The sequence below is a fragment of the Schistocerca nitens genome, chromosome 3, assembly GCF_023898315.1.
Source record: "Schistocerca nitens isolate TAMUIC-IGC-003100 chromosome 3, iqSchNite1.1, whole genome shotgun sequence".
Lineage (NCBI taxonomy): Eukaryota > Metazoa > Arthropoda > Insecta > Orthoptera > Acrididae > Schistocerca > Schistocerca nitens.
In genome coordinates this window covers 724,911,852-725,056,030 of record NC_064616.1, presented here as the reverse complement: position 1 = coordinate 725,056,030, position 144,179 = coordinate 724,911,852, and the positions used below count along the sequence as shown (strand labels likewise).

At 41.5% G+C, this 144,179-nt stretch overlaps 1 protein-coding gene across 1 annotated transcript; it reads left to right on the top strand.

The window, feature by feature from the left end:
• Nucleotides 1–23,930: 23,930 nt before the first annotated feature.
• Nucleotides 23,931–120,488, top strand: LOC126249736 (copper chaperone for superoxide dismutase). Its single transcript, XM_049951414.1, has 6 exons — nt 23,931–24,060; nt 41,676–41,874; nt 53,895–54,093; nt 95,375–95,441; nt 112,440–112,621; nt 120,260–120,488. The coding sequence occupies exons 1-6, from the start codon at nt 24,046–24,048 to the stop codon at nt 120,396–120,398; spliced, it is 801 nt and encodes a 266-aa protein (XP_049807371.1). The 5' UTR covers nt 23,931–24,045; the 3' UTR covers nt 120,399–120,488.
• Nucleotides 120,489–144,179: the final 23,691 nt, after the last annotated feature.

Below are 144,179 nucleotides of genomic sequence, written 5' to 3'. Positions count from 1 at the left end.
TGCTCTCGGCTTCTGTTCTCGTTTCTTCCCTCGGAACTGCGTCTGTTTCACAGTAGGAAGGTATGAGATGCATTTAGGCGTTCTTGTGTTAGTCTGTGGTATTCCATTTGCTCACTCGTTGATCGCATTACTTTGGTTAATTTAATGTCAGGATTTATTCGGAGCTATGTGAAATAATGCCGGATTTTCATGGAAGGTGTTGGATTTGCCTGACACCTCACATATCACCACCCTTCGAACTTAATTTTTGCACTGAAGTTAGGCAATGATTGAATCGTAATATAAGTCAGTCAAAAATTATTCCTTTATTTAAATTTTGTTGCGTACTGCTCAGCCACGTTATTCTGGTTCTATGCTAGTTTGTATTACTAATTTATATTTTTATATTCTTCCACATTATTTTCAAAAATATGTTTATATTGACAAGAGAAGAATATTGTTCTGCTATTATCATTATTAATTTTTAATTATTTTCTTTATTTATTTAAGTGTGAAGTTCGTTTTTTAAGAAGTTTGTTATCGAAAGTGAGGAGTCTATCACATCGATTTACTTAGAAATATTTTTTTTATAAATGTAGTAATTAAGTAAAATCTATTCCTAACACATTTTATAAATATCATGTACAAGTAAAATGTTTTTGTTTCTAGACACTCATTTCAACATTGTTTTTCCTGTGCCTAACACCTCTCTCCACTCCCTCTTTCTTCCTTTTCCCTTCCTGTAACATGGCTGAGATCACATCCGGACAATCCTTAAATGGCAGTAACCACCTAATGTGTACTATCGTTGTTCTAGCTGGCAGCTGAAGCTTAACATTAACGGGGGATGTGGTTTCAACTACTTGGTATGGTCCTTGATACGTCGTGACGAAATTCTTCGTTTTCCCTTTTGGCGTATAGGGACTGGATAGCATTACCCATTGCCCTACCCTATACTGCTGTAAACTTCCTTTCTGCTTCACTGCGTCTTCCTGCCTTTCCAAAGTCTTTTGTACCCATTTCCAAACATCCCAAATTGTCCTCGCGAATTGACGTACAGATTCACTGGTCCTTCCTTTCTGTAGCTTCACTAAATCAAATGGTGACGGCATTTTTCGCCTGTACACTACCTCAAATGGAGATAAACAGGTGTTGGTATGGAGTTTTGCATTGTATGCACATACAATATGCTTCAAATACTCGTCCCACTGATGGTGATGAGAATCCACATAAAAACTCAGCTTCATCCCAATTGTTCTGTGTACCCGTTCTGTCCTTCCGTTCGCCTGTGGATGCAACGCGCTCATCCACAACTTCTTTACATTCAACAATTTACACAGTTCCTTCATTAAATCCGACGTGAAGTTGGTCCCTTTGTCAGTAATTATTGTCTGCGGTACACCAAACTTCAAAATCCAGTTCTGTCCTTCCATTTGCCTGTGGATGCACCGCGCTCATCCTCAACTTCTTTCCGACGTGAAGTTGGTCCCTTTGTCAGTAATTATTGTCTCCGGTACACCAAACTTCAAAATCCAGTTGTTTATTAACGCTTGTGTGACCATTGCTGCCTGTTGATTTGGCATAGCCACCATCTCCACATGCCTCGAAAAATGGTCTATTATTGTCACAATGAATCTTTTCCGTGATGGTGTTCGACTGAACGGTCCTAAGACATCATTTCCCAACATAAAAAATGGACATGTTACTTCCAGCAATCGTTGTAGCTGTATCCATTTCCGACTCAAATCTGCTCTTTGCGCACATGGTATACAATTCTTGACATACTGAACCACATCTACTTTCCTACCCCTCCACCAATACCTCTCCACCACTCTCCTATTCGTCGCTCCATTCCCATCATGACCAGATAACACGTGATCATGTGCTTCTTTTAAAACCTCAGCTCTCAGTTTCACTGGCACTACTATCCTTGGCCCTAACTTCGTTTCCCTGCGCAGAAGACCATCGTACAAGACCTGTAATTCTTGCCATACTGCTAAGTCATAACCTATGACTTCTACTTTTGCTACTTTTCTACTCAGTGCATCCACATTACCATGCTTCTACCCAGGCTTGTGCACCACCTCATAGTCGAATTCACTAAGCCTCACAGCCTACTAGCGCCTCTAGTGGACGGATCCTTCAACCCCAACAACCACTTCAACGCAGCATGATCTGTCACTACCCGAAATCTTCTCCCACATAAATAACATTTAAAATATGTGATTCCATAGATTACGCTAAGCATCTCCCTCTCTGTTGTTGAGTAATCCCTCTCTGCTGCATTCAACTTCCTAGACACATAGGCTACAGGATGTTCTTTCCCATCAATTTCCTAAATAAGAACACACCCAAATGCTTGATTCGATGCATCACATGCTAGAATAAATTCCTTTTCAAAATCTGGAAACACAAGAACCGGACTTGATGTTAACACATCTTTCAGTTTGACAAACGCTTTCTGACACTCTTCTGTTCACTCAAATTTCACACCCTTCTGTAACAATCACGTCAATGGCTGTGCTAAATCTGCAACACCCTTCACAAACATTTGATAGAAATTGCAAATTCCGACGAATGATGCACTTCCTTAAATATTTTCGGCTTCCGAAAATCCCTTACAGCCTATACCAACCTTGGATCTGTTCGCACTCCGTCATTACTGATGATATGACCTAAATGTTTCACTTCTTCCAATGCAAAATGACACTTCTCCAGGCTCAACGTCAAACGAGCTGCTTTTAACCTCATAAGGACTTCCCTTAACTGCCGTCTTTGCTGCTCCATACTACTGGAAAACACTATAATGTCATCCAAATAGACAAGACACTGCCGTGCTTTCAAACCCCTTAACACACTGTCTAGCAACCTCTGAAACGTTGCCAGAGCGTTTTTCAAACCGAATGGCATTCTGATGCACTGTAAACTTTCTTTCTGCTTCACTGCGTCTTCCTGCCTTTCCAAAGTCTTCAGGAGTAGAGAAAGCAGTTTTCGGACGATTCTCTGGAGTCACCTCCAACTGATGGTAACCACTTGTCAAATCCATCGTAGAAAAGTCCTGACACTGTCCTAAGTGATCCAGATTCTCCGATATGTTTGGAATGGGTATGCGACCGTTACTGTCTTATTATTGAGGTATCGGTTGTCTCAACAGAACTTGTATTTCTTAGTTCCAACCATAGAATTTTTGGGCACAACGACAATGCCTGTTCCTCAGAAACTATTACTTTGCTCTATAATACCGTCCGCAAGCTGCTGATCAATGAAATCCTCCACAATCGTCTGCAAATACCTTGGTATTCTGTATGGTTTACGGTGAACAGGTGCTTCGTTCCCTGTTGGTATCCTATGTTGAACTAATGGAGTTGCTGGTAACGGCTCTCAGGGGAAAAACAAATCTTTAAATTCCCACAACAATTCTTCCATATGCTCTTTTTCTCCTCCTTTCAAATGCTTAACTTTGTTATGCAATGCATTTCTATTGGCAGTTAGTGGTTGATCACTATGCCTACCTCTCGAACACCAGTCTTTATCATCTGGTACATACAAATTCGCTACTAAAACTCCTTTTCCCAAATTCACCTCTACAGCGCTAAAATTATCTACACTCACAGGGCTACTCGCCCGCCATTTATCTCTTTTACGTTTACAATACTACGTTTCACAAAACAACCTAATCGATCCAAAACTTCATTATCCTCCAATGGTTCAATGACACATACCGTACCCACAGGTAGATTTGACTCTACACTTACTCAAAGCGACTTCCTGGTGCCACTAGACACACACTCATGCGAATTAAGCCTTAATGCTAATGTACGCGTCTCAATTGGTTTGTTCATTGTGATGAACGCCCCTCGCAACAGCTCTGCATCGACAACAGTTTCCCATAGCTAAAATAACATTCCATCAAGTTCCACAGTTCGTTGTCCAAGATAAATTTTGGCATGATGTAGATACAAGAAATCTACCCTTAGGATCATGTCATAGCCCTTGCTTACCCATGGTACTACCTCCAAACATGCATCAAATTGGACTTTCCCTATGCGAAAGTCAACCGGCATTGACCCCAAAGGTGTGACCCCACTCCACGCAAGCTATTACATGGTGGGTCAAACTTCTTTCGTCCCATTAAACTCTTAGTAGCCACTGACACTTGTGTCCCTGTGTCCAACAAAATCTTAAACGTTTTAATTCCTATGGATCCTACCACTGAACATTCCACCTCTGCATTCATATTTGCAGCACTGAAATTAAATGTGAACTCCCTTAGGTTGGTCTTGGGCCCGCTCTGCCGTTTAACGATTGTCCACCTCTACTAACACCACTTCTCTATCCTCTACGCTGCAGATTTCAACCCCTTCTTCTATTCCTCGGTGACTGGGTACATTGCCTCTGCACATGTCCTGTACGACCACACTCATAACATTTTATGCCAACTGTAAACACTGTTTGTCTACCACATCTATTTCCTCACGTAGGATTGCCGCTGAATGGCTGAATACAAATCTTTCGGAGTCCCTTCATGCACTTTCCGCACCATATGCGCCGGTAACCCCCTCAAAAATACATCAAGTGCCCTTTGCTCGGCCTCCTGCAACAGAACACCATGCGCTTCATCGCTCTGACCCAACTTGTAAGTATACTCGTTAATCTCTCTCATTCTGTCCGCAAATTTCTCAACCGTCTCCACCTGTCTCTTCGTCATAGTACTCAACCCCTCCCTAAAGTACCGACTGCTTTTCTGTTTCTTGTACCTCTGTAAAAGCTCCTCCTTCAACTGCTTAAACTGTCCTACCTTCCTTAAGGTCTGAGAGCACCTTAGATATGTCTTCACTTCACCCGTTAATCTAATCTTGGCTACATGTAACAACTGTTCATCAGACCAACCATTCATCACAGCTTAAGTTTCCAAGTCTTCCACAAAAGAACGCACATCCTCAGATGCCTTACCCAAAAACTGACTAATCAAACTTGCAGCAACTGGATCAGTCACCTGCTGCGGCACCCTAGGCAACAGCGAATGATCAGATGCGGTTTCCCGCTCACTCCTAGATGTTAATTCACTTCTCAACTGCGCGTTGTCTACTGTTAATTGTGCTACCTTTTCCAACAAAGTCGGTACTGCTTCTGGTTCCGACACACATTGCGTCCTTGACTCTGCCACTGTGTTGCTTTCGTTCCCAGTTAGTCCCATTTCAACCTATAAAATCCCTCAGAAATGAAACATTTAACTACAAAACTAAACTGACTTCCTACAGCTCAGTATCTCATCTTACGTTTTAGGAGGAGGTAAATAAAATCATACTCAACCCAGTACAAAAGTAATTAAATGCTATGAAAGAAAAAAATCTTACTGTCCCAAACACACTAACACATACTCTGACAACACAAAGAAAGAAAACGTCCAACACTCAAAAAGAAAAATTGGCCAACACTCACCACATTCTGTGACGGTAATGCAGGCGGTGGGCTCGAACATGGTACTGTACAGAAGACGCCCGCTATTCTGACACCAAATGTAGGCGTCACTGCCAAATGTAGATGTTGGAGTGCGGTGGAGGAATTTAGGACATGGATGGAAACTATCAGGATGCGCCATATTAAAACTCAGCCGTGATCTTCAAGTGTTTTATTATTCCCAGTTACAGTGCCGCATTCCTCTCTGTCTATGTCATAGGATCCCGCGATGCTGAGGACGCCACTTCGCTGTATGCAAAACAGCTTGGCACGGAAGGGCTACCTCAGTGACCTATGCAACGTACTGCGGTGTGCCAGCCATCTACAGCAGCGGAGTTTTCACGACATCAGGATGCGCTGGCAGCTGTCTCAGCAACCTTCATTCCCATTGCCTCAGCACTGCTCGCTGGGAGCTGCCGGGCAACCCACAGTGTCCTTCTTTGCTGTCGTGGTTAAGATCGTGGTGACAACAAGTGCCTGCAGTCTGACAGCCAAATCTGTGGCCATTGCCTCGGGATGGCTCTGGCGTGTGTTGGGAACCAACAAGACTGCCCACAATAGCGAGCCATCGAGTGGCCCACCACTGACTGGCTCTGGATTCCGCGTTGGCCTCAGAGGGTCGAACCAGCAACCCACAGTGGACTGGATCGCTGGAGTCCCATCTGCTGCTGAGTGTAGCCAGTGGTGTGACATGCCCCACCATCCAGGAGAGCTGCCACACTTGAATTCTCCTCGTTACAAACCCAGCACCTATTTATATGCGGCTTTGTGCCTCTGTTTTGCTAACGCGCCACTCCGAGTCATGTACTCATAACACCTATGTTGCGCCAGTGGGCCTGTAACCTGCGCCATGCAAACCGCTGCGTTTACTCTTTTCAACGGTTCGACGGCCCTGTGGCCTTCATTCTACTTCGCAACCACTAGTCAGCGTAACTTACTGTCAACAGGCTTGCGCCCGTCTATAACTTGTGCACTCAGAAATATTGACCGAATCTAACTTTCCTATCTTAAATGGTGGTGCCGCTAAACAGTCATGGTGACGACTTTGTGCTTACATTAGCATGCAGGAGCATTTATAGAGAGATTAGATACACACACATGTACCTCTTACACATTTTTGTTATATATAAACTCTTATACACATCCAGATATATGAAGGTAGTTAAGTAAGATCATCGTTCTGTGGGTACGTTTGGCACAGCTGGTTCATATTACTACTTGTATTGCACAATATGAACTGCAAACTTCAGCACTGGTTTTTTTCTGACAGTGAGGGGTTTTGTATGGCAGCTCCAGCAGATTACTCTACATTCTCTTGATTAGCATTAACATACTTTATACTACACTGTTAAATGGCTTTGTCAAATGTTCACTTTTACATCTAGAATAGGCTCCCCATTATTTTTGCTCAGATGTTATACAGTGTTTTTGTATTCTACTTGATTCTACATAATTTCTTAGGCTGTGTTTCCTACTTGTGTTACAGATCTGAAGATGGTGGCAGATAGCAACCGAAATTAGTTATTGAACTTTTATTGCAATAGGAAAATTGCACTCTAGGTATTAAAAGTTTTTACTATAAATTTTTTTAAATTTAATAAACCTTTATCGTGAATCGTCGCTCATTGTTCAGTACTATAGTTTGGGGATGCCCTTTGATGGCTAGAATATGGAGTAGCGTGTATAGGGTCGCTTCTGTTGTAGTGGACGTCATGTTTACCAGATATGGGTATTTGGAGAAGACGACTATCAGCCAATTAGAGCCTAGAAATGGTTCCACAAAGCCCAAACGAATGTAGTTCCAAGGGTGGTAGGGACTGGGCAAGGGGACGAAAGTTTGTAGTGGTGCTGAATCTGAATAGCTGCACACAATACTTTCCATGTTCGTATTTAAGCCTGGCTAGTCAGTGTGTCGTCTGCTAGGGGTTTCATACATGAAATTCCCCTGTGCGGACAACGAAGTAATTGTAAAACCTGTGGCCACAGGATGGCCAGGATGAGGGCTTGGTATATATCTGCCCCAGTGTCTGTTGTGTGGACATCGTTGATAGCTGCTAGACAGTGGCACATGCAGCACCAGGTCCGGAGCTATTGATTGTTGTTTGTCGAAATTTATGTGGGGAACTCATGGAGCACAAATGCGTGATTTGTCATATTTGGTTGCGACGCATGTCCACAGCGATTTGTGCAGCCATTATGGGAATTTTTCCAAAGGCTGTCGCCTTTCTTTGTCTATGTAGAAACACAAGATTTCCTGCTGCTAAAAGACCAGTCTGGTCGTGTAGGAACGCGAGATAGAATATTTAATTTGCATGTTACACAGTTGGCTTGTACTCAGTTCAGCTCAGGAAAAGTGCCCAATGTTAGAGGCATTGTGCTGTTCGTTCTGGAAGACTGGAGGTGGCATGAATAGCATTAGCAGCGGTTTATGGTCAGTGACTAAAGTGAAGCATAGACAGTGGGTTGTTCAGCACTGTCATTGTTCCTGTGCACCAACATTTGACCAGTGCTACACGTTGGCCTAAACCAATGGAAGTGTTGTCAAAAATGGTGTAATGCAGAGAGCAGCATATCCTTCAAATCCCTGAAAGTGCTCACTGGCAGCCGCTTCCAGTACTGAAAACGTTCTTCTGAAAATGTTTCAGTAGTTGCATGATATGGGCTGCTTGTGGGAGGAACTCTGAATAATGATTCACCTTTCCCAAAAAATCTTGCAGCTCTGGTAAATTTCGGAAGTCGAGTAGGGAGACGATACCTGCTACATTGTAATCAGGAGGAAGGATCCCTTCTTTGTTTAGTAAGTGCCGAGATTTTCCACTTGCAGCTGGAAACACCGGAATTTGTCTCGTCGGCTCTTTAACCCTGGATCACAAAATGTAGTAAATAATATGAGCAATATATCTGTGAGGATTCTAGCACATGTTTCAAGTTTCTGCCACTAGTCAGCGCCACAGTGGTGAGAAATTAAAAACCCAAGATGTGGTTGGTGGAATGTTTAAAAATTGGAGAGAAGTTTGAAGATCAAGAAGGACAGATGGTGAGAAGTTTAAAAAAATGGCGGGAAAGTAAAAAAACCTGAGGTGAGAGTGCTGAGAACTTTACAAATTGGTAAGAGATTTTTAAAAAATCCAAGATTTCTGACGTAGCCTCGTTTTGCTTTTGCAGCCACATGCCCCTTCTCCATCCTCATCACCCAATCAGAGCATGACATTAAAATAATGTGTAAAAGCGACATCAACATCAAATAAGTGTATTATTTCTGCGATATGTAGGTGTACGAACAAATACATAGATCTGGCATGATGTTAAAAGATTCGTAAAAATGGCGCCAAGGTGCATTATTTCACTTGAAAGTCAAAGGTAATTATGTACATATACATATTTCTGGCTTAATATTAAAATTATGTGTGAAACCAGCGTCACATTCACAGATACACACTTATTAAGTAAAATGGATACTGAATTGCACACACACACACACACACACACACACACACACGCACACACACACACACACACCAGTATTGGGTGATGACAATCATGGTCAATTGACTGAATCTCTAACACTGAGAAAGCGACTGTAGTTCATCTTCTTTCATGAAACAGTACTATGATAAGTCAGCAAACTAAAATGTGATTACTAAGCATTATCAACATGTTTTCTATATTGTTGCTGTTGTTTATTACATTTCCAAGGAATACAAGCTCCAGGGTCCAAGATTTTCCCATTAAAACTCAGTCTCATGGGTGTGCTTGTTGAATCTCTGGCAACAGGGGGGAACAGGAAAGTGGGCTTTTCATCTCCACCCACACAATATTTGCATTAAAAAGTTGTCTTCCAGTCTTAATTATGAGTGCAATAATGCAAGTACATGTCTTACAAAATAGCAACACTAGGCTGCAGCGTCCTGCAGTAAGATAATGCCTATCATAAGGCATTGGCATGGAGGTAAATGCACAGATGATGCAGTTACATGCAGTGCTTCCACAAAGTTTGTGAGACGTATATTTCAACCAATAGTATGTTCTTCCGTTGAGTCATTGTAAACTTTAGGCAATAATTGAAGCTCCTCTTCGATAGACATTTTTTCATTATCATGTGAATTATTGCCTGTCACTTTCAATTGGCATATTTTATAGCAAACTGCCTCTAGCAAAAAACCACAGCATGATGGCATTAAATCTGCTGGGCTGGGAAGACTTCCAACAAGACATCTGAATGTCTCTGAGGAATGCCAGTCCTCTCTCCCTCAATGGCTGAAGCCAGTGATGTTGGATCCTCAGGTCCAAAGCATACTCAGCATTCTATCTAATCCCGAAGATGTTGCATTTGGGTTCAGTTGGGGACTCTTGGCAGAGCAGTCCATTTCAGGAATATTATTGACCACAAACCATTGTCTCACAGTTGCTGCTTTATGACAGTCTATTATCACGTTAATAATAATCATGATCTCCAAAATACTCCTATGCTGTGTGCAGTGCATTATATTATAAACTGTTTTTATATCCTTCTGCATTTATCGTTTTTTTAAAGTGAAAAATGAGGACCACACCCTAACCACGAAAAACAGCCTGTAACACAACACCATCACCTAAATACTTCACTGATGACAGGTATTATTCACCACTGCAAATCACTTTTTTCCAGTCATCCACTGTCCAGTGGCGTCACTCTTTTCAACAGCTAGAGCTTTACTTAGCATTGGTTACAGTGATGCGTGGGGTTGCTCGACTGTTACACGGCATTCTTTTTATATCTGTTGTCTGTCAGTACAATTTACAACATGAAGTGCATATCTCCTTCCAAAGATTGGCTCTGATTCATTTCCACTCTTTAATCTGATTTGCAGTGTGCAACAAGATATTTTAAAAAAATCAGTTGCCTCATTAATCAGCAAGCCTCCAACAACAGACTGTTGCCTTTTTCAAATCTTCTGGAGTCCATTTTGTAGCCACATGAAACATAAAAATGGATATGATTAGTTTAAAGAATGATTACCATATGTTTGTATTTTACAACTATGTAATAGAAAGTAGGGCTTACCTTCGATTTCTATTCATTTCCACTCTTTAATTCAATTGGTTCTGAGCAGTATGGGACTTAACATCTAAGGTCATCAGTCCCCTAGAACTTAGAACTACTTAAACCTAATTAACCTAAGGACATCACACACATCCATGCCTGATGCAGGATTCGAACCTGCGACCGTAGCGGTCGCGCTGTTCCAGACTGAAGCGCCTAGAACCGCTCGGCCACTCCAGGCGGCGCCACTCTTTAACTTTATTAGAAGTGTGCTACAAGGCATTATAAATTTTTCACTGACCTTAGTAATTGATAAATACCCAGCAACAGCCTGTTTTACCTTCTTCAAATCTTCTGCAGTCCATTTAGTTAGCTCTCTCTTCCTTATATATTTTCTAACCATCTGAAGCGTAAAGAAAATGGATACTATTAGGGCAATGATGGGGTGAATGCCATTACTCTGAATGCAAGATTATATTCAACAACTATGCAATGTAAAGGACTTTCTGTGTAATCAATAGTATGATAACGGAAGGTTATTAATTGAGATCTGCACTGTGGTTTCATACACTCTTACTCACTCAAGATCCAAACAACAACTGATAAGGTAGCTCACACTATGCCTCTTAAATGCAGAAGACGCTGCACTGACCATAACAAATGATGGCCATATGCCACTATTTATTTATTTTTCCAAACATGCTTTTAGTTTATCTTTCTCTCATGAAACGCTAGATGTCACAATACGTGGTACATCATATTGATGGAGTCACATTGAATGAATTCTTTGAAGTTGTATTTCATGTTGGTTGTATATAACACTATAAATATTAAAGTTTTACTACTGGTTTGATGTGAGGTCACCATGATTATTTTTAATACTGATTTCATGTCGTTTATATATAATACAAATAATTACTGACTTTTAAAACTGGCTTCATCTGGTTCATGAAGATTGTTTTTTAAAATTTAATGCAGAAACTCTCCTCCACTTGAGGCTGGAGGCTGTGGTTGAGTTGCAAGCACAGCTGAGTGCAAGAAGACTACAAAAACAGTGGCTCGGAGATGCGAGGCCTGCATGGGGGTGAGTGCACATTATATCAACAGTAAAGAAGGAAAGCTTTGTTGCGTAGCAGAGATTTCAAGAGTGAGATTGAAACAACTGGAGAAAATATTAAGAGAAACTCATGAACAAATTTTGGTCATGCAATTTATTCAGCACTGTGCAAAATGCAGTGTTTGTATTGAAAGAGGTCAAAACATTGTAGCAGCACTTCATCAATGTAAGAGACTCTTATGCTCAGCACATATCCTCAATACAGTGCTGGAGTACGTGACTTTAGGAGATATCAATGATAAGAAGTCTGATATATTGCATTTAATAAATTATTTTTGAGCAATCACAAAACTGTTTAAAGATCTAACTTCAGTATTGCCTGTAGAGGTCGATGAAAGGAGTGAGGATACATGATTGTAATTCACAGTGGTTCGAAGTTCTAGCAATTTTGTCCAAGATAAGTCAAGACAATTTAATTAGCTCAGTTGACCAAAAAGTGTTGGAAGATGTAATAAGCTTTCTGAAAGCATTTAAAAATGCCTCCCTCAAGATATTTTTAGTATTCTTACTGCTCCTAACAAGAACATTTAACTCCAAAATCAAATATTACGAAACCAGATAATGATGATACGTTAATTTTTGGTCTAAACTTTTAACACACACTGGTAGTAACAGACTATTATTCTAGAACAGGCTATTCCATCTCATGTAGCATTGTCGCTCTGTATGAACAATGAAATCAGCAGGCACACATCAGGGCAGTGTTGATGGTTGCTTGATGTGAAAAATCAACACCACATGGTCTCTGAGCTGCTGCAGTAAGCATGCTGGAGAGCTTCTGCACTTCATTTGGCCTCCACATAAATAACAAGCTGCACCATTCTGAGAAACCAATTTCCACACTCAACTTCACAAGCTAAAATGACCTTTCTGACAAAACTGGTGAGTTTTTCTTTTGTTATGGCTACCTTCAAATACCTGAATGTGCAGATATGAAACTTGTGGATGTGGATGCAGATAAGGATCTTGCAAATTCGGTGCAGATGCGAATATCATTTTTTGTATCTGTGCAGACTTCTGTCTGTAGCACATTTTGTGCAACTTCGGAAACGTTTCTTATTACAACGTCTAAACCAGGTGTGGCCAAGCTATGGCCCACAGACGACATGTGGCCTTGGGGAGTGCTAATTTTTGATCCACAGAGTTGTTCATATGAACGAAAATTTTAACTTTTGTTTCAGGTAGAACTTCCAAAAGAGCATTCTATCAAGTGTCATTTATATCATATCCCAATTACAATAGGTATATTTCAGTTTGGTGACTCAACTATCATTATATTTCCTCCTATATTCGTATTGGAAAAAGTTCATAGTGTTGGTTTTCTTTTGAAAAGCCTGTGTACCAACCTGAAGACATACAGCCCATGTTGGCGATATGCAACCAACAAACAGCAAGGGTATGAATTACGGAACATTATAGTCTGAAATCTCCTGGCAGGATACAAACTGCACAAGTGAGATGAATGTGAGACACAACCAATACAGACCACAGTTCATTTTCTGCAAACTCGCAATGCTATCTGCCATGAACTTGTTTTCTTTGACATAAATATGTGGTGCTCATTCGATCATGATAGACCTACTATCATTTTAGGTAAGCAAAGCCGGCTTTTATCTTTTTCAGTTAATCTGTGATGCTTGTCTTTAATTTTAGTTGGCTTACCTTTATCTCATGTATTCATTTACGGTGACTAAGTACACCAGCCGACATTACCACTGATTTTTTACTAATTACCTACTTTCAAATTAATTATTAAAAAAAGTACTTCATTGTAACAATATGTTTTACTGGTGATTTTTAAGGGTTAAGGGTTAAAAAGGTAGAAAAGAAACCATCCTAATGCAGCTTTATCTATCAGTCTCTCTCTCTTATTTTTGGCAACTAATAATGCTATCGACTTGAGATTTAAAATAGTTCCAAAACAATTCATAGCAAAGGGAGCCAAAGTGGGGCTCGAAATTTTTGAAGTAAACCTGCTAGATCAAGTGAAGCATTATATGAAAGGGATTAATTTGCCAATTTTTAAAAGGTTTTCCATTTCCTTGCATGTCACAGTTTGCAACTGATGGTAGATTCTCTGTTTCAGTTCAAGACAAAAACTTAGAATGGTGTCAACTACTAGAGACACTGGACCTAAGAAGAGGAAAGTTGCAGAAGAGTTTTCAAGAGAAGTGGACTATTAACTACATTTTTGTTGAGTTTAAAACAACAAATATGCTTGATATGCAATGAATTTGTCTCTGTTTCAAAAAAAGTGTTACATCAAATACCATTATGACACTAATTATGTTTCATAAGTACAAAGGACAATTTCAACATGACCAGGTTAATGACTTCAAAAGGAGACTTTCTACTTAACGACAGATATTTACAAGAGCAAGCAGAGAGTCAACATGCTATGTAGAAGCAAGTTGTGCAATAGTTATGATAGTTCAAAAAATCAAAGCCATATGCAGATGGTGAAATCCTTAATGAATGCTTGGAGACCATTGTTGAAATTGTGTGTCCAGAAAAGAAGGAAGATTATTCAAAAAATATTCGTATCTCGTCCAACTATTACTAGACATGTCTATGACACTGGAAAACAAACTGAAGATAATTTAAAAAATCGTGCACCTGAGTTCATATTTTATTCTCTAGCGTTAGATGACTGAGCAGATATGGAAGATATCGCCCAACTGTCGATTTACATCATTTAAATGAAACAGAAGCATTAGAGGCACTGTATTCATTTAAGAATACCACAAAGTCACAAGATTTGCTTGAATCAGTTACATTGACATGGAGACAGTTTTCGATGAAATTTAACAACCTATTAGCGCTAACAATGGATGCTTCTCCAACAATGAGTGGGAAACACGAAGTTATAGTTCGGTTGATTGAAAATGAGGCTCGCAAATTCGGCAACACATCTATGATAAATTTTCATTGCATTATCCATCAAGAGAATTTATGTGCCAGGTCCATCAAAATGGACTATGTCACTGGGGCAACTGTCAAAACAATGGACTCTATTAAGTCGAAAGGATTAAATCACCATCAGTTCCCAGAATTTCTCAAGTCTTTGGATTCAAGCACAATAATGTTACATTTTATGCAGAAGAGAGGTCGCTGACTCATGCCAAAATGTTGAAACGAGTGTTTGATTTGAAGCAAGAAATACAAACATTATTCGAAAGCAAGTCCAAGAGTATCCTGGACTTTGAAGATAATGAGTGACTTTCTGATTTTGTTTTATTGATCGATATAACTAACCACATGAAGACCGCATATACACTCGCCCCTAGTGGTGATTTTGCTAGCTCTAAGATTAATGTTTCTTTTTAACTGTTTTTCTACTTGGGGCCGGTTGTACAATCTCTATTTACCAGTCAGTTAAGCTGTAGTCCTATAATAGCGCGAGAAACGCGTTGTACAATCCTGGAAAAACTCCTAGCTGGGAGAATAAACTCGGGATAACAGACAGTTTCTGGTCAGCTAGCGAGTTTAACAAGGGAATAAGTCTTCAAGATGGCAGGGATAGTGACACATGCAATTACAGACAGCAGTGACAAGATTTTGTCTGAACTTTTCATGGGAATAAGGAAGGAGAAGAAAGTGAGAAAATGGCGATTCCGAATTTAGACTGAAGAGCCAAAGAAATTTGTGCACCTGTCTAATAACGTATAGGGTCGCCGCGAGCACGCAGAGGTGCCGCAACACGACGTGGCACGGACTCGACTTATGTCTGACATAGTGCTGGAGCGAATTGACACCATGAATCCTGCAGGGCTGCCCATAAATCCGTAGAGTTCGAGGGGGTGGAGATCTCTTCTGAACAGCACGTTGCAGGGCTTCCCAGATATGCTCAATAGTGGTACATGTTTCAGGAGTTTGCTGAAGTGTTTGCGGAAGTGTTTAAATTCAGAAGAGTGTTCTTGAAGCCACTCTGTAGCAATTCTAGGCATGTGGGTGTCGCATTCTCCTGCTGGGATTGCCTAAGTCCGTCGAAATGTAAGATGAACATGAATGGATGCAGGTGTAGTAGAAGTAGTAGTAGCTTTATTCATCTGTAGATCCTTTTTACAAGGATATAGGACATGTTAAAGTATTTACAAGTTTAGATCAATTTAAAATAAGCTAATTTGAATACACATATATTTACAGAATTCTAGTTAGAGACAATCACTAGATTTATTCCTGGTATACAATACTTTTCTTACAAATAACTTAATAAGTAATGTAATGCCACACTGTTCACTCATATCTCACTATCAGTCACTGCACACACTATACACATATTGTTTCATAAGGTGATCATACAGGATGCTTACATAGGCGTCACCTGTCAGAGTCGTATCTAGCCACATCAGGGGTCCCATATCACTCCAAGTGCTCACAGTCTACACCATTACATAGCCTCCACCATCTTGATCAGCCCCTGCTGACATGCAGGGCCCACAGATTAATGGGGTTTTCTCCATACCCGTACATATCCATCCACTCCGTATAATTTTTAACGTAACTCATCCGACCAGACAACATGTTTCCAGCCATCAACAGTGTAATGTTGGTGTTGACAGGCCCAGGTGAGGCGAAAACCTTTGTGTTGTGCTGTCATCAAGGCTGGGCCTTGGCATCCGAAAGCCCATATCGATGATGCTTCATTGAGTGGTTCGCATCCTGACACTTGTTAATGGCCAAGCACTGAATCTGCAGCAATTTGCGGAAGGGTTGGACTTCTGTCATGCTGACAGTTGTCGTTGGTCCTGCTCTGGCAGTATCTTTTTCCAGCCGCAGCGATGTCAGAGATTTGATGTTTTACCAGATTCCTAATATTCATGGTACAGTCGTGAAATGGTCGTACGGGAGAATCCCCACTTCACCGCTACCTCGGAGATGCTGTGTCCCATCGCTCATGCTCTGACGGTAACGCCACGTTCAAACTCATTTAAATCTTGATAACCAGCCATTGTAGCAGGGGTAACCGGTCTAACAACTGCACCAGACACCAGTCTTATACAGGCGTTGCCGACCGCAGTGCCGTATTCTACCTGTTTACATATCTCTTAACTGAATACGCATGCCTATACAAGTTTCTTTGGCAGTTCAGTGTGTATCCAGATTTCGGTTATCAAAGGAAGGTGTACATCGACGTATCAGCCATGTACTTGAGAAACTGGAGCCTATGACATACAGATGATACTATTTTTCTGTTTTCTTAAATAATACTGTTTATTTGTAGTAATATGCATTTGATTTCTGAACTTCGTAAATTCCGTAGCGTTATTTATGTAAATTAGGCGCATTAAAATGACGATTCGTACCAAAATAGTCTCATTTATTTGACATGTGTTACAATTTCTGCAGTAGTGGAAAGGACTGTTTCGTTTTATTTAGCAGTGTCATTATAAACTTAACCAAATCGAAAAACCACAGCAGTTGTGGGTACTATTTGTATTAACAGCTGTTTCAGTTTTGTACAAAAACGTTATGGTGTTTCATGTCGCAATACATTTCGATAAAGCGGTAGTGTTCCAATTTCGTTGAGCCACATTATGTCAATAGCAGAAAATATTGTTCCACTCTGTTGTCTATTAGGAATGACTCTTTTAAAACACCACAGCAGTGTCAGAACAACTTCCGCCTTTTAGTCAACATATTATGGTTACAGCCATATTAATGCTTCCGAGCCACAATATTATTTCCCACCTACCATTATTCAATGAAGCCTCTGAACTATTTGTGCTTACTCAAGCGAAGTTCAACACGATAAGATTAACAGGAAAGTTAGTGTTTGAAAAAGACGAAGGTAATGTCTCCTCAGATACAGAAAAATGCTGTTGTTTCTCAGTTATTAGTATTATCCACATAAACCCATCAATAATTATCATAAAATAATAGCTATATAGCTACATTATAAGCAGAACAGGAATCTAGTTAATGAATCTTCATAGTTCTAGCATATGGAACGAGTGACTGGAATGCTATGTTTTTATATTTCCTTGAATATCAAGTTATTTTCAGTGTCCTCTCTTTCAAATTATAGTTAGCTGAAGGTAACAAATTGAAATATCTTATATTACAATTGTGTGAAGTACCATTTTTCTGAAATTGATGGCTTAAAATGATTATTTTTTGTAACAAAAATTTTGATAGTACACTGATGTTCTGAGTTCACTCAGCCATGTCTGTAGCAGAAAATATTGTTCACTCTTATCTCCCATTGGGACTACATTTTAGATGTAGAACTTTTCATCTGTCATAGCATTAAATAGTCTACCACCTAGTATTATTCCCATATACATGTAAATTATTTTTGCTTACTCAGGGTAAGTTTAACACATTAAAATTCAGAGGAAAGTCAGTCTTTTTAAGGAGAAAGCTATGGGATATAGCTGTTGTGTTTCTCAGTTATTAGTATTATACACATAACCACACCCATATTTGTCATAAATGAAATGTTATCTGAGTGTTATAAGAACATAGGTACTTTTCGTTCACTGAACAGGAAACTTTAGTTATTGAATTTATGTAATCATAACAGTGGAAGGATCGGCTGACAAGCCATGTTTTTGAATTGCTCTTTAACTGTCACACAGATTGTTTCATGTCATTCTTTTCTTTTTTCCGAAATGGCTCTGTTCCAGCAATGAACCAGCTACTATTGACACTCAGATATTTTGCCTCTGGTGATTTCGTTCTGTTCATTGGAGACTTCACTGGTGTTGGCACTATTAAAAGGATGTGTGTGACACTGGACAGCAGTTTTGATGGATTGTTATCTGTTACACTTGTAAATATCCTACAAACTTAGTTAAATGTTTTGTACCAATGTTTTCATTGAATGAGACCACAGCAGTTTTCGTGTTTTCTACTACACACCTGAACTCATATACAGTATCTACCAGCCTTAAAAATCCTCAAACGAATAATTTTGCAATATGGAACGCTTATTGCCCAAGTCAGACACGTAATTTCTGTAGACGGCGACTAAAGTGTGAAAGACATATGCCAAAATACCCAGTGTGCTGTAGAGTTGTTGTCAACTTAAATGGAGAGGAACGCTATTCCGGGAATGAATAACTGGGAAATAAATCGGTGTTGTACAACGTGTGCTCCAAGTTAACCCAGGGTTCACCTATTCCTCGGTTAACTATCCCTGGATTTAACCTGAGATTGTACAGCTGGCCCTTAAGTAACGAAATAGTTATCATGTGTTTACGTTTCATGTATTAGCAAATTATCAAGAGGCATAAATGTAAAATCTCAATGCTTCAGTGACATACACTACAACTTATTTAGGAAGAGATTTTTTCGAATTCATGTAAAATTGCAGCTTACTCCACTGAAAGCAAGAGTACATAAACACACATGAGAGCATATATTTATGTTACTTTTTGTTCTTAATAAAAATAGGCACTTTCATTAACATGTAACACTCATGCATGGAGTCTATACTGAGTTAATACTCGACAAAAAGGAAAAGATCAACTGATTACAATCATTTATGGTGTTATTCCTACATTCCAAATTAGACTTGGACTTTGGGAACAACAGTTACAAACAAAAAACTTGACTCATTTTCCTACACTGCCAAAGCAATCGTATGTCGCAGAGGTGGCAACTATTAAATACGCTTCTTTAATATTAGACTTGAAATTCGAATTCGAAGACCGATTTCAAGATTTTAAGAAACAAGGTCTGCTTTTTTCTGGATTGCTAACCCATTCTCTAGGACATGACTTCACTACCGGTGCATGTGCAAATGGAATGCTGTGAAATACAATGTGATGTACAGTTACAGCAGAATATTAACCAGGTAGTTTTGGGTGAGTTATACAAAACATATTTGAACGAGAAGGAATATCCTACATTTTACAAAGATGCTTCATGATTTCATTATTTGGAAACTTTTATGTGCGTAGAGGAGAGTAGTGATGAGTAGAGTTTTATTGGTCCTGGTAATCATACAGTAAACAAATAGTACATTCTGAAGTAGGACAAGTCAATTGTATAACAAAATATAATATTAAATAACTTAAATTCAAATTAATTTCACTATTTCTACGTTAAATGATCATTAAGTTACAATATACAAAGCAAATATTCTACAAAAATATAGAGAAGATATTATAAAGCAGAAGACCATGTACTATACTGGCAAGATAATATTTGTGTTACAGTAACATTTACATGATAAATCATTAAGGTTCTAGTAACACTTATATGATACATCACTAAGGGAAACACACAAATCTTTAGTGTACTACCTGAAGGAGCTCATGGAGGCAACAGAAACAGTGATGGGTCAAATATGCCTTAGCAGCTGACTTGAAATTTACCAGGTCATTTATTGATTTGATTTCTGGGGAAGATTGTTATTAATAACTTTCTCATAACACTGTGTTCCTTGTTTATTTAAGGTGATGTTGGTGGGCTCTAAACAAAAGTTTTATTTTTACTTAGTGCTATTTAAGTGGATATTTTAATTTATTTTGGAGGAGTGTGGGATTTTCTGTCGAATATTTTTTCACAAAATCAGTTCTCTCATTCACATATATACATGGAAGTGGGAGTATTTCTAGCTTTTTAAAGAGTGCTCTAGAGGTTTTGTTCCATTTTACACCTTCCATTATTCTTATAATTCTCTTTTGTGCGAAAAAGAGTTTTTCGCTAAGAGAAGAGTTGCCACAGTAAATAGTTCCATATTTCAGTAGTGAGTACATATAGGCATGATATACAGTTTTCAGACAATGTTTGTTGCAGCATCCTTCTAATATTCCCATTAAGTAGCATGCAATGCTTAATTTCTTACGACTTTTTCAATATGTGTCCTCCATTTAAGATTATCTATGAGCCATACACCCAAGAACTTAATATTGTCTATACTCTGAAGATCCTTGTAGATCTCTGAATCTGAACAGTTTGTTCACCTTTTAACACATTATAGAGATTTAGTGCTCTTGCCTTGCTTACATAGCAAGCAAATTGTTATAACTGAACCAGTTTTCAATTTTGGTCAGTGTCTCTGTTGTAGACTTCTGTAATATTTCCATTTCTTTCCCATTCCCTAGTACACTTGTATCATCAGCAAACTGGGTGGTGTTCTCACAGAATTTGTTTAGGCCATTCACATGTAACAGAAATAGAAAAGTTCCCAGAACTGAACCTTGCGGCACTCCATGTTTAATGGCTTTACAGTTTGAATAGTGTTGATTCTTTTTTCTGAAACTTTTATGTTGCACTTGGACCACTTGTTTTCGACTGCTTAGGCATGGTTTTATCTAGTTGTTAGATGTTCCTCTAATCCCCATGTTGACATGCTTAGGCAATAGTTTTGTGTGGTCTATGATATTAAAAGCCTTAGAAAGCACTAGACATAGTCCAGTAACATTTTTGCCATCATCTAGTGTCTGAAGTACTTCACTTCATAGTTAAAAAATTGCTGTATCAGTTGGTCAGCCTTTCCTAAACTCATGTTGTGCTGTTGACAGTATTTTGTGCTCTTCCATGAAATCTACTACTCTTTTTGAAAAAATTTTCTTTGGTTTTTGAGAATACAGATAGTAAAGCAATGGACCTGTAGTTAGGCACTTAATCATTTTTATCTTTTTTTCAATAGTGGTTTGAGCTTAGCAGTTTGTAGGCATGATGGGAAGATTCCAGTTTGAAAGGAATGATTACACAGATGAGCTAATGGTTCAACAATGAGATCTCGACATTTTTAATAAGACGGTCTGGCATGCCATCTATTCCTGGGGAATGGTACCATTTTAAAGTTTTGATAACTGTGAAGACTTCTTTTTGAGTTGTTGAAGAGAGAAAGAGTGAAGTAGGATTTATGTTGGTACTTACTGGACGGTTCTTATTGCAAGGTTTGATGTCATAGACTAACTACTCACTTTTATTGCTGAAATAAATATTGAACACATTTGCTATTTCTTTGGGATCATTAATTTCTTTGTCATTACAATTCAATTTAATATTGGAATTTTGAGGAGAAACATTATCAGTTTTTTATTTTCACTGTATTCCATACAGCTTTCATTTTCTTTTTGGAGTTATTTATATACCAGTCATTTGCCATTACTTTAGCTTCTTTGATGACTTTTTTAAGTATCATTTTATATTTTTCGAAATATGTAAGGAATTAATTAGACTTGGAGATCTCATATAACCTTCGCTTCTCAGCACATGACTTTTTTATACCTGTTGTCAACCAGCAATTTTTTTCTGTTAAGCCTACCACACTTTATTTTCTGGTTTTTAACTGGAAATGACATGTTAAAATACCGTGTGAAGATATCCGTGAATATCTTGAACTTCTCATCTGTGTTTGTGTATCTGTACACTTAAGTCCATGTTGGTTTGCAGCTTGTGATCTAATGGCTAGTGTTGCTGCCTCTGGATTACAAGGCCCTGGGTTTGATTCCCAGCCGGGTTGGGAATTTCCTCTGCCTCGGGACTGGGTGTTTGTGTTGTCCTTATCATTTATCATCATTTGTGAATGAAGCGAGATTGGACTGTGCAAAGATTGGGACTTTGTATGGGCGCTGATAACCACGCAGTTGAGTGACCCACAAACCAAACATCATCATCATCAGTCCATCTTTCCTTCTTTAGTAAATCCCTGAAGTGTTCAATGTTTTGATGGCTGAAAGTTCTTCCTATTTTCATTGTTTCTGTTTGTGTAATTAAATTCAGCACTGAAGATATTTCTAGCTGTGTAGTCACGGCTTTCCTTGTTTATCAGTATCATATCAATAGTGGTGCTGGATACACTTGTAACTCTAGTAGGGGAATTTATAAGTGGGAGCAGGTTCTGTGAACAGCTATGAGGCTGAATGAATTCCATCATAGCACAAATGAGAATACGCATAAATTAGATGTTCATCCGGAAAACTCTTAGGTTGTAGAGACACTTTCAGTCGAAGTAAATGAGTCAAACAAAGCCAAACGTCCCACGAACATTTGCTTCATTATCTAATAAATAAATGTTTTCGTCAGATATGTTTTAGTTTCTTCTCGTTTTACTTGAGCCCGGTCCACACGCAACGATCTGTCTGCGCAGACATCGGCGCAGATGCTGTACATGCAAAAGATCGCTGCAAATGTGGTGTGTTCACACGACACAAACCCCAATCTACTACTCGCCCGCCATCTGTCGGTGTAGAAAAGAAATATCAGTGGTAAGCGACTACACTCCCCGTAAACGTCAAAAATTTAATTCAGTTATTTTGAAATATAGAAATGGAGGAAGTTCTGTTGTTGTCTGTGTTCGCAACTTGTGTTGCAGAAAATATTCAGACCAACCGCAAGAAACAGAGAAAGCGGTCAAAATGGTTTTGACAGTGGCTGCTAAAGCGAAAGCAGTTTCCTCACGTAAATTTAGCCTACTGCGAGAGTTGCAGGGCGAACCTAACGACTGGCGAAATTATTTGCGGATGGATGTCGAAACTTCTAATTATGTCTTAAAGCTTGTAACCCCTAATATTATGAGAAAAAATACTTGTATGAGAAGGGCAATTTCTCCTCATGAACGGCTGGCGGTAACATTAAGATTCCTAGCAACAGGAAGGAGCTACACGGATTTGGAATTTTCAACTGCAATATCGAAACAAGAGTTGAATGAAATAATACCCGCAATTTTTCAATTAGAGCATTGTATGCTGCTGTCTTTTTGTCTCGGTCACTACATTCTTTACTTTAATCTTCCACAAACATGGGTGGTTTCTATATATTTCAATGAATTCACTTACAAACTCTCGAGAACACTGACAAGTATCAGCCATTTTAACGCCCTGTGCGCACAAATACAAACACTAGACTGAGCAAACAGCTGTTTCGCGCCAGATTTGCGGCGATCTCCTGTCCACGCGCTCCAACTTGTCTGCGTAGATGTGGTTTGAACCCACAGATTTGAGAGGTTTCGCTCAAACCTCCAACTCCAACTTCCAGGTTTGCACACATCTCAGGTTGGTGCAAATCTTCTGTCCACACGCAATGATCTGTCTACGCAGATATGATGTGCGCAGACATTTGCGCAGACAGATCGTTGCGTGTGGACGGGCCTTTAGTAAAATAAAAACTGATAGTGCGGCCCGCAGGGAAATCCCACTTCCAAAAATCTGGACCGCCTGCCGAGAAGTTGGCCAGACGTGGCCTACACAATTCACCATAATGCGGGGGGTGCTGTCGCAGCAGCGTGCACTTGGACTACAATGTGACAACAGCAGAGATACGTTGTGGATCGAAGAAGCTTGTGTTCAGTTTTACAGAGTCCCCCGATTTTTCACTCTTTTGGAAAATCAGGCACTCTGAATCAGTTCAGATGCAGACTGCGTATCTCTAGTATGAAACCCTATCAGGCTATCTTCATACATGACGTCAAAGATGTTCACTTGCTCAGATGATACAGGTATACCCAGTTACCCACTCGGCGGAGATTTAAAGCTATTGGTAGTCGTACGTGTATAATTTTGAAATGACAGCAGCTAAGGTTAGTGAGATTAAGATGAAAATATTGTAATTTGACTTGCCAACGTTCCTGTATGTGTTTGCTTGCCGAAGATCTTCAGAACATAACAGTTTTTGTAAATTCTGGTTGTGATAGTGAAAATTTTATAACTGTAGAGCATCTCGAAATTTCGGGTGTGATTTTGTTGTCTGTGTTTATATTTTTATAAAGAACCGGAATACCACATGTCAATTACAAATGGAGGCAACCACGGAAGCTTTATAGATTACGATTGACAGGCAAAACGCAAAGTGCTGAATCAAGGGTGCAACACTGCCATACATATTAAGCCGATACGTCCGTCTGATAATGCTTAGTATTACGTCTCACGGCAGCCTATTGTACGAATTCCATACTGAACCTAGTACATACTGTTCTGGGGAAATTCATGTCGATACATCTGAAGGATCGCTAAAGTGGGTTTCCCAAAGGAAAGCTCCTGTTTGTTAAGGAGTTTTGTTCTTGGCCATTTCAGGAAGTAGACAGCTGCAACTGTGTGTGCATGTATATAATTTTCAGGACCACTTTCATTAATTGAAGCCATGTCTAAAATTTCAAATCATTTTTACATGTTAGCGTAAAATCTAAATTTCACAGACGATACACAAACGTGCCTTTAACAAAACAAGAAAGATTTACGCTAATACTGAAATGAAATTCGTTCAGTAGTTGACTATATGCCGGCTGTGAATACGTAGTCATTTGGAACTTTATCAGAAAAACCCAGTTAAAGAAAATCGCCGTTCAGTAGTATTTACAGGTTTGCATTCTAGGTTTCTTAATGTTATGTATGTGTGATAAAACTAGAATGTAATTTGTACCAGTTCTATAGGTTACGTTTTGGTAAGATGTTATTTACGAAATAGTCTCATTATTTCATCCTTCTGTTAAACACTTTTGTTTCTTTTTCTTTGTAGTAGCCATAGTGATTTTACTTGTAAAAAAGACGTTGTAAAATTAAAAAAAAGATTTTACACTGTGTGTACTGTCTCTGTAATTGCTTATTTTATTAGGCATTGTACATTTATAAGTTCAACTCAGTTTTCAGAGTTGCAGCTGAGTACTGAGGCACCTTCTTTGTGATGTGACCAAAGAGGTATCTCCTTCTGAATGTTGCTGCTGTCTTGAATATTATACAGTATATTCAAGAAAGTGGCAACATTCATGATTGTGTTCTTTGTGTTGACATCACAATGATGGTCCTTAAATACTAAACTGTGACATAAAATTAGCTATTGAAAGAACTGTAGATGAATAATTATTTTTATTTTATCTTGGTTTCTACCGTGAACAGATTTAAACTTCCCATTGAGAAAAAAAATTGTGCGCATCACTTTAACCTTCTAGTCTTGCTGTCTAGAATAAGTCATTCTAATAAAACAAAAATGGAGTGTAACCCTGATTATACACAAAGTAACAGCCGATTCTTCTAATCTTCAGCCAGCCTTGTCTTCATCATTATTGTTGTCTTGGTCTGTGCATTACAACAGTTTTTCTTACAGGCTTGCAGTTAATTAAATGATTTTTTCGTGTTGAGCTAGGGTATGTGCAGCAATTTTATTGCATGAATAGCTGGAAATTTAATTTTCTGTTTCACCCTTTACAGGATTAAGATATTGAATATTTGAGGGGATGTTTGTATAGTGTAGGTTTTTAAATTCCTCTTGACAAACTCCGGAGGTGTCTCGAGGGTGCTGGGTAGATAAAATTGAGTGGAATCTGTCAAGAGACAAATTGGTTTTGTTCTACAGGAAAAAAGAAGTAGAACAATGTATACATCCCTCCTGCATCTGTCTGGTGAAAGGCAATAGTAATTTATTGTAACTCCAGTAACGCCAGAATTTTTTAAATGTGTTTGTGGTAATACAGTGCTCTTGTCCATGAGAGATACCAGCCTTCGTGTACCACATTATTCATTTAGCGTATCTTCTTTCATAAAAGGACTGATGTTTCACATCTCGTTAAACATAGTTCAGTAACGTGTTGTAGGCATTTGTTAGGGGAGCATAGAAACATCATACACAAATATATTTGGTTAATGGTTAGTACCCACTTGAATATTAGTTGCCACAATTAATAAAAATAAACAGCTTCATATAGCTTAACTATGTTATTGCCCGCTGTTGTAATTTTGAGAGGTATTTGACGTACTGTTTAGTTTTATATTGTTAATTTTGTAACATTTCCTCTCCAAGGGAAGGATATTGTTATTTACTCAAGTTACAACTTTTGATCAGAAAGGAGGACAAACATGGCACAAAAATAAACATCAGTTTGGTGTTGGATGACGGTTTTCTTTAAACTCCTGTTTTTGTTGTATGTTAACATAAATTTGGTGAAAAATATAGCTACAGCCTAGTGGCACAGGCGACACAGTGTTGTTTAGTGGTCATTCCCCCCTCCCCTCCCCCCTCCCTCCCCTGCCCCACACCCCCAAAAATGATTTGAGGGTTGGGGGAGGGGGGGGGGGGGTGTGTTAATGCCTTAAATGCTGCCCATGTTGCTCTCAGTTAACTTAGACTTGGGTTAGATAAGTAAACTGGAATGTATGCTGATGGAACTTCCGGATTTAAATTCGTTAAATGTGGTGTGTCTTAAGGGTCAGTGCTTGTCCCACTACTTGCCATTTTATGTGAAAGTAGGTAGATATGCTGTCATGTATACTAATGCCACTTCATTTGTTATTTGTAGTATTTCAACAGACAACTTACAAATGTAAGCTATTCTAAATATGAAAACTATGTAGAAACCATTACTTAATTGAAAATAATCTTTTTATAAATTCTTACAAAACCATCATATGCAAACATGCAAGCTAAACACCAACTTGAACAATGTTACTATCAAGTTTACAGGCTTGGATCTAAAAAGGTTGCAATGGTGGATAAGTACTGGACATAGGAGAATCGCATAAGTAGCATCTGTTGTGAAATAATTTCAGGCTTATTTCTGATAACAATGATGACAATAAATACACTACTAACAGTGTACTATGATGTAGTCCTTTCACAACTATCATATGATATCCTGGTCTGGGGAAATGCTGGACATGTGCACATACAAGGATTACTGCAACAACAAAAGAAAGAAGTATAGCAAAATTATCTCCCAGAGATTCTTGAAAATATAAATTCGGGCAACGAAAACTATTAAGAGTATTACAAGTATACATGCACAGTGGGCAGCATAAAAGTGTCTCGTAAAATATTTATATTTATAAGGCTGATGTTGAATAGACCCTTGTTAACAAAAAGAACTGCCGATCACAGAAAAACTGGAAACCATGATTTTGATGTACCAGTCAGTTGCTGACACATTTCTACTCATGCGCATCTTCCACATGCTCAGTCTTGAGTACTTCCCTGTGTCATGTTAGAATGGGTGAGTGAGAGGAGCAGATGTGTTTAGTGACCAGTGGAAAACAACACACAATGTTGGTCACAATAAAATGGGTGTTCATTGTCAACTGTTATGCGAAGCACAAATTGTTAAAGTGTGTGTGTCATGGTCGTGCGGTAGCGTTCTCGCTTCCCACGCCCGGGTTCGATTCCCGGCGGGATCAGGGATTTTCTCTGCCTCGTGATGGCTGGGTGTTGTGTGCTGTCCTTAGGTTAGTTAGGTTTAAGTAGTTCTAAGTTCTAGGGGACTGATGACCATAGATGTTAAGTCCCATAGTGCTCAGAGCCATTTGAACCATTTTTGAAAGTGTGTGTGAAAATCTTTGCAATAAAATTTGAGAGTGGAAGTGTTTTGACAAAACCTCCAGCAATGTCTGCATTTCAAAACTTAACAGTAAAATGGCACAAAACGGGCTCTGTAGTGAGTTAAAACTGTGGGACCTTCATCTGTACCCTTACAAATGCACTGTCGCGCACGAGTTAAAAGTGTCTAGATGAACTTTCATATTTGGGTTCTGCCAGTAATTTCTGAATGAAGGGAATGAGGACTTTTGGTTCCTCAGTGTTTCATTTCATGAAATGAGGCCTGGTTTATCGTGTCAGGGTATGTAAACTCGGAACGTGCATCAGAAAATCCCCATCAGTACTTTGAAGAGCTGTTGCATAATCTCAGGTTTAGTGCAGTTCTCTTACCAAATTAAATGCTGACCGGTATGTCCAGAAATGTAAACCACATGTAAATCAACTTGCAGAAGACAAACAACACATAGTACAGATATTTTCAGCAAGATGAAGCAATACCACACACTGCCTTGATGACCTTGTTAAAAGTGCGCAAGGTGTTTGGTGAGGAGAGGACGATCGGCAGAGGCAATGCAACCAGCTGAACACACAGATTGCCTGAGCCCTCTGCGTATGATGTTCATCTCTGGGGCAAATTGAAGGGTATGGACTGTATTGTACTCAAACAATTCTTACACACTGGAAAAGTTATAGCAGAACATTGGAAACTCTATTGCTCAGGCAGAACTTATATACGTCTCACAGTATAGTAAATTGAGTACAATGCTGCATCGATGTCAACGGAGGCCATTTCCAGCAATCTCCTGTGATGTTCATTAACAAAGATCAGTCCCGTGTCAGTCTTCTTGTAAATATATATTGGGCCAGTTTTATTTGCTCACTATGTATGTGAAACAATTGCTTATGTAAAAATTAACGATGCTGTATTGATGAACAAGTGATCCATGATTATAACACAAAAAGTAAAAATGATTATAACATTGAAGGAAATCGGCTCAAATTAACTGCAAATAGCCTGCAATTACAGGATGTTTTCTATACAACAGTTTTACATTATATAGAGATGATAGAAGATATGGGTATTTTCAAAAGTAAATTAAAATGTTACTTGGTTACAATTTGTCCGTACAGTGTTGCAAAATATTTTAAATGTAAAAATTGAAGTAGTAAGTTTGTATGAATTTGTACAAATATTTAAAAAAAATTTAAGACAAAATCAGTTGACTATAATCATAGTTATTAAGCAATTATTTTAAGAGGTGTGCCATGCGTTTTAGGTCCATGAAACAGGCTAAAAAAAAAGATCTGTGTATAAATGTGCTTTTAGGTGCTTATGTTAAGAGAATCATTCATTTCATTGGTAAATTCATGTAACAGTGTAGGAACTTTTAAAATTCGAATGTAAATGTGTGTCCAATGCTATTGCATAGAATAAACCATTAGCAATTTACTGAATGATATATATATATATTTTGCAAGAGGAGTTTTGAATTGTTATCCATATTGGTGTCATTGTTCTAGTTTCCTATACCCACACCTAAACCTTACTCTTGCACAGAAAATAGCAAATTATGTAGTAGTAAACGGGAATTATAGGTGGTGGTGGATGTGGATAATAAATGTTTCAAGAACAGATTGAAATCATTCCTGCCTTATGAGACAATGGTAGCAACAATGATCACCAATGTACAAAAGAGAAACTAAAATAAAGATTACTAGAAAGAGGTATACATTTAGTATACTAGATAAAGAGGCAGTAGTGACATAGGTCAAGTAGAGACTTGAGAAACATTTAACACTGGACAAGAGCATGTAGAGGAATTCTGGCTGAAGTTTGGAGGAATAATTGACTAAGAACTGCTCATGATGGATCTCTCTATGGTATAAAGTCAAAATTTGACACATTGATCTTCGTGTGCAATAGTCACCATACACTCGAAAATTACAATTTCAAGCATAATTATTGCACTAGTCATAAAGTAAATTTCAGGCTTCCAATGCAAAGATTAAAACCTTGTGTCCGTACACCACTATATAAAGGCCTAAATATTTCAGGTAAACTAAAAGGAAAGAATAATTTAACTTGAAGCTCGTGTCTTGGAAATGACAGCTGCACAACATTTTAGTAGATGTGTGCTACTGTTCCATAGCATGAATTATATAGAACAGTTTGAACAAAAATACATTTCTATGTTCAATTTTTAAATGTTTTGTTTGTTGTATACAATAAAGCTTGAAAAAAATTAACCCTTTGTTTTATTGTATTAATAATTTGCTCCTATATAACAAATATAAATGTAAATGGTGTGGTAGTACTTCCTGGCAGATTAAAACTGTGTGCCCGACCGAACTCGAACTCTGTCCCGAGTTCGAGTCTCGGTCGGGCACACAGTTTTAATCTGCCAGGAAGTTTCATATCAGCGCACACTCCGCTGCAGAGTGAAAATCTCACTCTGGAGTGTGATAGTAATTTCTATAAACTAATTACAAAGTTTTCATTATTTTTTTAAAATCTATTTAGTCTTTTGTATAAAAATGGCATAAGATGAATAATCTTGATGTGTCTTGTGTAACAACTAAGATGATTTTAACATTGTACCATGTCAGGTAGATTACATTTACTGCAAAGAAACTTCTAAAGGGACAGCAAGTACTGCATAATAGATGTAAAACAAAGTATAGGAGTATAGACAGACAGATGTTAAATGACCAATTTTGGGGTTTCAAATGCATAAAGTTTCCAATGGCTACTGTAGCAGAATATTATAGAAGGATCTCACACAGAATCTAAATAAATTGTTGCCATATGTAAAGACTTTCAGTTGCACCAAAGTTAGTTTGAAGACTTGTATAACTTACACATGACCTGAAACTGATGGTATCAAAGCAAAAGCAGTGATGCTGAACTCTACTTTCAAATCTATCTTTAGAAAGAAGACTCAAAGAGTACTGTGCCATTTTGATTCCCACACTGCTGCAGTGATAAGTAACATAAATACTAGGGTCAGTAGCAATCACCAACAGTTGAAATTGCTAAAATTGAACAAAGCCTCGGGCCCTATTGGAATCACTATCAGATTCTATGTAGGATTTGTGGGGCTGGCATAATAAATGAGTCTTTCAGTTCAGATACTTTTCCAGAGGGTCTAAGGTGCACATAAGTTGTCTTTACTAAAGAAATATAATGTAGAAAATTTTGAAAACTGTAGGCCACTTTCCCAACTCTCAGCATTCTAAAAAGTAATAGAATCAGCAATGAAAGAGAAACTAATGAGTTACTTGAAATAAATACAGCCTTCTTAATATGAAGCACAGTTTGCTTTCTGAGGCAGCAGAAGTACAGTATTGGCCATAATAGTTTACAAAAGTGATACTTGAAGCTCTAAGCAGAGATGATTGACTTGAATTATATTTTTAGACCTGTCAAAGGTTTTAGACACTGTTAACCATAAAATACTACTAACTAGATACAACAGATATAAGAGAATACGTGGTTCCAGTCATTCCTGATAATTGTGTGTTAAGGTGTGTGTGTGGGGGGGGGGGGAGGGGGGGGGTCGGCGGCGGCATGCGCACTCCCACACTTTCTAAATTTTTAGTGAGACAGTTATCACACTCAAAACATTAAAATAAGCATTCATTGTAGTAGTATACTAGAACCAATCCTATTTTTAATATATGGTGTGTCATTGACTATCCAGACAGTACATGATATGTCATGGAGAAAAAATTCTCTTTGTGATGATAGCAACACTGTACATTCCTTCACAGTAGGAAATGGTTTCAAAATATACTTAAGTCTTGTAGGGGCATTTCATGACAAGCTACAAGTATTAAGAGCTAAGTTAATTTTCTAGGGTGAGTGTTAATTTAATTTTCTGGCACTTAAGACTTGATGTTATTGATCTTTACCAATAGTAAGTAATAAAGGAAAACAGTTGTTACAAGTAAAATATTTTAGGTTTACGTACCATTTGAGTACTAATTTCTTATCAATCCTCTGCCATGTTGAGTCTTAGTGATTTTTTTTTTTACAGTCTGGGTGACTCCTTTTGTACAAAATTTTCTTTATGCCCTACTACTATCAGTTGTTCTGACTCCATAGCAGGTGGAGAATGTACCAGCTGTGCTTCATAGGAAGCAGGAAACTGTCCCACCACCCAAGGCCCACATAGCCAAATGCAGGTAACTAGGGCATGGCTCAAATGGCTCTGAGCACTATGGGACTAAACATCTATGGTCATCAGTCCCCTAACTAGGGCATGTAACTGGTATGCACACACTGGCATTAGAAAGCAGATGACAGAACAATGGTGTGCTGCCTGCATCCCAGGTGTATGCCTGGTCTAAGAGCTTATAATGGCAAGCATACCTTACCAGATGCTCTTGTCAATGCCTCAGTCTTAATAGGTGAGGTTTCCCATGCTGCTGCAGATATACTGTCAGCTATGGTCAGCACCTGATATTTGTTGCATAGGCTTAAAGGGGCCAGCCATACAATGCTACTCGCATTCACCTTATGCCTGGAGATTCACAATCCCTCCGCTATTTGCCTTTTATCTGTGTCCATCCAGTTGGCACATTGGAAGTAACATCGGGGATCCCTCACAATGCCAGAGCCATCAGATGTAAGGCAGCATTCATTGCATGTGTCCCTATTGCTGCTGCAGCTCAAGACAGTGCCTGAAACCTGTTGACAGGCGGCTAATATAACTTCCTTCTTTTTCCAGACAGCATCCAGTTTCCATGTCTCTGTGCACAACAAGCACAGTTCCTATCCATTTTCCACTACGCAAAACTGCATCACAAAGTGAACAAAGCAATTGTATCTGATCCAACAGATTCAATGAAGCTACTGCATGAGAGTTCATTCTCAAAAATTGGTGCTCCAGCTAACCCAAAACTACACTTTAGAAGTATTAACGACAAGGAATGAAAACAAGAATGGGCCATGGCCTCTTGTAGACAAGGATAACACTATGTTCTTTTGTGAAAGCAAGAATGAAATCAATGAATAAGCACAGACACTGAGCATTACTGCATCATATACTGTCAAACAATCAAAGAATTGTTATTTAATCTCTGAGAATTTAACAAAATGTTACAGGTCACCAAAGACTTTGTTGATTTAGAATAGTGTTATAGTAATTTAAAAAAAAAATGTTCAGGAGTGATTCAATCAGTATGCTCACACTTGTTTTCTGTATTCAATAACAACATCGTGGATTTGTCATTTTTAAAAGGGAGTACAAAATTTCATAGTCAAAGTTGGTTGTTGGGAGCAGTCTGCTCCCCTCCCCCCTCTCTCACCTCCCAATTTTCTTCCTACTGTGTTCTATCTAGTCATTGCTGTAAATTAAAAGACTCAAACTGTAGTACTGCAGTATCCTAACAGAACAGCTGGGAGGGTTATTTTTAACAATTGCTGTAAATTTGAGGAGGGGATTGTGTTCACTGTGTTGAGAAGCTGTGAGAGCTATACTTGGAGAATTTGGTTAAATAATATCTGACTTCAGATTTCACAAACCCAAAGCTCATGAGCAGTGACTTGGCCAGCACTACCAATGCTTCAGCAAGCAGTATTTGGTGGGAGAGTGCAATGCTGTCTTCAGCAATAAGTGGTATATTGAGTTAACTGCTCAAATTGCAGAGGAGGAGATGACAACCCCAGTCTCACAATACCGTGCAATTTGTGCTATTGCAATACCAGTTACAGTGCTTGGCATTAGTCCCCCTGTTGCTGCATTTATTGTCTTGTATATAATTGAGAGTTCTCATGTTCTTCAATGAGCATTGTGACCGTACCATTGTCCTTTCTATTTTCCTCTGTTTGAGTAGCCTTTGCTGTGACTAATTTTGGGATATTGATTGCCCAGTGCCACATCCTCTTCTCAAAAGGACAGCTACTATCCAGGTAGCCTTTGACATGGTAGAGTGATGCTTGTGGGAAGAACCTCAAATTGGACTGAGTGGCATCAAGGCAGATGATTCACAATGAAATGGATCAAACTCACCCATGCCGGTGGCAGTGCCAACAATGCCAGATAGAAAACAAGATTTGAATCCAGAGGCTTACAACCTCATGTCATTTCCGTCTTTCGCCACACCATGGGATGAGAGTCAGACGGGCGACATTAGTGGTGGACAGTTTGTCCAATTCTTGGTGTGCTTCAGAACTGACAGAATATTTTTCAACAAAAAATCCACTGTTTTTCATTGAATTTATTAAGTACCATTTCGGAGAAGTTGCTGCAATACAGATGATGAGAAATCTATCTTTGTTGATCAAAATTTTGAGTGCTAACCAATCACGTCAATATAAATGGTCTAGTAAAATACATTGGAAGCTCTTTAAGGTTGTTCACAAATGATGCATTTGTCTATAAGAAGGTAACAATGCCACAAGACAGTAATGCTTTGCAGAAAGACTTAGACAGGACTGATGAGTGCAGGGACTGGCCGTTTACCCTGAACATAAATAATACTGAATGTACATAGGAAACAAAATCCACTGCCACACGATAACACAATTTTCCTTTTTTTTTTGTTCCAGGATAAAATTTTAGTCATCAGTTGTCGAAACCGATAAAACATAATAAAATTTATTTGCAACTGATACTGAAAATTTATCCTGAAAATTATTGATGACAAATTGCTTGAGACAGTAACCACAGTAAAATATCTAGGAGTATCTCTCTGTAGCAACCTTAAGTGGAATGAGCACGTATAAGAAATAGGAAAAGCAGATGCCAGAGTAAGATTCAGAGGAAGAATCTTAAGAAAATCTAACGTATTCACTAAAGAAGTGGTTCACAAGGCACTTGTTCGATTGGTTCATGACTATTGTTCATCAATGTGGGACCTTTACCAGATAGGACTGATCGAAGAGAGAGAGAAGATCCAACAAAGAGTGGCTCATTTCATCATGGGATCTTCAGGCTGACACAAGAGTATTACAGACATGCTCAAAAACTTTAATGGGAGACATTATGAGAAGAGGCAGTATGCATCACTGAGCAGCTCACAATTGAAATTTCAAGAGTATTTTCTGTAAAGAGTCAGACAACATATTACCTCCTCCCACATATGTCTTGTGAAGTGATCATTACAAGAAAATTTGACAAATTAGAGATAAGATACAGGCTTATTGGCAATCATTCTTCCCACACACCTTTTGCGAATAGAACACAGGAGAGGGGGGGGGGGGGGGAGATCAGTTAGTGGTACCAGAAGTACCTTCTGCCATATACCATCAGGTAGTTCGTGGAGTAATGAGTAGATGCAGATGTAGATGTAGGCACAGGCACTTCAGACCTGTGACAAGCTCAAAGATTTACCAGTTACCATCTCTCCTCATAACAAATTCAACAGGATTCAAGGTGTCATCTTCCATCGGGACCTAATGCTACAAACAGATGAAGAACTGCCTAGAGTCCATTTTGTTCATCACATCCGGAGAGGACCTAAGGATAAGGGGGACAGTGAAGTGTTCACCCTGGTCTTCGATGGAAATGTTTTACCTGGGAAAGTTAAAGTGAGGGTTTATAGAGGGCTTCAGTGCCAAACGCATGGAAACATATCATCCCACTGTACTAATGAGGCTACTGGCTGGGCATGTGGCAGAACAATACACAAGGGCAGCCCTTGCGAACAACCTCCTATATATGTGAGCTGCCCAGAACACCGCCCCCTCATTTGATGACATGTTCAGATTTCAAGGGGGAGAAGAAAATGCAGGAATATAAAACACTTGACTGGCTCTTTTATCAAGATGCTAATAAAAAGTTTGAATGGCTCCACCCAATCGATATGATGTCAAACCTGCAAACATTGTATCAAAACTAACACTGAGACTGATAAGGTCTCAAACTTAAACTCCTGACTCTCTAGCCACAAATTAGTGCCTGTTTTTCTGTCAAGGGAAGGGGCACTAGCTCTCTTGACCCCCACACCGACAGCACCAGTGGTAACCACCCCACCCCATCGGTGCAGCTGGAGTTGCCGCATCCTCTTCTGGCATCAGCAGGGAAGAGGGTAACTGCCAACGTGTTCCCCTCTAAGGACGAAGCAGATGAGCAGTCTCCCACTACCCACTGACTGACACAGCCACAGACTGTGGGTCATAGAAAAGAATGGTCCTTCTCTGTCCCAGAAGTCAAGACAGGAAAATCCTCACAGGGACAGGAAGGTTAAATCTAATTCTAATGCTTCAGTCAATCTGGCCCCATCACCCTTGAGGTTGAGCCTGTGAATACTGATGAAGAATTGTACATTCCAATGGGGTATGACTCTGCAGCAAAGTAGTTCGTATTCCCATTTCTCCTTCGCTGCTTTTTCAGACCACAATCTGATGTTTTTTCAATGGAATTGTAACAGCTACCATAGCCACCTGGCAGAATTCCACAAATTAACTCACTCTGCAGTTGGCACCTCATGAGACACAGTTCTTAGAAACCCAACACCCTACTACAAAAAATTCCAGATTACACTACAAATTCCATTAATGCTGAGAGGACATCTGGAGGAGTCTGCACACTCATTCGATCTGACACTTTCAGTTAACAGGTGCCATTAACTACTGTGTTAGAAGCTGTAGCTGCTTATCTGTCTATCAGTTAGGGTAACGGTATGTAACATCTATCCATCCCCAGACAGGTCTATACCATATCATGAGCTGGTGGAGATAGTGCGTGCACCAGCTGCCTACACCCTTCCTCCTACTTGGGGGACTTCAGTGCCTACTATCCTCTGTGGGGCAGCCAAACCGTGTCTAGCAGGGACCAAGCAATAGAGAAATTAATTTCGGATCTCAAAAATTGGGAGTCTGTGTGCTTAACACTAGAGCTGCAATGCACTTCAGTACGGCCCATGGAAAAGACTCGGCCATAGATATTACAGTCAGCATTCGAACATCTCACTCTTAAAGCACTGGTTCATTCAAGATGACCTCTGTGACAGCAACCACTTTCATATTACTCTCTTTCTTGACTCATTGACCAATGGAGCATGCACCACTTTGGAAAGCCAACTGACAAGCTTTCATTTCCTAAGCAACTTTTGAAATCAGTTGAGGTGAGGATATCAAAGGAGAGGTACAAGGTGCTATTGACACAATTGACCTATTCTTTGGGCTCTTCCCATTGGACACCAGTGCCATGGTGGCTGGAGCTATCAGAGAGCATCGCAGGTCGCTTCGACGATACAAGCACTCTCCCTACATGGAACATTTAATAGCATTCAAGATATTCAAGCAAAGGCTTGGTTTTCAATAAAGAAGAGAGGTAAGAAGTGTTGGAAACAGTATGTATCATCTATGGGAGCACACACCCCACTGTCTCAAGTATGGACTAAACTCCCACCATCCACAGTTGTTCCTGGCATCTCCCTCAATGATGACATATGTACTGATCCCACAATTATTGCTGAATGTTTTGTGGCACAATCTGCTGAAGTGTCCAAATCAGGTAACTACCATCCTAATTTCCTGACCCGGAAATGCCTGGGGCAGCAAAACTTCTTATCTGTCCATGCACAAGGCTTTGAATAGTGCAGTGTTCCATTTAGTGAATGGGAGTTTGGAGCACTTTAGCAGCATTATTAAACAAGTGCATAAACACCTTAGCAACAACAGCATAAGACACATCCTTGTGTTTTGAAATTGTATTTAGTGGGAAGGGGAGTTTCCTCCCAGTGATGGGAGAGTATTATTATTCCCACCCTGAAACTGGTAAAGACCTCCAATTTGGAGTAATTATTGGCCAATCTCTCTAAAAAATATACTGTGTAAATTATTAGAAAGAATGGTCAACCGACGAGTGTGTTGGTGCTTGGAAACCAGAAGACATATATCACAATTTCAGACTTTCTTTTGGGTATTCCGGTCCACCACAGACCAACTGGTTCATCAGGAATCTGCAGGGCACAATGCTTTCACGAATCAACAACACTTAATTGCTGTGTTCTTTGACCTACAGAAGGTGTACGATGATATCACACCCTGTCTACACTGCATGACTAGGGCTTCCGTTGCTGTTCACTGATTTTTATACAGAACTTCCTATCCCTCTGGCAATTTGGAGTCCGGATAGGTTTAACTCTCATCAACCAATATGTACAGGAAACTGGCATCCCTCAGGGATCAGTTCTGAGCATAATCTCTTTGCCATTGCTGTCAATGATATTGTGACTCCAGTGGGATACCTCACCATTACTGCGTGTGGAGAACCTTTGCCTTTTAACAGCTCTCCATCATTGTGCACCACAGAGCACCAACTAGAGGGCACCTTATAGAAAGTATGTAATTGGGCCATTAATCATGGATATTAATCCTGCACTGGACTGTGCATTCCCACCTGGAACTTTACTTTGGCAACCAATTTCTTGAATTTGTTGAAACTTTAAAATTTTTAGGCCTTTTATTTGACAATGGTTAACATGGTTACCACCTGTATGCCAACACTGGACTCACATTTGGGAGGACGACGGTTAAATCCTGCGTCCGGCCATCCTGATATAGGTTTTCCGTGATTTCCCTCAATCACACCAGGCAAATGCCAGGATGGTTCCTCTGGAAGGGCACGGCTGACTTCCTTCCCCATCCTTCCCTAATCTGATGAGACCGATGACCTCGCTGTCTGGTCTCCTTCCCCAAACAACCCAACCCCTTGTATGCCAGCTCAAGGCAAATTACTTGAAGAAGGTTAATAACTTCAGATTTCACAGCACCAATTTCTGGAATATAGTCTGTACAGTTCTTCTGTGATTTTGTAAAGCTTTAATTTTTATCCCAGCTGGACTATAGATGTGTTGCCTAAGAGTCAGCAGCACCACCAGTACTGAGCTTGTTAGACCTGGTCAACTACAGTGGTGTGCAATAGGCAATTGGAGCCTTCCGGATGAGTGCTGTAGACAGCCTCCTGGTGAACTATGCAGTCACAATCTGTCAGGTGCCTACCCTTCCATGTTACTTAACCGTGTTTCACAACATACTGTTCAGACTGTGTACCAATCGTACATAAATAGGTAGACCAGCTGGATACCATTGGGAATTTTAGGCAAGGACTGCCAACTGCCCTCTCTTGTCTGTTTTCACAGAGTTCCCTGTCGGCACCCCTGTTGTGTGCACCCATTCCTATAATTCAATTATGACTACAACTGTGACTCAAATTTTGAAAACCTGGGACATGTGATGGCAGGCTACTTCAACCCTCAATAAGCAGAGAACAGTCACAGGGAGCACCAGGGCATGGCATACTTCTCTCCAGGCCTGTTTTAAAGGTGCCATCATACTGTGTCGGTAGCATATTGGCTACACCAGACTTATCCATGTGTTCCTTTCATGTGAAGAGGACTCCCCTCAATGCAGCTGTGGTAATCATCTCATGGACACCCATATATGCCTCCAGGGGTAGAGAAAGTAGAGTGATAGTGGCTTGGAATGAGGCAGTCTCTTGCACTGGATGGTTCGGGAAGGGCAGTTCACTGGACGTCCTAAATGATCTGTCCTGGAAGTATAGGAATTGGTGAGGCTGCAACCTGAACATGGGTTACTAGTTTGGCTAGGGCACCCCTGTACTGCCTATGGTTCATTAGCACTCTTAGCAAAGTTGAGCATCAATGATAAAAGACAGAGTGCAAACCCTGGCAAGAAAATGCTTTATTTCCCCCCCCCCCCTCTCTCTCTCTCTCTCTCTCTTTCTCCACACACACACACACACACACACACACACACACACACACACACACGTATGATAAGGGCAGGCTGAAAAGTAATACCTTCGAATTTTTTAAAGAGTTTAAAATAAAACACATTATTAACATTCTGCACCTTTATTCTTGATGTCTACATATTTATTTCTCAACATAATCACAACAGACACATTGCTGCCAGCAGGAGACCAGTTTGTTGATACTGTCACTGTAGAATGTTTAATTTTGTAAGTGGAGCCACGATGACACCTCTGCTTGCACTGCTTCATCACTCTCAAAGCGAAGTCTTCCAAGGTGTTCTTCAAGTTTTGGAAACAGATGAAAATCAGATGGTGTCAAGTCAGGACTGTAGGGAAGATGTTTGATAGTGGTGAACTCAAGACACTGGTTTGTTGCAGGTATTGCAGGATTCGTGTGTGGTCTGGCATTGTCATGCTGAAGGAGAGGGTGCTCCGTGTGTGGACGGCTCTTCAAATTTGAAACTTGATTGCAGCAAGGTGTTTCTTATGCACCAGCACAGTTACACATTGCCATGTCATATGCTATAATTTGGAGCCCTGTAGCGGCAGAGGGCTGCAAATATGTAGACATGAAAAATAATAGTGATGTAGAACATTAATAACGTCCGTTTTATTTAAAAAGCTTGCCGTTTTCACATAAATAATTTGGGGGCATTACTTTTCAGCAGACCTTTGTATTTACAACCACCTGTCTAATGGAGTAAAAATAAACCTAATTCTCATTGTAGTTTAGCAGAGGACATTGGTTTCTAATTGTGAATGTGACAGTGTGGGTTGTGTACCCTGTTTAGTCAGTCAACATGCCTTAAAGGGTCTTTCCAAGCTTAGACAGTGCACGTTGCCACTTTGATAAGAAGTGTTATCAGCATGGGAGGTTGCCTGGCAAATTGGCATTCACCAAAGTGATATCATTGGAACATTGAACTGCTGCCATTGTGAGACACAAATGGTTGATGAACTTAATTTTAATGGTCACCTGACTTCAGCAACACAACCTGATGACAGTTATCTGGAAATTATCACTTGCAGTTATGCTGAGGAGGATGCATCATGACTGTGCTCTGCCATTTTAGAGGCAGTTGGGATGGCCGTGTTCATCCAGGCGGAATGCGAGCATCTTGCAGTCAGTTTGCCCTCCAGGCATCCATTATAAACAACAGTACAATTTCCCAGTGTGATGCTAAAGAAAATGGGCAAAGGAACGTGTGGAAGGGAACCTGGATTGATTACATCAGGTTCTTTTCATTTGTGGGTGCAGGATTTGCCTGCCAGCTGACTATCACAGAAATATGTATGGAGATGGCACGTCTCTGGTTGGTTGGTTGGTTTGGGCAAGGGGACCAGACAGAGAGGTCATCGGTCCCATCAGATTAAGGACGGATGGGGAACAAAGTTGGCTGTGCCCTTTAAAAGGAACCATCCCAGTGTTTGCGTGAAGCAGTTTAGGGAAGTCATGGAAAACCTAAATCAGGATGGCAGATGTGGGTTTGAACTGTCATCCTCCCTGCTGTGAGTCCAGTGTGGTAAGCACTGCGCCACCTCACTAGGTCACGTCTCAGGCACGCAGTCCACGGTGTGGCTGGGAGGTGGCTGAGTCACGTTCAGGATTAGTGTCCTGCATGACATAAAATGCACTGCCAAAAAATTTTATTTTTCATGCAAAATTTTCACTTAACAAAAAACGCCAACCAAGTGGATAAAGATGGATTACTTTCAAAATGTTTTTGGTTGGCTAGTGTTTAAGAAATTTAATAGGTACATTTTTCACATTAAATTTAGAATTAGCTGATAGGAGACTTATTTAATTTAATGTAAATGCACAGTAAAAACGAAACCAAAGATATTGCATGAAAGAAGTTTTTTTCTTAAGAAACTATTGAGTAAGTTCTTGTACTGCCTTTCTATGAATTTTGCTAAATATCTCATGTTTACCCTGCAGTTCCCTTAAGGGGCAATGAAAGATGCAAGTACAGAGTGAGAAAAATATGAAGTCATTTTTGTTGCTGCTTATAGATAATTAATTAATTAAGTAGGAAGCAATTATATGAATAGAAGTTATTTATCATATATGGATTTTTTATTTTATGCACAAATTAACTTATAACCAATTACAGAAATAGTTTTCTAAGTCTATTGACTTGCGGGTGTTTTACTGTATATTTTGCAGGTAGAATTTGCAGTGCAAATGAAATGTGATTCATGTGTGGAGAAAATAAGGAAATGCTTGACCAATGTTGATGGTATTTCTAAATTTGATGTGTCATTAAAGGATGAGTCTGTTGTTTTGGAAACAACCTTACCAACCTCAGAGATTTTAGAAAAACTTGAATCAACTGGCTGTAGAGCTGTCCTGAAGGGTTATGGTGGTACGTATGACTGTAATTGCTAAATGTTGTAGGGTTACATTCCTGCCACTAATCAGGATCTGTAGTGATGGGGAAACCCACTGCTCAGATAGTAATGTGATAATGGCATCAATTAGTGAAAGGAATGAAAAATTTATTTGAAATGATTTAGAAGCAAGTGTTTTGGTTGCAGTTTTTAGATTATTGATAGAGAACGTGTATACTTGCCAAGGAATCACATTTGTGAGCTCTTCACCATTAATAAGTGAATATGATTGTGATTACATGTAAGGATATTGTGTGTACAGGGTGACAATTATTGATCTATATGAAATAAAATTGTCATAACTTCTGAACGTTTTACGTTAGGACATTCAAACTGCATGGTTGACCACAGGGCATGATGGGAATTATTATGTGCTGTATGGTTTGGTTTGGTGCGAAGCCCACTCTCATTTGGATGGTTTGTCAGCAAGCAAAATTGGCACATTTGAGGACTGAGACTCCACATTTTGCGATTGAGAAGTCTCTTTACCCTCAGTGGGTGACACTTAAGTGTGCAATGTCCAGTCACGGAATAATCGCTGTGATATTCCTTGATGGCACGGTGACTATCGAACGGTACTTAGATTTTGGAAAATGATTTCATCCCCATTATCCAAAGTGACCCTCATTTCGACAAGATGTGGTTCATGCAAGATGTAGCTCGACCCTGTCAAAGCAGGAGTGTGTTTGATGCCCAGGAGGAGCACTCTGGGGACTGCATTCTGGCTCTGGGGTACCCAGAGGCCACTGGCATTGGCCTTGATTGGCCGCCATATTCTCCAGATCCGAGTACGTGTGACTCCTTTTTATGGGGACTATATTAAAGACAAGGTATTCAGCAATAATCTTGCTGAGCTGCAAACAGCTGTTCAGGAGGTCATCGACAGCATCGATCCTCCGACACCTCAGCGGGTCATGCAGAACTTCACTCTTCGTCTGCACCACATCATTGCCAATGATGGCAGGCATACCGAACATGTCATAACCTTAATCCAAATATCTGTAGTGACATTTAGATCTTGAATAAAGGGTGTGCACACTGTAGTTTGTAACTAATTTACAGTTTTTCAATATAGTTCAATAATTGTCACCCTTTTTTTGCTAAAAGAAAAAGAAAATGTGTTCATATGAAATACTTGGTGTAGTGTTGGCTACTGTGGGAATCAGCACTGACACAAACGAGGAAGGAGAGAAGTTGCGATGGCAGGTGTCAGACGTGCAGTTACTTTTCCACACTATAACTATTCACAGAACGCAGGCTAAGTATTGTCTTCCTATTACTCAGTATTGATGCCCTCAAAGTCTGCAACTGAACTAGGCCTGAGCAGCAATGGGCAGCTTGTTAAGTCACCATTGACAGGGTGTATTGAACTCTGTCTTGCTGGAGGTGTGGTGCTGCCCTCTCCTTCCACTGGCACGCGGGTCAGCATCTTCTTGATGCCATTTTGTGGTGCTGTGCTAGTCGGTGTGCAGTTGATGCTTTGGACTGCACAATCCTCTGCTCCAAAACGTCACACTGTTGTTGTGTAGGGAGCCATCTTGCCAGCTTACGACAACGGGGAGTGGGGAGGCAGGAATCTGGATGGCATGAGGAGCGAGGAGCCACAACTGGGACCAATGCTGAGCCCTTGGCCACGCCCATACATCCGTCTTGTCCTCCGAGGGGAATGTCAGTTGGATAACCCCCGAAAAGGTACCCACCCTCCTCTTGAGCCAGTCTGACAAAAAACGGAGAGGGCAGTGATGACAATAGCAATGACGATGACAATGACAATGATGACGGTGACAGTGGCAGTCTTCGGTAGGTGCTGGGAAGGTGATCTACTGTGACAGCAAAGGCAATGGGTCCAACTCCATCGATTCTGCAGGTAGTGCCGAAGAGGCACCTGGGCGCAGTCACACCGGCTACAAGATCCTGGTAGGATGCAAGTATGGGGACAGAAAATCTACGGAAGAATCTCACAATCTACAAGCACGAATCTGGTTCTGATGGCGGTGCAGCATCCCAGCAGGCCTTGAGTTAAATATATGCAAGTGCCCAAATTTCGAAGAACCTTTCCTCTCTCCCGGCACCTGATGTGACCAAAAACTCTGAAAAGAATAGAATCATTAGGCGCAGAGCAATACTTCGGAGCGTGGGAGGCGCTGTATGCTGCAGTGGGGGTTGCAGCTGGAGCAGTATGTGGTGACACTGGCCGTATTGAAGCTCTGCCAGCGATGGACTGTCATGGTACTGGGAGTGATACGTTACAAGGAAGAACAGCGTTTGCTCCCATGTGTGGGAGGCATGTAGCTTGTTCATTTGTTGCTTGAATATACGCACAAATCATTCAGCTTCTCTGTTTGACTGAGGATGAAATGGAGCATTGGTGAGTGATACCATTGGTTACAAAACTGTTCAAAGTCCTGAGCCATAAACTGTGGTCTGTTGTCTGTACCCATACTTCAAGCAAACCTTCCAAACAAAAAACAAATGACATAGCCTGGGGTGTATTATGTGACGTAGTTAAGTTCATGAGAAATGCAAATGGATGTTTGCTAAAAGAGTCCACAGTGATAAGCCATTCAATGTTCTTAAAGGGACAAGCAAAGTCAATATGCACTCTTTGCTACAGCGATTGTGACTTTGGCCAAGCTGAAAACGTTTGCAGCAGGGCTCATAGAGTTTCAGCACAAGCGTGACACTGTGACATTATCTGTTCAATGTGGGCATCCATGCCCGGCCAAGTACAGTGCCAATGTGCTGTCTGTTTTGTGCGTACAATTCCCTAATGTCCTGGGTGGGGCAATCGCAACACATCTTTTTGCAACACTTAAGGAATAAAAACTCGCAATTGTCCAGTCATTTTGCAATGAAATCACACTGACACTGTGCTGGATGGAGAGGCCATGCCAATGAGCAAAGTATTGGCACAAAAAAGAATTCTGAATGTTCTTCACTGAATGAGGCCAAGAAATACGGATGTAGTGCAACAAAAGGTTCAAGTAAGGGACTTCTTCTGTGGCCTGTGCAATTTTTCTGTAGTGCAGTGAAAAAGTCTGTAAAAGTTCTGTGTCCTGACAACAAGATCGACAGTAACGTTGAATTCAGAATTGGGACCAACAGTAGGCGAGAAAAGGCATAAGCATGTGCATGCTTCAACATGGGCTGTTACAATATGTCAACGTTGCAGTTTCTGAGCCGTGTGTGGCGTAACAGGTTCTGACATGAAACAAAGACTGAAGTGGTTTATGGTCTGTCACTAGGTAAAACCTCTGACCAAACAAATAATGGTGAAACTTTGTCACACTATAGATAAAAGCAAGTGCTTCCTTCTTGGTTTGGGAATAGTTACATTGAGTCGTGGTCAATAACTTGAAAGCGAAAGCTATCGGCCTGTCCTATGAACAAACTGTGTGCGAGATCACAACTCCGATCTCGTACAAAGAAGCGTCCATGGCTAAAACCACAGGCTTAGTGGGATTGAAATGAACAAGGCATTTATCACTCAACAAGGCTTTTTTAAGTTTCTGGAATGCATCCTGACACACTGTGGTCGAAACAAAAGGCACATTCTTCCAGAGCAAACGATGGAATGGAGCCACAGTGTGGGCTGTGTTGCGTATAAACCAAATATAATATGTCATATTTCCGAGAACTGCCTGTAATTCCATCACATTCTGCAGGGCAGGGAGGTACTGGATGGGCAGCAAATGTGACTGAAGGTGACGAACACCTTGGCTATTAATAACGTTACCTAAGTACTGAATTTCAATCTGAAAAAAGGCACATTTGCCCAGGTGACACTTCAAATCTGCAGCTGAAAGTACTTGAAAAATAGTACGAAGGTTATTGATTGTTCCTCTGGTGTATGTCCTGACACCACAATATAGACAAAGTAATTTGAACAGAATGAAATTTTTACAGTAGGCTGTTAGTAGCTTTGGAATGCGGTAGGTGTGGCAGTGCTGCCAAAGGGTAATCACAAAAATTTGAGCAACCCTAAATGTGTGTTGACCGCAAACATGTTAAGACTCCTCATCTACCAGAATTTGCAAATATGTGTTGTGTAAGTCAATTTTTGAAAAATAGCGGCCTTCACCAAGCTTGTCCATTAATTCCTCAGGGTAAGGCAATGGACAAGTATTAATTATTTATTGTTTGTGGATTCACAGTGGATTTGAAGTCAACACAAAGACAAAGTCTTCCAGAAGGCTTTGGTAAGATTGCTAAGGGAGAAGCCCATTGATTAGTTTGGATAGGAGCGATAACACTATCGTCTTGCCATTGTTTAAGTTCACTTGTAACTTTGTCTCTAAGTGCATGAGGGACAGGATGCGCCTGAAATGACTTAGGTTACGCATTCTCCTTCATTGTAATGTGCACCACAAAATTATTTGCTCTGCCAAGTCCTTCAGAAAATAAATCAGGGAACTTCTCAATCAATTGTGTAACATTGTCTTTTGGGTTGAAAGCAGAAAGTGCATCTTCCTGAATACAAAGACCAAACAAATCAAATGAATCTAACTCAATTTTCACAGTCTTATAAACACTCCATTGGCATTGTGTAACTGAAGTCGCACACAGCGTCTGACAATGACTGACAAAAGGCACAGTTTGTTTGACTGTCATAGCCCAGCAGTTGGGCAGGGTGAGGGCACATCCTGAATCTGGTTGTTACTAGGACCAGTAGCAGTTTAGAAAAAACTAGATTCACTGAGTGAGAAAGTGCTCCATACTTACAAAAGTGAACATGGGTAGAATTATTTTTCTGTTACACACACACACACACACACACACTCTCTCTCTCTCTCTCTCTCTCTCTCTCTCTCTCTCTCTACATGACCTGGCTTTCTGCAAGCAAAGCAATTTGTTTTCGGCGAAGGGCAGTTCTGTCTTTTATGTGTGGCAAAGCAATGTGGACATGATTTCACAGCAGATACACGCATTGACACTTGTTTACATTGCCCATGGCGCGGTGGCCTGTTTATGGGTGATAGTCAGGCACAAGGCCATACCTGTTTGTCACTTTGCGTTACACTGCAAATGGGAGCTACCTCAAAGTTTTCTGTAGCACTATCACACGAGTCCTGATGTTCAGTAATTTGTAACACTTGTTTCAAAGTAGGATCAGAATGTTTTAGAATTTGGTCATGAAGCCCACTGTCTGGCACATTGTATGTAATTGTGTGACAGATCATTGCATCACTGTAGTACTGTCCACAGCCACAGTGAAAATGACACTGTCGTGTCAAGCCCTGAAGTTCAGTGACCCACTGACGGTATGTTTGTTTTGGCTCTTTCCACAATTGACAGAACTTGTAACAAGCAGCAGCAACCTGTATCTGATACTCGTAATACTTAGTGAGGGTGGAAACTAAAACTTCAAAAACCAGCAATTTCAACCGGGAATAACTTCTGAGTGAGGAGGTAAACTCCTGTGCCGGCTGTCAACAAGAAATAGAAAGTTTCACTGTATCTTGCACTTGCTGTGTACCCCTCATTCCTCTCCTCTTGTTCTTCACTGTAGGCTCAGAACAGTGGAATGCATGTAGGCAGAGCCATGGATGTGACTGGCTGTTGTGATGGAGTTGATGGAGCAGTAGCTTGTGCATTAATGAGCTGCTGGACTGCCATCTTCAACTGCGACATTTGGTGGTTCTGAAACTGAATAAACTGCATTAGATAAAAGCCAGCAGTAACCGGAGGCATAGGTGCAGGTGATGTAGGAGGTGTGTTAGAGAACATTTTAATGAGAGGAGTGCTGCAACAAATTAATTATAAGCAATGCAGATACACAAATAGTGGAAGTGTTGCTGTAAGTCTGCTAGAAAGAACACAGTTAGTAGCAAAGAAGGAGAAATATTAGTGATGCACTGTGATGGAGCGGCAAAGAGCGAAGAAGGCAGTGTTGATTCTGTAATCCACAGTGCCAGATGTTCTATTGGCTACTGTGGGAATCAGCACAGACACAAAGAAGGAAGGAGAGAATTTGCAAAGGCCAATGGCAGGAATCCAAAATGGTCTGTACATAACACTTGCAAATTAATAGAACACTTTATTTCAAAAAATTAAAGAAACATAACTTAACTTCTCGTTATGAGATTGCTTGAGGGGCTTCCTGTGCCTCCCACATGCAATTACTTGTACACACTATTACTGCATGTGAAACGCAGGGTAAGTATAGTCTTCTTATTATTCAGTAATAATGCTCTTGAAGTCTGTGACCAAACTGGGCCTGACTAGTGATGGGCGGCTGGCTAAGTCAGCGTTAATGGGGAGGGCTCAACTCTGTCTTCTTGGAGGTGTGGCACTGTCTTCTCTTTCCATTGCCGCATGGGTCAGCACCTTCTTGATGCCATTTCGCAGCACTGCACTGGTCGGTGTGCAGTCAATCCTTTAGGACTGCACACTTGTGACTGATAGTAGTCACAGATTTTTAATATTTACCAAAGATAGCAGTAGGCATACAGTAAGGGGCAGACAGTGATGCTTAGGAAGATTTACAGACAAACCATTTGTAGAAATCCTAGTAGTGTCTCAGGTAGTGAGATCCAGAGTTAGACAAACTGCTGAGAGGAAAAAAGAAAATCATGACAGGAATTTATAAATTCTATAAATTGTTTCACAAAATTATCAGTAATTGGAGTTAACAAGGAAAATAAATATGAAACAGAAATTTTTATTCTATAACTACCGTTCAACTAAATCAGTTTTTACAGCTACAGCAGAAATTGAAGAAGTGTGCAATAAGGATAATATATGGGGTTTACACTATAACCACTTGTATATTACTTTTTAAACAATTGTGTATCCTGACAACCACCTCACAGCACATCTACTTCCTAATGAAGTTCATTATCAACAATTAGTCACAACATTCTTAAACATATACTAGAAGAAGTAACTTACAGTATCCACTGCTCAGGCTTAGTGTGATAAGAGAAGCCTTTTTGTGCGTATCTTTTGTATGTACGTAGATCATTGTATGTGGAAAAGAAAAAATTAAAAATAGCTTACAGTTAATGTAAAAGACAATTGTGTAAATGGCCATATTTTTCACTGATGAAGTCCATTACAGTTGTAAATTAACTGACATTTTCCACCCCATAGTGATACATCTCAGTTACAAGCCATGGGACCTGTAAATAACAAACAACAGATTTAATGTGACTGGACTTGATATATTACCATTAGGATTCAACAGAGGTTATGTGAAAGACCTTTCTCCTCTTTTAGCAGACAGACACAGAAAAAACTTCTGCTTACCCAGTGATTGCAAATGTAACTGTAAACAAAATGTGATGTTTCTCACTATTGTTTCTGCCATATTCTCTGATAGTGTCTTTTTTCTCCTTCTGAGCTCTGACTCAGTTGCCCACTCTGCTTCGTATAAGTTTTCAGATTTTGTTTGTTTCTAGTATTTCAATATCGACTTGCATTTGCCCCATCTTTCTGTGTCTTTCGCGTGGGATTGTGGGTGACTTTCGTATTCAAAGTATATTGTCTCATTTTCCTTTCTTTTGGTAGGTGATGGAACTTGGGTATCTTCTATTTTAAGTATCAGTTGACCCATGTCTCATGCTTACCATCCTTCGGTAGATTCTGGGACTAGATATCCACTGCCTTTTTGTGTTATATGAATATGATCATGAACTTTGTTTCTACACATTTTTCCTCTTGTGCCCCCATGATCAATTTACAGTGTAGTTACATATCATCCGTTCAGAGACCATTTGATGACGTATTGACACTGTGATGAATATTTTTATTTTGTTGTTAGGTTATCATAAGTTTTTTGCAGAGGAAGTTTACTGATTGGAAAGAAACACATTTGAGGAAGAAAATGTGCCAGAGGTTGTCCAGATCTCTTCCAAAGACCATATTGAATATGTATTACAATTTGCGGAAAAACTTGACATCTTTATCATCATCAAGTACATTAATTAAATCTGTTACTAAACTGCATAACAGTCAATAAAGGGTTATAAAACTAATTTTGTGTGTGAAGTGGAACTTATGGCTAAATCAAAATTTTGCACAATTATGCTTAAAATTTATTAGCAATGATATTCATTGGTCATGCCTAGACTGTTTACAGGATGAAACTGTCTTCCACTCTGAGCTCACAAGAAGAAGTTATTAAAGTAGTACATATTAATTCGACACTTTAAAAGTAGTATTATCAGTGCAGAAGCAAGAAATTTGTGACCTGAAATGCACAAGAAAATTTTTTTGCAAGCTAGTGGAGCTGATAGACAAGAGTAACATCAAAAACAAGCTGAATGGTACATCTGTTTGCTCAGTGAGTCAGTTGCACCTTTGGAAGAAGCTCCCATGGAAATCTCAAAAACTGAAAAAAATGTAAGTGGAGAAGTGAAAAGCAGAATGAAAAAATTAATTCTGTGTTATAAGTGATTCGCTGCCCAAAAATATGGCAATGCCAAATTCCACAGTGGATGTCTTCCTAAGAATCAGGATCCATCAGGTGAAAAAACATTTCAGAAACCTATATAGTTCACAGGATGGTTCAGCAGAAGCACTTCGAAAGAATTACTGTAGAGTTGTCATTCATGTAGGTAAAAATTCTCCTAGAAGCAGCACTGAAGAGGAAAGTGTTAGTGAAACAAAAATTTAATTCATTCTACCAGTAACCTCTGCTAAGCATATAGAATTTTAGTGAGCAGTATTGTCCACAGAAAATCTTTCAGTGACATATATGGAGAGAATAAACCACTGTACAAACTAAAACTGTAACACTCTAGGGGTTCTGTTTATGGGTTCAAATAAGTTATAAAGCAATAAATGCTTTGGTAAAAGTGGTTTACATTTAATAGGTTAGGGTCCAAAATTCTTAGCAAAATGTTCACTGATACATATAAAATTCTAAATAATAGGGGAAACTTACAAGGAAGGATGGAGATGACACAAAGTGTGGTAACAAAAATGGAAAGACTGGAACACTACCTAAAAAAGAGCATAACTGAAACCATTAATAGGAAAGAATGTCCCTAAGTACTGCACTGGAATATTAATGAACTAATTGCTGACTTTTTTTTAAACAAAAGTAATGGAGTTAATGAATTAGAAATTATTCTTTCTGAATGTAAAAATGTAAAAGTTATTTGCCTTAACGAACATTGGCTTACAAAAAAAATAGCTCTGAGCACTATGCGACTTAACTCCTGAGGTCATCAGTCGCCTAGAACTTAGAACTAATTAAACCCAAACTAACCTAAGGACATCACACACATCCATGCCCGAGGCAGGATTCGAACCTGCAACCGTAGCGGTCGCTCGGCTCCAGACTGCAGCGCCTAGAACCGCACGGCCACTCCGGCCGGCATTGGCTTACAGATGATAATATTAAAATCTTTAATAAAACTGAAACTTTCAAATAGCCAATGGCTTTTGAAGAGAAGAGCTATAGACTTTTGCATACTTATTTATTTTGATATAAAATATGAAACAAGAAATTATTTTAATTATTTGAATAAAGAGCATATATTTGAGAGCTGCTGTGTTGAGTAAAGGAATGTAAATGTCATACTAATTTCTACTTACAGAGTACTAGAGAAAGCTACAACTGAAGTTTTTATGATCAAATTTCAGTGCCTGTTTGAAAATCTGAATAAAGAAAGAAAGGAAAAAAAAAATATTGTAATAGCTTCAATATTAATATCAAAGTTGAAAACAATGAGGTGTCCAAATTCACTGATGTAATAAAAATCTTTGGCTTCAAAGTAAACTTCATGCAAGCCATGAGAGAAATGCACAGTCACTGACCTCTATTGATAATATTTTAACAAATTGGGTTTGAACATGTTTATAAATTTTGCTTGGATTTAAATATATCAGACAACACTCATTATTCACTAAACTACCATTATTCATTAAACTACCAAAAATTAGCAAAGAAATTTCGTGTTACAAAAGCCATGCGAGAAAGAACTTCAATTAAAAAAAAAAAAAAAAAAAAAAAAAAATCAGCCATATTTAATAATAAGAGAGACTGAATGGACTTTTGACAGTTGTATTTCAAGCAGTAGTAACTTTGACAAATTTGTAAGTAGCTTTTTTGGAATGTTTCATGAAACTTTCCCAGTTTTCCAGTGACTGGTAAACTTAAATGGATAAATCAATGTACAAAAATTTCTAGTGCCTAGAAGAGGCACTGAAATATAATTAAAACAGACATATTACTAAGTATGTTAGACATTATGATGCTACATTTAAAAAAGGCTGTGAAGGCAGCCAAACGAATACAAGTTCATTTTAAAACGTAAGTCAAAGCTAGTGTGGTCCATTACCAAATAAGAGTTAGAGTTAGTAGTCATGATATATCTAGGATTAAAGTAGATAAAAGCTTTACTATAAACACAGCTTCAAATATTAGAGTAAGAATTCTTAATCAATGTCTCAAATGTTGACATAGCTGAATATTAGAGAAACATAAATCCCTTTGGACTCCACCAAGAATCTGAGTATATCACAGCTTTAAAAAAGTCTCAAAAAGGATGTGGAAAATGGTATATTGTCATTAACAAGTAAAAACTGTACTGGATGGGATGGGATAACTACAAAGTTGTGTATCTCATACCAACACCTCTTTAACTTAAATAATCAACCAATTTTTCAAACAAGGATGCTTTCCTAATATGTTAAAGTATGCCAAAGCCAAATTTGTGTTCAAGAAAGTGTTGAGAGAAAACATGAGAAATTATCACCCTATTTCTATTGCAAACCCTTCAAAACTGTTAGAGAAAGTAACTGCATAACAATCGACTTATGAAAGGTTGATATGATCAGATTCCTTGGACTAAATGTGGACAAGAACTTAAGCTAGAATACACATATTGAATTCCTATCAAATAAATTGAACAGTTTTGAACTTGAAATGAAAATACTAACAACTTCTACTTATGTCACTACACAAAAAGTAGCATATCATAGTTATTTTGAATCTGTCATTCAGTATGGTATAATTTTCTGGGAAAGTTCAATACTATATCTCGAATGCTGAAAATGCAGAGGAATAGTGTCAGATAAGTGTGTACTGAATAGCGAAAAAAATCTTGTTACCTGTTATTGTGGAGACTGCAAATTCTAACTGCTCCCTCCATATTCATTTATGAGTTATAACCTCCTTCCACGGCAGACAAAAATTACTTGAGGTGAATCAGTTTAACCACACATACAACACGAGGCACAAAAAGTATTTTATGCTACCTGCACACAAATTGAAATTGAATGCATGGACTCCACAGTACACGGGGATGACAGTATGTAATAAATTAATGGGCAGAAAGTATTTCATATGAAGCCAGAGATTCTGTGAATAAGGCTACAACAAATTATGTGAGAGCAATGTTCATGGAGGATGAAATCATAATTTAAGCAAATGATAACTTTGTATTGGATTTTATTATGTATGTAACAAATCGTATTATTATTAGGAGGCTATTATTAACATCAGTTGTTCTATGTTTATGGTGAAGCTTTACCACAATGTCTGATATTCTCCTATACCTGAATCAAATGATTTAGATTATGTAATGTATGAGACTAATAAATGACAGTTCACAAAGAAAAGATAAATGATCAATTTTTCTCTGGTTTTTTAAGTGCACAAGTTCATTTACATGTAGTTTCTACTTTTTGTAACAACATTCAAACACATTTTTCATTGGCATAAAAATGATAGTCCAGAAATGGAAAAAACATATTTTTAGCATTAGTTTTGTGAACTCTGAAAATATAAAATAATTTGTCATGTATCTGCATAAAGTATGTAATCAGTGATTAGCCAATGGTCCTTCTTATAATGTTGTTTGGATATATTAGATTGTTTACTGTAGAGAATTTTGTGTGCTGTCCTGCCTTTCGGAAGATATAACTCAAAATTTAATAAATTTTTCGAAATGCATATGTTTTCAAAATGTTTCTGTGATCATAAATGTTTTTCATTTATCTATTTGGTATGTAAACCGAGATGAATCAAATATTCATATTCCAGGTGGTGTATGTAAAACTGCAGCTGTTGCAATGGTTGGAAATGACTGTGGGCGGGCAGATGGTCATATAAAGGGTGTTATCAGATTTCTACAACTTGACAATGATACTTGTGTAATTGATGGTACTATAGATGGATTGCAACCAGGAAAACATGGTATTCATGTATATGAATGTGGTGATATTTCTGATGGTTGTGAAAGGTAATTTTTAATTAGTCACTGTTAAAAAAAGGAAAAGATAATGCACAATTGTATGAATGTGAAAATGAATTTGCTTGTATCTGTTAGTCCAGATTATTGTGCAGTTAATATTTATGTATGTTGTGTGTGAAGCTGTGTAGCAGTACATTGTTCAGTGAACTTGACCTTCCTACCTCAAAATGTTGGACGTGATTCACCATGAGGGTATTAGGCTTTCAACGGGGGCTTATCGCACGAGTCCGGTTGCTAGTCTGTGTGTCGAGGCGGGAGAGCCTCCGCTGTCCATTCGGCGTCTTCTCCTCGTGGTACGGCACGCGTACAGGGCCAAGTCCACTCCTCTTTCATTGGCGTCCAACACTTTTTCCCAGCCGGCACTGGAACGTCTCTTCCGCCACCGTCCGAAGGCAACAAAGCCGTTTGGCATCCGTGTGAAGGAGAGTCTCGAGTTAGTACACCTGGAGGGCATTAAGGTACTCCACCAGGGATGGAGTAGGGGATCTCCCTGGCGACTACAAAGGCCAAGATTACTTCTTGATCTGGCTGCTTACAGGAAGTATTGTACCCCAGACCACCTTTTTAAAATTAAACTTACTGAGATTTTAGAACGCCATTCCGATTTTATTACTGTTTACACGGATGGGTCTAAACAGGGTGATTTTATGGGCTGCTCTGCTGTGTTTCCCGATACTGTCCATCGAATAGGGCTCCCAGAGCAGTTCTCAGTTTACTATGCAGAACTGTTTGCCATTCTGCAAGCTTTAGAGCATATGCGCCGACATCGTGGCACGAAATTCATCATCTGCTCCGATTCCCAAAGTGCTCTACACGCTCTTGAACAGCTGTACCCAGCAGATCGGATGGTGCAAGAGGTGCAGGACGCACTCCTGCTCTTGCAACAGCAGGGTAAGGATGTAATTTTCTGCTGGGTTCCAGGGCACATAGGGATTCCTGGCAATGAACTTGCAGATGTGGCTGCCAAGGAGGCTTGCTCCATCCCACCTCCTGCTCGCTGTTCCGTCCCCCTGCAGGCCATTACGTCTTTCGTGACTCGGAAGGTCATGCGTTGGTGGGAGGCTCAGTGGCTGGACGTGGGGGATAATAAGTTGCGAGCGGTGGAGGATTCTGTCCGACCGTGGCTCACCTCCTTCCGCCACCGACGCGCTGAGGAAGTAGCCCTTACACGGCTTCGGATAGGACATTGTCCTTTGACACATGGTTTTCTGTTACGTCGTGAGGATCCACCAACGTGTCAGACATGTGGGACACAGCTGTCGATACGACATATTTTAACTGAGTGTGTTTTATATGCGGGTTTGAGGGACGATTTCCGTTTCCCACCAGACCTACCCTCTCTTTTAACTAATAATGAGGCGAGTGTTGCTAGAGTTTTACGTTTTTGTGTGATGTCTGGCCTTCTTCCCAAACTATTGGGATTGAAGTCTTAATGTGCTGTCCAGTGGTTTGGTCACCCATTATTTGTAAGTGGTCACTCAGCCATCGTTAATTATTTTTCCCTGTTTGTACTGCTCTTTTATTTTTAGTTTTATCTCCCTGTTTTGATGTGCTGTGTCCCATCTTGCACTTTGAACAATACCAATTCTCTCACAATTCGGCTCTGAATTGAACTTTTGGGAACAGGCGCTGATAACCTCGCTGTTGTGCGCCCTAAAACACTAATAATCATCATCATCATAATCATTTCAGTGAACTTAATTGTTAAGGCACTGTTGAAATCAGATAGATATTGTATTCTGCACACACACACACACACACACACACACACACACACACACACACCTGGAAAATAGCCAGGCTTGTAAGTAACGATACTATTGTAACATTGCACAAACACAATATCAGCATTTCCACCATTCAACTTTTAATCTGTTTCCACATGAAGGATTATGCTAATGCTGAATGACATAATCAGTACAAACTCACGAAACCAAGGAGTACATTAAGGCACAGTCTAGTAGTGAAGTACACATTTGTCGCATAAATGGTGGCACTTGCTGCGCCATCTGTGCCGATGTGAGGTGGTCTCTTTAGGCTGTGGATGTGTGCACTGTTTAATTATACATGTTCACTGTACGGGATTATAATTCTCCTTCCCTCTTCGGGAAAGGTGTTCTCAAAGGACATGTCCATGACTTCCGGAGAATACAGTCTGAAATGGCGCAGGTGTGGCATCCACTCTCCTGCGAGAGACCATAAGGGAGTACCAATGATGGAGACACATGTCCACATCCTGACAGGCACTTGGCAATGGAAGCAGCAGAGAAGACAAAGGCGATGGTGGCAGTGACAGGCTGCGTAGACTGAGGTGGCCTGGTGCTAACTATTCTGTCCGGTGGCAATGGTACCCAGAACACAGACAGTGCAGGAGTCAGAGGGGGGTATGGACCATGCCAGGGGACCAGTGTGGATGGTGGAGGTAGACACAGGAGTGGCAGGGTCTCCGGCACTTGGTTGGACATGTGTGGGGTGACTGGTCATAGTGTTGTGACACCAAGCCATTGGAGGTGCGCACGAGGCAGAGGCAGCAGCTTCAGCACTGATGGATGATTGCTGTTATCCACTTAAAGCATTGGCCACACCTGCAGGCCCAAACGGCGGAGGCAGTTGGAACTGCTGTGAGGCAGTTGCTGATGGATGGCCGGGCATCAGTCGAAGCAGGTGAAGGAGTGGCAGTGGTGGCCATATAAAGCAGTTCTGCTGGGTTATGATTGACAGCTGGAGGGATCCTATATGAGTTCAAGGATCCATTGAGGGCTTCCTTGGGAGAAGATAGTGTGATGTCTTTTTTTGTCTGAGTTTTTAACGTAATGACCAACCACTTCACCCCTCCATTGGACTGATGATGAAATGGAGCGGATGCAACACGCAAGATGTCACTCTGTACAAAAATCTTCGAAATCCTGAGACACAAATTGTGGGTGTCTGTCAAAAGCATATTCAGTGATCCTTACAAGGAGAAAATGATTGCGAGGGCCATGACCATAGCTGCAGTGGATGAGTATGGGAAAGGAACCACATAAGGAAACTTTGAGAAAGCATCAACTACTACAAGTCAAAAGGAGTTTAGGAAGGGACCTGCAAAATCGGCATGAATATGCTTCCAGGGATGCTGGGGGGTGAGAGACAAGGAAAGAGACACCAATAGTGCTGCTTGATGGGTGGTGCACTTCAGGCAAGTGGACAACATGCGTGATCTCATTGTCAATATCTGGCCAAAGCACACGATTGTGGGCCCAAAATTTTGTACGAGGAACACCCCAATGGTCCAGGTGGAGAAGGCGCATGAAGTCCCACTGCAATGCAGACAGGATCACTACCCTGGGCACTGATTCTTTAGTAGCTAATAGTAACACACCATTGAGAATGGAGAGGATAATAATTGCACAAGGGATCTGATGCCTGGCCCAGTGGCGTATCCGGTCAGCCATGGTGGACAAATAGAACAACCTGACATAAAACAGGATTGGCCATGACAGCCGCCAAAATCTGAGAACTGGTAATGGGGAAACCATCCACGATGTTTTGGGCTTCAACGTATAAATGGAAACACAACAGTTCATCCTGATCAAGTTCTGGATTGGGGGCCAATCAGCAACTGAAAAACAGCATCAGCATTACCGTGTTGTGCTGTGAGGCAGAAATGAATCTTGTTGTTATAGTGTGACAGAAACAGAACCTAGTGTTGCTGGAAAAGGGCTGCTTTGTCTGGAAGAGATGCTGAAGGATAAAAAAGATAAACCAGAGATTTATGATCAGTACTCAAATGAAATTTAAAACCATATAGGAAAACGAGATGTTTTTTAGTGCATTTACAATAACAAGTGCTGCTTTTTCTATCTGTGAGTAGCACTGTGGTGCCTAATTCAGAGTTTGGAAGCATATGCAATTGCGTGCTCAGAACTGTCCATGTATTTGTGTGCAAGAACAGCCACACTGGGAGATGTCTGTGGCCAAAACAAGATCTTGGAATGGTTGGAAGGTAACCATGCAAGGTACCAAGTGTAATTTTGACTTCAACAGGGTAAAAGCAAGCTCACAGGTGGGTAACCAGTGAAAAGGAACACCTTTATGTAAGAGAGCACGAAGGGACTGAGTCACTGTGGCTGCACCAGAAAGAAATTTATGGTAGTAAGCAACCTTTCCGAGAAAGACCTGCAACTCTTTGACATTGATAGGAATGGCAAAGTGGCAGTGGCATAGGCATAGATATTCTGGCTTTAAAGGTTTGACACCAGCACGTGAGATTTCAAAACCTAGATAGATGATAGGCAGCTGAAAAAATTGCTGTTTATCTAAGTTAAAATGTAACTTGGCGGCCTGCAGCACTGTGAACGAGTCACAAAGATTTGGCAAGTGTTCATCTGATGAGCATCCGGAGACCACAATATGATCCAGGTAGTTAATATGTCTCGCCACGGAGACCATGAGCTGCTCCAAAAATCATTGGAAAATAGCAGAAATGCTAGCTATGCTGAGTGATAGGCACCAGTATTGGTGTAACCCAAAGGGGGTATTCAGTATGAGGGTGCATTTGGAACCATCATCCAAAGGCAGTTGCAAGTAGGCTTCAGACAAGTCTATTTTGGAAAAATATTAACTCCAGGAAAGCTGTGCTAATAGTTCATCTTGATGGGGTAAGGGATAGGTATCAATAATAGGCTGTGAGTTTACTGACATTTTAAAATCACCAGAGCTGAAGGTGACAGTCAGGTTTTGTAAAAATTACCAATGGAGTAGACCATTCAATAGCGGAGACAGGCGTGACAACACTGAAGGATGTAAGTTGATAGAGTTCTGATATGACTTGCTCCCATAAAGCCATTGAGTTTGAGCGGGCACGAGAAAAACAGGAGAGTGCCTTCAGTTTCATTGTGGTGTGAGCCTTGTAATCGATAGCACATCCAAAACATTCTCAAAACAGTGAGGAAAATTCCGAGCAAAGTGTGTCCAGTTCTTAGTACAGAATTTGATCTGATAGCAGATGCACTTTGTCAGAAATAGAGAATCCAGAAGTTTTGAAGGCATCTAACTGAAATACGTTTTCTCTGTTGGCATCATCCACTAGCATGAAGGTCAAAGGCTGAACAGCTGCTTTATACATTACGGGAATAGAAAACTGTCCCAATGTGGGTATTTGTTGTTTGTTGTAACTCCCCAACCAGCAAGAGACAGGGGATGACCCCGGTGATCCAAGATCGACATAGGTTTGAGAATTTATCGAAGTCACTGCCGCACCCAGGTCTACTTGCATGTTTAACATCGTGTCCATAACACATACTTCAATGAACAGTTTGTTTGGGGCTTCTGTCACGTGTGAAAAACTGTTCACATCCACATTCATGTTTGATGGAGGAGGTGGAGAGCTACTCACGGAAGCAATATGTCCCTTTCTTTTACAGTAGTGTCATACAGCCAAACACTTTGATACACAGCCTGCTCATGTTGAACCAAACAATTAGGGCATGACGGGAGAGGAGCACATGTCCGCAGTTGTGATGCTGACTGTTGTTGCTGTTTAACATGGCACTGCACCAAGCATTTTGGAGAGCACGATTGCACCACCGTGATGTCATCTCCCTTAGCTAACTGACAGTGGCTGAGGAGGAGAAGCAATGGCAGCTACTTCAGACCAAGCTTCTGTCTGACTTTCTGCTGCCCTATACACTTCAAAAGACTAGACAATGTTCAAAACTTCTGCGAGAGAGGGATTTTCACATTGTAAAGCACATTCATGAACTTACCTGCCAGACAGGGCCCAAGTGTGAGATAGCATATGAGTCCCAGTGAGTTTTAGTAACAACCTGGCAACTATGGCTAAGCCCATGAAGTTTCGCTGCTCGAGCTCTGTATGACTGTTTCAGCTGCTTTTGACAACAGTAGAACTCGCGTGAGCAGCAATAGCATGAGTATGTTTGCAGTGATGAGCAGAGAGCCAAAGAGAGGCTGGTAGGTTCCTGAAGAGGAGCTAGCTGACACAAGGAGAAATCCATGACAGAAAGAAAGCCTTCCACATGTTGGGGTTGGTGACAACGAAAGCTTGGAAATGTTGCTGAAGGTGTTTTTTGTATGCATCCCAATCTTCTGCAGAATCATTATATGAAGGAAACCATGGGGGTTGCATCAACAGTATTCAATATTGGCATGTCAGTGATGCTGCCAAATTGTTTTATGCCATGGAGAGAGAGCCTGCTGTTGATTGGTGAGAGCTCGCTGCTGTTCAGCAAGGGCTTGAAGAATTTCTTCCACTGACATACTGGCCATAGTGAATTGCAAAACAAAATTTGCAGAGTGGAATACCACACTTGTCAACAAAAATATTGTAATGTTGCACAAACACAATATCAGAATGTCCACCAACCAACTTTTAATTTGCTTCTACATGAAGGATTACACTAAGACACTGAATGACATATTAAGTAGTACAAACACATGAAACCAAGAAGTACTTTAAAGGCACAGGCTAGCAGTGAAGTATATATTTGTGACATAAACATTGGAGTGTCTGAGGGCCCGGTGCACTGGCTTATATAAGACTGTTTCGCACACGACGCAGCGCTTGCTGCGCTGTCTGTGCCGATGTGAGGCGGCCTCTTTAGGCTGGCTGTGGAGGTGCACGGTGTTTAATTTTGCATGCTCACTTTGTAGGATTACAACAGATAGAATTTAAAAGTTTAAAACCCTGCTTTCAGGAAACTGAGTGTGAGCCTATTTATTTAGAACTTGATGAGAGACTCCAAAGGCCTTGTGAAGGAGCTATTACTCCAGACATCAAATTATCCTGCAAAAGGAAGAGTTACGTTGAATCCAGATCTTCAAATAACCCCACAAAAGTGAATTTCTGCAAAATTTTAAACAAAGTAGTAGAAAATGTAGGAACTTGTACCTGTTGATCAGAATTAAAAATTCAGATAGTAAAATCAAAATTAGTGAAAAACAAGAGTGTGCCAAAATCTTCAATATTTGCCACACCTTCCCGATAAATACACTCCTGGAAATGGAAAAAAGAACACATTGACACTGGTGTGTCAGACCCACCATACTTGCTCCGGACACTGCGAGAGGGCTGTACAAGCAATGATCACACGCACGGCACAGCGGACACACCAGGAACCGCGGTGTTGGCCGTCGAATGGCGCTAGCTGCGCAGCATTTGTGCACTGTCGCCGTCAGTGTCAGCCAGTTTGCCGTGGCATACGGAGCTCCATCGCAGTCTTTGTTGTCGCCAGTGGTCGGCGGAAGGTGCACGTGCCCGTCGACCTGGGACCGGACCGCAGCGACGCACGGATGCACGCCAAGACCGTAGGATCCTACGCAGTGCCGTAGGGGACCGCACTGCCACTTCCCAGCAAATTAGGGACACTGTTGCTCCTGGGGTATCGGCGAGGACCATTCGCAACCGTCTCCATGAAGCTGGGCTACGGTCCCGCACACCGTTAGGCCGTCTTCCGCTCACGCCCCAACATCGTGCAGCCCGCCTCCAGTGGTGTCGCGACAGGCGTGAATGGAGGGACGAATGGAGACGTGTCGTCTTCAGCGATGAGAGTCGCTTCTGCCTTGGTGCCAATGATGGTCGTATGCGTGTTGGGCGCCGTGCAGGTGAGCGCCACAATCAGGACTGCATACGACCGAGGCACACAGGGCCAACACCCGGCATCATGGTGTGGGGAGCGATCTCCTACACTGGCCGTACACCACTGGTGATCGTCGAGGGGACACTGAATAGTGCACGGTACATCCAAACCATCATCGAACCCATCGTTCTACCATTTCTAGACCGGCAAGGGAACTTGCTGTTCCAACAGGACAATGCACGTCCGCATGTATCCCGTGTCACCCAACGTGCTCTAGAAGGTGTAAGTCAACTACCCTGGCCAGCAAGATCTCCGGATCTGTCCCCCATTGAGCATGTTTGGGACTGGATGAAGCGTCGTCTCACGCGGTCTGCACGTCCAGCACGAACGCTGGTCCAACTGAGGCGCCAGGTGGAAATGGCATGGCAAGCCGTTCCACAGGACTACATCCAGCATCTCTACGATCGTCTCCATGGGAGAATAGCAGCCTGCATTGCTGCGAAAGGTGGATATACACTGTACTAGTGCCGACATTGTGCATGCTCTGTTGCCTGTGTCTATGTGCCTGTGGTTCTGTCAGTGTGATCATGTGATGTATCTGACCCCAGGAATGTGTCAATAAAGTTTCCCCTTCCTGGGACAATGAATTCACGGTGTTCTTATTTCAATTTCCAGGAGTGTATTTTTGCTCATATGTCTTGTTTAGAGAAAAAGAATTGTATTCTCTATGAAAGTAACTCAGCAGTCCACTTGTGTACCATTAGACAAAAAATGCAAAAATTTTACACTTATTTCTTACTGAGCTTAAAATCTTGAGGAATGGTGACTCCCATTTCAAAATTAAGCTATCTGGGACCGCTTTGTAAACACTAAGAAATTCGTGGTGGAGTGCTTACCAAGTAAATGGATGCTTAAACAGTCTTATGAGTGTAAAATGTTAATACAAGTAGTACTAGTTTTCTGTCTTCCATACAGATACAATTTGAAATTACCTGACTGTAAAACTAGCCATTGTGGAGATACATTTCCGTACTATACAGAATAATTTTTTGGCTAAATGATAATTTTTGCAGAGCTGAATAAAAGGAAAGCATTTGATTGGCTTGATTAATGCTTGTGTTAGTTTTCAAGAATTTTCTTGCTGTTTTGATTACAAACTTTAACGTATTCAGCACAGTGTGCATGAAAAATGCAGAGAACTTCCCTTTTGTCCTTCCAGCTGCTAACAACTAAAATTTCATTCTATGCGAAGCCACCTGACCTTCCTTCAGTTTCAGAGTAACTAAATGTTGTGTGTTATTTGTTATGTTGTTGCGCAATGTTCCATTAACATTGGTTTTTTGAAAGCAGACAAGTTTTGTCAGAACTACAGAATTATAAATTTGTTATATACAGCAGCATGTATCCTTAACTCAAACCATCACACCACAAAACTTCTGACTCGTCAGTGCAGAGGTTTTTATCTGGAATTTAACTATTGTTAATAGTGCCATTGGAATGATACACAACTGGTCCAATTTAACTGTCAATCATTAGATTGCAGTGAATCATCTGAGAAGTGAAAATATCTGTGTAACAACTGGAATCTACTCCTGTTTGTGGCAGATTGCCAGAACTTGCAATTTAAAAAAGTATTGTACTTCGGTAATATTTGGTTTATGGAAAACGAGATCTCTCTTGCAGCAACCGTCAGAGAATCACTTTTCTTTCAACATCTATTGTACTCCATATTGAGAGTGTAGTCATTATACTCCTCGCACATTTTTCTGTTTCCTGGCTTGCATGTGCTATCATCTGCGTCTGAATTCTCAGTAGAATGCTCACTTCAAGGTGACTGATAAATGCTTATGCCTTCTTATACCTTTTGAGAATTTTCCCATGAACCCTTCCCACTCTAATTCGTTGATGTTCTACATCAGTGAGTATTATTTTATTACTAGTCTCTTTATTAAGAAACAGGGTACTTTTCTGGCTCAATGTTATGTAAAAATCAACACCTATTTCTTTCAGGCACTGTTTATAATACGAGGTGTGGCTAGAAAGAAACCGGACTAGTATTGGTGAAACAATAAAACGAATGCAATAAGGCTGAAAGTCGCTTGGCCTGTCACGTGACTCTCGCTCCGCCTACTGCTCGAGTTTCATCTGCCTCCTGCACTCAGTCTGCCCGTGGCGTCTGTTTTAAGTAGTTGACGTTTTGTCTGTACGTCGGAAAATGTTGAGTGTACAGAAAGAACAGCGTGTTAACATCAAATTTTGTTTCAAACTAGGAAAATCTGCAAGTGAAACGTTTGTAATGTTACAACAAGTGTACGGCGATGATTGTTTATCGCGAACACAAGTGTTTGAGTGGTTTAAATGATTTAAAGATGGCCGCGAAGACACCAGTGATGACACTCGCACTGGCAGACCATTGTCAGCAAAAACTGATGCAAACATTGAAAAAATCGGTAAACTTGTTCGACAAGATCGCCGTTTAACAATCAGAGCAGTGTCTGAGTTAACAGGAGTTGACAAGGAAAGTGTCCTTCAGCCTTTCTAAATAAATTAGAAGTATTTTGAATATTTTTGAACATTCTTAGGGTTATTAAAAAAGATTACAAAGAAATTTATGCAATTATTTTTCTAAAATGCTTCCTCAAATTGAGGTACCATTTAACCCAATGTTATACATTAGGAGGAGACCAAATTTTTACCAGATGTGCGTGACATGATGGTTGAGGTACCAGACCTATTTAATTCTACCTATTATGTATATTACAAGGATAAAAAATATCAAATCTTACATTTTAATTTTTATAATTTTTTTCCTAATAAAAATGTTATTTTTTCTATAATTTAGTTGATTCTGCAATAAAGCTTAGGTCTATTACATAAGTATGGACAGTTGAAAGTTACAGAAAAAAAATTGAGCAATGATTTATAAACTTTAGGAAATATTTGTACCTGAATTCTGAAAAATACAACTTGTGGGAAATTGCGAATGAAGATATGAGTCCAATTAAACTGTGCCTCAGAACATTCCTGCAGCATTTCTTCATCTTCAAGCTTCCTCTTGGCATTCCTTTTAGCACTTCTTGCTTCTTTGGTAACTTGAAGAGTGAATCCTTCAGCCTCATACACCTGTTGTAGCAATTGATCTTTCATATTAGAGCCAAATTTTATGCCTAAATTTCTCAAGGCTTCCAACCTTCCTATCACTCCATCATTGAAACATATCACTGCATCTAGTACACCAACTTTTAATGTACTTAGTCCTACAAAAACATTCTTGGGTAATCTTTCCTGTATGCAATGGTTCAAACTTTCATTTGTATTCTGAGTGCCCCCATGAAGACATTTACTAAGCAAAACAGGGTCACTCAGGTCTCTAAAAATTGAATTTATTTTATTTATAGCAGGCTCAGTGATAAAATTGCCACATCAAATTTGGATAAAATCCTGAGTTTTTGATGACTGTCTCCATCATCTACGTCAGTCAGACATAGCCTCTGATGATAATGCAGGAGGTAGTCATTGAAACCTCGGAATTTTATCCACATTTTATGCGGCAAGTTTACCAAGAACTTTTTATCCATTACAACACTGTTAGGGAGAATAGTGACAACTTTATTTGAGGAGAAATGGTGTAAGCCTATTTTGTGTACTTGAACCAATAGGTCTTTTTCCGTTTTGTGTTAACACGCACAAAAATAAATAACACAGTTAAAGTCTGGAAATTGGTCTTGCACCTTTCAACCCAAAGATGAGTGAATTACTGTATTTACCAAAGTATAAGACAACCATGAATATAAGACAGCTCCCCCATTGTTTAAGAGGTTGCTTGAGAAAAATTAATTTTTAACATATTCTGACTATCAAAATATCCACTGGTGTACTGCCGGTGTTAATGGGCACAATATTTCGTCGATCATACATGTCGCCATCATCAGGTGAACTGACGGACTGAGCTCCTGTGAACGTGCCGGCACGGAGATCCGTACACTATGGCTGCTCAGGGGGAACTGGGTTCGGTCGCGGCGGCGGCCGATTTAAATACCCTCCGCCCGCGGCGCGCTCGCTCCGCCGTCCGCGCCCCGCGCCATGGTCGCGCGGTGGAACAGATTGCGATGGCGTCTGAGATGACGTCGGTGTGATGGCTCTGTCCACCGTGGTCGTCACAACTATACATTTGCTCGATTTACTATTGATTAACCCAATCGCTGGTTCCCAAGCCTTGCTAAGATTATAGCCACAGTCACGGTTTATGAGGTCGTCATTGGTGCGAATTTCGATGGCCTCTCTAACAACGCTGTCCCAGTATCTCGACGTCTGTACCAGAATCCTCGTCCGTTCATACTCCATAGCCTGATTTTCCGACAAACAATGTTCAGCGACCGCCGACTTGCTCGGATACATCAGTCGAGTGTGCCTCTGGTGTTCACGGCATCGATCCTCGACGGTACGCATCGTCTGACCAATATACGACTTGCCACATTGACATGGAATCTGGTACACGCCGGCCTTCCTCAAACCGAGATCATCTTTGGCGCTCCCCACCAGTGCACGAGTTTTATTCGGAGGACAAAACACAGTTCCGACCCGGTGTTTCTTCAAAATATGGGCGATTTTCCCCGAGAGTGCGCCTGTATATGGGATAAACGCGGTGCCTACCTCCTCCCGCGTGATTTCATCCATCTCCACAGGTTGTGCTGTAGTGGGTGGGCGGAGAGCACGTTGAATCTGCCACTCTGAGTACCCATTTTTTCAAAATACAGTTCTCAGATGTTCCAGCTCCTGGGGTAGACTCTGTGTCAGAGATAGTGCGCGCCATATGTACTAGAGTTTTAAGCACCCCATTCCTCTGTAAAGGGTGGTGGCAGCTGTCTGCGTGCAAATACAGATCAGTGTGCATTGTCTTCCAATACACCCCATGGCCTAGGGTGCAGTCAGGCCTTCTCTTGACCAAGATGTCAAGGAAAGGTAGTTTACCCTCCGTTTCAGTCTCCATAGTGAATTTGATGTTGGGGTGTATGGAGTTTAGATGTGTGAGGAAGTCAAGGAGTTTATCCATACCATGTGGCCAGATGACGAACGTGTCGTCCACGTAACGGAAAAATCAAGTAGGTTTCCATTTGGATGACGACAGGGCTTCCTCCTCAAAGTTCTCCATGTACAAATTCGCTACCACCGGTGAGAGTGGGCTACCCATGGCGACTCCCTCCGTTTGTTCGTAGTATTCTCCATTAAAAAGAAAATACGTGGAAGTCAAGACATGCCTAAAAAGTTCAGTGGTCTTCTCGTCAAACTTCTGACTAATCAATTCTAGTGACTCTCGCAGGGGTACCCTCGTGAACAAGGAAACGACGTCAAAACTCACCATGATATCTGACTCACCCAACGAATGTATAGTTGTGACGACCACGGCGGACAGAGCCATCACACCGACGTCATCTCAGATGCTGTCGCAATCTTTTACACCGCGCGACCGTGGCGCGGGGCACGGACGGCGGAGCGAGCGCGCCGCTGGCGGAGGGTATTTAAATCGGCCGCCGCCGCGACCGAACCCAGTTCCCCCTGAGCAGCCATAGTGTACGGATCTCCTTGCCGGCACGTTCACAGGAGCTCAGTCCTTCAGTTCACCTGGTGATGGCGACATGTATGATCGCCAAAATATTGTGCCCGTTGGACACTGTAGACCGGCAGTATACCCGTGGATATTTTGATTATCAAATACGCCGGGAGAAACTCAAGAATCACATATTCTGACTAATCAAAATTATGAACTTCTATTGATGTAAGGTATCTGCGTAAAAAGTTGCCATTACATATATTCTGAACTTACACTATGTGATCAAAAGTATCCAGACACCCCACAAAACATAAGTTTTTCATATTAGGTGCATTGTGGTGCCACCTGCTGCTAGGTACTCCATATCAGTGACCTCAGTAGTCATTAGACATCGTGTGAGAGCAGAATTGGGCTCCGTGGACCTCACGGACTTCGAATGTGGTTAGGGGATTGGGTGTCACTTGTGGCATACATCTGTATGCGGGATTTCCACACTCCTAAACATCCCTAGGTTCACTGTTTCCAATGTGATAGTGAAGCGGAAACATGGAGGGACACATACAGCACAAAAGCGTACAGGCTGACCTCGTCTGTTGACTGACAGAGACTGCTGATAGTTGAAGATGGATGTAATGCGTAATAGGCTGACATCTATCCAGACCATCACACAGGAATTCCAAACTGGATCAGGATCCATTGCAAGTACTATGATAGTTTGACCTGATGTGAGAAAACTTGGATTTCATGGTCGAGTTGCTGCTCATAAGCCACACATCATGCCAGTTTATGCCAAATGACACCTTGCTTGGCATACGGAATGTAAACATTGAATGATTGAACAGTGGAGTCACAAATCATGGTACACAATGTGGCAATCCGATGGCAGGGTGTGGGTATGGCGAATGCCCGGTGAACATCATCTGCCAGCATGTGTAGTGCCAACAGTAAAATTCGGAGGTGGTGATGTTATAGTGTGGTTGTGTTTTTCATGGAGGGGCTTGCATCCCTTATTGTTTTCCGTGGCACTATCACAACACAGGCCTACATTGATGTTTTGAGCACCTTCTTGCTTCCCACTGGTGAAGAGCAATTCTCGGGGATGCTGATTGCATCTTTCAAGAGGATTGAGCACCTGTTCATAATGCACGGCCTGTGGCAGAGTTTTTACACAACAATAACATTCCTGTAGTGGACTGGCCTGCACAGAGTCCTGACCTGAATCCTATAGGACCCCTATGGGATGTTTTGGAATGCTGACTTTGTGCCAGGCCTCACCAACCGACATCGATACCTCTCCTCAGTGCAGCACTCCATGAAGAATGGGCTGCCATTCCCCAATAAACCTTCCAGCATTTGATTGAATGTGTATCTGTGATAGTGGAAGCTGTCATCAATAAGGGGTGGGCGAACACTATACTGAATTCCAGCATTACCAATGGAGTGTGCCACAAACTTGTAAGTCATTTTCAGACAGGTGTCCGGATACTTTTGATCACATAGTGTATATACCAACTATTGGTTGTCTACATTTTCATAATACAAGGATAAATAAAATAAACAAAACAAAATTGTATACATTAATTTTTATCTTCACTGCCTCTTTCATTTAGCCTGTCATCTGTGGTGCCACTATTTTTAAGTGTCATCATCATCATCATCATCCTAATAGGACAACCGTGAATCTTATATCTTTGCTGTCACAAATATTTTTCTGTTTCTTTTGAAATTGATGTGATTTTTTTTTACACACACAGTGGATTTCGCTTCTATACTGACTTGAGAATGTTACAATGTCTTTTGCTACAAAAACATATTGTCTACCTGCTGCTTCCTCATTGACTGTGTAGAACCAGCAGCAGACACATTCCCTTTCGTTTGCATCATATGTCATGGTGAGTGTCAGCAACATTACTGCACGAAACACACAAGTACGCCACTGGCCCAGGTCTAGACTTTTAGTGTCTCCTGCAGAAATGTATGCTGATGTTGAGTATTTGGCCAATTTTAATGTCCATCCGATTCCGAGTACAAATGGATGCAGTCAAACTGCAGTTTATATGTGTTAGATGTTTATAAAAAGCCAAAGTACACAGTATACATTCCCGTGGTTGGCACAAAACGAAATTTGCTGGCCCTTACCATTCACCTCCGTACACTCATTATAGTTCTCAGCTAAGCTTATGTCACTGTTTCAGCTTAGCTCGTGTCAGTGTTCCTTCTGCAAGCCTTCCATAGTGCTGTGCTTGAGCAACAGTGAAACATGGACAGTTATATCTTCTGGCATGCAGGTCATATGTAACAACAGCAACTAATACATAAATAAAAGACTGCAGTCACGATTCAGTCCAGTCCTTGAACTTTTACTCATCCCGTGATCTAGTGCCATATGTTGGTGCTAACTCCGCCACAGATCTTTCTGCTGTAATTTATTCTTGCAATAACAATTGCAGTCAGCTTACTGTGATTTGTTTCATTTGTTAGAGATTTAATTCTGGATTCATTTTCTTTGTCATTTCATCTGAATGACACCATCTTTTTTTCTGAAGCTGATTAAAAGTTGGTAAAATTTTTCCCTGTATTCTAATATGTGAACAACCAAATTTTCATTTGCACCGCACGTCATGAATCATTAGTTTCTCATAATCAAATAAAATACTGACTAGGGTTCTGAATCAGGTAATGGTTTTTGAAGGACAAGATTGTCACCTTTGAATGTTACCTATACGTAAAAAGCAGCATAAATGTATGCATGTGGTATCCATATGTGTGTGAGAACTTCTGTTGCAAACCTTTTCAAATACAACAGAAGTTTGAGAGTTGATAGAATTGTTTCCTCCTATGTTGCACAAAATTGTCAATTTTTTAAGGAAAGCATTAGACTGTTGTTATACCTAGTTCATAATTTCTCACGTATCCATCCAGTGCACTAGCGCCATGAATCAAATGTCACGTGACTGATCGAACAAGATTGATAATGTATTGAGTGCTTCGGTGAATCGGGAAATCTAGTGACTATTCAAATGAATGTATTGTATGCTAAGCTCTACCCTTCAGAACTCTTCAAAAAACTCTTCAAAATGAATTTGTACGAAAACTCAATAACCAAAGTTTCATCTGTAAATGTAAGATGAAAACACTGTAAAAACATTTATCTTGGCAACAGTAGTTTAATGTGAATGTAAGATGACCTTGTATTTTTTTAATGACAAATTTGGGAATAAAACCTTATCTTATAACCCGGTAAATATGGTACTTAGTATAATGTTATAATAATTAGTGTCCAGAAGTAAAGTGGAGCTAAGAAGAATTGATTCCCTAAACTATTAAAGTGAAGTGCTAAGCATTGTCCGTATTCAGTATGGACATTTAGTCTGTATAATCCTTGCTTTGCAGTCATTCAACTGCTAGGAATTTATTTAGTTTGTTGTCAACATATGGACTGAAATTGAGTAGCATTATCCACTGAATTCTATTCAGATGCAAATGGAACACTATATATGGTAACAGTCGTGATAATTCTATATATATGTTATGGTAGCCTAAAGGAGCCATTAGTGTCCCCTATCAAAAAAGTAAATTGGGAACAAATTGTGTCAACTGTGATGTGCTGGGGGCCCAAGCACCTAAGTCAGCTTGGTAAACCCTTGTCTCATAATTCATGGTGTAGGTTACCAGCAATGCATCTGATCACTTCCAGGCTGTGCTTTTGCCCATTACATTAGTTAACAAAATGATATCCTATGGTCCTGTGGATCTTACTCTCATTTTTGTATTTTGGTACTCCTTCAGTTTCACCCATGATCACATCACATCACAACTCATCTCTGAAGGCCGGACAGCATGAGCTGTGCGTAGCATTGTGATATCTTCAGATCTACTCAAGGAACAAATGGGCTCCAGAAGCTTATTCTTCCTTCTGTTAGTGCAAGTGAGGCTTGGACACATTGTGAGAAATGTTTGGCAGTTCGGTTATCGTCTGCTGATTATCTGGTGTGGAGATGAATTGTTCAGTTGAATTTAGTTGTTATTCTCTTCTCAGCTCAATGAAACATTCTGAATAAATCTCATCTAAGATATGATGTATTGCCTTTATCTTTCATATAATGAACTGTTTGCCTTAACAACAATTAGAAAATTGAGGCAGTGCCCACAGCACTGAGCCACATGGTACAGTGCTCATCTGATATTGCAAAGACTATTGAAATATACAATTCATGTTGTGGACTGGGTGTGTTCACTTATATATGAAAATCTCTCTGTCTCTGAAAAAGATTAATAAAGGTATACTGGTAGGACAGATGTGAGGATTCTAGGGCAGCACACACACAATGAAAGTAACACAGAAGGGAGAATAGTAAAATGTATTATTCAACTTTGGTAACACTGGTTACAACAATTGTAGACTGCATGTTTAGCTTATCTGTCCTGTGTTGACTACATTTCCATGGACACACACAAAATAATGTTCTCTGAACTAAAGTCATAAGAAAACTAATCTTTTGCCTTGATGTATTAATAAAAGAACAGTTCCAAACTAACAGTACTTGGTTAACTCTCTAGGCAGGTGGTCTCTGCCCACACATGATACTTATATTCACTATTCTGTTTCTACTGAAGGCTAACCATGGTCTATCTATCGGCCTCTGTTTCTATCTCACTCGATGAAGAAACAACGAGTGTTCTGCAACAACTGCTTAAGCCGTTGGTACACGGACCGTGCTGTCGAACGTTAACGTTGAGCGTGCCAAGTTCAATGTGCTGCTGAACGCTCAGGAACGATGCGACTTGTGCATATGGTATGCGGGCCCCAACGTGGTATACGCGATCGCAACACACTCCAGCGGCAGTTTTAGGGATGTTTCTAGTTCGTAATCACACTGTTTACTCAACGGGTGCGCGTAAAATTCCCACGTTAGCTCCATTAAAACGCACATTTCTTCCATCGCCCACTAAAAGGAAAGTACCATGTCCAATCAATAAGGGCACAGGGTTTCAAATGTTCCATTATAAACAGTGTGGTACAAATTTGGAATTCTTCTCCGCATAAGATAAACATCATTTCATCATTCCCACATTTTAGTAAAACCCCAAGGTCAGTCTTACCTGATCACTGTTCCCACCCAATAGCAGAATCTTTGCAACATGTTAATTATGAAGCATAAAAGGAAAAGGAGCAAAATACCTTTATACAAGTAGCGCAAGCTGTCCTGTAGATTAAGCCAATCGAACAAAGTCCCCCCTCAAAAAGAGGTAAACTTATATTTACATAACATTAAATATTATAGAAAAATATTGTGACTTACCGAACGAAAGTGCTGGCAGGTCGATAGACACACAAACAAACACAAACATACACACGAAATTCAAGCTTTCGCAACAAACTGTATACTTATATTAAACTAATAATGAAGTATCAGAACCTAATAAAAACACGAATGTTAGGAATTTTTTTTTTTTTTTTTTAGATCATTGTTTTTGGTTGTTGCAGACATCACACGACATCCGTTCAAGTTTGTTGTTGATCCTTTTACTCAGTTCTTTTGTCACAGAGGCCAACCAGCTCTCTGACCAAACACGCTGAGCTACTGTGCCGGCTATGCTAAATCAACACCACACGCCTTATATCTAAACTTATTATGTTACCCCTTGCTGAAAACCTTAATCGTAGATATGTTACTAATTGAAATTTAATTATAACAAATTGTACCAAGAACAATGCATTTTGGGAGGATCTTCAGTTTGTCGCTGCCTTCAAATAGCCTACTCTCATGATACGCAAGTTACAATAATTCTTTTGCCACGAATACGATGTTTCTCGTTATTTTATTGGGACAAATCACACAGTTAACAATGGGTTTTCCTGTGATTCTCAATTTGCTAGTGCTCAGAAACGGCATATGTACATATAGGCTTGAAATGAATGCCAATATGGCGCCTCACAACTCTGTACTGAAGGGAGACGGCATGCTTGTGACATAGGTGGCGTTGTGCTATCTCATTGGTCAATGCTCAGATGCACGCTCAGAATGTCTGACATGCCGGATATTGCTCTCCATGTTCGGAAAGACTCTGGTACGTGCTATTCCACGCTATGACGTCAGAAACTCGGCACGCTCAACGCTCAATGTTCGGATGCACGGTCCGTGTGCCAACAGCTTTAGCAGGAACTAGACTGACTTACAACTTGCAACTCACAACTACTGCTTGTGCAGGTTACTTAAGCACGCATTTCTCTTCCTGGTGGCACTGTTTTTCCAGGGGGTGCGATTCTCACAGGCAGCGTGATTGGTTTGCATGCAGCAATGTTCCTGCTGTGGTGGCTCAGTACACCATGGTTCAAATGCTTTTTAGGAACTAGTTTATTTCAAGTCAGTTCTTTTTTCCTTTTTTAAAATCAAACTGTAACTGAATGTAACTAAATTCAGCAATGGTAAATCATTGGAAAGCCTTTGCATTCTTATTGTTGTGTAGACTGAATTTCAGCTTTTGACACTCCTAAAACTCTGACTGACTGATATAATCAGTTAATTATTACTATACTCCGCTGCAGAGTGAAAATCTCATTCTGGATATTACTATATTGTTTCAATTGTCATTTCTTATAGAAGTTAGACATCACATATCTGTGGACTAATGCCAGGAGTTGCAGTAATTGAATTTCCAGGCTGTTGTCAGTTTCATCATGTGTGTCAGCAAAAGTGTCCCTTGTTGATTTATATCTAACTCTCAATCTTTTATGTATTTATTTATGTTTTGCTCATAACACATAATTTTACATGAGTGGACAGTGACAACCCATTACAAATTACAGCATTATTTTCTACATTAAGCTGCAATTAAATAATAAAAACAATAGGAAAATAATTCATTCCATAGTGCTCACTTTGTTTATATGCAATTTGTTACCATACTTATCCCACTGCAGGTCCAGGGGTTAGCACAGGCCCGAGGTATTTTTGTCCATCGTAAGAGGCAACTGAAAGGAGTCTCAAACGTTTTGGCATTTCTGTGATGGTCTCCTGTAGGGTTTCACTTCCGTTCTCCAAAATTTTCCCAAAGAGCGAGCCAGTTGGGGAAGGGCACCTTTCGTGGTGCATCATGGCTTTGCATTTCCATTCATTCTCCAACTGTTGGGTGAGGACACCTTCCTGGGTGTGTTTTCCTCCACCCATTGTGCAGTGTTGTTCTGTGCCGACAATGATCATGGAGTTCTTTGCACCTCATATCCAGCACAGTAGCCAGTCCATTGTGGTGGGGCCACCATGTACCTTATTGGTTGTAGCTCCCTGACTACACAGGGATATCCCTGCTGAAGCCTGCGTCATTAACTCCCCACATATGCCAAGGAGTAGATGCCCATCTACCTGGGGCATCATGGCTCCCGGCAATGGCCAACCTGCCAAATGGCCTTTGCTGAGGCTGGGTGGCACCCTTGGAGAGAGAGAGGGGGGGGGCTGGTCAGATTGTGTATCATCAGGGCAGATGAAACGCAATGAAGTGAACATCATCATCTCTTGCTGGTGGTTGTACACCAGCAGTCTGTAAGCGTTCGAGGTTCAATTTAATGTGATGAAGTATGACCCCAAATCATTCCCCTCCCTGGCCACGCCACCGTGGGAGAAACGCCAGGCTAAAGGTGGAAGCGAACGTTATTCATCCCAGTGCCTCTTATGCATGAGAGCTGATGGTGAATCCTCCATGTTGATGAAGCCTCAGTTTTTTGTGGAGCATTTAGAGGACAAGTTTGGGGAGGTGAAGCGATTATTCAAAATGCGATCTGTGTTAGCCTTGATAGAAATAGCATCCTCTGCCCAGTCAAGGCCTGTGACAAGCTGGAGGATGTTTGTGTTTCCATCACACCCCATAGGAGTTTAAATATGGTGCAGGGTATTATATTTCACAGGGACCTTCTTTTCAGATGCAGAGCGACGAGATGTTCATTTTGTCTGGGTCCGAAGGATTATCAGCTGGCCACCGGTGCCTTCATCTTGGCCTTTGAGGGTGATACATTATCCGAGAAAGTTAAGGTGATTGTATACCGCTGTGATGTAAAGCCATATATCCCTCCCCGATGCGGTGCTTTAAGTGCTGGAAGTTCGGGTATATGTCTTCCTGCTGTACTTCCAGCATCATATGTCATGATTGTGGACATCCATAGCATCCCAATACTCCATGTGCCCCATCTCCCATCTGTGTCAACTGCAGTGAGCAACATTCCTCTTGCTTGCCGGACTGCAGGATTCTACAGAAAGAAAGAAAAATCATGGCATACAAGACTCTGGACCGACTGACCTACACTGAGGCTAAAAGGAAATTTGAAAGGCTACATCCTGTGCGCATGACATTCTCTTATGCCACTTGCGCATGACATCCTCTTACGCCACTGCTACAACAATGGTTCCAGCCGCTTCAGTTCTACCATTTATAGTTGGCCCTCAGAACCGCAAGACTACACCTGCCCCTTTGATGGTGGGAGCACTCCTATCCCTGTTGTTCCTGCACCACCTGCTTCAGGAACAATGCCATCCCAACCATTGGGGACATCAGTCCCCACTTCTCAGCCAGAGAAGCGTCAGTCTTCTTCAGCTCTTCTCGCTACGAAGGGGTCACTCGCTTCCCAGTTTCCTACCAGTGGGAAAGAGGACACCCTCCAGTGGCTAGAGTGCCCACAGGCACCTGGTCATAGGGCTTAAAGATCCTCCTCACACCCTGAGACTGAATCAGTAAAGCCCTCCCAGCCAGAGAAATCCAAGGAGCAGTGAGAGAAACCTAAAAATAAGACCACGCCAAGGACAAAAAAATTGGAACGGCACCCACACCACCATTACCTACAAGCTCTGTGTCTGAGGATAAGGTGAAGATTCTGGCATCCGCTGAGGACCTAGGTCTTGCTGGACCCCCAGACTCAATGGATATAGAATGCACAGGTACTCACATCAGTGGCAGCATGTGGCCCTGAGGTGTAAACTGCCTCCTTGATCACTTCATGCCTTCCCTTTCTCATGACGAGATCATCCTCCAGTGGTATTGTGGTGGTTTCTTCCACCACCTGGCTGAATTATGACAACTGTTAAGCTTTCCACCTGCCTTTTGCATTGCCCTCCAGGAAACCTGGTTCCTGGTAATGTGTACCACTGCTCTTCACAGCTATAGGGGATATTATAAAAGTCGTACAGAATACGAGGTGTGTCCACAAAGTAAGTTCCGTTTGGTTATATAAAACAAATGTGTACAGATACAAAAAAATATTTATTGTACAAAAATCTGCAACTGTTAAACTACTTTTCTACATAGCTTCCAAAATTTTGTAGGCACTTGTCATAGCGTGGCACAAGTTTTTGTATGCCTTCTTCATAGAAGGTTGTCGTCTGTGTATTCAACCATGTGGTAACATGTTCTTTCAGCTTGTGTCACAGTAACCATGTGAATTGATTGTTTGGCCTTGTGGTAAGAAATAAATCAGCAAAATGCCTTTTCTGTCCCAAAAAACGGTGCACATGGCTTTTCAAGGTGTCAAGATGTGCTTAGGCATAACCTTCGTTAGGGATGAAGTTATTGATGTTTTGTTTCAGGGGTGTCGTATGATACCCAAGTTTCATCCCCTGTGACTGTCAGGGATAGAAAACCATCGCCTTCTTCATTGTAATGGGTCAAAAACTGAGGTGCACTGCCCATCCATTGTTTTTTGTGTTGTTCAGTAAGAATTTTGGGCACTCAACATGAGCAAAGTTTTCGAAATTTCATTTTCTCAGTTACAGTTTCATGAATTAGTGATCGTGAGATTTGTGGTACTCCCATAGCAATTGCACTAAGTGTAAACTTACAGTTGTGCTTAATCTTCTCTTCAATTGTGTGAACCAGTTCATCAGTAACCACAGACGAGCGTCCACTTCGTTCATCGTGCAGTTGATCACATCCTTCATTGAAGAGTCTGACCCATCTTCTAACCATTGAATCACTCATAACATTTTGTCCGTAAACAACACAGATTTGCCGAAGAATTTCCTTCAGTTTAACTTTCTTTGCATTTAGAAAACGAATCACAGATCTGATTTCACATGCAGCAGCATTTTAAATTACGGCTGACATTATAAAGGAGCACTACAAGCACACGGCGGCAGCAGCGATCTGAAAATAGTGTACATGTCTTCTCCTTCAGTCAGAGTAACTGCCGCGTATGCTTGGAACTGCGATCGTAGCGCTGCTGTGGATAGAAATAGAAATGGAACTTACTTTGTGGATGACCCTCGTGTAATGGAGTGTCAGGTGGAGTTTGTGTCTGTGTCCTGCATTCAGTATGCAGTGAATTTGTGCTCCTTCAAACTCCTCTCAAAGCTGGGGCTGTCAGGATAAGGACAATGCAGGAAATAGCCATCTGCAATGTATATCATTACCCAGATGGTGCGGTACCCCTGAACATATTGGCTGCACTGATTCAACAACTCCCTAAACGACTATTGGCTTCTGTCTCGGGTTCTTCGGCCGATGTTCATCTAATGATTTTCCTGACGTTTTGCCAGCACGAGTGGCTGGCATTGTCAAAGTGGCCACGAAAGCCTTAACAATTTTGAACTCCCTAAACCTTTCCTCTTTTGGGAGATTTTAACGCACATAACCCCTTGTGGGGTGGCACCATGCTTACTGGCCGAGGTAGAGATGTCACAAAGTTACTGTCTCAACTCGACCTCTGCCTCTTAAATACTGGGGCCCCCTTGTTCCTTAGGGTGTCCCCAGTGAAAGACAGTACCTTGGTGGTCGCCGGAAATCACTGAGGCCATTAAAGAGCGCAGGTGGGCTCTACAGTGACATAAGCAGCACCCTTCCCTGGAGCACCTAATAGCTTTTAAATAGCTCCATGCCCATGTTCACCAGCTCATAAAAAGGCGGAAACAGGAGTGTTGGGCGAGGTATGTCTCGACCATTGGGTACCATATGTCACCTTCACAATCTGGATGAAGATCAGACTGGTTTTTGGGTACCAGACCCCAACAGGTGTCCCTGTCATTAACATCAGTGGAGTGTTATGTACTGACGCAAATGCAATTGCCAAGCACTTTGCTGAGCACAATGCTTGAGCCTCTGTGTCAGAGAATTACCCCCCAGCCTTTCGCACCCTCAAATGGCAGATGGAAGGGAAACTCCTCTCGTTCACTGCACGCCACAGTGAACCATATAACACTCCATTTACTGAGTGGGAGCTCCTCAGCACCCTTGCACATTGCCGCAACAAAGCTCCTGGGCCAGATTGGATCCACACTCATATGAGTCAACATCTCCTGTTGGACTGCCAGCGATATATCCTCATCATCTTCAACCGCATCTGGTGCAATGGCATATTCCCGTTGTAATGGCGGGAGAGCACCATCGTTCTGGTGGTCAAACCTGGTAAAAACCTGCTTGATTTGGAAAGCTATTGGCCCATCAGCCTCACCAACGTTCTTTGTAAGCTGCTAGAATGTATGGTGAGTCGGCGGTTGTGTTGGCTCCTGGAGTCACGGGGCCTACTGACTCCATATCAGGGTGCCCCCAAGGGGGCCCACAGTCCTTTTGTGGGTATGTGTGTGGCACGCACGGGGCCCCGATCTATTGCAGTCTCATTTCCTTTCCTTTGAAGGCTGCATTACTGTCCCTGTTCCTCTCCCTCCCTATCCTTGCTCCTTTGTCCCCGCCCCCTCTTTTCCCTCTTAGTGGACTTCTTTATGTCGATCTGGCTATCCTCCTGGCTTTGTTTTGGTCTGTGCTATTGTTTAGTTTGCTCTTTCTATGTCCTTTTCAGCGTTTTTGGTCCCCTTGGGGTTTGACTTCCATTTCCAAAATTTTCCGTTCAATGTGAGACATTTGGGGATGAACTCCCTACCTAGCTTCCATGGTGCAGGTTCCTCTCCCCATCCCCTCCCCTTTCCCTTTGCACCCTGGCTCCCCTCCTGCTAGGTCACCAGCACGGTAGCCAGTCCGTGTGCTGGGGCTGTTAAGTACCCACTTGGTTGAGCCCCCTAAAACCATAGGGATCACACTACTAGTACCTGAGCTGTTAATGCCTCGTATATGCCCAGGAGTCGATGCTCATCGTTTTGGGGCACCAGAACTCCCGGCAGTGGCCGCCGTGCCAGACAGCCCTTGCTGTGGCTGATCAGCACCCACAGGGTGAGCCCCTGATCAGAGTGGGTGGTACTAGGGCGGACGCCTTGCACATGAAGCAACAAAAGCTTCACCATCCTGGCCATTCTGTGGCTGTCTCTAAGAGTGGTAGCAGACGTTACACTCCTTCTGATCCTTCGGCCTTTCCCTCCCTGGTGACCCATTGGGAGGAGGGTCAAACTCGCCGGCTTGGGTTGAAACCTTTCCTTCGGTACCTGGTTTGTACCAGGACGGATGGCGGTAGTTTTGCCACGACCAGACCTTTGTTTTTCATGGAGACGATTGAAGATAAGTATGGCGAAGTTGAATTGATGAGTAAAATGCAGTCCGGTGCTTTGCTCATCAAGACATCTTCTGCTGCCCAATCTGACGCCCTGTATGCTTGTGACTATCTCGGTGACGTTCCAGTCTCTGTCACGCCCCACCAATCTTTGAACTCAGTACAGGGCATTATTTCCACTAAGATCTTCTTCTGCAAACTGATGAGGAGCCCTGTGCTAACCTCTAGCTGTGAGGGGTTCGTTTTATCTGCTGTGTGCAGTGAGGCCCTCCAAACAATCGCATTGCTTTGGGCGCCTTTATCCTCGCCTTCGAGGGGGATGTCTTCCCAGAGAAGGTCAAGGTGAGATGTAAAACCTTATATTCCACCACCGATGAGATATTTTAAATGCTTAAGGTTTGGACACATGTCTTCCCTCTGCACCACTGATCCCCTCTGTGGCGACTGTGGGCACCCCTCCCATGAGGGGAGTGCCTGTGCTCCTCCGCCAATGTGTGTAAATTGTAATGTACAGCATTCTCCACGCTTGCCTAGATGCCCGATGTTTTGTGAAAGAAAGGAGGATTCAAGAGTACAAAACCTTAGATTGGCTCACCTACACTGAGGCTGGTCAAAAATATGACCGCCTGCATCCCGTGTCTATGATCTCTACTTTTGCTTCAATTACGTTCATTCCCCTCTTACCCCCTCCTCTTCCCTGCCCCACCCCATTCGCCCCATGCCTTCAGCCTCCCCCTCCCCCCTCCCCTCCCCCTCCCCCTTCCCCTCCCCTTCCCCATCAGTACCTATATCCACCCCTTCGAGTGCTGCTGCTCCTCCTCCCCTGCCGGAGAAGTGCTCCCCTCCTTCAGCAGCCGCCGGTACTGGAGCTCCCTCCCGGGACTCCTCTTCCTGGCACCCCCCTGAAAGGTGATCTACTGCTCCACAACAGCAGCGTGATCCGCGGCCGGTGGGCGCCAAGATTGCCCGGTGTAATTCTGTGCCTGCCCTCACTGAAGTCTGCCCTTCTCTTCCTTCCCAAGAGAAGCAGCAGAAATGCAGGAACAAGGGCAAGGCCCCTCTGGTCCCCTAAGGTGCAGTCTTCCCCTCCTACAGTCAATGAACCAACAGAGTCTGACCCCATCTATATGGATATTACCCCATCCTTATCGGTGATGGATAGCGACTCGGTGGCGTGACCAACTCCAGTCTATTCGCTTCCACTTTGGACTCTGGCTTGAGAATCCTCCAGTGGAATTGTAATGGATATTTGTGTCACCTTGCAGCCCCTTCTTTCCTTCTACTCTGCTGCTTGTATTGTGCTCCAGGAGACCCATTTTGTCAATTCTTACTTACCTACCCTTCATGGTTTCCACGCTTTCTGTCGGAACTGAATTGGCCCCTTGCGGGCTTCTCGTGGTGTTTCCACTTTGATCCGCAAGAACATTGTTAGTAAATGGGTTCCCCTCTGTACCATTCAGGAAGCCATTGTTGTCAGGGTCCATCTGGCCACTCCAATCACAATCTGTAATCTCTACCTCCCACCTGACAGGCCGCCCACATCCCATGCCCTCACCACCCTTCTTAAACAACTCCCTTCTCCCTTCCTGTTATTACTTTAATGCCCACAACCCTCTTTGGGGTAGTCATACGACTACTGCCCTGGGCAGGACAGTTGAAGCTGTTCTGGCAGGGCTTGACCTCAGTTTACTAAACACAGGCACTCCCACACACTTTAGTGTGGCGCACTGCACTGCACTCAACCATTGACCTCTCCATCTGCAGTCCCGGCCTTCTTCCCTCCATTCAGTGGGGCGTCCATAATGACTTATGTGACAGCGACCATTACCCGATTGTTTTGACCTTCCTTCAGTGTCTCTCGCTCCATCACCCTCCCAGGTGGGCCATATCTAAGGCTGATTGGGGTGCCTTCTCCTCTGCTTCCATCCTCCCTGTATTGTCACATGACAGTATTGATGAATCTACTCAGACTTTGACTGCCACCATCCTTTCAGCAGCTTTTTCAGCAATCCCTTCTTCTTCAGGTTCCCCCTGCTGGAAGATGGTCCCTTGGTGGACTCCGGAAATTGCTGCAGCCATAAAAGACCACCGCCGTGCTCTTCAACACTTGAGGCGGCACCCTTCTACTGCTCTTCTTCTGGTTGTTAAACGACTCCGTGGCCAGGCCCGCTACCTAATCAAATTTCAGAAACTGATTTGCTGGGAATGATATGTAGCTGCCATAGGACCCCACACCCCCTCTTCACAAGTCTGGGCGAAACTCCGGTGAATTTTTAGCCACCGTCCTCCCACCAGGGTTGCAGGAATTTCTGTGCATGGTGTTGTCTTTACCAATCTGGACTTTGTGGCAGAAAATTTCACTCAACACTTCGCTCAAGCTTCGGCATCGGTTCAATATCTGCCCACATTACTTCTCCTGAAAGAGCGTTCAGAACAACTACCTTTGTCTTTTGTTTCTCACTGCTCAGAACCATATAATTCCCCATTCAGCGAGTGGGAATTTGCCAGCGCCCTCGCCCTTTGTCCTGACACAGCTCCTGACCGGATCGGATACATAACCAAATGCTCCAACACTTGTCAGTGGCTGGCCACCATTGTATACTGACCCTCTTCAGCTGTCTGTGGGGTGAAGGGGGTATTTCCTACCCAGTGGCAGGAAAGCATTGTTGTTCCAGTGTTGAAGCCAGGGAAGCTGCCTCTTCAGTTGAGTAGCTACCATCCAGTTAGCCTTACTAACACCCCCTGCAAGCTCCTTGAACATATGGTGAGTCGGAGTCTGTTTTGGATCCTTGAAACCCACGACCTTTTGTCATCGACTCAAAGTGGTTTTCGCTGTGGCCGCTCTATGGTGGATAACTTGGCCCACCTGGAGTCTGCTATCCAGTCGGCTTTTGCTCATCGGCAACACCTCCTTGTAGTCTTCTTTGATTTGCATAAAGCCTATGACACCACCTGGCCCCACATCATCCTCACCGCCCTTCACGAATGGGGCCTCCATGGCGCTCTGCCCGTTTTTATCCATAATTTCCTTTCTTGTCGCTCTTTTCGGGTCCAAGTTGGTTCCTCCTACAGCTCTCCCCATCGGCAAGAAAATGAGGTTCCACAGGGTTCTGTGCTGAGCGCCCCTCTCTTTCTCATAGCCATTAATGGTGTGACAGTGTCCCCCTCTTTGTATGCTTACGATTTTTGTATCTACCTCATCTCCTCTGTAATGGGCGGTGCAGAACGCTGTCTACAGGGGCCAATCTGTCGGGTGCACTCATGGGTTCTCTCCCATGGCTTTCAGTTTTTGCCAGCCAAGACTTGTCATGCATTTCTGCCGTCACCATACAGTCCATCCCCATCCGGAACTGTTCCTCGATGGCCATCGCCTTTTGGGTCTGGTCTTCGATGCCCAGTTGACATGGCTCCCTCACCTTCGCCAGCTGAAGAGGATGTGCTGGTCCCATCTGTGTTCTTAGGTGTCTATGCAATACCACCTGGGGTGCAGACCGCTCTGTTCTCCTGCAATTGTATCAAGCATTGGTCCAGTCTCGTTTAGACTATGGAAGTCCTGTCTATGGATCTGCGTTGCCTTGGACACTGCAGATACTAAACCCCATCCACGACTGTGGAGTCCAACGTGCGACTGGTGCCTTCTGGACTAGCCCCGTACTTAGCCTTCTTGCAGAGGCGGGGATTCCACCACTGTGAATTTTGCGCCAGCAAAAGCTGATGTCTTATGCGCTCCGCATTCACTGCACCTCCAAGCACCCTAATTATGGTCTCCTTTATCCAGACATGGAGATCACCCTGCCGCAGCTGCGCCCACAATGTGGGCTTACCATGTCTGTCCTTATTCAGTCGCTGTTTTCTGCGCTCCAGCAATTGCCTTTACCACCTCTCTTCTCCACTCATGCGCGTATCCCTCCGTGGTGTCTCTCTCGGCCGCAGCTCTGTCTTGATCTCACAATCGATTCAAAGGATTCTGTCCCTCCGGTGGCTCTTCGCCACCAGTTCTTCTGTCTCCTCAGTTCTTTTCAGGATTCACAAGTGATCTATAGTGATGACTCCATGGTTGCTGGTTGCACTGGTTTTACTTACACCTATGTGCGATGCACGGAACTTCGTTCCTTGCCAGGTGGCTGTAGTGTTTTTACTGCAGAATTGGTAGCCATCTTGCGCACACTTGACCATATCCACTCCTGCTCAGGACTGTCCTTCACTATATGTAGTGACTCACACTATTGGCCAGTGCTTCCCTCGCCACCCATTGGTCATCACTATCCAGGACTCCCTTTCTCTCCCTGCTCAACGTGGATGCTCGGTGGTTTTCATTTGAACCCCAGGGCATGTTGGGTTCTGGCAATGAACTTGCCAATCGACTGGCTAAATTAGCTACTACCAGGCCATCTCTTGCTATAGACCTTCGCTCGGCATTATGTCGTCAGGTTTTGGGCCTTTGGGATGCAGGATGGATCACTCTTTCTTCTCTGAACAAGCTAAGGGCAGTGAAGGATTCTACAACTCCATGGCAGTCCTTCTTACGGGCCTCTCATAAGGCCTCTGTCGTCCTCTGCTGGCTCTGCATCAGCCATACTTTTTTGACTCACGGTTATCTCCTCAGTCATGAGGACCCCCCCTCTCTGTCATTGTGGATCGATGTTGACTGTGGCTCACATCTTATTGGACTGCCCCAACTTAGCCACTCTACGATGGACTTTCAGTTTTCCAGACTCGCTATCCCTGGTGTTGGCTGACAATGCCTCAGCAACGGATCTCGTTTTACGTTTTATTCGTGATGGGGGGTTTTTATCGCTTTATTTAAGGGAGGATCCTTCCACCTTATTGGTGAGTGGAGGGGATGGCAGGCCCTCTTGCTGCCCCCCCCCCCTGTCCCCCCCCCTCCCGACTGGATTGACTTCAACTCGGCTTGGTGGCTCACCCCGGATCTCTGCCTTCCCACTCCTTTTGTTATGGGGTCTGTTACATCTTGAGCGTCTCGTCTCTCTTGTCTCCTGTGCTTCTTCCTTCCCACACCTGTCATTAGTCACTTTCTTTCCATCACATCTTCTTCTGCCCTTTTCCTTCCTTCCCTTAGTTTCTCATTTTATGGACATTGTAGTTGCCTCTCCTAATGTGGGATTTTATCAGTTTTAGTTAATCTAGGGTTGGAGGGACTGATGACCGTGTAGTTTGGTCCCTTCTACATCCAACCAACCAATCCATACCAGGGGGGTTTCCACCAGGTCACTCTACCGCTGATAGTCCAGTGTCCCTAGAGTATTCCATCCGAACAGACTTTTCCAGACGCCAATGCCTGGTTGTCATCTTTTTTGATTTAAGAGAAGCTTATGACACGACCTGGCGACATCATATCCTTGCCACATATGAGTGGGGTCTCAAAGGCCCGCTTCCGATTTTCATCTAAAACTTCCTGTCACTCTGTACTTTCCACGTCTAAGTTGGTGTCTCCCATAATTCCCCCCCTCCAGGAGAATGGAGTCCTGCAGAGCTATGTATTGAGTGTTTTCTCTATTTTTAGTGGTCATTAACGGTCTAGCAGCAGCTCTGGGGCGGTCCATCTCACCTTATCTGTGTGCACGCAACTTTTGCATTTCCTACTACTCCGCCAGTACTGGTGTTGCTGAGCGGTGCCTACAGGGAGCCATCCACAAGGTGCAGTCATGGTCTTTAGCCCACAGCTTCCAGTTTTTAGCTGCAAAGTCATGCGTCATGCACTTCTGTTGACATCGTACCATTCATCTGGAACCAGAACGTTACCTTGATGATGATCCACTTGCTGTAGTGGAGACATATTGATTCTTCCGATTGATTTTCGACACCCAATTGACTTGGCTTCCTTACCTTTGTCAGCTTAGGCGCACCTCAGTGCCCTCTGCTGCCTGAGCAACACCAACTGGGGTGCAGATCACTCTACACTGCTGCAGCTCTACAGAGCCCTTGTTCAATCCCGCCTTCATTATGGGAGTCTGGTTTATGGTTTGGCAGCACCCTCAGCATTGCAGTTACTAGACCCAGTGCGCCACAGTGAAGTTCAATTAGTGAAGGGAGTATTTTGGATGATTCCGGTGACCAGTGTGGTGGCTGGAGGCTGGAGTCCCTCCATTGCAGAACAGGCATGCACAACTGCTCACCAATTACGTCGCACACATTTGTAGCTTTCCTGACCATCCAAATTACCGTCTCCTTTTACCATCCATGGTGGTTCATATCGTGCATCGGCAGCCGGGGTCAGGGATTATGATCGCGGTTCGCGTCGTATTGCTTCTGTCTGAACTGGAGTCCTTCCCTTTACCACCTCTACTCCAGGTCCATTCATATACACCTCCATGGTGTATACCTAGGCCGCAGCTTCTGGACCTTTCACATGGCCCTAAGGACTCCGTTCCTCCCGAGGCTCTCCAATGTCACTCCCTTTTGATTCTTGACATGTCCCGAGGCTCTGAAGTAGTTTACACTGATTGCTTGATGGCTGATGCTCATGTTGGCTTTTTCTATTCTCACAGAAGACATATCAAACAGCACTCCTTGCCAGATGGTTGCAGAGCTGATGGCCATATCTTGTGCTCTTGAGCATATCCGTTCGCACTCTGGTGAGTTGTTTCTTGTCTGTTGTGACTCTTTGAGCAGCTTACAAACTATTGACCAGTACTACCCTCACCATCCTTTGGTAGCAACCATCCAGGAGTCCATCTATGCCCTGGAACAGTCTGATCATTCAGTGGTGTTTGTCTGGACCCCAGGTCATGTTGGATTCCCAGGCAATGAACTTGCTGACACACTAGCCAAACAGGCTATGTGCAAACCGCTCCTGGAGATTGGTATCTCTGAAACTGACTTCCGTTCGGTATTGCGCCATAAGGTTTTTCAGCTTTGGGAGACAAAATGGCATCACCTCGGTATGCACAACAAACTGCATGCCATAAAGTAGGCTACAAACGTGTGGAAGTCCTCCATGTGGGCCTCTCGCAGGGATCTGTGGTTCTCTGCTAGCTCGGCATCAGGCACGCTTGGATGACCCATGGCTATGTCCTTCTCCATGAAGACCCACCTCAGTGTCAGTGTGGTGGCAGGTTGACATTGGCTCATATTCTGTTGTGTTGTCCTACTTTGGCTGCCCTGTGATGTAATCTTTGGTTACCGAACTCTATCATTAATTTTAGCTGACAACCCCACATCGGCTGATTAAGTTTTATATTTTATATATCGTTCTATCTAATTTTTAGCACATGTCCTTTATCAGTCTGTGTTCTCTACCCTAGTGCTTTTAGGCTGGAGGTTTTGATGTGTTGCAGAGTGGTTGGCTTATCCTTTTTATTCTCGTGATCAGCAAGACACAGTCATCTGCTCTCATTTTAGTCCCTTCTATCTGTTTCTTGCATGTCTCTGTGGTCTTCTTGTCCTGTTTTGTCCATTGTAGTGTTTGTTGTCCTTCTGTCGTTCTTGTGTGTTTTTTTTTCCCTCCTGGTTTTCTGCTGTGAGTCTTGTTTTTTTGTCTTTCCCTTGTGGAGTTGTTTCTAGGAACAAGGGACCAATGACCAGGCAGTTTGGTCCCTCCCCCCCTCCCCCCTTTCAACCAACCAGCCAACTACCATACTTATATCTAGAACACTATTATTGTTTACATTATTATTCACATTAATCCTAGTTACACAGGTGTTTCCCCCTGCGGGTCCGGGGGTAAGAATAGGCCCGAGGGATTCCTGCCTGTCGTTAGAGGTGACTAAAAGGAGTCCCTCCCCCTCAAGGGGGTAGTTTGCGCCTGCGTCCGGATACGGGTGGTTTAATGACTTACATTTGTGGTCATTTTGGCTTTTCGCTTCTTCCTTCCTTCGTTTGTTTCCTTTCTTTGTCCTTCTCCCTCTCTTACTGTCTTCCTTACTTTTTACCTCGCCTTCTTCTCCTTGCCTTCTTCTCCTTGCCCACCCTATGGTCTCCGCCTCGGTGTTTGGGACAGTCTGCCCTTTCTCTCCTTCTCTCCCTTTTTTTTCCTATTCTTCTTTCCTCCCTGTGCGTGCCTGAAGGCCGACCCACACGTTCACACGCGTAGCCGGTGACGGAGTAACGCGTAATTCCTTGCCCTGGGTAGACAAGTAAGGCACGCACGTACCCCCTGGTAACGGCCAGGCCTGGGGAGGGGTGATTGCCTGAGCTGACACCTTCCTACCATGCCGATTGGTCCCTCCGTCCCTCCGTCTTCTCAGGAGGTGTGACCTGAGGTGTAAACATTCACCTAAGGCGGGAGCGCCCTCTGAGAGGGTCCCCACAAGGAAGGAGCGCGCCATCGGAGATGCTGGCAATCATTGGGGATTCATCCGCAATGGATTTCTCTCCTTCTTCTCTCTCGACTTCTGCCCAAACTCGGAAACATGACCAGCCACCAGTGACAAAAGTATTACCGCCTGCCCTGAAGTTCCTAGTAGTTTCTAGATCTGAGGATGGAAAGGATTTTTCATCTGTCAACCCTTTCGTTATTCAGAAGGGCGTAGATGCCATAGCCGGACCTGCCAAGTCTTGTACCAGGATGCGTAACGGTACCTTGTTGTTGGAAACTGAGAGTGCCTTTCAAGCACAAAAACTCCTTCGGGACACACTACTGTACATGTTCCCTGTCTGGGTGGAGGCTCACCGCACTTTGAATTCGTCACGTGGTGTGGTATATACCAGATCACTCTACGGATTGACTGATGAGGAGATTCAGTCTTTCCTCGCTGAGCAGGGCGTGATGGCTGTCCATAGGGTCATGAAAAAGGTCGACAATGACCTTGTACCGACCCGGACACTTTTTTTGACCTTTGATAGTGTTCAGCTGCCGTCGCGCATCAAAGCGGGCTATGAGGTTATCTCTGTTAGCCCCTATGTCCCGATACCTACGTGCTGGTACCAGTGTCAGCATTTTAATCACACCCGCTAGTCTTGTTCTAATGCGGCTAAATGCGTCACTTGTGGCAGGGACGCCCATGAGGGTGACTGTCCACCTCCATCTCCTCGTTGTGTGAACTGTCAGGGTGACCATGCAGCGTCCTCCCGCGACTGTCCCATCTACAAGGATGAACGCTGTATACAGGAAATTTGGGTCAAAGAGAAAGCGTCCACCTCGGCTGCTCGCAAGCTATTTGCTAGTAGGAAGCCCACGCTGCTCCCAGCGGGGAAATACAGTACTGTCCTCGCCTCTCCTCGGACTACCAGGGAGGTGTCAACGCAGACGTGCGATCTGACCTTTAGCGCTACGGTCGTCCGTTCGGCCAGTGCTAAGATCGCCCAGTCAACGTCTCCTCTTCCTCCCGTCACCCATAAGACACAAGCACCTTCATCAGCTTCTGCCAAGACTAAGACCCAGAAGTCAGATGCACGGGCCTTCAAGAAGGAACCGTCCCGTACAGACTTCCTACGTACCCCAAACTCCCAGCCATCGACTAGTACTTCGACTAAATGACCTTCCAAGAAGGCTCATAGGAAGCAAAGTTCTCCTTCTCTGCCACGGCACGTTTCTTCTCCTGCGCCATCCAGCGGTTGCCGCCCCAGGCCGTCATCCATTTCACCTGGCCGCACCGCTGGTAGCCGAACATCTGGCTGTTCACCGGTGGAGGAAGCTCCCCCTCCCGGCCATCTTAACAAGATGGCCGATGAACCTATTGAACAAATGGACGATGACTCTCCGCCTATTGATAGCGGCAGCAGTGCTCGCTCGAAGCCAGGCCCTCAGTGGCCTTTGAGGTGACCCCTTCTTGCTTCTCCTTTTTCCTTTTCTTCTCACGATAGCACTTCTTCATTGGAATATTCGCGGCATTCGCTCCAACTGAGAGGACTTAAAGTTGCTGCTACGCTTGCACTGTCCGCTCATCGTAGCTCTCCAGGAAACTAAGCTACGCCCATGCGATCAAATTGACTTGGCACACTATGCCTTTGTGCGTTTTGACCTACCCCCTGTGGCAGGTAGCCCGGCTCATGGAGGGGTTATGTTACTGGTCCCAGATGATACCTACTATGATCCCATCACATTGCACACTGACCTGCAGGCAGTTACCGTCCGAATTACTCTCCCCACTTTTACATTATCCATTTGTACCGTTTACACTCCATCGTCGTCTGCCGTTACTAGGGCAGACATGATGCAAATTATTGTTCAGTTACCTGCACCATTTTTGTTGACTGGAGACTTCAATGACCACCATCCCCTTTGGGGCTCTCCAGCATCCTGCCCGAGAGGCTCCCTGTTAGCAGACCTTTTCAGCCACCTCAACTTGTCTGCCTCAATACTGGCGCCCCTACTTTTCTTTCGGACACAACTCACACCTATTCCCATTTAGACCTCTCTATATGTACTACCCAACTTGCACGCCGGTTTGAGTGGTACGCACTTTCTGATACGTATTCGAGCGACCACTTCACTTGTGTTATCCATCTCCTGCATCATACCCCATCTCCATGCTCAACTAGTTGGAACATCTCCAAAGCAGACTGGGGGCTCTTCTCTTCCAGGGCGACTTTTCAGGATCAAACCTTCGCAAGCTGCGATAGTCAGGTCGCACACCTCACGGAAGTCATTCTCACTGCTGCTGAATATTCCATCCCTCATACTACTACTTCTCCACATTGCGTACCGGTCCCTTGGTGTACTGCAGCATGTAGAGACGCTTTACATGGTCGTCGGCGTGCTTTACGCACCTTTCAACACCACCCTACGATGACGAATTGTATTAATTATAAACGATTACATGCGCAGTGTCGTCGTATTATTAAAGAAAGCAAGAAAGCCAGCTGGGCTGCTTTCACAAGCACCTTCAACAGTTTTACTCCTTCTTCTGTTGTCTGGGGTAGCCTGCACCAGCCATCTGGCACTAAGGTCCACTCACCAGTTTCTGGCTTGACGGTCGTGAATGACGCCCTTGTGGCCCCTGAGGATGTCTCCAATGCCTTAAGCCGATTTTTCGCAGAGGTTTCGAGCTCCGTTCATTACCACCCTGCCTTCCTCCCCCGAAAACAGGCAGAGGAGGCAAGGCCGCCTAACTTCCACTCCTCGAATCATGAAAGTTATAATGCCCCATTCATCATGCGGGAACTCGAAAATGCACTTGCCCGGTCACGGTCCTCTTCTCCGGGGCCTGATTCTATTCATATTCAGATGCTGAAGAACCTTTCTCCTGAGGGTAAAGGTTTTCTTCTTTGTACTTATAATCGCGTCTGGATTGAGGGTCATGTCCCCACATGCTGGCATGAACCTATTGTTGTCCCGATTCCTAAGCCGGGGAAGGACAAGCACTTGCCTTCCAGTTACCGACCCATTTCCCTTACCAGCTGTGTCTGTAAGGTGATGGAACGAATGGTTAACTCTCGTTTGGTTTGGCTGCTCGAATCTCAACACCTACTTACCAATGTACAATGTGGATTTCGTAGGTGCCGCTATGCTGTTGACCATCTGGTTGCCTTGTCGACCTTCATTACGAATAACTTCTTGCGGAAGCGCCCGACCGTGGCTGTGTTCTTTGATTTGGAAAAGGCTTACGACACCTGTTGGAGGGCAGGCATTCTCCGCACCACGCGTACATGGGGCCTTCACGGTCACCTCCCTCTTTTTATTTGTGCCTTTTTAATGGATCGACAGTTCAGGGTACGTGTGGGTTCTGTCCTGTCCGATGCCTTTCGCCAGGAGAATGGGGTGCCACAGGGCTTAGTTTTGAGCGTCGCTCTCTTCGCCATCTATTGCGGCGCGCAGCATACATGTTTCCTGGAGCACTGTCTTCAGCGTTGTCTTGACAGTCTGTACTCCTGGAGTGTTGCCAATGGCTTCGATTTTTCTGCCGAGGAGATGGTTTGTATTAACTTCTGGCGCTACAAAGAGTTTCTCCCACCGTCCTTACGTCTTGGTCCCGTTGCTCTCCCATTCGTGGAGACAACAAAATTTTTAGATCTTACATTTGACAGGAAACTTAGCTGGTCTCCACATGTGTCATATTTGGCTGCCCGTTGTACCTGTTCTCTAAATGTCTTCCGTGTTCTCAGCGGTACGTCGTGGGGAGTGGATCGAACCGTCCTACTTCACCTATATCCGTCGATCGTCCGCTCAAAGCTGGATTATGGGAGCTTTGTATACTCCTCTGCACGGCCGTCCATCTTACGCCGCCTCAACTCTATACAACATCGGGGGTTACGGATGACCCAGGAGCAGCTGCTCGCGTTCTTCGTTTTATCCACTTGACAAACCTGTCTAAGGACATTTGATTATGCTGTTTTCTTTTAATCCCTTGCCTGTTAATGTGCCTTTTATAGTGTTGTCCTTTTTAGTTGATGTTTTAACCTTGTGCCTCGCAGTGCATTCATAACTTAGTCTGGGCGCTAATGACCACTGTAGTTGTGTGCCCTAAAACCTTCTGGTAAGTACACGAAAGTCTGTTTTATACCTTGTATCATGGTTGTGAATTTGTGTTCCTGTATGTGACCTTAGTGTCTTCTTTCACTACTATAATGGCTTCTGGCATGTACATGGCATAAACTGTGAGAATATTGAAACTGGTAAACAGGCTTTTACAGGATGTACCATATTTCACTTTTGCTGCAATTCTCAAGGCTTTCTTCTGCAGTTTGAAACCATTTTCATATTAGTGTGACAGTTCCTGACCCAAAGTGCTATTTTGTAAGACAAGAAAGGTTATACTAATCCAAAATATACAGTCCTTGGGGTTTCAGAATTTAGTTGAGAATTTAGAGATGATGATAACCTCTCCTTAATGCATGTAGATGTTGTTTTGAGACTTGGTCAACTTGTTGGTCCTATGAAAGTTGGTCTTATATGAATCAGCTCAAAAATTTACATTCTGAACAGGTTTTTGACAGAAACCCATCATTCGCAATATCTTGTCTGTTGGGATCACTCAGTTTAAAGTGAATAATATTTATTTGTTCTGTGTTAACATTTTAGTTGTCTCTTTCAAAGTGAGCTATTGCCTTTTCAATAAAGTTTTGAATCTCTTCAGACACCAGATATGTCATCAATATACATAGCGATGAGATGCTTACTATCTAGAGAACTTGAGAAATCATTTACATAACATATAAAGAGTAATGGAGCCCTGAGAAATACAGCTATGTCCTCTCCAATATTTCTCCATTATTATATACTGGGTGCCCCTCCTAAGAGTCATCAGGCACATTTTCGCTGGTGTTGCAGCAGACATTTGCTATATCTCTTTTGCAATTTATAGATGGAGTCAGTCCAAACAAATGCTTCTCATCTTGTCTTTCGTGTGACGCCCAGCATTGTTGGACACATCTGTTTTTTTTTTTTTACCGTTACAAAGAAAATCATTTTTAAAGTGGAATTTTACCTGTTATTCAATAGGGCAGTTCCAAATTAGTTTAGTGAAATATTCGTTTATTCTGGTTCATGCCAAATGCTAGTGCCATGCAGTGGCACTGCTCAGTCACTGTTGGAGTACTGGTTATTCATTGTGTGTTACTGTCCCATTAATACATATTAGTAAAAGGAGCATCAGACTAGACTAGTGTTTTTTTTTTCTAATTTAGGACTACTCTATCAAATGAGCACGTAAAATTCTTCTTTAAAAATCATTTTGTGTGTAATGGGAAACATACTGACACCTTCTGTCACCACTGGGCATTCCACGAAAACCTGATGAGCAGTATTTGTTTGGGCTGACTCCAGGTACACACTGCAAAAGCAAGATTGCAAATATCTGCTGAAGCACCAGAGAAAACATGCCTGACAACTCTCAGGAAGCTCATCCTGTATAATTTGCATATGCTATTCTTTGACTTTTAAATATGTTTGTAGAACTGCATTAGTTTTCCAGTAACACCACTCATTGCAATTTTTTTTGCACATCATGATGTACTGTATCAAGTTTTTGAGAGGTCCAGGAGTACTGCTGCTGCTTGGTATTGTTCATTTATTATTACAAGTACATAATGGACACTTTGTACTGTTGCTGATGTGATACTTTGACTTCTTCTGAAACAGTGGTGGAAATCACTAATGTTTCAGCATTATTCCAGTGTTGCAAGACTCCTTTTAACATTATTTCCTGAATCAGTTTCCTGACTGCTGGGATTGGGGCAATAGATTTGTAACTATCTCACATCCATTGTGACAAATTAACTGGGCAGTATTGTAGTTGAGAAATGTGTTTAATGTTGAATTGTGAATGGTATCATAGACATTCAATTATTGAAGCTCAAAAAGAGTGTGCGTGCGTGCGCGCGCTGCATGGTCTGTGTGTGTACACCCACTGATGGATGAAGAGAAATGAATTCAGTTGTTGGCTGTGAAAAAGTATAGGGCTAAAGAGAAGGCCTAAGAGTGTTAATTTGAATGGTACTATGCATACATACGTGCGTGCACACATGCATGTATGCACGCATAGGACCATTCAAATTAACACTCATGGGCCTTCTCTTTAGCCCAGTATTTTTTTTCACTCAACAAGTGAGTTTGCTTGTGTTGATCAGTCAGTCTACTATGTAGTGTGATCTTTATCATTTCCTGATTGATTGCTTCTTAGCCCTGTAGATTTGATGATAATTATCCCTTAAGGTCACTTTCTATTCATGTCCATCGGTTGAGTCTGGTAGTCTTGTTTTTCAAGACTGTGTGAATCTGGTGAGTACGCCTCTTTGGTACGTTCTTTCTGTGTCCCTCAAGTTTGGCTGCCCGTACATACTGTAATCAGAGTTTCTATATTTGCATATACATTTCTGCATGTGTCTTGGGTGATGTATTCAGAATTTTGTTCTTTGTCATAAGATTTTTCTCATAATTTTACATTATTATGCTTTTAATAGCACTTTAAAATTTTTTTGGAAAGTAAATGTGTAGATTTATTCTGTTTCAGTAACTGTTGTATGGCATTAGATTTTTAGTGTAAGGACAGGCGATTTTTTATTACAAACAATCTTTGTTAACTGAAATGTAGTTTCTATTTTCTGAAGTCTGACTTTTATAGAATCCATTTTGTAAAAATTTTCAGTGATACATTTACCTAGGTATCTAGATTCTTTAATGCAGAATATTTTGTTGTTGCCAATTGTGGTCGTACATGGTGTTTTGCATCAGTTATGTTTTTGTGACAGTGGTAGTCTAATATTTCCTATTTCAAGTTTTTTTTGTGCATTTGTTATGTCTTAAGCAATTAATGCCATGTCATCAGCATAGATTAGACAATATAATTTTACATATTTGGGCTTAGGTCTCAGTAAGTGTGTTGATGTTCCTGCTTTTCCCATTTCCTTCTCTTCCCAGGGTGCAGTTGAGTAAGAATGGGATAGGGTATCGCTTACTCATGCTAAGCCCTCTCATAACTGTGTGTCTTGTGAAAAGAAAAGAGACTAAAACAACGAATAATGACACTTTGAGTCAAAACTATGATCCTGTTCATGTCCATTCAGGTGTAGACCCTCAGCAAATGCTTCCCTACTATTGATAATGGCAGTAATTTTTTTTGCAGGGAAGTTTTTCTCTCTTTGATGTCTAAAATATAGAAAGAACTATATTTGTATAATATTTAAAGTTAACTTTTCTCTTCAGGATTCCCCAACGTAGATTGAAAAACTTCCATGTTGCATTTCATTTGTGTCAATACTGCACAAGAATTGGAATTTTTGCTTGATTTCTAGCAAGCTTATTTTTGCACTGTCAAGTATGTGTGTATATTTTCAGGTATTGGAGTGCTGGATTAATCCTAATTTTCTTTATTCCATTAACAGCTTGGGTGGGCACTATAACCCACAGAATACAACCCATGGTGGTCCACTTGACAATGCAGGATGTAGAGTAAGTAAGCAATTAAGAACGATATTGATGAATAATACTGATTCCATAACAGTATGTGGGTACAGATAAGTCAAGTAAATGCATGTTGAGACACTACAGCAAGCTGGTCAGTCATAACTCCCCCTTTTCTCCGTGGAGGGGGGGGGGGGGGAGGAGGGCAGGGCAGGAGGCGGTGGCAAAGTAATAAGGATGAAGTAGAGGTGATGCGATACATGTGTATATTGAGATGGCAACAAAATTAATGAGTGGGCTACATAAACATATTGTAAAACAGTAAAGTGTTCCGATTACATTATAAACAAAGAAATAGAAAAGTTATTTACACACATTGTTTTACAGTAGATGGTTGTGATGATACATGGCAGTAAGACTATTGTTGATTAAACTGACAGAAAAAATTGCATTCAAAATTATAAAATACATATAAAATCAATACACATTATTCAAAACTGGCACTCATAACATCATATGCAGAATAAAAGCAGTATTTTTTTCTGTAAAATTGATAGTTAACTTAATCAGAAGTATTCCTCTGTGTCTAATTCTGTCATACCCGTGATATATGTGCTGGTCATTTATCTGATGTTATTTGAGTGGCAGATCTTGTATATGTGCTCGTCATTATTTTTAGTGAATCGGTGATAACTGTTCATAAAATTAAGTTTCTAGATTACACACTGATGGATAAAAAATGTGAAACACCCAGAAGGAAAGGGGGGAGGGGGGGGGAGGAAACTTCATGTGTTGAAAGCTTATGTGATGTTATTTCAGCGATTACAAAGTCAAATTTACAAAGAACTTGAAGTATGCGCCCACTTATTAGTATAGCATTGCACTTCCTCTGGCCATGGATGCATGCAGTGATTCAGTTGGAAAGGATGTCATAAAGACGTACCCTCTCCCTAGGCAGCTGTTGTAATTGATCATTGATATGCTAGATCAGGGGCGGGCAAACGTTGCACGCGGCTCATAAGCACACGGCACTGCACGTGTGCTGCTCGCGTGCAATCATCAAACGGGACAGTGACGACAGCCGGCAGGTTGCGGCAGTGTAGTACCAGGCTAAGCTGCAGACGTTGAAGCGAAGCAACCACTACGTAGTGAACTTTGTATTTCAAGAACCGGAAAATGCAGAGTGAATCAATGAAACGGAGAAGTGGAGATTTGCTATCTTTTAAAAAGGAATGGGAGAATCATTTTTTCTTCGTGTAAAAACGTGAAAATTCGAAATGTTAAATATGTGACAGTATTCTCGCAGGTCAGCGGAAGTTTAATATTGAACGCCATTATAATAAATTTCAATATGTTCCCGTGCTTAGTGCAATAAAAGAGGAATTTCTCAAGCGATTTGGGGATATATCATACTTATCCCAAGGTTTTGAATAGTTCTTGACACAATTTGCTGTTTCTGTAGATGATATTCATCCCAGTATGCAAATGGAATTAATAGATCTGCACTGTAGATTCTACAGCATAATTCTCGTCTGAGAGACAAGTTCCTTTTGGCAAGAGGTGTAATAGATTTTTATCATGACTTTCCACAGCAAGAGTTTCCTCGTCTCCATCGTGAAGCCGTGAAGATAATGTCAATGTTTGGCTCGACATACGTTTGTGAGAGATTTTTTCTGTTATGAAAATTAATAAGTCTCGGTTAAGAGCAAATATCAGTAATGAAAATTTACGTAACTGTTTGCGTTTGTCTGTATGTAGAAATTTTGTTCCAGACATTAAACGTATTGTAAACTCCACCTGTTATAATTAAATAAAACGTATTGTAGGTAATAGGTACTCTTTCAAACCACGATTTCTTTCAAGCAGCCAGCCGCGGTGGCCGTGCGGTTCTAGGCACTGCAGTCCAGAACCGCGTGACTGCTACGGTCACAGGTTCGAATCCTGCCTCGGGCATGGATGTGTGTGATGTCCTTAGGTTAGTTAGGTTTAAGTAGTTCTAAGTTCTAGGGGACTGATGACCTCAGATGTTAAGTCCCACAGTGCTCAGAGCCATTTGAACCATTTCTTTCAAGCACTCCTACTAACCTTATTCCTTCATTCAATAAAGCAGGCCAGGAAACAAAACGCATTACAGAGGAAGAAGCCGAGAGACGGTATGGTGGGGAGTGGAGAGAAGCGGGTGGCCAGCTTGCCCCTTTGTGCACGCAGAACACCTGTTAACTGCACACGTGCAAGTGCATCGCACACGTGCAGGATTCCTGCCCGCCCCTGTACTAGATACTGGGACAAATTTGACTTCGAGTTAATCTCACACACGTTCTATCAGGAACAGATCTGGAAATCTCGCTGGCAGTAGGAGTACCTCAACCTCTCACAGACAGTTCATATACACACTTCATTTGTGAAAGAGCATTGAAAAATGGTACCACAATACTGTCACATGAAAGGTAACACAAGAGGACGCAGGATGTTCATGATGTACCATTGTGTCATCAGAGTTCCCTCAATCGCTACAAGTCGTGACCTGAAGTCATATCCGATGACTCCCTACACCGTGACACCAGGAGTAACACTGCTGTGCCTCTCCAAAACATTGGAAAAATAGGACCTCTTCCCAGTTTGCTGCCATACGTGCCAGTGATTGTCATCCAGGGTAGTCAGAACCACGATTAATCGCTGAACATAGTGTGACACCATTCGTCGTCAGTATGTACTTTCTGGTCATGGTACCACTCCAAACACAGTTTAGTCTTAATGGTACTCTTTGCATTGGATGGGAATTCCCTAGTCCAACTGCTGCCAGTCTCCAACCAATGGCGTGAGGTGAGTCAGAAGGTTTCAAGAGGTCCATTCCTTGTTCTTGGATGACAGGTGCAGATGTGAAGACATTATGATTTGCTTAATGCACAATATAGACGTAGTAGACCAGAACCTTGATGATGAGTTTGCCTGCCCTCATGTTCCCATGCAGTCCATCATCTGACCACTGTCACATCCAAATGTCCCACAAATCTGAATATTGCATGAGTCTAACAGCCAACCAATTGGAGACTGACAATGAGGCACATGCCAAACTCTGTCAGGTGCTGATGAAGCTGTCTACATGAGAATGCAACATCTCCATGTCCTTCAGCTATCACACAACATTTGACACAGCTCACACCCCTTATTCTCCATCATTTTGACAAAACTAATGCACTCTAGTGGCTGTTCTGCCTGTCACAGAAAATTACAGCTCTGATCACCTACATGTGCACTGGTGAAGTGTACATTTACAAAGTTACATTGACAACTGATTCTGTCTTCTGGGTGCTTCACTTTTGTCAGGCACTGTAGAGACAGAGAACAAGTAACATTATGAGGCCTGGAATAACATTTTTTTGATACTAGTAGAGAGAAGTGTCTATTTACATTGCTTTAATAATTCTTTTGTGCATAATATGTGTGCTTTTGTATGACCTGCTTCAAAAGGCATGCAATGCATATAATGAGACTGACTGCCAAGACAAGGTCTTGTGGTCGATTAGAGGAAAGGATAGAGGAAATGGCATTAGCAATATACAGCAATCAGACTGTAGTTTGACACAGAAGGGGGGGGGGAGACTGTGTCATGAATAAGATAAATGAATAATGTTGATATGAAATATGTGCTAGAATGCAATGTATTGGTTACCTGTCAAATCTCACCTGCATCAAATGTACCCTCACGTATCTGGGTTTCAACTTGATTGGACATTTTCAATCCTTACTACATCTGGGATCCAGGCAGATTTCAGAATTACAAACTATGTTGCCAGATATGATTGCTGTACATCATGCCACACTATCAAGCTTATTTAGAAAACCAGGCATCTTGAACAGTGGCTTTGAAGACAGTTATCACTAACAGTACATGCTTAGTCTCATGAGGAGCAATATTTTGTGTTTTATTTCTATTCCATAGGACCACTGTAACACTGGCACACAATTATACAGTACATAGCTATGTTTAATGCATAATAATGAAATAATAGTAACCATAACAGTAAAAAGTTTCTCACTGACCACAATTCTTGAGGATGTCAGTTGAAACTGTATTTTGCTGAATGATTTACTATTTTCTGTGCAGTAGGGTATATGCTTGCCATACATATATTGTTTCTCTGCTCTGTGTTCATTGAATAGTTACATTTATCTGTGTCGAATTAATGTGTGCTGTGAAAAGCAAATCTCTTGTGCTTGTGATTACCAGCTTAAGAATCCATAGCTTGTTAAATTGTGCCTTACATGAACTTTGTGAATTAACATTGTGTGTGGAAGATGACACAACTTTAAACTAAAAATATTCTTGGTGTTTGAATTGTGTCTACCATGAAATAATACATCATTTCAAATTGCCCAGTAAAAGTATACAAAGTGAAACAGGCCAGTGGTGGACAGTATTTTGATTGTAGAAGTAGTTGGTCACATATGAGCATCTTCCATAAGAGATTCCCATTTATCCTCTGTTCAGAAAATTTGATTGTCTACTTAATTAATCATGCCATCATGTTGTAAGGCAGTAGAATGCCACACATAACAAAATTAAATGTGAGACACTGAATGTATTGAACACTGCTGTAATTGAGTCAACCTGTTAGGTATGAATCAGGAACTGATATCCAAATGCAATGTTGTAATGCTTGCCTTCCATAAAGTTTATATATGGTGGTCTGCCAATATTCCATCTCCAATAGCTGCTGAATCCAAAGAGTTTCTGCAGCTAAGACAGCCACAGTAACTGCTGCATTACTAATCCTCTGAGAGTTATTTTAGTATGAGCAAATATAAGGATGCCAGATGTTGTTGATAGCAATTAAAGTACATCATGCTGTTTATTGTGGATATACTTCCTGCAGTGTTCTATTATGTAAAACAATATTGGATGTAGCCAATATTTTCTGCACAGATTTAATGAGCTATGGGGTTGAAAGAGAATTGCTAATTATTAAGATCAGGTACTTTCAGTGCAGCCTCAGCAGGCCAGACTTGAAAATTAACCAGTTGGTTTGTAACTAGTCGCCAAATATGTGTACTGCAACTGTTGATAGATTTGTTAATAAATGCTTCATAACTATATGACGTTGTTCATTGCTTATGTGCTGAATATCCAATTGCGTCATTTACTGCCCAGATTCCTTCTGTGGTTGGCAGACATGCACCATTTCGAGACTGAGAAACTGACAAGTCACTACATGATCTGTTTACTGCCTCAGTCCCAGAGACCACCCAAATTGGCTGGGCAATGAAAGTTATCTACCCACATGGAACATGGAGGGAGGTTGACATGTCATTCAGCCTCACAACACATATTTGTAAAGTAAACACTAGTGCATTCAGGAGAGGCCAGGGAATTAATTGAGCTGTATACAGGCCTTGAGATCTCATTCTTCTTTGAGGCACTGCATATCCTCAGCTTCCTTACCAAAGCCTTGGCTGGTTTAATCATAGGTCCTTAATAATCTTGACACTGCTTTCAGGAGAGGACAGGAAATTAATGGGGCTATATACAGGCCGTGGTATCTCATTCTTCCTTGAGGCTCTGCATCTCCTCAGCTTTCTTACCAAATCCTTGGCCAATTTGATTGTAGGCCTCTAATAATCTTGATATGACGTACTTCTTTGACATTTCTTTATTTATTTTACTCAGCATTATCCACAGGAATACAGTAAAAAGACAGCCATGGTAGCTTCTGGCAACAGTTTTGCATCCATGGCCCAAGTTTCAATGAGAGCAATATACAGTATTTGAGCATACTGCATGCTTTTTGTTTGTTGTTAACAAATGTTTACAGAGATTTTTCAACAATGCTGTCTTGTTCAGTTCATACTTAAAAATTGCCATTGATTCCTGTTTGAAAGCTCCCCCCCCCCCCCTCTCCCCCCACTTCTGCCTTCCACCTCTCACCTCTCCCCCTTTTTATCCTCCCCCTCCCCACCCCTTTGTCCTCTTCTGAAATGCTTTTATGTCCACATTTTAGAAAAAAATTCTTCCAATGATTGTTTTAAGATTTTTTGATGATATCAGCTTGTAAATAACAAAACGTTAATTACAATTATTAAAATATGCCTTCTATATCATGATTTTTCCCAGGACATTTACATAGACAGGCAAAGAGAAACTCAGACATCCGGAGGGGGTGGATGTGGGTCAAGAGGTTCTAGACAGATGGAAACACTAGACACACACACGCGCACGCGCACACACACACACACACACACACACACACACACACACACAAGATGTGTTTGTTGTGAGTTCAAGTTCATACCTGAGGTGTAGCCCAGTGCTACATTTTTGTGATGAATGAGCTGTCAGTTGCTTGTAAAGATTCCACCTTAGTAGCCCTCAGCTGTTTCAGCTACCTAACTGTTTTGTAGCTTTTCTGATATCATTGTCATAGCAATAAATAGTACACTGAAATGTGGCTTGTAACTGAAGTAGTAGACTGAATGTTCAAAAATAATTTTGTGGCATGATGACTGCTGCTGGATGATAGGAAGATTGTAAGTGAAATAGCATTGAAGGAAGTACTGTTCTGATGGTGAAACTTGAATGTACACAACCAGGTATGGCCAGGTTGCTCTTAGCTGAAAATGGACAAAAAGGCTGAATGGGGGTCTACTAGTTATGTTCTGGGTAAAGTAGTACAGCTCCATTTGTAGAGTGTACCTGTATTTTCTGTGACTAAAACAGATTTCACATTGTTGGGTGTACTGAAATTTTGGTGTTACTTGTTAGGTGGCCATCACCAACCATGTCTGGCCATCTATCATCCAAATGCCATATATCCTTGTAAGTTCCCATCACCCATGTTCCTTGGGTTTCTAAGGAATAAATTATCATTGAATCTCTAGGCTGGAACTTGGTGTGATAGCACATTACCCTCCTGTGTTTTTAGAGGCAAAATGTTTTCAGTAGGGTCCGTGGTTGATGTAAGGTCCATGGTTGATGGCCGTGTGAAATTTCAGCCAGGCTTCTACTGCCAATTTAAATGGCTTAGTACACTCTCATAAAAATTTTTAACCTGCTATCTTCTGATGCTGCTGAATAGTCTTGAGCGTGTGTTTCATAGAAGTCCGAACCATGCTTTCTGCATCACCATTTCCTTGTCAGTGCCAGGGGCTTTGATAAGATTTGTAATCATGTGGCTGGCATAGAGTTCTTAGAGAAATCACTGAAGTAAACTGGATGCCTCGTACAAACATCACAACTTCAGGGAAGATGCGTGATATCGTCCTCGATTCAAAGCAAGTAGCAATAAAGGTAGAGCAGTTACTTCATCTGTATTACATCCTAGTGACTTAGATATAATAAACAGAGAACTTTGTCAGTGTTGGCAGTAATTAATCTTTGACATCCATCCGTGGGTGATTGATGGTACAAGAAGATATTCTACTTGAGATTCTGTTGCACATAAAACAACTGTCTGGGGGCTGTGTCAAACACCTATCACTTTGAACGTGGCCATCCGCTATGTACAAACACTTTCCACAAGACTGTGTTATTGTTGGGGGAAGATGAACACATCCACTGGGAAATCTCGTACACTTGTACAATTGTCTATGTCTAAAGCAAAATATACATCATCTTCAGTTTCAAAAGCTGCATTTGGTCCTGTGGTAATTTGTTTCATAGGTATAACCATCCTAGGTGAGTTCCTATCATCAAAGTTGTATGATCTGGAGTGTCTTATGCAGTGTTAAAACTGGTAAACAATAGCTTACTGTGCATTATTAGGTGTAACTTGGTGCCATACAAATGTTAATGATAATTTAATATGAACATGATTGCCTGCTACTACTACTGCTCAATCTAAGAATAAATGCATTGGCCTATTGGAGGCACTTGCACAGACATTCACAGCAGTTGTATGTTAAATAGTAGTTGCAATATGATATAACTCCATGGCATTCAGTATAGTAGACAATGCCAAGGGCCTGCACTTATAGATGACTTTAGCTTTGATTTATTGATGCTACTTCCTGAACCTGTTGTAATTACATATCAGAGTGGCTTTGAATGTGTTTGCTGTAGTCAACACTTCTTCCAGTGGCTGCCAAACAGGCTGACACAACACGAACTTTACAAAATACTGAGACTGCATCCGAAATGCACTTAATAGCAAAGATGTTATATCACTCTCAGGATAGTTCTTCTTTGATAATGTAAACACTTCTGATCTTGTCAATTATAAGAACAATGTGTTTTGCTGATGCTGACCTTATAACATGTGAGCTTGAATGTATTGGGACAAGAAAGACAGAGATTGCGGGTATTATCTTTTCGCCGTTTGCAAGAGCCTAAAAACATACTGACCATAATTTCCAGTCTGCAAGTCCACATTATTCTTCATACTCACTTAAAGAAAATGTACCTATTTGATGTTTACTCAGTAGGATCAGGAACTATAACTATAAATAAAAGTTTTGAGTTGTAACTGATTAATACATTGAGTAAAAATTCATATACACATAATATAATAATATTCCTGGGAATAATAATAATAACAATAATAATGTCCGTATCACAAACACCACTATTAACAGTTCAGAGATGACCTCTACAGGAAGTTCCAAGTAAAGTGGTCTATCACTGTGACTTTGAATCATCAAAGTTAATTGCATGCCTTGAAAGTGGAAAGTAATCTCACCAATTGCCACACAGTTTTATCAACATTATGGGCGGCACACAAACAGTTACAGCCATGAAATCTAAGTGATCAAGGACGGTATACAGTCGTCGCAAGTTCACTTCCTACCTTTTTGATAGCTATCTGGCTGTGACGTCGTCTGAGGTACAGCATATGCAGGCGTTTGACTGACATGACTCGAATTTGGTACAGCTGTGTTATTTCATGAGTGTAATCAACTGCTGTAATTAGAATTTTCTATAAAAATACAGATGATACTTAATCTATTATGACTAAAGACTTTTTGTTCCAAATTTGGTTTTTAGTAAATAACTTGAAAACTAATAGAGGTAGCTTAATGGAGTCACAAAGTTAATGTTCTTATATGAAACTGAGGCTATTTACGAATTTTCATGTTTCTGAGTCTAATATTTAACGCCTTCAGATTTTCCTAAAGATGCCGATTTTGGCCAAAATGTTGCCCCAATCAAATTGAGACTTGTAACTTTCAATTGTGATATACATTTGCACATTCTGAACAATTGTTAGCTTTCTAGCATCATTATTTAGTGCCACTTATTTTTTTCTTAAAATAATGTATTTAGCGGAACATATTCATTAGACCATTCTGAGACTTAACAATGTTAACATTAATATACTGAAGCATACACTGTCAAAGTCTGGGAAACTTACTTAAATTTTTAATTTCATTCTTGGATTATGGTGCGATCCTTTGTCTATTACACACAAGCACATTATGATGACATGGCACTGGTAGTAGTGAACTGGGGATAAGTCCTGGCACACACACTCGCCTCTGCATCTCACACAATGATACAGCTCTTGTTTTGCTACATCACCCCCTGTTTATTTTTGTGAAAACATTTATTTGTGAACAAAATTAAACGTTAGAAACCAGGGATGTTACTGTAGCTCTTTTAAATGGAACTGCTTTTACCTAATTTTTTCTTAATACTAGGCCCACAAAGTTAAGCATTTACAAATCATGTGCATAAAATAACATAGAAACATGAAATAAAATTTTAGATTATTACAAAAATAATCTTGTGATTTACAGTGTTCAGTCTTTACCTGAAAGAGAAACACACACAAACATTTCACTTTTCAGTACTCACTCATTTAACCACAACCGTGGATGCTATGGGGCATGTCCTTGTGAACCACTTTCTTTAAAACATTAAAGATAGAGTGTGGGAAGTCACTATGTATGGCAGTCTTCATGATAATCTATTACGAAAAGGAAAAGGGGGGAGTTACTGTGGTTGGTGTCCTTGCTTCTTTCTCCATACAACTTGCAGGCTGCTTTTCAAGAAGCCTCCGTGCCCCTGAGAAACAGATAACATAGCCTAAGCTTCTGTCCTCATCTTACATCTAAGGGAGGACAAAAGACATTCTGTATTCAATTTTCCTTTTATAGTTTAAATAAACACTAGAGAAGTTATCAGAAACAATTTTTCTTTTTTTTTTTTAAATTTATTATTTGGAAAACTATGATCAACTTGTCAATTTTTTCAAAATGATTATTGGCAATTGCTACTTCATAAAATCGTGACATTATTCTAGCTCAATTTTACTAGTTGCTCCATTTTTAAGGTTGAATCATGAACTTTGCAAAATATTTTTTTTTCTAAACCATAGCTAGTATGCTCTGAAAGTCAACATAGGTTTTTAAAATAAGTTACATTTTGGGATAGTTTGCAATTTACTTCATTGCCTTAGATGTTGCTTTACTCAGAAAATTGAGGAACTTTTGTAAACTCTATCTTCATATGGCTCAATTATCGTACAGATCAGCATACTAAAAAATTTATTTCATTTGACAGCAGTTACTTTGCTTTGTCACACACATAATGAAAAACCTGTTTTTGTTATAACATACCAAAACTCTGCAATCTGCACTTGTGTTATTGTCCGTATGTGTCTATATTGATCTGTTAAGACCCTCTGCCTTGAGCAGAATTACCGAGCGAGGTGGCGCAGTGGTTAGACACTTGACTCGCATTCGGGAGGACGACGGTTCAATCTCGCGTCCAGCCATCCTGATTTAGGTTTTCCGTGATTTCCCTAAATAGCTCCAGGCAAATGCCGGGATGGTTCCTTTCAAAGGGCACGGCCGACTTCCTTCCCCGTCCTTCCCTAATCCGATGAAACCGATGACCTCGCTGTCTGGTCTCCTTCCCCAAACCAACCAACCAACCAACCAGAATTACATGTTTCTCAACCTTTTTACGAGATGTAAGGGAATTACTCACGAATTTTCCACCATTTTACCATATATGTCAGCCTACTGTTTCATTACTCCTCTTTCTCCCTATTTTCATTTATCCTTATATTTTGACACTTGTTTCTCTCTTTCATCTTCATCAACCTACTGACCTCATTATTTACATATCGTCAGTGAAGAAACAATACCGCGTGAGTAGCAAAATAAGAATTTTACATGAGAGACAAAAAACTGTCTAAAATACCTAATACATTACACAGCAGCGCTTAATTTGCATTGTTGCACTACAAGGAAATATTGGATCAAATAAAAATGTGAAACAAAAGAAAAATATGCTTTAGAAAGCTTAATTACGTCACATACGTGGAATTGTCTTGGTATTTATGCCATGATCTGCTACTTACGCGGTATTTGTTTGTCAGTCTCCCGGCACGACTTGACACATTTATGTTGGTATTTGGTGCTGAGAAAGCTAGTAAGAACACATTTTGGAGCATTAATCATTTTTATTGAAAGATTTCATAGAAACATTTTAAATAAATATACTGTTTACATAGTTGCGATAATGTCTGCACATTTCTTCAAGAAAAATCCTAAACGTCACTCAAAGCACCAACAGAGAATTACACTGCACTGATACTCATTACACAGTTACCTCTGTGATAATTTTCATTCATAGGGAATGTTGTCATAATAACTATTACAATCTTTAGGAAGAACAGATTTATGTTGTTGTAAATGATCCCATTTGGATTTCTTGATTTTCCGTCTTTCCTTGTATAGTTTCGGGAAGCAAACATCTCCAAGAATTTTCCTTGGATGCTTCAGTAATTCTTGCCACACCTCGTTGAAAGAGCACTTGTAGTAAATAATACCATTTGGACGGTACTGTAACGCCCTCAGATCGGTAACTGTAGGCTCATTTTTTACAGCTCTTCCAGGCCTAATTGAGTCGTACAGCCACAAACTTTTCTCTGCATAGTTGATGAAAAAGGAATAATCTAGGAAATGGACTTCGTATGGCTGTGCCTTTTTTCTCACTTCTTTAGATATCATAGCATATTGGCTAGGAAGTGTAACTTCACGTCCTTTAAGCTTGCACTCAATGGAACTGTGAACTGAGTCACATTCTATCTGAGTATGGCCTTTCTCCAAAAACTTTTGTGTAATCAATATTCCAGTATCAATTGCTAATCTTAAAAGAGCATTTGATATCACATTTCCGTTCTGATACGTGGAGCCGTCAGAATACAGAATGACTTGAATGGGATTTTCCTTAATCATTCTGGATAGAGTGTCCACGATGCATGAGGCAAAACATGATGCAACCAAATCACCTTGCGTTTCATCGAACCGGTAACATACTGCATCATGACTTTCTAAATTATACATTGTAAAGTTGTGAACAGCCAACTTTGTTTTATAGTAAACTGCACTTGCACTTAAAAATGGAGCTATTTTCACGGCCTGTAAGTCCATGGTGTACACTGAGCAGAGCTTCTGCTGGGCTTCTTTCTTGTCAGCATCTTTTTGCATCCTTGCCTGCTCTTTCCGTTCTGTGTGTTGCTTCCACACGTCTTCACTCAAGTTACCAAGCCTGTAACTACAACACAAGTCGCACTTGTCTTTCTTGTGGGAAAATAAGCTAATGTTACCATCTTCTAAAATCAAGGTAAAGGTAGCCCGACTTGATGGTGAAACCTTCCCCGCATGACATTTTTCCACATAGAGTCCATACAGCTGTTGTTTGGATTGTAGAATATGCTCAAGGTACAACTTCGAGGAGCATTTCCTGCATTAATGTGATGGAAGTTTCGGAAGAGTGTCCAGGAATTCTTTCATGAAGGTTTTCTCATCTTTCTTCTTCGTCTGTTTGATTCGAGATTGTGATGATTCTGTATCAGGACTCATCCCATGTGTGGAATTACCCAGCCAATATCGGACTGTCCATTCTTTAATCCCAAGAGTATTGAGAAACATCTTTCTGCATACTTTATGTTTCCCCAGCTCATTTTTCAAATGATAAATGAGCATCCCTTTGCTCCTGGATTCGCCAGTGTTCTTCCCTGGATGTTTGGTTGGAATTACGTCCACAAGGTTGATAATGTAAACCTTTCTCTGATCCCATGACATTGTTTCCCAAACTGTGTTAAATACTGCCTGCCTATCATCAGCAGAAAACTGATGAAACCTCCTTTGAACGGATTTTTGGCACATCTTCGAAATACATGTTGGACCTAATTTTCGTACCTCTCTTGGAGTATCATGAGTGATTTTACCAATTCGACTTCTTTTGTATCCAATATACGCCTGTCCACACATTCTCAGAATTTTATTGGCATTTTTCTTCCAATCTTCAGTATGTTGTTTAGACTTCCTTTTCCTGTCACTGCTTACGTCACCATAAAATTCTTGGCCTTCACTGTCAGCATCATTATTGCTCCCATGATCTTCCGATAATTTATCAAGAGTGTTTGTCAAACAATGAGCACCATCACATAGCAATGAGTGTGAAGTACTGCCGTCTCTAGTGGAAACAGTGACTGTGGTTTCATTTTGAGCATGTTGGATTTAGCCACTGAAGTTTCTAGATCGAAAAATATTTATATATTAATTTAAGCAGACAAAGATGAAGCTCAAATTCATGTATTTATGAGAGCAACGGCATCAGTAATACTATTAACAATAATCCCAAGAAAATTTACCTGCGTCATTAGATGTTGCAGGAACAGTAACTGAGAACCCCATATACGAAATTATTTCTTCTTCAGTAAATGTAACTTCAGCGTTACGACTTTTCTTGCCTGTTGTTTGTTCTGTATTTACGGGAGATCCTACAAGAAAATGTACAGTCTAGAAATCTTTGGCAGAAATGAATAAAGCACAGAACGAGTGAAGTGGGGGTGTTTTGATTTATATCACAATAAGACACTTGCTGTGCTACTAACATTCAAAGGTGAATAATAAAACAATTTCCTTACCGCTATCAGTCACTCTCAGGAACGATTCTCCGCTTTCGTAAGCTGATTTCAGTTGAGAAACAATTTCTTCTTCAGTAAAAAGATCATTTATATCGCTGTCCATTATCACGAATGAAGCTACAAGCATGGAACCAGTTTCGAGCACTGTTAAATACGTAATAAGGCAGTAACAATGTGCTGTGGTTGTGCGTGCTTTTCTATTTACGTGGTATTGTTTACAGTATCCATAGATTGTAAATACGCGGTATTTAATTCTCTACAGTTCCGCGGTATTGCCATCTATTTATTTGTTGTGTCACATACACGGTATTGTTTTAGATAATTTTTTCATGGTAAATAATTAAAAATTTGTCATTATGGCATTAAGAGCAGATGTGCGTATGGTCAACGACATCATCTGACTGAAAAACGAAAAATCGGCAATTTGTCAGTTACACGGTATTGTTTCTTTATCAACGATATATTTTTGGTGTGATCCTCACACCACTTCCACCCATTTCCTTTAATTAATATCAAAATGGTTTGGCTTGCCTCTAGTGGCTCCATTTTATTACCATCTCTTACCTACAGACAATCTTACTTCCAACTGAAAATAATTAATGTATGCAGAGTTTATTGTTTCAGATTTTAGGGATTTCCAACTTCAATTGCTTCTCTTAACACAAAGTATCTGTATTTTACTATTACTGATCATTTTTGTAGATCTCATTTATTATTTGTTTACTTTAGCCATTATTTTTCTGTCGCTGGTACTCATATGTTATCCACTGTTATTTTATAACACTTAGCATTCACTATTGCAAACTATCTCTCATATTCTCTTGTAAGTCATCATTTGGGTTTAGTTGTTTTTGGGTATCATTCTTATTCAACATGAAGATATTACAAACTAATAGCATATGTACAACATGAAGGCATATATATTCCTTACCTACTATAGATAAGACAGAGGAAGAGAATGAAACTTGAAAGGGAAATAAAGTTTCATCCAGCTGGGTCCACACAGTATGCCAAACTCTGTATCCGTCAAAGAGTGACAGATCCCCTACAGAACTTAATTACAGTCAGTTATGAAAGTCTTCAGATCTACAATGTTTCGTAGGCCTAGTTCTCTCTTACTTTTCTGGTATTCCGAATGGTATGTGTTTGCATGAACCTTACCTATTATCCTGAATGGTCCTTCATAAACATACATAAACTTGAAACTTCCTGGCCGATTAAAACTGTGTGCCGGACCGAGACTCGAACTCAGGACCTTTGCCTTTCGCGGGCAAGTGCTCTACCAACTGAGCTACCCAAGCACGACTCACGCCCCGTCCTCACAGCTTTAATTCTGCCAGTACCTCGTCTCCTACCTTCCAAACTTTACAGAAGCTCTCCTGCAAACCTTGCAGAACTAGCACTCCTGAAAGAAAGGATACCGCGGAGACATGGCTTAGCCACAGCGTGGGGGTTGTTTCTTGTTAATCTGCCAGGAAGTTTCATATCAGCGCACACTCCACTGTAGAGTGAAAATTTCATTCTACATACATAAACTTCTTTGTTTCTGCTGAAATTTTCTCAGGTTTTTCTTTAGTTTTGACTAACACTAGTTCACCAGTGTTAAAACTAGTGGGGGGGGGGGGGGGGAGATTATGCATCATGCCTTCTTTTTGTTTCCAAGGCTCTTTTATCAGAAATTTGATCTATTGATAGTCCCTTAGTCTTTATTTATTTGAGGATGTAGTTCTTTTCCACATTAGTATCTTGCACATTATTTCCCAATTCAGTATCTTCCTGCAAGTATCCCTTATTCCTCATTACTCTAATAGGCAGTTCCCATGCTTCATTACTGCTGCCCACATAAGTTCCAATGAAATGCTCTGTAATCACTCGAGAATCTGTTAAAATTGATACTAAATGGCTCTGATCAAAGTCAATCTTTCCTTGATATTTCATTAAAAGATCTGTGCCAATTAACATTTCAACATTTAAACTGAGCACAATTAAAAAAGGATGGTCTATTCTTATGTTACCTATATCAGTCTGTTTCGAAGCTTTGAGCTGTACTGGTCGAGAAACTTTTTCAGTAGCATGTATTATTCTTAACCCCACTTACTTTCATGGCAGTTAGCTCTTTCTTATTAGGAATAGAATCAAAAATGCTTGGGACAAAGCACTTGTTTCACCACTACTATCAAGAAGACAGCGCATTGTTACTGCTGAAATGTTAGTTTTTATAATAGAGTGAGTTATTCTAGTCTGAAGAGGTTCTTCATAAAAGTCTTCTTATAATTCCTTTTCAATTCATTTCCAGCTAAAGTAATTTTGTTCAGTTGCAAGTACATTTACACTCAGATTCACAGGTTCATCAACTCTACATTCGCAGCTGCCTTTTCCAACTTGTTCGCCAATTTTAATTCAAAGCAGTTGACAACCTCCTCAATTTTTGTTTGCTACACCACTCTACATCCCTGCACAACATTGCTGTCTATAATAGTGTTATCTGCTCTTACAGTTTGGGGCAAGTCAATACAGCTAATAGGTTCCCTGACCTCGTCATTATTACTACCCCTTCATCTAACAACTCCTCCCCCTCCCCCCCCCCCCCCCTCCTCCTCCTCCTCCTCCTCCTCCTCCTCCTCTTCCTCCTCCTCAAAACCTTCCAAAACTGACTGCTTCCTCTACCGAAACTTTAGTCTTCAGATTGCCATTATTGTCGAAGATGTAAGCCTTTACTTCATCTTTGTTCTCACCTGACTGAAACCAGTTAATTTGTTTTTTGCTATTATCTGTAGCATTTTCTTTCTCCTTCTTGACCCATTTTTCTAATTTGTCCAGAATACTGTCAACTAGATAATGAGAGTGATTTAGCACATTACTGGTTTTGACTGTTTCTATTTTATCATCCCTGTTATCAATTTGCGTGTGCTGACTGATTGTGGTCTGTGTTCTTGTCACTGGCAGTGTTTCTGTTTCCACCTGGTGAGCACCAGTTTCTTCATAAACAGGAATTATTTTCCCATCTGCGGCCAAGGCAGGAGTATGAAATTAGGCTTTGGTATTGCAGCTCACTAACATACATACATTAACATAGCAGTAGATAAACTATAAATTCAGGCACAAGGATAATACATTTCACAAATGATTTTCAGTTAGTTTATTTATATAAATTATATTACTGTTTCAGCATGCTGGTGACCTAGGGAATATCAGTGCTAACAGTGAAGGCCGTGCTGTGTTTCGTTTCACTGACTCTGTACTTAAAGTGTCTGATGTAATTGGCCGATCTGTTGCTGTCACCGACTGTGAAGATGATCTTGGAAGAGGAAATAATGCAGGATCATTAGAAGATGGCAACGCGGGAAGAAAGTAAGTGTAATCTGTATGTTGACAACATGTGTTGTAATTATCTTTAAATAAAAAAGTCAGATATTTATGTATATGAGTGTAAACTTCCACAGACACTGTCAGTTTCACTAAAATGTTCTCAGGTGTGTGAGCATGTTGTAGTGTCGGGTTATTGACTGGTGCTTCAGCTACTGTTGCATGTAGCCTTGATCAGCATGGTTTATTTACTGCTGGATCAAGGCAGTGTCAACTATTATATACTTGTACTTTATCCTATCCTTATTGTCACTTGCTAACGACATAACAGAACCCTTCCTGAGACAATGAAAGCTGTATACCCGGGCCGGTGAAACATGTCACTTGACAGCTCACGTGTGGTTGGCTACACTGCGATTGCAAGGTTGCAATAGCTGCCACCTCACATGTCCACAACTCAGAAGTACGTTTTGTAAATGTAAGCTACAATCAACATTTATACGTAAGTGCAACAAAGTACGTTATTCTAACAATGGAGAGAACGATGACGTAGACCAAGCATTTGATAGTATATGAAACTGGGAAATAAAATACCCAAAGTTAATGACAATATCTATGAAAAGTCATTCCAAATCGTTACAGTAATAGCTGCATGTAAAACGTCATATAATTATGTAAATCTAAGCATACCAAATAACACGCTATCCACACTCATAAAAAGAAATAAAGCAAAACAGGCATAGCCTACCCGATTGCAGAGAGAAAAAGAATTAATTCTGTATACATTTGCACTCACCAATTTACGATGTCAATGGCACTATTCCATCCAGTTCTCCTTCACTTTCATTCGAATCGGCGCCAGAACCGTTGTTTTCATCATCTTCATCATCATCATCATCATCATCCAGAGAAATTATTAATTGTTCGTTCTCATTTATAATGCCGTCTATAGTCTGTGCTTCTCGTATCAGTTTAGCAACATGATCCACATTTATCCTCCATGAGGTAGCGTCTACAGTAGCAAGACCTTCATGTAGCAGTCTTTCCGCTTCTGTTATAGTAAAAGTCTTGTTGTTACTTCTAATGTACACCTCGACTTCACTCCAAACCAATTCAGTTGGATTAAAATGGTAGTGATAAGGTGGTAGCCTACTTACCAAGTGACAAGTGACCCTGTTCACTTGCAATTTCATCTACGACTTGTTTAGGCATCACAGGCTTATTTTGTTTCACGAGCGAGTATAAGCAAAGGAAACTTCACAGCAAACATAAACATAGCCAAAGCCTTGCAGACAAACAAAAATTACGCGAAGCAAAATGTAGTGTGAGGAGGGCTATGCGAGAGGCGTTCAATGAATTCGAAAGTAAAGTTCTATGTACTGACTTGGCAGAAAATCCTAAGAAATGTTGGTCTTATGTCAAAGCGGTAGGTGGATCAAAACAAAATGTCCAGACACTCTGTGACCAAAATGGTACTGAAACAGAGGATGACAGACTAAAGGCCGAAATACTAAATGTCTTTTTCCAAAGCTGTTTCACAGAGGAAGACTGCACTGTAGTTCCTTCTCTAGATTGTCGCACAGATGACAAAATGGTAGATATCGAAATAGACGACAGAGGGATAGAGAAACAATTAAAATCGCTCAAAAGAGGAAAGGCCGCTGGACCTGATGGGATACCAGTTTGATTTTACACAGAGTACACGAAGGAACTTGCCCCCTTCTTGCAGCGGTTTACCGTAGGTCTCTAGAAGAGCGTAGCGTTCCAAAGGATTGGAAAAGGGCACAGGTCATCCCCGTTTTCAAAAAGGGACGTCAAACAGATGTGCAGAACTATAGACCAATATCTCTAACGTCTATCAGTTGTAGAATTTTGGAACACATATTATGTTCGAGTATAATGACTTTTCTGGAGACTAGAAATCTACTCTGTAGGAATCAGCATGGGTTTCGAAAAAGACGATCGTGTGAAACCCAGCTCGCGCTATTCGTCCACGAGACTCAGAGGGCCATAGACACGGGTTCCCAGGTAGATGCCGTGTTTCTTTTCTTCTGCAAGGCGTTCGATACAGTTCCCCACAGTTGTTTAATGAACAAAGTAAGAGCATATGGACTATCAGACCAATTGTGTGATTGGATTGAAGAGTTCCTAGATAACAGAACGCAGCATGTCATTCTCAATGGAGAGAAGTCTTCTGAAGTAAGAGTGATTTCATGTGTGCCGCAGGGGACTGTCATAGGGCCGTTGCTATTCGCAATACACATAAATGACCTTGTGGATGACATCGGAAGTTCACTGAGGTTTTTTGCGAATGATGCTGTGGTATATCGAGAGGGTGTAACAATGGAAAATTGTACTGAACTGCAGGAGGATCCGCTGCGAATTGACGCATGGTGCAGGGAATGGCAATTGAATCTCAATGTAGAAAAGTGTAATGTGCTGCGAATACATAGAAAGAAAGATCCCTTATCATTTACCTACAATATAGCAGGTCAGCAACTGGAAGCAGTTAATTCCATAAATTATCTGGGAATACGCATTAGGAGTGATTTAAAATGGAATGATCATATAAAGTTGATCGTCGGTAAAGCAGATGCCAGACTGAGATTCATTGGAAGAATCCTAACGAAATGCAGTCCGAAAAAAAAGGAAGTAGGTTACAGTACGCTTGTTCGCCCACTGCTTGAATACTGCTCAGGAGTGTTTGATCCGTACCAGATAGGGTTGATAGAAGAGATAGAGAAGATCCAACGGAGAGCAGTGCGCTTCGTTACAGGATCATTTAGTAATCACGAAAGCGTTACAGAGATGATAGATAAACTCCAGTGGAAGACTCTGCAGGAGAGACACAGTAGCTCGGTAGGGGCTTTTGTTGAAGTTTCGAGAACATACCTTCACCAAAGAATCAAGCAGTATATTGCTCGCTCCTACGTATATCTTGCGAAGAGACCATGTGGATAAAATTAGAGAGATTAGAGCCCACACAGAGGCATACCGACAATCCTTCTTTCCACGAACAATACGAGACTGGAATAGAAGGGAGAACCGGTAGAGGTACTCAAGGTACCCTCCGCCACACACCGTCAGGTGGCTTGCGGAGTATGGATGTAGATGCAGATGTAGATGTAGATAACAGCAGCTTTGTCATGCTCCTGTCTGCAGCATAGTTTCTTTACGGTCACTAGTGGTGGGAGTTTTATCTAAAATCACGGAATGGTATGGTGCATTGCCCATCACAAAAGCTGTCGGAACACTAAACCTGGAGCAACAAATTTTTTAATCACTGTATAAACTGTGTGTGGTCCATATCCTCATGATAGTCACTGTTTTTTTTTTTTTTTTTTTTTTTTTTTTTTTTTTTTTTTTTTTTTTTTTAAATTGACAAACTAGAAGTCCTTCAGGCACAAAGCCATTTGAAGATCCTGTATGGGCCACAATTAATCAGGATCCTCTTCCTGTTGGCTGATGACCGCTGCTATTCGGAGTATCATCTGTCAAGCCTTTCTCAACAGATTCTCCAGCGTTGACCCAGGTTTTTTCTAACCATATGTCCTTTCCTACAATTTTGTGTAAGAAAATGGTACGAGCTGACTGTTTCTTCCACAGGGGCTTTCTTCCACACTAAAAACATACTTTTTCTTCAACAGGGGCTTTCTTCCACACTGTTTACTTCACTGTCTTGTAAGTCTTGAAGTAGCACCCCTTTCCTTATAACTGTTCTTTCACTGAGTCCTAGAGTTTTCGAAATACGCTCTAAAACTTTATCGGCAGGAATCGAAGCATGCCCATAAACAGAAACAAATTCTTTTTCTTGCTCATAAAACTCACGCATCCTCTGTAGCAATTCCAAAGCCTGACTATTTAATGGCAATCCACAGCACAAAGGATTGTCGCTTGGTGAACGACATCATTTTGGTGACATTGTTTAACAAACAAAAACTGTAGTTGAGGTGGTAACACAACACAACACAACACAACAGCAGGCATTCGCGCACTAACATACAATGTTTACACGGAAGCCGGCAATGTGGTAGCGTCGACGCTGGAACCAACTTCTGTTCGGTGTTAGCCTTTTGCTCCCTGTATTTTACCCCTGCCACCTTCAGAATTTGAAGGAGAGTATTCCAGTCAACATTGTCAAAAGCTTTCTCTAAGTCTACAAATGCTAGAAACATAGGTTTGCCTTTCCTTACGGTAGTAGCTATGACAAGATGGTGTACTATGTAAATTTGGATACTAAATACAGCTTGAAGTCATCTGTGTAAAAAAAAGATTGTACTCCCTTAAGTTCCTCCTCCTCCTCCTCTTTCTCCTTCTCCCCTCACATCAGGTGCCAGCTGCGTGCCCGTTAACCACCATCCTGTAATTTGTGGGTATTGCTTTACCTGTGCCTAGTCATCTGGTGTCACATACTTTTGGAATCCTGTCACGGACCTGTAGAATCCGTGTCAAGCAGAACCTCTGTTGTACTGTGTTTGAAAATTGGAACATGCTATTAAACAGGTGCCCATAATATTTTGGCTCATCAGTGTCCATTTAAATATCAGAACACACATCCCCAACCTCCTCCTGCTATAAATGTCAGTGACATATGACACATGGCTACCTGCTGCAACAGCCAAGGGATAAGTGATGTGTATCACCTGTACTTGTAATTAACACTATTTGTGCCCCCCCCCCCCCCCCCTTTCACAAACATAGGCTACTCACATGCACAGATAGTGTGGAGGGATCTCTTATACAGTGGCTTAACTGAAGTATATTTCAGCCAATTTAGAATTTCATTGGAAAATGACTGATTACAGAAACAACTTAAGGTGTTACTAAATTCAAAAGAGCACACTTTAATTTTGTTGATATTTTATCGTAACCACTGGATATTTTTATTTGATATGTATTTTGGTAGTTTCTTAAAGGAAGTCATTTTCGTGTGTTAGCTGTTCTTTTGTTTTGAAGTAAGCACTTTATTTATTTATAATTTAGTAAAATTTACCCCTTCGTGCATTTTCAAGTTACAGCACAATAAAAATTGTTATACTCACTATAGGTTATATTCCATACGTTTGTGTGTTGTGAAAGCAGCATGTGATGGTGTCCTTAATAAGAGTTTCTTACAAATAAAAGAACAGACTACACAGAAAAATGGGTGCTTGTAAGAAATTTACAGAACTTGTGGACCCATAGATAAAGAACACTTTTATGGTAGTCATCACTGCTTGTGCTGTAGTGAGAGTCATAGTCATGTTACTGAAGTTACTTGTAAAGGTTGGTCTCAGCTATTTCAAAGCAACATTTACTGGGCCTGACAAGCAATTACAGTAGTTACCAAATTATAGTGCTTACCAGAAAGGTTTTCAATACTGCATACATTTATTAGCAAAATATAACCTACTCTTAAATTCTACACAGTCTTAATAACTAATGAAGCAGTGAGAAACAGATAAGTATTGACAACATTTAAATATAAATTAACATATATCTTAACATCCACCAATTACAATAAGGAAACACCATGTCACAAGAACTTCGTGCGACCTGTAGTTTTTTCATGTTATGGACCATTTCCAAATTTATTATGGACTGTTGTGTGAGGGACACATTATTGTATTGTCCTTATCATTGTTCTTTCTTTAGATGTGCATCCATTTCACATCCAGTTTCATATCTATCAATGGAAAAAACACTTCTATCTATTAGGTATAGGGAATTGAAAATCACTGGCAAGAATTTGTGCAAGGAAGTTACAGATCTCTGTTTGTGAGGTTATGTGCAGTTGTTCATAGAGGGCTATTGTTCAGTGTTCGTTTGAAGGCCATACAGATGTCTTGAAAATGACATTCTTCTGAACATCTACCATCAGTGCTGCAGAATTAGCCTGCCCAGTCTCACATTTCTGAGTGCTGCTTCCAAATTTTGAACAAATATTGCAGGTATAGACCATGGCCACTCAAGAGATTAACTTTATGCTGATTTGGATTAATGTGGTTCAGTTGCAGGCTTTCACATACATCTTGTCTCTTGCTTTGCTACATTCATCCACTCACATTGCCATGTGTTCATTCTTTAGATTTTTATATTGTCTTTTCAGGATATCATGATGAATGTGATTCGAGAGGACAATAGTGAAATTGCTCTTTTTTATTCCCCCCCCCCCCCCCCTTCTGTATAAGAATTGTTATAATGTGATCATTGTCTGTGCTGCCAACCATCTGATCAAAGGGGTCTCACATCTTTTTCAGGTTAAGCTTTTGTTCAGGGGACCTTTTCCCACAGTAGACAGGTCTCTGTAAATACTGCATTATAATTGCTACCAGTCAAAATATCCAGTTGTAAATTTCACATGTCAATTTCTTACTGTAATTACTTTTCTTCTATGGAAAAACGTGTAACATATAGGCAGGTGCGAATTGACACATTTACCTACCAGAAGCCTGTTGGGCAATATCTTAAGTAACTACCATAGCAAAATCCTATTGCAGAAAACTGGTCTGTATCTTAATAAAAGTTGGACAAAGGAATGGTAAACTGAAATGTTGAAACTGCTGTAAATGTTACAAAACAAAGGAACATTGAATAATTCTGCCAACATTCAGATATCCTATCAGTTCAGAGATGAGTTTATATAAATCATTATGTGAGTTGTAGTAGTTTCAGTTGCTTTTTCACATACTAATGTCTTAAGACCCTACAGGATCCTCATCAGATTTTATAAATTGTTTTCATTCAGCTACTTTCTCTTTCAAGCCTTTAACAGATCAGTGTTAACACAAGGGAATGATAAATTCTTGCACACTATCCACTGCCATGATTGTGGAGTGTTGTATGCCTATCTGCTCTCATTCCACTTTGGAATCCTGGCTAAGCATATATTTAATGAATGTCTTGCTGGAGGGCATTTTTAGATGACAGTGGAAAGAACTTTTGTGTTTTGGTACTATAGCACTGGACTTACTTTTCCAAGCAGTTGTCATGAACTAAAGAGAAATGAGTTCTAAATAAGTTACAAAAAAAAAAAAAAAAAGAAAAAAAAGGCGGCCCAGAGATGAGGAACTCAGGAACTTTGGGCTAGGAAACAGCTTTCATATTTCTTCTAATTATAAAGATGAAGAAGATCTCAAATTATCTTAAACGAAATCCATATCTTTTCATTCTGTCAGATGGAGGCCTCTGTATTTATCCTAATGTACTCTTTTGTGAGAGTTCATCTTAAGGTGAACCTGCCAGAAGAACTGACAGCTATATGAAACTGATGTAGATTCTTTTTTTTAATGAAAAACATGCTAGTCATAAACTATTTTTGTTCGTTCTTAATGAGACTTTGCGAGTGAAATGTGCTCGTTAGTCAATTAAAGAATTTTTGTTTAGTCTTGATTTTCAGTAAATAAATTGTTATTGCGTGTGTTGCATTGAACACTGTAAAACTGATGAACTTTGATAATTGAAGGGAGTATTAAATGTTGCACACCCGTAAAATAAATTCACAGTGATGCTAGGCTATTATGCTTACAAAACAAGTGGACCTGACGACTTTTTCATGTACAACTCTCAAGCAGGCAAACTGTTTTGATAATTGTGCAGTGGAAGGAGTAACCATAATTTATACTGCAATTAAACTTGAACTTTAGCAATAAGAGAAAGTAACTTTAATTAGACTGTATAGATATTTTCTGTAAATTGTTGCAGGATTGCATGTGGAATTATTGCTCGTTCTGCTGGCCTGTTTGAAAATACAAAACGTATTTGTGCTTGTGATGGTGTAACTCTCTGGGATGAGAGGGATGTACCTCTGGCTGGACCTGGTCGTCGTACTGCTAAAGTTTAGGCTGTTCACATGTTTTATGTGCATATGTATAAATTTTGTAAATAATGGTTTTCTTATGCATTTAAAATAAATTTGTTAATTTCTCTCTGATTTCAGTTTTTTTCATTCTGTTTCTCTTTTGCATGCCTCTGATACTCTGGATGTCCTTTCGGAGGTTTGGTTTATTCTGTATTGTTGGGACACAGTTCCTATAGAAATGTTGTGAGGAAAGAAGGATCTAAGATAAATTGTAAAGAAATTTAATAATGTGTTGGTCACAAGTGTGTAAATTATTTTCTGGTTGGTCGGCAAAAAATTAAGAATATTTATTATCATAAATATCTTAGAAGATTTCTTGCTTTGGTTGGTAAATTAAAAGGTGAAGGAGTTCTCCTAATACAAAAGAGGTGAGTTAACCTAAGGTGCACTACAGCCTACTAACTACAGAGTAATACACTATTACTAAGCAGAACAACCTGTAATATAGCAACTGTGTTCTGTAGTACTGTGTAAATGTTTCCTCTTTTACCTTTCATTTACTTTTATTTAAGGTCAATAGAAGGTGGTGGAACAATCTGGTGACAAAGCTCCTGTAGTTAATGTAGCTGGAAGTTAGATGGGGTTGTCATTTGGACATGAAATCAGAGAGCGACTAGAATTTTCTAGAACAATGCTTGCTTAGGTATGCCTTCCATGAGGTAGAAAGTGCACCTAATGGCTGTGTGAAATGGGGATCCCTGTATTGGTCTGCTGTGTTATGTCTCAGTATATTATAAATGTAAAATAGCGCATAGTATTAAGAACTATTTATTTTAATAATGGGGGACAGAATATAGTGAACTTGTTTTTCCCTCTTTTAGATTTAGTAGGAATTCATTCATTTGCAAAATTGAGTATGTCTAATGTGACTAACGGAACAGGAGGATATGTCTTGTGGGGAGGGGTGCCAGTTCCCGTACTGATGTGCTTGCAACTACAAGTTGCTACTGGACTGCCTTACATGAAGGTCACATATATTAACATTTCGCTGCAGATGTTCATTTCAGCATTAAATTAGTACTTTCAAAGAACTTACCCTTTTTTTTTTTACATTGCCCCGAGTGTCCTAAACAGCACCTGAATAGCGACAGGTTATTATTTTGTGCTAATTACCAAAAAGTAACATGTCATGTTGGAAGTGACCATCAACTGTGTGTGCAGGTATAATTATTGATTGTCACAATCTTTAGTAAAAGATAGGTCCATGTTGCCCAGTCAAAATCCTGTTTTCACATAATGGGTGAGTGATTCCAGGACATGGCTTTGCAACTGCGAGAATTTCTGATGTTTTGTCTTCATTGTTCAATCATACAGATATGCGAAGTATTAAGGTCTGGTCTTTTGGTACAGCTGTATGATGCTCAGATGAACAATTCTTTGTTTTAGAATCATTGTTTAAAGTCCCATGTGGCATTGGAAATTTTCTTATATATTATTTTACAATTTAAATCCTTACTAAATTCCAAAGTGTTTGTGGTAGTTTTTCTTGGGTTCTAAAAATGACTATCGTATGGATAGTTTTGTAGTGACTACCTGTTTCATACTAAAGAAAATGATTAACATAACCGACTCAGGTATAATTAATGGCACGCAAAGGAAGGTGTTCACCAGGTACAGGTTTTTTGTGTATGCCCTCATCAAAATCAATAGGTGCCAAACACAACTGTACCTGTCAGTCTCCTGCTAATTTGAGATGCAGATTCAGAGTAGACTATGTGTCTCTTAATTAAAATTGATGATTCATTATAGTTTTGATCTTTTTATTTGTGGCTAACTTCCTAGTGATTTATTAAGAGCACTTCTAAATAATTACAGCATGTAGTACTGATGGCAGAAGAGTAGGGTTATCCTTGAGTGCAGAATCAATGAGATCCTAATATGTCTGGGTTTGAGATGCTCACAGTATCCTGCAAACTGGAAGATTGTTGTTGGCAGGCAGCCTGCCCTGACTTATAGCATGGCACCTATGCACTCAAGGAACTGGATACTGACCTCTTACAGATATAAATTATAACTGTTTCAGGTTTAGGTGTTACATAAAGAGAGGCATTCTTCCAGTTACAGCAATAAGAAGCTGCAGTTAATTAATATTTTCAGCATTCCACCGAGCCTGCTACTTACCAAACCCAAAATTTTTTAGTGTGACAAATATACCAGGTGATCAAAAAGTCAGTATAAATTTGAAAACTGAATAAATCATGGAATAATGTAGGTAGAGAGGTACAAATTGACACACATGCTTGGAATGACATGGGGTTTTATTACAACCAAAAAAATACAAAAGTTCAAAAAATGTCCGACAAATGGCGCTTCATCTGATCAGAATAGCAATAATTAGCATAACAAAGTAAGACAAAGCAAAGATGATGTTCTTTCCAGGAAATGCTCAATATGTCCACCATCATTCCTCAACAATAGCTGTAGTCGAGGAATAATGTTGTGAACAGCACTGTAAAGCATGTCCGGAGTTACGGTGAGGCATTGGCGTCAGATGTTGTCTTTCAGCATCCCTAGAGATGTTGGTCGATCACGATACACTTGCGACTTCAGGTAACCCCAAAGCCAATAATCACACAGACTGAGATCTTGGGACCTGGGAGGCCAAGCATGACGAAAGTGGCGGCTGAGCACACAATCATCACCAAACGACGCGTGCAAGAGATCTTTCACGCATATAGCAATATGGGGTGGAGCGCCATCCTGCATAAACATCGTACATTCCAGCAGGTGTTTATCAGCCAGGCTGGGGATGATGCTATTCTGTAACATATTGGCGTACCTCTCACCAGTCACGGTAGCAGAATCACGCATTTCCTCGAAGAAAAAAGGCCCGATAACGGTAGATGTGGTAAATCCAACTCATACCGTGACTTTCTCGTCGAGCAATGGAGTTTCCACGACAGTTCTAGGATTTTCGGTAGCCCAAATTCTGCAGTTGTGGGCATTGACAGACCCTCGGAGCGTGAAATGAGCTTCGTCGGTCCACAACACGTTACTCAACCAATCGTCATCTTCCGCCATCTTTTGAAACGCCCACACCGCAAATGCCCTCCACTTCACTAAATCGCCAGGTAACAGTTCATGGTGCTGATGAATTTTGTACGGATAGCATCGGAGGGTACGCCTAAGTGCCAACCAAACACTAGTGTATGGAATGCCAGTGCGACTGCACGAGCGCTGACTTCCCGTGCATAGACGAACCCGCTACAGTCTCCATTTCTTCCTGAACTGTCTCAGCAGCATTACGCCTTGTGCTCGGTTGGCCACTAGGGGGTCTATCGTCTAAACAACCCATGGCTTCGAACTTCGAAATTGTGGTGTCACTGCCAGACACCACACTTGCTAGGTGGTAGCCTTTAAATCAGCCGCGGTCCGTTAGTATACGTTGGACCCGCGTGTCGCCACTGTCAGTGATTGCAGACCGAACGCTGCCACACGGCAGGTCTATAGAGACTTCCTAGCACTCGCCCCAGTTGTACAAATGACTTTGCTAGTGATGGTTCACTGACAAACTACGCTCTCATTTGCCGAGACGATAGTTTAGCATAGCCTTCAGCTACGTCATTTGCTACGACCTAGCAAGGCGCCATTATCAGTTACTATTGATATTGATTCATGTACCGTCAAGACCGACGTTCTTCATTAACGGATTAAAGTTAAGTATTCCACCAGCTACGTCCGTTTTTCTAAATTCTAATTTCCTTGTGCTGTTCCAGACTTCACGCCAGCCTGCATGAGCTAAAACGCGTGCCTTTCGGCCTCCTCTAGTAACACGGTGTTGGCTCTCCTGCCAACCAAAACAGAAATCATTCTTGCCACAGCTGCATTTGTCAACGGACCTGTACCCATTTGAATCCCCTTCCTATGGCGATAGGATCATAATGCTGAACTATCACAGTCCCCATTCTGGTAATACAGCTTCACTAAAAGCGCCTTTTCAGGTAACGTCAACATGCTGCGACTGCTGGCACATCTGATTCTCTCTCTCATTACAGCTCCTTTTATACACGATTGTCATGTGCAGTCACTGACATTTTGCTGTCCAGCACCATCTGTCGGATATTTTGTGAATTTTTTTTTTTTTCCTCCTAATAAAACCCCAACCCCATGTCATTCCAAGCATGTGTGTAAATTTTTACCTATCTATCTACATTATTCCATGGTTTCTTAAGTTTTCATATTTATACTGACTTTTTGATCACCCGGTAAATATCCTTCACATTAATTTTGTAGGATATGTTTAACAGTGGGGCAATGTGAACTGTCAGTATATAAGCCTTCTGTGTGCCCCTTAATTGTTGGATACAGTCTTTTGGTAGCTCTTGTTGTAGTCCTGTTGGTTTAATTTGATGATGATAATTATTGCGTGGTGTATAAACAATGATTTAGGTGATAGTTCACCACTCACCTTTGAGACAAAAGTGCGTAGTGGTGGATAAGTACAGGGTGTTTCAAAAAAGACCTTACAACTTTAAAAATTCATATAAAATTATTGAAATAAGATATAGAGCTGGGTTTAGTGTTATTTTGTAGGGAAACACATAAAGTTTTTTTACCTTAAATTAAAGACTTTGTATGTGGCTTCCGTTGGTTATCCTGAACACATCCCATCAGAAGTCAATTTCTACCCAAACTCGCTGTGGCATTGCAGGTGTAACTTGCTCAGTGGTGGTATAAATTCTTTCTCTAATTTCAGATAGAGAAGCCAGCACAAGAGGTACAAACACGATCATTGGCCAATGCAGAACCCTGCCCTCTGCGGCTATAAGGGATATTACAGGAACTGTAGCGACTATAATAGTGTGTCAGGTGGAGTGCGTTTATGTACTAAACTCTGTATGCAGTGAACCTGTGCCCCTTCAAACCCCTCTTGAAGCTGTGGCTGTCAGGGTAAGGACGACGCAGGAAATAACTGTCTGCAATGTATAACTTCCAACAGATGGTGCAGTACCCCTGAATGCATTGGCTGCACTGATTGATCAACTCCCTAAACCTTTCCTGCTTTTGGGAGATTTTAACACTCTTAATACCTTGTCGGGTGGCACTGTGCTTACTGGCTAAGGCAGAGATGTCGAAAATTTACTGTTACAATTCAACCTCTGCCTATACAGGTGCTCCCACAGTGACACATTTTAGTTTGGCACATAGCACATATTTGGCCATTGATCTCTTGGTTTGCAGTCCTGGCGTCCTCTCATTTATCCACTGGAGAGCACATGACGACCTGTGTGGTAGTGACCACTTCCCCATCTTTCTGTCACTGCCCGGCATCAGGCCCATGGACGCCTGCCCAGATGGGCTTTAAACAAGGCGGACTGGGAAACTTTCACCTCTGCTCCCCCACACGGTAACATCACTGTAATGGTTGAACAGGTGACTACAACTATCGTTTCTGCAGCAGAAAATGTGATCCTTCGCTTTTTAGGGTGGCCGCAGCAAAAGGCAGTCCCTTGGTGGTCGTCGGAAGTCACTGAGCCTCGGCGAGCTCTTCAGTGGCATAAGCGGCACCCTTTCCTGGAGCACCTCATAGCCTTTAAACGGCTTTGTGCCTGCGCTCACCATCTTATCACGCGACAGAAGCAGGAGTGTTGGGAGACATGTCTCAACCATTGGGTGCCATACGTCACCTTCCCAAGCCTGGGCAAAGATAAAACGTGTTTTTGGGTACCAGACCGCAACAGGCATTCCCGGTGTTAACATAAATGGCGTGTTATCTACCGACGAAAATGCGATTGCCAAGCACTTTGTTGAGCACTATGCTAGAGCCTCTGTGTTGGAGAATTACCCCCCCCCCCCCCCCCCAGCCTTTCGCACTCTCAAATGGCGGCTGGAAGGGAAAGTGATTTTGCTCACTACATGCCACAGTGAATCCTATAACACCCCATTTACAGAGTGGAAGCTCCTCAGTGCCCTGGCACATTGCCCTGACACAGCTCCTGGGCCAGATCAGATCAACAGTCAGATGACTAAACATCTCTCATCTGACTACAAGTGACATCTCCTCATTATCTTCAACCAGATCTGGTGCGATGGTGTCTTTCCATTGCCATGATGGGAGAGCACCATCATTCCAGTGCTCAAACCTGGTAACACCCCGCTTGATGTGGATAGCTATTGGTCCATCAGCCTCACCAATGTTCCTTGTAAGCTGCTGAGTCGGCGGTTGGGTTGGGTCCTGGAGTCACGTGGCCTACTGACTCCATGTCAGGGTGGCTTCCACCAGGGCCACTCTACCACTGATAATCTTGTGTCCCTCGAGTCTGCCATCCGCACAGCCTTTTCCTGACGCCAGCACCTGGTTACCATCTTTTTTGATTGACGAAAAGTGTATGACAAGACCTGGCGACATCATATCCTTGCCACATATGAGTGGGGTCTCCGAGGCCCGCACCTGTCCAAAGTTTTCTGTCACTTTATACTTTCCATGTCCAAGTTGGTGCCTTCCATAGTTCCATCCATATCCAGGAGAATGGAGTCCTGCACGGCTCTTTATTGAGTGTGTCTCCATTTTTAGTGGCCATTAACGGTCTAGCGGCAGCTGTAGGGCCATCCGACTCGCCTTGTCTGTATGCGGATGACTTCTGCATTTCGTACTACTCCTCCAGTACGGGTGTTGCTGAGTGGCGCCTACAGGGAGCCATTCACAAGGCGGGTCATGGGTCTAGCCCACAGCTTACAGTTTTCAGCCACAAAATCGTGTGTCATGCACTTCTGTCGGGATTGTACCGTTCATCCGGAACCAGAACTATATCTTACTGATGATCCACTCATTGTAGTGGAGGCATATCGATTCTTAGGACTGGTTTTCGATGCCCGATTGACTTGGCTACCTCACCTTCATCAGCTTAAGTGGAAATGCTGGCAGCACCTCAGTGCCCTCCACTGCCTGAGCAACACCAGGGTGTAGATCACTCTACGTTGCTGCAGCTCTATAGAGCGCTTGTGCAATCCTGTCTTGACTATGGGAGCATGGTTTATAGTTTGGTGGCGTCCTTGGCGTTGAATTTACTTGACCCAGTGCACCTCTGTGGTGTTCGCCTAGCAACAGGCTCCTTTAGAACGAGTCAGGTGACCAGTATCCTGGTGGAGGCCGGAGTCCCTCTATTGAAGGTTAGGCGTGCACAACTGCTCGCCAGTTACGCTGCACACGTTCGTAGTTCTTCTGCGCATCCGAATTACTGTCTCCTTTTCCCACCCGCAGCAGCCCGTTTCCCACATCGACGGCCCAGGTCAGGGATAACGATTGTGGTTCGCATGTGATCCCTTCTGTCGGAACTGGAGTCGTTCCGTTTACCACCTGTACTTGAGGTCAATTCATGTACACCTCCATGGTGTACACCTGGGCTGTGGCTTCGCCTGGACCTTTCACATGGCCCTAATGACTCAGTTAACCTTGTGGCTCTCCACTGACACATCCTCTTGATTCTCGACATGTACTGGGGCCATGAAGTGGTTTACACTGATGGCTCAATGGCCGATGGTCATGTTGGCTTTGCCTATGTTCATGGAGGACATATAGAACAGCACTCCTTGCCTGATGGCTGCAGTGTTTTCACTGCAGAGCTGGCGGCCATATTTCGTGCTCTTGAGCACATCCACTCATGCCCAGGCGAGTCGTTTCTCCTGTGTACTGACTCCATGAGCAGTCGACAAGCTATTGACCAGCACTACCCTCATCATCCTTTGGTAGCGACCATCCAGGAGTCCATCTATGCCATGGAATGGTCCAGTCATTCAGTGGTGTTTGTCTGGACCCCAGGTCATGTCAGAATCCCAGGCAACGACTTTCCGACAGGCTGGCCAAACAGGCTACGTGGAAACCGCTTCTGGTGATGGGCATCTCTGACCTGACCTGCATTCTGACTTACACTGCAGGGTTTTCGACTTTGGCAGGCAGAATGGCATAACAGTACACACAACATACTGCATGTCATCAAGAATACTACAAATGTGTGGAAGTCTTCCATGCGGGCCTCTCGCAGGGAATCAGTTGTCCTCTGCCGGCTCCTCATTGGCCACATTTGGGTGACCCATGGTTACCTCCTGTGCCATGAAGACCCGCCTCAGTGTCGATGCGGTGCCTGGTTGACAGTGGCCCATCTTTTGGTGCACTGTCCCACTTTGACTGCCCAGCGATGGAATCTTGGGTTATCGGACTCGTTGCCGGTAATTTTATCTGACAATGCCTCATTGGCTGATTTACTTTTAAGTTTTATTTGTGAGGGTGGGTTTTATCATTTGATCTAAGTTTTAGTGCATGTCCTTTGTCCCTCTGTGTCCTCTACACCAGTGCTTTTAGGGTGGAGGATTTAATGTGTTGCAGAGTGTCTGGCTTCTCCTTTTTATTCTCATGGTCAGCCAGCCATGGTAGTCTGCTTTGTTGTTTTACGCTTGTCATCCCATTTCTTGCATTTCTGTGGTTTTCTTGTCCCCCCTTTTGTCCATTTACATCTTTGTTGCTCTTCATCGTTCTTGTAATTTTTCCTTTCACCCCGTTTTGTGTTGTCAGTCTCATTTGTTTTATTCTCACACTTCTGGCATTGTTTTATTCGGAACAAGGGACTGATGACCTCGTAGTTTGGTCCCTACCCCTCTCTTTTAATCCAACCATTCTACCATCACAGTCTGATGATGAAGCAGAGGTAAATGTGTCATTCTGACAGTATTTGGGAACTACATTCCATTGTGATTTCGTACTGAAATATACTTTTCATATTTCAGCAATACTGTTTCATTGATTAATTTGTTCCTTCATGGCAGTGCATCATTTCATTCCAGCTCAAGACTAACCAGTCAAAACTTGTATATACAGTCACATGCTGAAACAAATAAAATGGCTGACAATGTATATTTTGAATATGGTACTGGTACTACTACTTCGATAAAAATCTGATGGAAAATATCAATGCATGCAGCTGAAAAACGAGTAGTATACTCTCTAAACAAATAGAAAAGTAAATCTATAGTACTATATAAAGACTAGTCATTGTTTAATACTGTTATCAAAAATCTTGAAAAATTCTTGGCTGATTTATTTCAAATTATTACACAGTACTCTGATGTTTAGATGGACATAGGCTACATAATTTTTGTAACGTATATAGTATATAAGTACATGAGTACCATATAAAGGGGAAAGTTTGTTACCAAAAGTCTCAAAAAGTTCTTGACCAATTTACTTCGAATATTACATGTCACTCTAATAAATGTTTCGATGAACATAAGCTATATACAGGGTGGTCGGAAATTCCCATTACAAACTTCTAGGACATGTAGAAGGTAGTGAGTACATAACATTTTGAATAGTAACCCATGTCCGGAAACATATCATTTCCGTTCTACGACAGTTTCAATGCAGATGATTATCTCATCCACACCTACGCGAGGAATGTTCTTTGGCGTCACCCAGTACAATTGTTGCAATCCATTTGAAAAGAATACTGACTCGTTCTGTTATTACTTACGCATTTGCATTACAACTTACACCTTATGGTTTAGATTAGTCAACAACGACAAGAACCCAGCATCTACGGCACCAGCCACGACATACTGCTGTATTACAACAGCGGCTCGATGTGGCAACCACCAACATTGTTACACATATTGTACGTCCGAAGTATGTTCTGGTACACTCTCCCATCCCACCTGGTGTCTCTTCAGTGTCTTGTGCAGCGGCCAGAACTTGTGCTAGCAGATCTTCCTGGGTCTCTACAGGTGTCTCATAAATTAGACTCTTCATATGACCCCACAAGAAGTAGTCCATAGCGGTTAAATCCGGCAATCGTGGCGGCCACGCGGTTGGACCACCATGGCCTATCCATCTTTCACCATTCCGTCTGTTGAGATGTCAAAACCACATGTCATGATGGACATTCAATGACACAGCTTCCAAGAACGGGTCCAGTACGTGTTGTAGCAAGACTAAGTATGCGGGACCCATGAGCTTGGATGGAAGGAGGTATGGTCCAATCACAAGACCGTTCAGAATACCTGTCCACATGTTAATTCCAAACCTGTCTTGAAATCCCTGAACATGCGTGGCATGAGGGTTTTCATCTGCCCAGGCATGGCTATTTTGAGCATTCACAACACAATCCCTTGTGAACCTTCATTCATCTGCGAAGAGAACTCGACATGGAAACAGGGGCGCATCGATGCAACGATGCAGGAACTGTATGCAGAAGGCGACACGTTGTGGAAAGTCTGCTGGACCTATAGCACGTACCCTTTGTATATGGTACGGATGTAATTGTTGCTCATGTATATATATTTGGTATATAAATATAGATATTAAGGGGAAATCTAGTTAGCAAAAATCTCAAAAAGTTATTAACCAATTTATTTCAAATTTTTACTTGATAATCTAATAAATGTTCAGACTGACATAGGTTACATATTTTTTAATTATATGGTATATACATGTACGTATTCTTTATAAATGGGGAAACATTGTTAGCAAAAATTTCCAAAAGTTCTTTAACAATTTACTTCAAATTTTTAACAATAGCCTAATAAATATTCAGATGGAGATAGCTTATATATTGCTTTAAACAAAAATGTACAGGATTTCTGTTAAAAGTGTCTGGGGACAAAGAAAATACTGTGCTGTGAAAATGTGCAGTTTTGTTTTCTTTCCTGCAGTCAGTTTTAACTACGATAGGAGGGCATGTAACCCAGTGGGCTAACTGTTTCGTCCATATACGTCCTTTGTCCTTGTTTATAAAATATTTGTCTAAAAATATATATAACTATGTACTGTTTTGTTTTCATCATTGCAGTTGGTTTTAGCAGAAAACAGGAATGTTGTATTTATGCCTTATTGGCTTATGATTAGAATACTACTATGGAATCTGAATCTTCTGAAACTTTCTAACCCTTCCTATTTGCAGGTTACAACTATGTGAAATACTGTCACTCAAGCTACTGTCCTTATATAGCCAGCTGCAAGAGAAGTTACTCAACTCCATATACCAATGACCCCCAACCAATTTACCTATTCATTTTAAGTGACTGCAATTCCCAGTAAAGGTTTCATTGGCAGTAACAATAAACAATGCTCAGGGTTGAAGTGGGTGGAGGAGGTTGCTAGAGAGGGAGATGGAGGAAATGGAGAGATACACTCCTGGAAATGGAAAAAAGAACACATTGACACCAGTGTGTCAGACCCACCATACTTGCTCCGGACACTGCGAGAGGGCTGTACAAGCAATGATCACACGCACGGCACAGCGGACACACCAGGAACCGCGGTGTTGGCCGTCGAATGGCGCTAGCTGCGCAGCATTTGTGCACCGCCGCCGTCAGTGTCAGCCAGTTTGCCGTGGCATACGGAGCTCCATCGCAGTCTTTAACACTGGTAGCATGCCGCGACAGCATGGACGTGAACCGTATGTGCAGTTGACGGACTTTGAGCGAGGGCGTATAGTGGGCATGCGGGAGGTCGGGTGGACGTACCGCCGAATTGCTCAACACGTGGGGCGTGAGGTCTCCACAGTACATCGATGTTGTCGCCAGTGGTCGGCGGAAGGTGCACGTGCCCGTCGACCTGGGACCGGACCGCAGCGACGCACGGATGCACGCCAAGACCATAGGATCCTACGCAGTGCCGTAGGGGACCGCACCGCCACTTCCCAGTAAATTAGGGACACTGTTGCTCCTGGGGTATCGGCGAGGACCATTCGCAACCGTCTCCATGAAGCTGGGCTACGGTCCCGCACACCGTTAGGCCGTCTTCCGCTCACGCCCCAACATCGTGCAGCCCGCCTCCAGTGGTGTCGCGACAGGCGTGAATGGAGGGACGAATGGAGACGTGTCGTCTTCAGCGATGAGAGTCGCTTCTGCCTTGGTGCCAATGATGGTCGTATGCGTGTTTGGCGCCGTGCAGGTGAGCGCAACAATCAGGACTGCATACGACCGAGGCACACAGGGCCAACACCCGGCATCATGGTGTGGGGAGCGATCTCCTACACTGGCCGTACACCACTGGTGATCGTCGAGGGGACACTGAATAGTGCACGGTACATCCAAACCGTCATCGAACCCATCGTTCTACCATTCCTAGACATGCAAGGGAACTTGCTGTTCCAACAGGACAATGCACGTCCGCATGTATCCCGTGCCACCCAACGTGCTCTAGAAGATGTAAGTCAACTACCCTGGCCAGCAAGATCTCCGGATCTGTCCCCCATTGAGCATGTTTGGGACTGGATGAAGCGTCGTCTCACGCGGTCTGCACGTCCAGCACGAACGCTGGTCCAACTGAGGCGCCAGGAGGAAATGGCATGGCAAGCCGTTCCACAGGACTACATCCAGCATCTCTACGATCGTCTCCATGGGAGAATAGCAGCCTGCATTGCTGCAAAAGGTGGATATACACTGTACTAGTGCCGACATTGTGCATGCTCTGTTGCCTGTGTCTATGTGCCTGTGGTTCTGTCAGTGTGATCATGTGATGTATCTGACCCCAGGAATGTATCAATAAAGTTTCCCCTTCCTGGGACAATGAATTCACGGTGTTCTTATTTCAATTTCCAGGAGTGTAGATAGATAGATAGATAGATAGAGAGAGAGGGGGGGGGGGGGAAGTGGACATAGAGAGATGGGACAAGGAGATTAGGATTTATATCCAATTCTCATGCAATTCTCATACATATTTAGCAACTGTGAAGTATTGATGGGTTCATTAGCGGCGATATAAGGCTGTTGCTGGAAAGCAAGTACAGTATTGCAAGTATGCAAACAAGTCTCATGAGGTGATAAGTGAAGATGACATGCGAAAACCACACATTACACCAAGTGACAAAGTTCTCAGAACAGAATTTCAGCTGTATGGTGTGCTTTGATAGCTACACCACCATGAATTGCTTCTCAGCTTTTGGAAAGGTTTTTTTTTATTTATGATAATATACAGTCAAATCACCAACAATTTTTACATTTGCACAAACACCATATCCTTTATACCATACATAAATAGCTTCATCTTGATCCACCTTATGATGACTCTGGGTCCTCAGTACAAGAGGGCTATTACAGTAGAAATAAGAGGTACCACTATCTTTATGAAAAACCTCACCTACATTAAAAGTACGGTAGGTAATCACATCTCAATTGTTGTAAGGTGGAAGCTGCAATCGCAGTAATGCTGAGCTGTATATAAGGATACTGATTACTGTTGCGCCATCAGTCTGTCTCAGGCTGCTGCACAGGCAATTGCATTGAATGACTCACAGAGATGCATCATTATCATAGGAGCCAGTGCCACACTACTGTGTGCAAGGTCATTGATAATACAGAACTAACAACAGTGGCCAAGGAGAAGAACAAAGTGAAGATCAGAGGGATTGCCTCATATGCTGTCCTTGTGTTTTTGTTAGTGGTATTTGAATTTTACGCTAATGTAGCAGGGCAGAAAAGGAATGATCAACCTATTATATTCTTACTGTGTAGAAATAAAACTATTAGTGCATCATAATTGCGCAAAATATTTAATGATATTTTATCCATGCTGGACCTTGTGGAACTCAGTAGCTGTTTTTGAATTAAAGATTGGTGATAGGAAACACAACCGTGTACACATACTTTTTTAAAGATCTATTTTAATGCCATATCCAGTTTTGAGCTATCCTGCCCATCTTGTTTAATTACAGTATTATGTTTGTCAGTGGCATGACGCTTGCTCCTGCACTGCTTAAGAATATTTGAGTTGTTAGCGCCACTTCATATGATGTCTGGGTGACTTGAATGGTACAGAAAACTATACTAATGCACATGTAGTTGATAACATATAGTGTGAGTTAGTTATATGCACTTACAAGTAATAACAGGTATTCTAGAAGTAATAAACAGTCCGTTGGATGTGCACTGTAATACTTTTCAAGGACAGATTTTATGTTCTCATGAGAATCAATCATAAAAAACCATGTCAGAGAAGCAATACAACTCAAGATGTTTTAATGCTTTTTAGGACACACAAACTTACCACCAGTTCTACACCAGTAATCCTACTGCATATAATCCATGTATGCCTTGCCAGAAATAATAATAATAATAATAATAATAATAATAATTTATCATTTTTTCTCTATAATGTAAAAAAAAATTAGGAAACATAATGGATGCTTTGGCATCATTTATTACAGGTTTGGTGCCATATGTTACAGAAGACCAGAAATCTGTGTATAACATTCGTTACTTCAGATTATGAGGGTGTGCTGGAAAGTAATGCCTCCAAATTTTTTATGTGAAAAGTCTTAAAGCTTTTTAAATAAAACAGACGTTATTAACATTCTTCATCTTTATTCTTCATGTCTACATATTTATTTCTCAACATATTCACCGTGGTGATGAATACATGTCTTCATATGAGAGAGCAGTTTGTTGATACCATAACTTTAGAATGTTTGACTCTGTTGACAGATCCACAACCTCACGTATACTTGCACTGCTTCATTGCTATCAAAGTGAAGGCACAAGGGTGTTCTTTAGGTTTTGGAAACAGATGAAACTTGGATGGGACCAAGTAAGGTCTGTACGGAGGATGATTGATGACAGTGAACCCAAGGTGTCAGTTTGTTGCAGATGCCACAGCACTTGTGTGTAATTGACATTATCATGGTGATGGAGAGGGTGCTCCATGTGTGGACGAACTCTTTTTTAATTCAAAACTCAATTACAGTGCACTGTTTCTCATACACTGACATAGTTATGTTATGCACTGCCATGGCAGAGGGCTACAAATATGTAGACATGAAGATTAAAGGTGATTCTACATCTTTAACATTTGTTTCATTTAAAAAGCTGTAAGAGTTTTCACATTAGAAATTTTGAGGCATTACTTTTCAGCACACCCTCGTACAAGACTATAACTGAGCAACATTTTACTGCAGAGCACATAATAAACGTGGTTGCATTACCATTTACTTGAGAAACAATAAGCTTATAACGACCACAGAAAAAGATGCTCTGGTGAACAAGTTTTGTTACAACAATTCTGGTCTTCTTACTGCTAATACTAATCTAATACTAATCAAGAGCCACCAGTGACAAATTAAACCAGATGCTATGGCTTGCTCCTGATAAATTGCTAAACTGTACAATCCCACATGACTCTTCAGCTCTTCTTTGTTGCTGGGGGGCGACTATACACCTGTCATTCTAGAAACGTACTGTGGTGAGCTGCTGTGTCCAGATACTCCACTGAAAAGGTTGCAGATGTATGAGGAGGCTGATTTGAGAAACCCAGACATACATCGTCTGTCCAGAAAGTTCAAAAACTGATTTCATTTCTGGCCTCCAAGTGACATCAGCACAGTAACTACAGTGGTAGCTTGAACCAACAATTGTAAACAACATCTGTTCATTCTACTACTCAGCTGCAATAAGCCATTCTAAGTAGTGGACGAGTGGCTGATGTATGTCCACGTTGTTGTGTGTCAGATTGCATTGGAGGAACACTTCTAAATCATTCTCCAGAATGTTTTTAAGAAGAAAAATGTGTGTATAAAGCATACCCTGCTCATCTTGACTCCCGAACAAAAGCTATGATATGTGGATGCCAATGACGTGGTTGAAATGCTGAACGCAGATAATTCTTTTCAGAAAAAAAGATAATCACATGTTATGAGACTTGGTGCTATCAATACGATCCTACCACAAAGCAACGAAGTGCAGAAATTCACATGAAGAGTCAAAACATTCATGACATATCCAACTTTCAAGCTGATGTGGCACACAAGTTGAGGAACATTCCAAAGAAGAGCTTTTCTAGCAGTTTCACATCATATGAATGTTCTGTATGTTGTACTCAAGTGGGTGGGAGACTATATAGATCATCTTGAAGCATCAAGACCACCATCTTAATTTTTCTCTACTTTTTATTAGTCTAGTATAGTCTAGAATCTTATCGGACTTGTAGGTAGACCAGTTACAGAAACACTGAAATCCAGTGGTACAGGAATGAACAAAATTTAAATATAAGTTAATCCAAGTGATACATAATTAACTTAAACTCTAAACTGTGCTACTTCCACTTATTGGTCAATGATTGTTTACACTTCCAGTGAATTATTGCAAACTGTATTTAAAGTAGAGAGATCATCATTTGTAATTGGCCATGCCACTTTGGTACTATTGCCTGAATTTATTATGCAAATTGTACTATGCTAATTATGTCTAAATCTAAATACTAATTATTTAAGCAACACTCTTATGTTAAGTTTAGTTATTCTGATGTTGCTTTGATATTTTTCTTTGCAATAGTTCAGCATTTGTGTACAGCATGATTTGGGTATCAAAAGTCATACATTATAACACAACTCGTATATGCTGCACATTTTTACATGTGTAGTATTTTGTAATAAATACTGGCCAATAACTTCAACCATGGTTGTTGGTGTCTGCGTTCACTTACAACTGACTTAGTAAAGTCTAATTCATGCATCATTCTTAATATAAAAGTGGTGCTGCAACCATAGTATAGTTGGTATGGGGTTGTGTTGGGCACATACTATGCATAACATCCTTCATTATCATTTGACTTACCGTTGGTGGCCCAGTCGTGTTTCATGATACAGTATGAATAAAAATGTTGAAAATAGTACTAAATTAGTTTTTGGATTAGAGATAAGATCATAGTCTCACTGCATTAATCACATTGATACAGTGAAATTGATTTGTGTTTCTTATTTGGATACCATAGTTCATGCTTTTTGCATATAGAAGTAATCATGTCCAGTCCCAAAATTGCCATCCTAATCCACTGGTTATTGAGCTAGACTGGAAGTATCCCCTTCATGATGACTGGCCTTTCATCAACTGCAAAAGCTTTGAGGATCATGCTAGCAGTGGCTCTTAATTGTAATGTCATATTGTATTGACACAGGTGTCAAAATTGCAATGCTTAAATTCATGTTTTGTGCTCTTTCTTTCTTTTTTGTACATAGATGCCCTCTTTAAAATTGGATACAGTCCTGAAATCACTTGATGGAGTTTTGAGTGAATTAGTGTCGTGTCATACAATTGTAAACCTTAACATACTCATAGATCAACACTTTATGTGACTGTAAGGAAAACAAATATTTTACAGTTTGTATCTTATCTTGTGGAGCTAAAGATCTATTTTATCTAGTACTTACCAGAGCAAATAAAACATACACTAGCTCAATGAATTATGTCCACATTGTCTTGGCGTACACTATATTTGGCCATCTCTCACATTATTAGGATCAAAATGTTGTGCTAAAATGTAATACCAAATTCAAACCAAGAAAAATGTCTGAGCACAAGATGATAATATCTGCAAACAACATTGTTATATTAAGACATAGTATAGTCAGGAATCTTGGGAATCAGTATTTACTAAAATTGCAGTCAGCAATAAATGGAACCTGTTCTTAGAAGTTCTGACTGGCACATAAATAGTGCAATATTCATAAAAAATTTACCTTTAAAAACAAAATGTGTGCCCTTAGACATTAAAACAGAAGAGTTAAAAGGAAAAATTGAAAACATATAGTGCATACAGACTAACTCTGAATTATATAAAGAACTCTACAAGCAATGCAAATATCAGTACCACAAATGACTAAGGCAATCAAAAGCAGAAAGTGTTAGCCAACAGATAGGAAGTTCAGATAACTTTTCAAAGTCATGCTGGTCAATTGTAAATAAAATAAAAAATAATATAACTGAAACCAAAACTAATACTGTAGAGTTAACTGTGAATAGTGATGACATTTATGATCCCCTTCCAGTTACAATATTCTGATATCCCAGCCCGTTGAGTTCGAAAGCCCACCAGAACTCATGGACCTAGACAAAAGCCACTATGTGGCACTCCTAATACCTGTGAGTACTGCTGTTGCCACCTCGGAGCTAGGTATGGGCCACGCTCCACGTGCCAGCCTATCGGCACCTGCGGCTGCGCTATAAAGCTCGCATTGCGAGGACCTGGTCGTCAGTCATGTTCCAACTGCACTTGTGTTTGTTCATTATATGTAACATTGTTTGCTTCTTTATATTGCTGTCTAAGGCTACCGATTTGGTTTCCGGGCTTGTTGTTCTGTCATCTTTTGTTGCTCCTCTATCGCTGTTGTCGTCTTTTGTGGTTTTGGGCAACTCACCATCGACACCCTGTGCCAGTTGGCCAGTGTCTCCTGGCCATGCCACAATACTGGTTACTATATGTGGCTACTAGGTAAAAGGTTAACAATGCCTTATAGACGTTAAACTTGTAGAACAGCAACAGCAACAACTGCTTCTGCAGCAGCAATTGCAACAGCAGTAGCAGCAGCAAGCTGACTTGCTACATCACGAAATTCAGCTTTTGTCGGAACGCTTGTAGATGCAGGGTTCACAATCTGTTGAGGCTGTGGTTGCTTCCTAGATGGAGTTCTGCCCACCTGCCTTTCCAGTGTTCAGCGACACCAAGGAAGACTGGGACATATATTTGCAGTGGCTGAAACAGCACATCGCCACTTTTCAGGTTCCTGTTGGTGCTCTCCAGTGGTCACACTTCCTTTCTCGGGCTTCTCCAGAGACATTTTTATTGCTAAAGAAGCTGGCTACCCTCACAAACTCAGTTGCCCTCGCATTCAAGGAGATGTGTTGATAGCTGTCAATCTATTATTCACAATGATTCCAAGTGGTCATGTTGCACCTTGAGTTCCACCAATACCACAAGCAACCAAGTCAATCATACCACTCGTGAGTGATAGATTTGCAAGGGCTGAGTCAATGTTATGATTTCACTTGCACAAACCTGTCTTGCAAAACCTCATATGTGAATGCCTTTATTTGAGACATGGTGGTCCAATTGGACCCACATCCAGAAGTGCACACTGCAGCCCTCAAGCTGGACCACCTTACGGCTTGCCCCAGGTAGCAGCGGTTCACCTACCACCAAGAGATCAAAATTCTCATAACTCCCTTTCTTGATGACAATGTCATGATTCATTATTTTTTGATGTGTTGGTGGCCTCTGAGCAGCTAGTCACACCACATTGGAATAACCAGCAGGGTCTCTCCTCTTGTCCTTACCGTTTCACAATGAACCAATGTGCAGGCTGTCCAGATCACTGGGTGCACTGCACTCATGGAAAGGATGAGCTTCACCAAACTGTCTGCCATCAAGCATCAGGACAGCTGAACTCCACTCCACACTTGCATCAAGGAACGATGCACGATTTCCAGGCCATTGTTCCCCAGGGCAGTCCTCCTCCTACAAAGTTGTTTATTGAACTCACGATTGCACATCAGGGCATTTCTTTCCAAGTGGACATGAGGTTGATGGTTTCCCTGGTGAACCTCGCAATGTAAGCTCATCTGGGTTACCCAGCACTGGCCCCACTCTCCCGCACATTAGTTGCGTATGGTGACAGCTCCATTCCCCTCAGAGATCAGTTCACGACATTGGCAGCAGGAAAGAAAGTTACACAGCAGATAATGCTGTTTGTTGTCAATAGTCTCTCGTCTGGCACCATTTTCAGCCTGGATGCTTTCTCGCAGTTTGGATTTTCCATCACAGGTGAAGTCCAGGTCAGTTCGGCCATGGTTCCCTTCTAGGAAATTGATGGCCTATGTGCCTCTTTTGCATCTCTGTTTGAACCTGGGCTGGTGCGTGCCTCCTATTTCAAGGTGCATATTTCTCTACATTCTGATGTAGTGCCCCATTTCTGTCAGGCACATTTGCCTCTGGTCTCCTGACAGACAGTGGTCAAGCTCAAACTTGATCACCTTCAGGAAGCTGGAGTAATGGAACCTGTCAAAACTTGGGCTTGGGCTACACTTCTGGTTGTTGTTAAAAAGCCAAATGGCTGCCTCTGTCTCTGTGAAGGTTTTGGGTCAACAACCAATGCTCAGGCACACTTGGAAACCTACCCCATACTATGCCCAGAGGACCTCCTCACAAAGCTTGTTGACGGTGAATATTTTTCTAAGATAGACCTTGCTAGTCTTATTGACAGATCCCACCAGATGCAGAATCATAATGCATTATGGTTATCAGTGCACCCTTTGGCTTGCAAAAATACAAACATTTGCCCTTTGGGATCTCTTCCACTCTAGCAATATTCCAGAGATACTTATAAGAGTTAACTATGTCCATTCCCACTAGTACCAGTTACCTAGATGATTTAATAGTTATTGGTACTACATGCCAAGACCACCTGTGCAACTTCTGCATCCTCTTGACTATGTTGCATGATGCAGGACTCAAGTGCTGCCTACAAAAATACCAGCTTTTACAAGAGCAAGTGGAATACCTTGGACACTTGCTCAACAACAGTGGGATTCAGCCCACTGATTGCAATGGTTCGGCTGTTGACTCTCTCCCATATCCCCGAAACCTACAGGAGCTGCAACCTTTTTTGGGCAAGTTGAATTATTATATGTGAGTGCAGGCTTTCTCGTCGAATTTCATACATGAAGTCTTCACGTGTTGTCAACCGAGTAGTGTCGTCATCTCGTAGCAACATTTCGATGGAATGTGTCTCCATTATCTTCACCTGAAGATGATGGAGATGCATTCCATTGAAACGTTGCTACGAGACGACAACGCTACTCAGCTGGCAACCCATGAAGACTTCACATAAGCTGAATTATTATTCTGAGTTCCTCCCTCAAGCACCACACATTACGCACCCCCTCAACCAGTTGTGGAAGAAGGGCACTCTGTTCCAGTGGTTGGCTGCCTGTGAGCATGCTTTCACACAGCTGAAGCACATGTTATGTTTAGCACCCTGCCTTACACCGTTTTCTCCATCACATCCCCTTGTTTTGGTTAGTGACACTTACTCATATGGTATTGGTGCAGTGCTGGCACACTGTAATGATGATGGTACTGAGTAACCAATTATTTCTCTACATTCTGATGTAGTGCCCCATTTCTGTCAGGCACATTTTCCTCTGGTCTCCTGACAGACAGTGGTCAAGCTCAAACTTGATCACCTTCAGGAAGCTGGAGTAATGGAACCTGTCAAAACTTGGGCTTGGGCTACACTTTTGGTTGTTGTTAAAAAACCAAACACTGCACCTGCTCAAAGAAACTACTCACAGACCAAGAAAGAGGTTTTAGTGATCATCTCTGTGATTGAGAAATTCCATGTGTACCTCTTTGGAACTAACTTTACCCTTATTACTGACTACAAACCATTGGTATTGGTCTTTGGGCCACACTCTTGGCTTCCAGAGCAGACAGCTCAAAGGCTCCAATGTTGATCTCTTTTCCTTGGTTCTTACTATAACACCATTAAGTACAAGTCTACTGTGAAACGTGCAAATGCAGATGTGCTTTCTTGTCTACCCTCAGGACCAGACTCAACGTTTGACCAACAGGAGAGCTCTTGAAACTTCCTGGCAGATTAAAACTGTGCGCCGGACCGAGACTCAAACCCAGGACCTTTACCTTTTGCTGGCAAGTGCTCTACCATCTGAGCTACCCGAGCACGACTCACGCCCCATCCTCACAGCTTCACTTCTGCCAGTACCTCTTCTCGTACCTTCCTTGGGTAGCTCAGATGGTAGAGAACTTACCCATGGAAGGTAAAGGTTCTGAGTCCAAGTCTCGGTCCGAGACACAGTTTTAATCTGCCAGGAAGTTTCATATTGGCGCACACTCTGCTGCAGAGAGAAAATCTCATGCAGAAGAACTCCTGTTTCCACATAGACATAGAACGTCAATGCACCTTGGTTGGGTTCCCCATTACTGCTGCTCATATAGTTGCATACACGCCCCTTGACCCTATCTTATGGTCTAGCATGCACTATGTATGGTCCACTTGTTTTTCCAAATCAGCTGTTTCAGTATGGTGCGCAGCTGCTCAGCGTGCACCCATCAGACTGCTGTCTCTCAGTCTTGTCCCCTGGCCTACTGTCTGTCATCCCTGGGACCACATTCATGTGGACTGGTCTGTTTTTTGGCTCTATGAGGCTCATTGTCATGGATGCTTATTCCAAACAGCTCTTTGTGGTTAGCATGTTGTCAACCACTATGACCGCCATGCTCAATGCACTAACCAAAATTCTAGTAATTGAAGTGCTTACCCACACCCTCATGTTCAACAATGGGCTCCAGTTCATAGTGACAGCCTTTGAACAGTTCTGAAATACCAATGGCATTAAACACCTGTTTAGCCTGCCTTTTCAGCTCTCCTCCAATGGTGAAGTGGAATGGATGGTGTGTATGCTTAAAAAACAAATGTTAGCAGCAGAGCTCCTATATGGGCAACAGCCATGTACTCTCCTCCATCTCCTAGCATCACAACCTTGGAACCCTGGATCAGACATGCTGGATGATACCCATCAGGTTCAGTGGTCTAGGCACAATCCTATGGAGCAAAACCTTCTTGGATGCTGGCTATGGTGTGGCAACCCAAGGGCAGCATCTCGTGATGTTTGATACTCTCCAGGGTTTGGAGTGTCAGCACATCAACCAACTCTGTCCCCACTCTCCTGAATGTGCGACCAGCGGTGAATCACTTGGAGTTGGAGTGCCAACCTTTTCAAAACCCTCAACCACATGGGTACAATTTGTGCTCCAGCACACCTTTGGCGGTTCCTATGAATCCTCCACCTGGACACCAGCTGTGCCACAGGTTCACCTTCTGAAACATCATCCAGGGCACTTAGGCTCTACGTGCCCATTTCAGGGGGAGGGGGGAAGGCATCTGCTATCCCAACCCAATGAGTTTGAAAGCCTGTCAGAACATGTGGACCTAGACGACAGCCACTAGGCAGTGCTCGTAATATTTATGAGTGCTGCTGTCACCACCTCACTGCTAGGTGTCAGCCATGCCCCATGTGCCAGCCTGTCAGTGCCCGTGGATGTGTTGTAAGGCTTGCAGTGTATGCGCCTGGACCTCAGTCATGTTCCATCTGCGCTCTTGTTTGTTCATTATATACAACATTGTTTGTTCATTATATACAACATTGTTTGGTTCTTGATATTGCTAAGCCTGTTCAGAATACAGGAGGTTGGTGTAGGTTATCTTAATCATAAAGATTTCCAACAATTAGTAATACAATGATATTTATTAAAGATGGAGAGATACTTAACTTAAATTATGCTTCTTAGGTGCTTGAAATTATTACAAGTCCTTTGAAATATTAAAGTCCTGTCACTGTGCCTCTGAGTGATACCTACATAGAGTCCAGAGCTGGCATATGATTCATATGGAGCCTAAGTCTTGAAGACGATGGACAAACACTGCAACTTGTAGACTCAGTGGTAAAAGGAGACTTTACATGACTCAGTGCACTGAAGAGAACTGTCCACTGTTGCTCAGTGCTCTGGTATTTATTGAGGCATAGACCAATTGCTATCCACTCACGTGATGCCTCTGGCGGACCTCAGTATAGTTCGAAATGCCAACCCATACAGCTGGTGTGCTTCAAGTGCTTTGAGCATAGCTTATCAGTTGTGGTGTGGTACTCTCTGGAGCCATGAGTACCGTCACCACAAAGCCTAAGGCATCTGATTTGGTTTCCACTCCAGACTTGTCATTCTGTCATGTTGTCTTGTTGTTCAGCAATCGCTGTTCCGTCTTTCATAGTTTTCGGTTCTCAGCGATTCACAATTGACGTCCTTGGCCGGTCGGTCAGCCTCTCCTGGCTGTGCCACAATTCCAATACAATAAATATTTTTAATGGTTACTTTCTAGATATTGTTGAAAAGGTTGTTGGCATGAAACGAGATGTGCAGCAGACGTAAGATACCACTAGCAAATAGAACACCAGTACATACTAGCAGTAAACAGTAATGACATTCTG

Bases quoted from the DNA above. Each gene is read 5' to 3' on its own strand.
- LOC126249736 (XM_049951414.1), top strand. The intron at 41,875-53,894 runs GTACGTATGACT...TTCATATTCCAG, and splicing joins TGTCCTGAAGGGTTATGGTG to GTGGTGTATGTAAAACTGCA. The intron at 95,442-112,439 runs GTAAGTAAGCAA...TTACTGTTTCAG, and splicing joins TTGACAATGCAGGATGTAGA to CATGCTGGTGACCTAGGGAA.